Here is a 144,179-nt window from a genome sequence, read left to right as displayed (position 1 = left end):
AAAGATCCAGGTGGGTACATCAGAACATATTTTCAATATGACAAAATATATAAGTATCAATAGTTACCAATCAAACAATTAATTATTAAATTTACATCTCAAATCGAATATTGATGGTTACCTACAGATTAGACAAGTGACCTAACATTACATTACTCCGAATAAAAAGTAATCCTAAAACCCTCCTTATAAATAAGTAAACTGATTAGAAATATTTAAAACTGATTATGATAGTAAACATTTTTACATAAATACTTTCCTATCTGAACCCTTTTTACACAAGTCATAGTTGACAGTATAGAAGTTTTTTTGTGTCACACTTTTTGTTTAATAGTTAGATCTGAATCAATTCAGGAAATAATAAGGAGTAATTTTAAGCGTAGGGTTTTTATATTTTTAGACAAACTGTTCATGTTTATATTTGATGCTAACTATAAAAAGCAAAATAGGCTAACAGTGTACTCACTTCTTTAGAAACTCTTAGGCGGAATAATTTTCCTGTAATGCAATAATATTTTAGCACAACAATTCTGTAATGAGATGCAGCCCCTTGTTGATTTTGTGATTATCATACTGTAGCCGAGTTTGCATAAAATGTAAAAATATGTTATGTGCATTGTATTTACTGAACGATTTTCAAATGGGTCAGTTTTATTATATTAACTAATGTTCTTTCATTATTTAGGAAACATATATAGAAATGATTATAAAACTGCATTAAAAATGTGTTCAAATATATAAAACTAAGTTTTAAGTATTTTGGATCAAAAGGAAAATGAACAAATAACCGTATATAAGTTAACTCAAATAATACAGTGTTATAATATTAGTATTTATGTATTTTATTAGTGATGATATTATCAATAACTCATTAGATACTATCGCAGTTGTTAACAATATTAATAAATGTAAACCTTTATTTAATGATCATAGTACTGATTATCACTAACATCAATTGTTTCAAAATTAACAATATATATATATATATATATATATATATAACTACAATAAAGCCACTATAACACTCATTTTATATCAACATTATGACAGTTTGGATGTCAGATGGCAATACATCGATATAAATTGTATACAGGGTGTCCAGCAACCATTCGAACAAACTTTGCCACATTGCTCAGCAGGCCAAAACTAACAAATAATGCAATATACGAGCATTGTGAATAGTTTGTTTCTTTTTTATTTGTGTGTGTGTAACACATTGATTACTGTAAATGGAACAAAAATGATAGTAATATTTTTTTTAGGTTATAATAATTGTTCAGTATTTTAATAAAGAACCTTAAAAAGTTTATTCGTAAAAATCTACCAATACGCTAAACAAAGTTATGCTGGTGAATTTGTTGTCAAAGTAGCCGTTTCAAAGCTAATACAATTTGAAAATTTTGAACGGCCGCCATTTTGAAATGCAATGAGATATTTGTTTTATTTTTTTCATTTCAAAAGGACCAACACTAGGTTAACATAACTGTTAAGTTTGAATTCTGTATCTTAAGTGGTTTTTGAGTAGTAATTTTTTCCCCAAAAAACACATACAGACAGACAGACGAAGTTCTAAACGAAGCGAAATAGGGCACCTGTTATATTGCATTATTTGTTAGTTTTGGCCTGCTGAACAATGTGGCAAAGTTTGTTCGAATGGTTGCTGGACACCCTGTATATAACAGTTTAAAAAATATGGATTTAATTCAAGAGTGGTATCAAAATTATAAATATTATACAGGTCTACATTCATATAATATTTAGACTGATAACCTTAATTTATGTTATTTCAAGCATGCTTAAAGATAAAATCGAAAATATATAGCTGAAAACATAAAGTTAAATTTTTAAACACATTTTAAACTTTGATTCTACCAGAAATTTAATTAGCCATAATAAATTATTCAGTTTATTGTTGAAATAATTTGGTGAATATTATACTTTTACGAACACAAATATTTATTAACAACTTCCAACTCGTATCGCTCCCTGCTAATCAATCGATTAGATCGCAGTAGAAATAACAAGCACAGTGGTTTGTGTTTGACAATTCATTCAGTTTTGTGATCAAATCGGTTCACAAATAAACAAGTTCTATTGTGTACATACTGTGTTACAGTAAATATTTTCGTTAGCAATTACCATGAATCAAAACTATTTATGTGTGTGTGTGTGTGTGTGCGTGCGTGTGCGTGCGTACGTGCGTGCGTGCGTGTGTGTGTGCGCGCGCGCGCGCGCGCGTGTGTGTGTGTGTGTGTGTGTGTGTGTGTGTGTGTGTGTGTGTGTGTGTGTGTGTGTGTGTGTGTGTGTGTGGTGTGTGTGTGTGTGTGTGTGTGTGTGTGTGTGTGTGTGTGTGTGTGTGGTGTGTGTGTGTGTGTGTGTGTGTGTGTGTGTGTGTGTGTGTGTGTGTGTGTGTGTGTGTGTGTGTGTGTGTGTGTGTGTGTGTGGTGGCCTTATGGCTAAGTACTACCATTACACTCAACCGTTGCCACCAACTTTGTGGGAATAAAATAAAATTATCTTGTTATCTAAAAATATTTACTGAAGCTTTATCTATGAATTATATGCCTTTGTTTCAAGTGATCTTCGAAATTTATAAGTATTATAATGAATGCGATGAAAGCTACAACATTGCTTTTTAACTTTAGTCATGGTTTTTTGCAAATTTAAAACTTGAGTATCATGGCTTTTTCCTATGTTATTCTATATTACATTACCATCAGACTAACCTTCAGGTTCAAAACCTTTTGTTTTCCTATCACGTGACACCAGAGAAGTCCGTTATGATGTATTGGAGCAGTTCATGTCAGCAGCATAAAAATAACTTTGATCGTTTAAGATGTATTTTGGCTGGATTGAAAGAAGTCCTCTCGGTTACTATGCGGCTAAACGTTACAGAAAGTTTGGAGTGTTTTGTCGTTTAAAATCCTGTTTTTTACACCGGTCGAAGTGTTTTGTTGAAAATTAAACTTTAATAACGAAAGAAAATATATTATTAAGTATAGCTTAATATAACGGAGAATGAATGTTGGGGGGATGACTCTTCCTATTTAATTTGATAACAGTGTTTAACTGAATGTACTGTGCTAAGAGTAGCCTACAATCTCCTAACAATTGTCAATTGTTGGACAGACAATTTGGATCATACTAACAATTGTTAGTATGATCCAAATCTTACCGAAATTATTTGTTATGTTGAGTGCTGTTGTGCTTTGAATATAAATAATCATATATTACTCTTAATGGAAGAAATAATGAACCCTGCATTTGTTGCATATTAATAAATTATACTTACAGAACTTTGACATTTTTCATTTACTTTTAAGATTATTCATTAGCGTTTTAATCCAGTGTAAGTGTTTAAAACTAGCATTTTTATAACATTATCAACTATAATGTATATTGCTTATTTAAATTAATAATCACAAGTCACATTTAATGTATTATTCTCTTTTTCAATTATTCTCTAACAGCATTCCTTCTTTACACATTAATTGACAATGTAGACATCTATTGCAGCATGCAATTAGCAAAGCACTTTGAAGCAAAAATGTGTTGTAAATGGAACGCTAAAAGCAAACATTAAACCCATTTAACAACACATTTTCTCTGAAATAAATACTAGTATTTAAATCAATGATATTTTACAGATGTCCCTGATGTTAGGCCCCAAAATAAACGATGCTATGTTTTTTTTTTTCAATAAAACTAAAACTCATTACTGTTTCGAAGGACTTTCAGTCAAAGGAGTCGTAGAAAAACAGCAAACCTAATCTTCAAGTCAAGTCTCGCTCACACATTCTGATCCGACTCGCTTTAGGTCCAAAGACTTACACGCAGAATCTGCTGCTTTATTGGGGATTATTGCATCCAAGATATCGTAAGCAGCGCAATTTAAAAATGTAATGGAGCCTGTAAATGCGGAATGGATGACGTTAATGGCGCATTCATTCTAGTTGCGCCACATAATACGCCATAGTAGCAATCTGTTTGGCTCATAAAAAGTGGCATTTGTTAAATCCGGAATGTTTCTCTTTCATATAATACGTCAGTGAAAATGGATTTGTATTTGGATTATGTTATTTGTATAACAAAAGCATTTGTTTGGATACTGAAAAGTCGTTGACGATAAAACATAAAATATCGTGTTTGAAGTACACGTAACCCGCTTCATAGACATTACTACAAAAATATAGTTTTCCAAAAGTCGTAATGTGCTTTTAACCCTTTCACTACCAAAGTATCCCCAATATACACACGCCTTGTAATAAATCAATCACCGAACATTGAATAAAAGGGCTATTCACTTACAGAGCCCTCAACTAACAGTAGTACACGAAGTTAACCCTTTAACTTTCAAAATCAGTAATAGGCTGAATTGATTATTGTTCACTATGTATTTTCTACTTATCTGAGTACTATGCGCGAGGGATAATAGAATAAGACTTTCTTTTTATTTTGTTAGTTTTAAAAATCCGAAGAAAAGGTTAATATGAACAGACTGTTAATATTAATTCGTATTGCATAGGTATCAAAAGACTAGCTATAGCATTAAAAAGATTACTAAAAATTATTAAAAATTTGACAAATCAACATTCTTGCTCATTGTGTAATTCTGTATCGAAATATATTTTTTCATGTATGCAGGTCTATCTCAGTCATATTTAGTTATTTATAAAATAAACTCATTTTGAATCGCTGGTTTCATTTAGGGGCACTTCCTACTAACTAAAAATGTGAACTTTTTTAGTTTAGGGTGAATATTAACTCTAAATACTAGGAAAATGTAATCTTTACTCTAATTTAAATACTCTTCTTTTGGAACCTTGTGTAATAGTTGTTATTACGAATTATTAATAGATATTTTATACAATTATTTGCATAAATGTCGCGGAAAATTTAAGGAAGCCCTTGTAATTACTAATGACGATAATATTACTAAACCGTAAATCAAGCCTGTTTACACCGTCATATGTTTAAACAGTGTTTACTGGCAATACATACTGATATAATGAGCTACTGTTATTTACGTATGTAAGACTTTGGATATTTTCAACGATCTGTTGCATAAGAGGTAAAAAAAATTGTAGAGATGGAACAGGACGACTTTCTTCCATTTCGCTTCCAATGAGCGCTTTCTCTTTCACTTAAACTGCACAACACTAAAAGCTACAGTTGCTTGAAACTCTCACTTGAAAAGAAAGTGCACTCGATTGTTCATGTTCCTAAGTTCTCAGCTTTTTGTTGGTCGAGTCTTCGAGGAATGGCCGAGTGGTTCCGATACAAGTACTTCCAAGTAGATACAACAAGAGCGAACATATCTGCAAGTTACTATAATCTATAATTAATTTCACGTATCGATGTAACTATTTAATTATCTGAGCCCCAAGCGATGATATATGGTGTCTTTGTAGAACAGAACGAGTATACAGCATCGGGTATGGTCAAGATAGTTACAACATAGGGTAACAGTTTAAAGAGCATTCATTGATATTAACAAATATTAATAGCGTTAAAGATTAAGATTTAACACAGTGAAATATAACTAAATATGATCGACTTAAAAAATGTAATATACTGGTAAAGAAAATAAAACCTTTTAAATTAAGAAATTATACTTTCTAGATCCTGCAATAATTATTTCAATGTGATCGTAAATATATAGAAAGGTTTCACCAAACATAATATATTTCTATACTTTCCGTCCAAGTTCAATACCTCTTTATGAGCAGAGGCACAATTTTATCACGTCTTATTATCACTCATAATATAAGCAATCTTGTTTTAAGAAGTAAAGATTTTCAAAATACAGATAGATTAAAAGTTTTAATCATTAGAATAAGATTTAGAATAGTTACGTATAAAAAGCTTTTGTGTTTTATATCGCCAAATTATTGAAATGTATCTATCAAATAAAAAACAATAAGTTAAGGAACAGCGTGTGGTGTGAAATTAATACCTAACATTTATCTAATTAATTAAAAACTATGATTATTTACATTTAAAACCGAGATTAGATTTCAGAAATGATGATATTGCCATGATATTGCCTTTCTAACGAACACCTTTAAACCAGTAAAGTATTTTTGGCAAAACCTTATTATATAAAATAAACCGAATTTATGAGTTTGAAGTTCTGAATCAATCATATTGTAAATATTATTTTATTTAATGTTATCAAAACTCAGCACTATGTTGGTAAAATATGTCATATCTGACAAGAACCTATTACGTGAAAAACGTAAGTTATAATAAGCATTTCTTATTAATCCCTAAATTTGCCAACTTAAAAAACATAATTGAATAATGAAAGCTTTCTGAATGAAAATTTTATAACTGACTTATTTTGGATAGCAAACTTCTTTTTAATATATATGTATTCATAAATATTTGCATAAAGAATTTGAAACCGAAAATCAGTTCTATTCCACTAATTATTTCAAAATTATAGTCGTTGAATGCTATAACCCAATATGGAGACAAAAGGAAGTATATCAGACAAGTTTTATTATATGTCACGAGTAAGTTTCAATTATTTGCAATATCTCATTGAAAGACTTTATGGACGTAGCATTATGATTTTAATTGTTATAATGAACTAAATTACTTGTTCAAACTCTCATACTATTAATATATCTCATAGTCTAATATAATTTGATTCTGTAAAATTGGTGTATACATGACATTCGGCGCAAGCATATTGCCTACACCTTTAATATAAGGTCTATTGTGCTCCAGAAATCGATTTTATGTTCTTTAACTTAGAAAAACTCATATTTTAGAGTAACAATAAATTAATAAATAGTTCAACTACAGTATATTATTTAACTTATAGGTAAACATGAAAACAAAGAGGAAGTGTGGTATTATCAAATGAGTAAACAAACTGATGTGTACATAAGTAAACAAGGGATAATGTAAAACTACTATACGAGTATGTTGTTCAAATTTTACAATATGGTTTTAAAACATCTTAGTGTTTAACCATTATCAATGCACAAACAACAGCTGATTTTTATTTATAAGTTTGCCCAAGACGTGTTGTTTTTGATTATCTTATAACAGAGATCTAGAAAATCAACTGTTACATTTTTAGTTTTTAGTAAATTTTAAGTTTTTCACTGTGAAACCTAACGTCAAACCTTCATATTGCTTTAGTACAGGTAAATAAAATAACAAGTGGCTTTCATACGAACACTGATTACTACCGTTTAATCAAATATAAATGGTTATTTAAAATTTATAAAACTGAAGAATTTCTTCTGAATGGTTTCGAACCATAGTTAAGATAGTACGAGTATGTTTTACCATATGGAACCTAAAGATGACCTAAGTGTACTGAAAAGAGCATTTTCATTTTAATCATGAAATTATCATCCTTATAAAATAATGTTCATTTTCGTTAATTAATAATTATGTTTAAAAGAGGGAGAAATACGACGAAACAGTGAAACGTTGCGAAAATCCCTAGGAGATTCTGCTACTGGCAAGGCGACCAGGTCTGAGGATGATGACGACAGATTAGCGGGAGTAAAGTCAGGGTATCCAACACGGGGCTGTGAGATATAGTCTAATTTGCATAAGTCGGTCTGTGGGGCAAAACATTTGACTAATGACTATCGAAGAAGGGTGGATAAACAGACAGCGAGCATTCGCGCCTACACCACATTTGGTAAATATTTAGTATAATGAAAATTAACCTTTTACCTATCTGATGGTTTTCAGTTTATGATAAAAATAAATTTATATTTTTTTTAAATCTGAAGACTGACAATTAAAAGCAGAAGATTTTTACAAATCTACACATTGTACGAGTAAGTTTTTAAACTCTCTATAAACCCTATTTTACCCTCATTTTAGTGTATTAGCGTAACGTAAAATAAGATTTCCACTGTCTACTGATATTTTGTTACAACAAACTAATACGTCGATAGAATAAATAAAATATTTCAGCGCTCCGTTTGAATCGTGATCTGTTTTTGGCTGAGCGTTAGCAAAGATATTCACTCGTAGGACTAAAACAATTTCATTTTTGACTATCTGTCTGTCGTCATATGTCATATGGTATGTTCATTTGTACATTTCAACATTGTATTCGATCATGAAGCACGTCACTCCTCAGGATTTAGTTGGCGTAGGTACCATTTACTTTGGTCTCATGGTTGGTAATGAGAAGGTAACTAGAAAATCGCAGAAAAAATAAATTTATAAACAAACTTTTTATACAAAATTATATTATGTCACTTTAACACGTGATATAGTAACATATGAAGCCTTATAAAATGAGCTGTAGATTTGAAATTTGTCATACAATCTCAACAAGCCTGTTATGGAACACCTTGTGTGGCGGACTCGTACCTTTTTTTAAATAATGTATTGTCATGAAGTGCTTCTTTATGAGGAAAAGCTACTCTTCTGAATGGGCGGGATTTTATTCACATTATCAGTAATCGGAATCATTCATCGGATAAGTATCAATTATAAATTGCAGCAGCAAGGTTTGATATTGTTATAATGTGTTGTTCTTGTGTATGATGCGCGTGCATCACAAATCAAATGTTCATCTTAACGGTAATGATAATGACGGATCTGCAATACTCGTAACATAACCAACTACTCGAGTTCCATGTTCTACAATCATAATATATGGAAACAACTCGGTACACTGTGCTTTGTTGTTATACAGGGTAACTCCAATGATTCGTACCAAATACTTTTGCTAGCATCACACGCTACCGTGTTTTCTCTCTGTCGGGTTCTTTACGGGCAAACAATCCCAAGTCTAGGAAGCAATATCCATAATTCAAGATGCCACACAGACCGCCTGTCATGTCTCTACATGTCACAGCACTTCCCCATGTTTATTTCATACATTTCCTCATCTAAACCATTCGATTTCCCCCAGACCAGACTCTAAGCTGGTTTCAGTGTATGCAAAATATCGTATTTTAAAAATTAATTTTATATTCATATCTTTCATATTTCTGTTAGTCTATTCTCCATTGGTTGTAATGGTCTTGTGTATTTTTGTAGGTTTACTTTAATGTGGATTATTGCAAAATCCTCAATTACTGATCTAATAAATACATGTGCTTATAAGCTGAAATACCAATACTGACGGTTTCACCCATCTCTAACTGATGCATGATGTAATCAATGACAACCTTCAACTCAGTTCAACATTTATGACGAATTCATTTGTTCAAGGCCACAACCACAGCCACAAAAGTCACAAGGGACTGGACCAATTGTTATATTTTCAGTAAAAAAGTTATAACATAAAAACTAACCTTTCAGTTAGTTTTATGGTTCTAACTAGTGTAACTCTAATCCAGTGAATAGCATCTATTGGAAATATATAAAACTTTTAAATATAATAATAGGGAAAATAAAAATGTAATACACATGTTAATACCTTTTCGGTGGTAATAAAATAAGTCTTATTGAGATTTGTGAGATAATTTCAATGTGGAATGCTGACAAAAAGAAAAACATAACGCTTTTTAATTTAATCAAGACCATTTTTACTATTTCAAAGGAACATTCTTAAAACCTTAAATTATGTTCATAAAATGAGAAAGTAAAGTGTACCTGCACAACAATAATACTAATCTCCAAATATGAGCTACGTAGATATTATTGTTTTAGAAGTACCAGTTCTGAGGGAGTCACTAAATAGTACCTTAGACTTTATGTATGTATAGATTAGGGTATCATTATTTATATTCCAAATAAGTCCCCGTTTTCATTCTTTTTAAAATCAAGAACTGTTTTTTGCAACATTTATGTTATAGTATTAGCTAATTGCATTTAGTTCAATAATTGTAAACGTGACTCAATGTATAAAATATATTTGCTTCATTCGATCGAGTCATGCCGACTGTCTTACTTGTTAGATCCCTTTCACTATTTATATTCATCTAAGCCGAAACTTCATATTTGTTCGGAAAATTAACAGTTTTGCTTTTTTCTTATATTTATTTTCAAATATTTAACAATTTGTAGATACAAATAAGATAAAACGTAACAGCTAAATCTCTTTCCTATAACACCTGAAATTTCAACCACTGAACGCATATTTTAATTTAATTTAATTTCTGTGTTCGTAAAAACTAACTAACTAACGTAAAAACTAACTAACGTAAAAACTAACATAACTGCAGTCTCATGAATGGAACTGTCGTCCTGCATAACTACAGGGAATTTTGCTATTTGTATTACTCTTTTGATGTAAATAGTTGTAAAGAAGGTTTTAGTCCATAAAATAACGTTACAACATTGCTCACATACCGATGTATTAGCGTTTAATGCGGTAGTAGTGTATTTAATGTAAGTCAATGACTGTACAATATGTAGCTTTTTAAGATATCATATAAACCAATCAAATAAAATAATATCCACTAATTACTCGATCTGCAGATACACAAATATTTTGTGAATTATTTGACATATTTTCACTACTTTACATACATGCCAAATTAATACGTATAATTTGGAGGTTATATTATATCAATACAAACAAAATAAACTTACGTATTAGTTTTTTTTAAATCATACACATTTATTCAAGTGTGTATTTCATCATCTTATCTTGTTACTTGTTTGTTAGCATTGCGTCCTTACCATTATATTATTAAAAGCATGATACCACAAGTAAATAACAAATTAAATACATTTTAAAACATAATTTTAATTTTTTATGTTCTTCAAATGATATTATTTTTACAAATATTAAAGTTTTTGTAGCTGAAAATCAGTTGAAGTAATGGAAGATAAGGTAATATGTAAACAGGATTTTCACCCGAATTCAGAAAGTAGTTCTCTTAGAGTAACTTCATGTTTCCTAAATATAATTAGATCCCATTATGTGCACCACAAATGTATGCATATTTGAAACATACATTCTTGAAACGTATGGTACTTGAATTTAACGAGTTTTAGGAATTTCCGAAGATTTGCTATGTAGCCTTTACCCTAAAGTCTGTCAAACGCCTTTTATCTCACTGCTCGGCACTTTAATTTGAGTATGTTTTTTTATTAAACTCACTGTGGACCACAGACATGCTCCGAACGTGATGGCATAAAGTGGACCAACACAAGGATGTGCAGTAAACATCCACCATTCCCCACCAGTAGCCACTTAGCGAATAGGACGGATTTATCTTATATTGCACGATAAGGTAATATACAGGGCGAGGCAGTCCACCCGTCTGCGATGTATAGAGGTTAAACCGAGAAACATAGCTTCTTCTTTATAACGAGAACCCCTCCCCCCCCCCCAAATAATTCGGAAAAATAAATTTTTTAAACCCGAAAATACTCCAAAAAGGCACTTTGGGGGGGAGTCATTTTACAGATTTAAAAATGTAAAGATAAGTCAAAACGTATCTTTTTATAAAGGTCTCTATTCACTGATCATTTTCATGAAAGGTTTAATTTTTTTCGCATTCTGTATATAGAATGATCCAAAATATCAAAATTTGGGCGGTCTCACAAATATTTTACCTCGTTAAATATTTTAACAAATCCAAATTTGTATCCGAGGTTACGATGGGATGACAGCTGTAGGCTGTCACTTTGGCTAACACTCTAAAGCGATGTGCCAAACTATGGATGAGGAATATGATGAAAATTGTATTGGGAAACGTAGTCTATTGAACTAACCACGCAGATCGCCAGATTTAACGGCTATGGCCTACTACTCGAAGGTTAAAAGACATGATGCAACGAATCAGGGCTCTTGTTCAATCCATAAACAGAAAAGAGTTCTTAAGGGCTTTACAAAACCGTTCCAGTGTAGAATCATGAAAAACAGCGGATTAAATTTGGAACATCTTCTAAATAAAGTTTGTTGAATAACATAATTTTTCAACCGAAACAGTTCTAGATAACCATAGATAATTGTAGGGATAGTAATTAATTAAACTACAGTATCTAACGGAGAAAATAATTTTAAAAAGGTAAACAATTAATTCACTATATAGGAACCCTACGGCAAACACAAAAGTTAAAAACGCTGTAATTTAAAAAAAATCAAGACAATTAGTATTTTTGGTGTCATTTCTCAACCATCCAAAATAAATCCAAACATTAAATAAAAACAATTTTAGTTTTTAAGAGTGTATACTTATACTGCATTAATATGTTTAATGAAATTCATGCCTTCCTATTTGCATATTTTAGGTGTTACGAGTCTGAAAATCCTAAATTGTAACTATAAAACGTTTAATATCTGCTGAAATGAGACAATTGTAACACACTTTTAGAAAGAGTACTTCTTTGGTAACATTTAATAAAAATTTGGATTTGGTAAAATTTTTAACGAGGCTACAGTAGAAAAAACTGCGAAACCGTAAAATTTGACATTTTCGACCACCCTGTATACAAGAGGCGAAATAATTCAAAACTGTTCTTCAAAATGATTACTGCATATATACCACTAAAATTTTTACCGCTCAAACTTCTTCTACAATTGAAATTTTTTTATATAAAATTATCCCTACCACTCTCCCCAGGAGGTGCCATTGTGGGGTACTTTTGGATATTTTTAGGTGTTCAAAATTAGTTTCCCGAATTCTTTGGGATCGAAATTTGGTGTTTTCGTTAAAACGAAGAAGATAGGATCTCGGTTCAGCCACTATACATCGCGGACGGGCGGTTTGCCTCACTCTGTATGTCTGGACGCTGTGTTGTGTTGGCTGACTGGTTTTCAAATTGTTGTTAGCAAATACTATGGTAAGTGAAATTTTAAAAAAATTCAATATTCACCTTGGTATTGAGTTTTCTGTATTTTTTCATATCTAGTAAGGCTAATGAAGGAGCAAGTGCCGGATATAGTTGTAATATGTAATATTTTAAAACTGTATCCGCTCTTGTATACTTTAGCTGAGATAATTTTAGGATAACTATGATATTTTGCATACGAACGCCTAAAAAAAGTATTTTTATCGGTTTTACACTAGTGTTGAATAGTTTAAAACAATCTTAGTCATAATAAATTGGGCAATAGGTTAACACATAACATTTAACTTTTAATAATGTTGGATCATTCAGAGCAGTTTCATTATCCGGAACGCGATCACTTTAAGCGAGGACATTCGGAGCTCGTCTTTTAAACAGGCACGAATTAGTCGCGCGCAAAATACGAGATTCGAACATCTGGTGTCATCACACTACATAAAGTGGATCCGCAATGGGTTATTGGAAGTAGTTTCTAGTAATGGAAGATTTGACTGAAATAAAATAAATTTAGTTAAGCAAACTGAGCTATAATCAGAGGACCAAATATACCTGTCAACTGTTATTATATAAAATGTGCATAAAGTTCAGTGGCCTAAATAACATTTCCGTTGATCAATTTGAATGTAACTTACTGCATGATATAGTTTGATGGATGTTCCCATAACCGGCAACGCACTGAATTTGCCATGAGCTGTATGTAATCGGAAATAAGAAAATATTGGCTGGGCGTCTCTCGACGCGACGTCGACAATAACACAAGACCACAACACACGGTCGGCTTCTGCCACAATATTGTCTGCTACTGTCTGGATCTGGGTCAACATACTCACACGAGTATCTCGCTTCATCGTTATTGTTTTATGAAACATTCTACGTATTTACTCCCTTTGTATTTCACTGTATTGCACTTATGTATTATGGGTCTTCGTTGTCCGTCCGTCTGTGCGATAATTTTTGATAGAAAGTCTTAGGAACTTTATCTAAGAAACATTAGTATTAATTTTGGCGTCAAATGATAAAAGGGTCGTTTACCTGACCGTCTGTGAAACAACCCCATCGTTACGTTTCGGAGGACCTTCTCTTATGGAGCTTATCTCTTGTACAACATCTTAAAACATTGTAGTTTAACCGATACATGTGATTCGTAAAAGATAATAAGCTATAAATATATCAGAGAATTGGTAGTTTTTATAAGAAACTTTATTTATTGATACATATGATTGATTTAATTTTGCCTTTTATAATTAATCCATCAGATGTTTTTTGTTTATGTTTTAAAAATGTGGTTCTGAAAATACAATTCAATGTTATGGCAGATTACAGTTTATTTCTTATTTTTATAAGTTTAGTAATTTAACAGTGGCGACGAGGTAAAAAGAAGGAGAAATGACTAAAGAAGAAGAAGAGTTACAAAAACTAAAAAAAAAGCTCGATCTATTATTAAGGGCCAATTTTCAAAGGGCAAAAAGACTTGCTGAAGGTAACCCTACATTAACCGAACTAAATATAAAAATCAAGGCTGTGGACTGAATACTGGGAACGTTACAAGCAGGTTCAGAATGACATTGATTGTTTGACAGATGAAAACTATTTAAAACATAAACAAAAAACATCTGATGGATTAATTATAAAAAGGCAAAATTAAATCAATTCATATGTATCAATTTTTCCCCCCCTAAACTTCACATTTCAATAGCTGGTCAACATGCCTCCTCCAAACACTTCCATCGTCCATTTTAACTTTGTACAGTAGCGGAACTTTCTTTTTCCATAATTGTTCCAAAACTCCACTTGTATCTTGAGTTGGATGTACATTGAACTTCGAACTTATACAGGAGAAACCATAAAAACCGAAAGGAGTAACATTTGTTAAATGCACGTACAAGACTCAGAGTTTGTTGGAAAACTTTACCTAATTGATCAAAACGTTGACGCCATATTCGGAAGGGACTGGTTGAGAGAAGTTAAATTAGATTTGGGGTGAGATTAAAAGTCTTACAACGAGTCAGACTTCAAATCTAGGAAGCTTGTTAAGTGAATTTAGTGACTTATTTGATGGGAAAAATTGGTGTTATACCTGAATATCTGGGACATTTTAGACTTACTGATGGCGCGACGCCAATATTTGTTAAAACCAAGACAAGTACCGTTTTCCCTAAGAAGTAAAGTAGAAAATGAACTTACGAGACTAGAAGAATGTGGGAATCATAACAAAAGTAGATCATTCAGACTGGGGAACACCCATCGTAACCTGTTGTCAAGCCGAACGGTCAAACACGGATTTGTGCTGACTATAAAGTGACTTTAAACAAAGTGATCAAAGACGAAAACCATCCATTACCCAGGATTGAAGAAATCTTCTCTCAAATGAACGGAGGAAAATTATTTTGTACCTTGGATATTTTCTAATGCTTACCTCCACATGAAAATGGACGAAGAAAGTGCACACATGCAGACACTTCAGCACCCATAAAGGTATGTACAAAAGTAAATCGTTTGATGTTTGGGGTGAAGGTAGCACCATCTCTCTGGCAACAATTCATGGACAAAACCTTGGCAGGGACTTCTGGTGTACAATGTTTTCTTTGACGATATTATCGTTCAGGGTAAAACAGCTGAAGAATTATTGGCTAGATTACGTAAAGTTCTAGAACGATTAAGAAAACAATAACTTAAAGATGAACCGAGATAAATGCAAGTTTTTTTCAAACGAGTATCCAATATCTTGGGCATGTCATTGATGCTCAAGGACTTCACAAAACCAAAGACAAAGTCTTGTCTATCATGAACAGCAAAAGACCAGGAAAACATAAGTGAACTTAGAACATTTCTCGGTCTGGCAAACTATTACAACAAGTTCATCAAAGATTTAGCAACAATCCTCCACCCACTCAATAATTTACTGAAGAAAGGCAACCGTTATGTGTGGACTTCAAAATGTGAAGAAAGCTTTCAGAAGGTTTAAGTCGGAAATAACCCAGTAACAATGTACTTGTCCACTACAATCCAGAACTCCCATTAGTGCTTGCAACCGATGCGTCTCCAGTGGGCCTTGGAGCCTGTCTTTCACATCGATACAGCGATGGAAGTGAGAGGCCAATTAGTTTTGCCTCACGCACTTTGACCAAATGTGAACAAAAATATAGTCAAATTGATAAGGAAGCAACAGGTATTTACTGGGGACTCAAGAAATTTTTCCCTTACTGCTACGGGCGAAAGTTCATTTTAGTGACTGACCATAAACCGTTAGTGTCAATATTCAGTCCCACCAAAACCCTTCCAACAATATCTGCTACAAGACTGTTCAATTATGCACACCTTTTTATCAGGTTTTGACTACTCAATTGAATATAGAAGAACCTCTGACCATGCCAACGTTGACTTTTTGTCTCGCTTTCCTACTGAACATAGCACTACAAACTTTGTTATGTGGACGATTGCAGCCTTTTTCAACTTAATCAACTTGATTCATTGCAGATTGACAGTATGCTTATATCCATCCAGAACAACTGCTCAAGATAAATATTTACAACCAGTACTACATGCCCTTGAAACAGGAGAGACGGTCGAATCTTTTGGTTTCCACGACAACGAACTAACACTACAAAATGGTTGCATATTCAAGGGCTACAGGATAATGATTCCAGAAGCTTTACAACACTCAGTGTTAAATGAACTACATGTTGGACATCTAGGCATGGAGAAGATGAAAATCCTTGCTAGAAGTTTTTGCACGTGGAAAAGTATTGACAGAGATATTGAGCAAATTGTACCGTACATGTAAACAATGTCGACTAAAACAAAATCAACCTGCAAAAGAACCGAATCATCCATGGCTGACCCCTCAAGGACCATGGGAGAGATTACACATAGATTTTGCTGGCCCGATACAAGGTCAGTGGTATTTCATTGTTGTGGACGCCTTTACCAAGTGGGTTGGTGAAGTAATCCCTACTAAAAACACGTCAGCAGAATGGTGTGTATGAAGGAGCTAAGAAAAATGTTTTCTACATTCGGGCCTTCCTTTGGTCTTAGTTTCAGGACAATGGAAGCCAATTTACATCTACAATATTTCGCCAGTTCTTATCTGCTAATGGTGTTGTACACAAAACTACAGCTCCCTACCATCCTTCGTCTAATGGACAAGCTGAGCGTTATGTCCAAACAGTAAAAAAATCACTGAGGGCAATGGAAGATGAGGGGGGGAAAGATTGAGTTAAAACTATATAGACTTTTGATGCAACTTCGACAATCTCCAAACACAACTGGCTCAAACTCATACAACTTAATGTTTGGAAGAAGTGTTCGAACTCACTTGAGCCTATTACTACCAGATAGCAAAAATGCACAAGAAGTTACACGAATCGTATACGCAGACAATTTCAGGTGGGAGACAGAGTACAGGCTCGAGATTAACCCAACTCAAGATACAAGTGGAGTTTTGGAACAATTATGGAAAAAGAAAGTTCGCTACTGTACAAAGTTAAAATGGACGATGGGAAGTGTTTTGGAGGAGGCATGTTGACCAGCTATTGAAATGTGAAGTTTAGGGGGGGAAAATTGATACAATATGAATTGATTTAATTTTGCCTTTTATAATTAATCCATCAGATGTTTTTTGTTTATGTTTTAAAAATGTGGTTCTGAAAATACAATTCAATGTTATGGCAGATTACAGTTTATTTCTTATTTTTATAAGTTTAGTAATTTAACATTTATAAACATAGTTTAGATTCCAGTCAGAGGCCCACGGATTCAATCAATCTAATCAACGCCGTCTTCTCGTCTATAACATCCGTGCAAAAGTCATATGCCCAATCATGACAGACAGAGTACGGCTAAAAGCCCGTCCTTTCCTACTTACTGAAAATACTCTCACCTTACATTATCAACATTATTCTTCGTAGCTACTTCATATAATTTCATTGTCGGAGAGTTTTATGTTTTTCTCAAACGCTTTTGAGTAAGCTCCACCCTCCGAGGCCTCACTCTGATTACGCCAAACCAAGAATGTACACTACTTTCAAAACTATACGATAGCAGCAGAAATACATAACACAACATCTACTATAATATTTTATCGATGCTCCTAATGCATTATATATAGTTCTTCTTTAATTTGAAATTAAACAATAAGATTACAAAATGTAATGTAATGTATGTTTTGTGTTATGTTGTACAAAATGGTTTACCGTTGAAATAAATAAATAAATAAGATTGTAGATTTATTAAATACAATAATATAACATCTACTGCATCATTAGTTTGTTTGATTTTTAAACAATAGAAAACTACTACAGTTATTAAATTAATATGTTCGGTTTTTGACGTGACAACGTCTTAAATTAGGTTGCGGCTCGGAGTCACTCATGAAAAAGTGTAACGCCCGGTAACGTTACGATGCCCGTCCAGTGGGTCCGCCGCACGGGATCCGCACGGGATAAAGCAGATAACTGTGGGTCCGCCGCACGGGATAAAGCAGATAACTATGTTTATTCGTGAAAATGTGGAGTGCTTAGATTCGTCATTTACAACAACTACAACAATAAAGGTAAATAATTGTACACTGATATTTCATTATCGTAAACGTAAATTGATTGATTAATTGTTAGATTGACACAAAAGTTGAGAAACTGAGTTTATAGGTTATGTCATACTATTGACAAATGTTGATAGTGTTAAGTAAATTATTAGTTTAAATCACTCTGCAATCAATCGTAATTCAGTCGATTGAGAAGAAACAGCGCGTATTGCTAGTCAAAAATTTAAAATAACAAATTATAACCTCTAACCTGTCATAACAGTGCGACCAAACAAACGAACTAAACCGACCAATCACCACGCGCGGAGTTAGAATTTAACTGTGTTTAGCAAGAATTTCAAATTCCAATTTTAGTAAATGTTTTATTCAACTTTACCATTTACAATAACAAATTTTAATTAATTTCAAATTATGTACAATGTTTTAGTAAACAAAATATATTTATATAGTTAAAATTTGTGCAATTCTTATTTTCATTCAATTCCTTGTTCCTATTGTGCAATTTAATAATATTCATATCAATAAATATTCTACCGAGAAAAAGACGTTGTCACGTAAAATCTTCGCCCGTAAAACCGACTTTACAGGCAACCATAATTTTTTTAACCCATGGAGTACGTCAGTATAAATATTAGTTACCACAGTTCCTCAAGGAATTATTCTTTACTTCAGAACTCAATAAACTGCAGTCAGAACTCAATAATGGAAACTTACCAGAAGGTAATATAACTTTTCGTTCACATTATTATAGTTATATCAAGTGACGTTTGAGACTATTATTATTTTGTACATTTTTCATAATTTGTGAAGCATTGTTTTCCGCGTTTGTGCCAGGTTTCAGCATTTCGCCATACCGAGATTACACGCTACTCTGATACTTTTAATGTATAATGAATTGAAATTCAGTGTCAATCAGTGAACTACCGGTTTTACTCAAGTATGTATTTCGAATAGCTTCATCAAGTAAATCAAATTGCAATAAAATATTTAATATTTACAAAATCTGATTAAACACATCCAGTATTTTGATGGTGGTGGACAAAGACTCAAAATTAAAATCGATGTCTTTTGCTCCTATTTGTTTTTTACCCTAAGATGCAAGTAATCGAATCTTGATATTTTTAACCTATATTAGAAAATAACAGTTTTGTGGCAGTTTCTAGCTTACTGTTCTAGTTGTTGTATATCTTTTGGCTCACATGGGTTAAAGTGAGCCAAAATACATGCACCAGCAGTGGACCTTACCCACTGGACCAGTATGGGTTAGGTCGACATATTATAAACTAAATAATACCAAATGAATCGCTTGAGGAAATCAAGTGATTATAGATTTCACGTATCACCAGTCACACGTTTGTTTCAACAAAGGATATTATGTAAATTAAAATAGACAATGTTTAGTATATGTAATTAGTCCCAATATTTCGTCTCCGTGTAATTCATTAACTAGAACCTCGTCAAATAAAATATCTTTTTTAACTCGTGCTTTTAAGTTTTACAAAAGTCGGTTAAAATTTTAATATTTAATGAGAAATTTTTTTTTAATAATAGTGAACAAAATATGTATACACAATTTTTCTTCTAGATCTATTCGAAACCGTACAAGTTTAATTTCAGAAAGACAAAATTATAGCTATGATGTAATAAAACCTATTTAAAAATGGACTATCCAAAGATACTAAATATTTTGGTCTTTTTGTGCCATCAAATTGGCAAAGTTTACGTCCTGGGGTGTACGCTAATGGTTGAAGTTCCGACTCTGAAACTTGGAACACCCATCAAATGCACATCGGTTCTATGACACCCATTGGAGCTTTTTACTTCCTTTCTTACTTTGTGTGTTAATCAAAAATAAAACCATTGTTTAGACTAGGCATTGACTTAAGTTATCTTAGCCCATTCTGTAATTAAAACTTGAGATGATATTAAATATCATCGTTTTGTTTAGAAAACTGATGTAGTGCTATCAGAAAACTAGGTTGAAAGTATAAGATTACATATAAATATAAATGCTAATGTAATATCTTACGTGATTATTGGGCCTATTCTGGATGAAACTCTGGAAAGAAGCCGTTCCTTTTATACGTAGGAACGGTTTGGTCTAAACTAAACTCACCCCATTTCAGTTTCTAACGGTTCTAACCTGAAACGTTTCAAATCGAAACTCGTGTCTTGTCAAAATCTTTTTATATAAGAAAATACGGGTCTCGAACTGTTCTGCCTGTTCCCATGAACCACATATTTGTTCGAATATCTTATCAAGTAAAAGAGATAGCAGAAGGTTACATAAAAGGCCGTCAATGATAACGAAATGTGATTCAGTACACGATTAAAGCCTTCGCTATATAATTGAGACCAACTAAATATGAATCTCCCAGGGCCACTTCCCTTTACGAGAATTGTATCAAGCAAAATAAGAAATAAAGATGATACAGTATAGAGTCGTCGATACTATCAAATATTATTCAATCCTGCGGCAGTACACGATTAAAACCTGCGTTATATATAATAATTAAGTCAAACTAAGCATTAATCAATTTCCAAGTCACTGCTCTTTGCGAGAATGTTATCAAGCAAGATAAGAAGTAAAGATGATTCAGTATAGGGTCGTCGATACTATCAAATATGATTCAAGCCTGCGGCAGTACACGATTAAAACCTGCGTTATATATAATAATTAAGTCAAACTAAGCATTAATCAATATTCCAAGTCACTGCTCTTTGCGAGAATGTTATCAAGCAAGATAAGAAGTAAAGATGATTCAGTATAGGGTCGTCGATACTATCAAATATGATTCAAGCCTGCGGCAGTACACGATTAAAACCTGCGTTATATATAATAATTAAGACAAACTAAGCATTAATCAATTTCCAAGTCACTGCCCTTTGCGAGAATTTTATCAAGCATAATAAGAAGTAGAGATGATACAGTTCCCACATGGCCACTGTCCGTTTGAGCATTTTTATCAAGCACAATGAGAAGCAGTTGGTAGAGTATAGGGATACTGTAAAAAAATGTCTGATAAGAATGCTTCAGTCACAGATACGATTACACTATACAAAATATCTGACTGAGGTCTTAACGAAACTACTCTGATATTATATTGAAAATATATTAGTCATATCTAGGTTATAGATTCTGCATCTCTGCTGGAATGTAGTTTTCTCCCAATGACCATCACTTATCTAACAAATGTTAGGGAACGTTTGGTGTTTGGTGAACGTTGAGAGCAATAGCAGCCAATCCCCAGGCAGTGTGACAGGATAGAGCGCATAGAGACTGGGATTTTCTAAATAAAAATGGCTTACCCCCGATGCCATGAAAAATCTTCCTGTTTATATTAAAACATAATAAGGGGCAAGTCAAATAATATCTCACTTAAATGTAATTTTCTAGTAATCATAATCACTTGCCTCGTAGACGCCAAGATACATTTATCTGTAAACAAATGAGTCAGTGTAAAAAACAGTTTAGTGAAAAGACTGTAATGTATAAAATTATAATTGCAGCTTTTAATGTTCGTAGGAGATTTTTTGCCGATCTAATAATCCCTCATTGCCAGATGTGGAGAAATCAGATAAATTAGTATGAGAAGAAGAGGTTTGTTTCATCAATTACAATCTAACACAGGATTGGTGGGGGGAAATAATTCCTTTTTTTAATTTTAGAGATGGCTCCTCAGTTTAAGTGCATGTGGAATATATTTCATGGAGCAGTGGGAAATTCATAGAATGCAGTAATTGCGATTTCTTCTAATGACCCCAAAACTCGTGACACTGAAAGGAAAATTTTTCCTTTACGTCATGTATTTCGGTGACGATTATTAGAGAATATTTTTAACGTGACATAGATAAAAATTAAGGAATGTCAAGGTTTATTATATTTATTAAATGAGTTAATTTTGTAAAACTTATCTTAGAAAATAATATATTTATTCATGTACTAAACGTCAGGTGTTAGTTCCTGAACATTTCAGGAATCATCTAGATTCTTAATACGCGTTAAAAATATTAGACACTAGAAGTGTAAAACTAATATTATGTTTTATAATATAAATATATTTAATCAAAAACCTGTAAATGATAGTAATCAATTAACTAAAAAACACAAAATAATTTTCATTTGAAAAAACAATAAGTTTTAAAAATGTGTTGTGTCAGTTATGAAAATAACTTTTGCTTTATGATATTAAAAGTTATTTTATTTTTAGTAACATTTTAACAAGTTGTAGAACTTGGTTTATTGTTATAGTAAAATATGTATTATTTTCATAAAAATACGATTAGGATTTCATAATAAAGTGCCCTTTAGCCAACCGAATAGATTGCTATAAAAATGAGTAATACAGGAACCAAACAACCAGATTTAATAAGTAATAAACGTCGTCCCCGAGTAATCTCGAGATGTAATGTCTCTTACTTAAAAACAAAAACAATATTTGCGTTTTACCGAGCTCGTCTAGCGTCTTGCTCATAACGGTGGCTTTAAGTAGTGTCGTAATAAACAACAAATGATAATGCAAAACCTTGCCATTGGTTTATTCTTAGCCTATATAACTGAATGCTATACATAAAGCAAGCTTTATTTGTCATTTCTTACCTTTCATTAATGCATATAACAGTTTTGTGGACTGTTTGGCATAAGTAAGAGGGGAACTATACAACTTAATGCAGCGATCAATATAAGTAAACATTAAATGAACAAAATGTAATACACTTCAGTAAACGTTTATATACATGTTTGCACCATTGGGTTGTAAGAAACACTCACGTTGCTACCCTAAGAATCTATTATACAGTAGGTCAGGTACCAGTGCACTGATTCACTCACCAGCCTGTACAAACATTGGGTCAGGACTGTATTCACCTACACATGTGCATTAATATTTAATTCTAATATCAAGCATTTATCAGTACGAGAGTGTTGTATTGACTTTGACAACTGTTTCTTGTTGAGCCTTGCAAAGTCAGGAAACAAAATAAGTTGGCAAAAAGATGGCCTGAGATATAGAAATGAAGTTTCTTGAAAAGTTCCATGTCTACTGGTAAAATCTTTCTCATATATATTGCCACATTTGATACATTCACATTTTTATTCATAAAACTAGATTTTATATCACTGTTTAAAAAATAAAATTCCACACACCATCACGAAAAAGTAATATTTGATGTGTTTGGATATGTTGGGCTACATGTGTTAATATGTCACATGTATAATCTCCTACGGGCGTACTGAGTTTTTCACAAATGAAAAATAATAAATGTTTACTCTAATATTTTCTCGTTGCTATTGTGGTTATCCAAAAATCAATGTAAAGATATTCGCTTACGGTCAGCCAAACCCCATGGAGTAATATGCGCTATTAACTAACTCAGTGTTCCTCATATAGAATTGAAGCTTCATGTACAATTTCAAGTGTATATATACAAAGTGTAACAAAAAGGTTGAGCTAGCTATACATTTTCAGATTCTATGTGTGATTTTAAGCGAAAATGAAATCGCAAACCGATCTTACAAACTATTAACTAACTAACAAGAAATAATTTAGTTAACTTTGTTATGTTTATACTTATTAGTTGTTAAAGGTTCAATTGTCAGTTTCAGTGTTGCATTTAAGTATAGAAGCAACTGATTTAAATAATACCTGTTCAAATTTTGGGATAATTTACTTTGCATGTTTAATATTAGACTAAAAATTTCATAAAATAGTTTTATTAACCGAATTTTTCAAATGAGGTATCATTGAAAGGAAACATTGTTTAAAAACGTTTTAAATCATAAAATGTTGATGAAAACATTAGTTTATTAAATATTTTACTAAACAAAAAAATAAGTTAAAATATATTTAAATTAAATTAAAATTAGGCCTCCATTTTGAAAATAGTTTAAAATAACTTTTAAATATTTTGTTCTGATATAATCATACTGACATGGGCCTGCTTACCAATTTTTGCAACAATCGTAAATATAACAAAAATAAAACTGTTTTGATTAAGAACAAAACAAAATGGCGTATAGCTGTTAAACGAAGTGGACATTGGAAAAAATTATTATTGGTTTTTAAATTATAACCACACAGACTCTGAAAATACATAGAGTCTGTATTTTTGCTACACCCTGTATAGGTAAGTTCTTTTTCGAGATATCGTGTGGACTGACTGATTCAATGTTTTCCATTTTTTCGAATAATAGGCTTCGCTAACGCTCTGCGAATTAACAAGTTATTCACACTTCTTTTGCGATGACGAAATGTTAGTGTCATGTTAGAGCTTAGAATAAAAGGATTAAACGTCTAAAACCTGACTTACTCACTAAAAATTACCTCCCAGCAAAGTTTTCTCTTCGAACCCTTTGTGAATAAATTCAACAAAATATCGCCTTTTAATAGTGGTTTTTATAATTTAGTATAACAGGTGATAAATAACTATAAATTTTGTATAACAATATTTTGTGCTATATTTTAATGTTATTTATTCTTATTAGATTATTAATCCGATAGGTAATGTATTTCCTTGTTTAATGTAGTGAATCAATATATATTTGATTTTTCACATCCTACAGAAACCCGAAAGTGCACAATATCATAAATTGTAGTTACAGACTAGGAGACAGTATCACGCAGAGATGTAACGTATGCTAAGTGTAGAAAAACGCCGCCAGAGTGTGTAGAAGCGCTTACTGCATATGTTTATGTTGGACCAGAGGAGCTTTGTCATTTTATAATCTGATCCTTCTTAGCCATTGTTGCTATCCTTCCGCAGAATAAGAGCAGGTTTGCAGAACATGACATGTTGGGAGAAAAGTAATATTCAATATATCTTAGCTTTCTGTTGCATCACTATAACTTCATGTATTTTTAACACGCTTTTTTCCACAATACCATGTTATACCTATCAAATATTCGTTAGACAAACCAAAGAATACGTTTTAATGTAGTGTGTATATATGTATGAGTACATGTATACATATCAGCTTATGTACTTTTGAATAGTCTAGTGGTCATTGGCATAATTATATCAAAATTTTGGTGACATTGTAGAAGATTACAATAATTGTAAAGATGCTAACTTTTCATTGAAATCTGAATAAAATCAAAATAATTCATCATTCTGAAAGTTATATACATTTGAAAAAAACTGTTCAGGGGTATTGGTACATTATTTGACTTTCAAACCAATTTTAAATTTTCCTTTTTAAGGTTTTGTGGAAATTCTATAATTTTTAGAGAACAATCACTGAGTATTGACTACGTGTTTAAAAAACCCAATTGAAGATAAAATTAATGGGAATATAGGCTTTGTTACTCTTGGTCGTCATTCACTTTGTGTCTCACAATTTAAAATTGTTTCTATATATTCATTTCTGAATTTCTAGTGCATTTATAGATGTACGAAACTCGTGATAATACATATTCTCCTTAGTTTCAAGTTCATTGTTTTATTATACACTTTAAACTGTTCCTTGTCCTCGAGATTGTAGGAGTTTTAGAATCCCAAAGACATTTACTCTTTGAATATTTTGTACGGTACATTTTTGGGATAAGTTGTTGATCCTTGTACCAAGGTTATGCTGAGCTGTGTTGTCCGATAAAAATCGAATTACTAAATTTTCAACCGTAGTAAACTTTATTTATTACTGAAATAAAAGAGGTCTTCCAATTTCGTAACAACTAACGATTTGCTTATGGTTATGTATGAGTTACGAGGACTTTTCAATACAGAATGATCATAATTCTTTACGGTTATAAATAAACGGTTATAAACTTAAACTTACGATATTACATTAGCTTAATGTGAAGCAATCACACATTATTAGTTTCATTGTGGAGTTCCCGGTTCCTACCTGTGAGAGGCAGGCAAGTTCAGGCAGGTTCAGTATCACCTACCGCAGCAATGGAGATAACACGCGAGAAGCTATACGCGGCTTTGAAGTTCTGCTTTTGTCTTAAGAATTATTCAGATGAGGCCTGTCAAATGGTACAGGAGGCATATGAAGAGTATGCTCTTCCCTACAGCATAGCTCGAAGGTGGTTTAAAATGTTTAAAGAGGGGAGACAAACAATTGCAAAGGAAAGGTGAACCCGATGCTCCAGTTCTTGCTCTTACAGAAGACAATACAAACACTACTGATATCATTTTGAGATAAGATCGACGAATTACGCTGATATCACTTTCTGAAATACTGAACATTTCACTGAGTGCCACATATTCATTATAGAACAATTACACATGAGACGTGTTTGTGCGCGGTGGGTTCCAAGACTGATGATTCCCGAACAAAAGGACGTTCGTTAAGGTTAGAGGGAGTTTCTTTCAAATGTCGTCACTGCTGATAAAACCTGATTACATCATGTTGAACCTGAGAACAAACAGTAAAGCTCGGTGTGGAAAACTCCTCTATCACCAACACTCCTAAAATCAAAAGTGGTTGCATGTTTGACATTCATGTAATGGTTTATCAACATGTCGTACCTGCACACACACACACACACACCAGCAACAGGGCAGTACTATAGGGATGTCCTGAAGACATTGCAAATGTGGACCTGATGTGGATCACGCACAAAATATCACATTTCCGTGAAGCGGGCTGGATGCTGCGCCACAATAATGCACGGCCACACATTGCCAGTGTTGTTGAATATCTGGCAAAAAACAACGTGAAGTGCATCCCTCATCCTCCCTATAGTCCGCATGTAGCCCCATGTGACTTTTTCTATTTCTTAACTTGAAGATACGCCTTTTTGGGAAACATTATCCATCATCAGAATTAGTAAATGAGCAATTTGGTAATGATGTATGCGGAGGCGACTTTAAAAAAATTGTTTCCGGTATGTATTTTAAGATTGGTAGAAACGCTGGAACAATTACATCGAAGTCAAGGGAGACTATTTTGAGAAGGGCTATGAAAATTATAATGATGAATAAAGGTATGTTATAAAAAAAATTATAATCATTATTTATTGAACAGCCCTCTACATTCCGAACTTGGATAGTTACATTCCGAACCAGGGTATAATAAAATGTGGTCAAGCCATAAATCTTTCAAAACAGTGAATTTATTTTAATGTGCTCTCCTGCTAAAAATACACACACACAACAACTTGATGTGTTGCATATTTGTTTCTTTCGTAACATAATTCAAATAATAAAAGGAATAAGATTTTCAGACGTCGCGTTTGACCTGAGGTTGAACTGACATTTCCAGTGTTACCAATCCTAATGCCGAGAGAGGCTGAATGGCCGTAATAAACCGCTTGAATATCATTAGTTCTCTAAGTTGTTACCAAGTTATTAAGGCGGCCATTTTAAGCGGCCGCCGAGCGACTCTGATACCGCAAACTTTGATAGCAGCAAATGAATATTTCAGGTCGCTGGTAGCGCTACTGACGCTGACGGTCCTACGGAATTATTTGACTTGCTTTAGTCTGATATGCTAATGTCCCAGATTGCCCGGATCGGCGCACGCACAGGTCCGAATAATTTCGCTATCAACAGCAAAGCAACATCCACTGGCTTCCTACCTCCACTCGAGCACATAACCTTAACGTGAATTGTCCATAAATATTCTCTAATGTTATGTACAGAGACTTTATCAATGTCTACTTTATTAAAATATATTATATTAGGTAAATAAAATATTATAACAGTTAATTTTTTTAAATACTAACGAGTATTTTTTTTTTTATTTATTTAAAAAGTAATATAATAAACTGATTGTGCTAACACAACACAGAACTCAGAAATTGCAAGAACTGAAAAGTGTGGTTTAACTATTTTCAACTGCAGTTAAACAAGGACACATAGGTATCCAATTGGTAAATGAAAGTAATGAATAGTATTTTAAGAGGCCTTTACTTCCTAATCGAGAAATATCTCAAATGAAAAGCCGTATGGAGATTGGAAGTTGATTTGTGCTGTTACTGGCTCGCACCAGTTTTTCCCCGTAGCTCATAAATATTATGAAATGATAATCATTATTCAAACAGCATCGCGTAAACATTCCAATGGTTATGGATATCACTATGTCCAGGATCATTTCTGAATCGTAGGGCGTTCATTTAAACACCAATGAGCGAATACCCACGGAGTAAAACATCTTAAATAAACATTGAGATTAACTGAAAATGTAATGTAAAACTTCATGATTATTATGTCAGCATTTTCTCAGTTTCCTAAATTTTAAGGTTACTGGAGCAGATCCTTGAAATTATAGAGCAAATCCTTTTCTTAATTAATGCATACAAGTTGGCCATGTAAACGGACGGCATTGGATAGAGCAGTCACTACAGTTAGAGTAGTTGCGATTGAAGAATAAAATGTCAGTGGGACATAAATCTCAAGTCGGAGAGCTCGGCCATTTCTAAGACAGCAATACGAGAACGAGATGACAGGAATTGCTGCGACATTTCATGATGTTTGGCTTAGTAGTTTGTGACATTTCAATCGTTTGTGTTGAATGTTTAAGCCTGCTCTGGCCTTATTTAGGACAAATATTTATCTTTAGGACAAAAATCCAGTTGCACTTACAAGGATTTCGAAGCTGTGCTTCTGAAGTGACAGGATATTCTAGGGCAGAGGTTTGGGGCACCTCCAGATAAGATCCCAAGAGAAAGGATAATGGGAGCTATTTCAGTTATGTCACCTTAGAAAAGAAGGGGTGGCTAGCTCAGCTCCAATCTCTTCATGTAAAAGCGAGCAGGTACTTCCTCACGTTTAGCCTTAAAAACATGTACTACTAAGATAGCCCCTCCGACGCCAAAAACTGTCATCCACAATAAAATAGACTATTGATCAACTGATTTAGCTCAGATTCTCAAAATTTGCTGTTACTGGTTCTAGACTACGATGCCCATTATACAGTTCACACCAATTTGTCTGTAACTAGCGTAGGTTATACTTGCAGTAAGGGCTTACTTCTAACTGGTGAACAGCAAAAACTTCACACGATACTCATTTCTTATGTACCTGTAATGTCTGTCCAAATGTGTATGGAGTTGAACTAAGTAGTTTTAGAGTCAGTGAGTGGGTGGTGCTGTTACTGTTATAATTGTGTTTAATTTTTAACCTAGTAATATTGTATGTACATTTGAAATCTCGGATCTATGGATGGGTATAAATTTGTTTTTCTATCATGAAACAACATACTGGGTCGATTACTGAGTGTTGAGTTTTTTAGTCTTTGCTCAAACACTGGAATAAAATAAAGGCCCATTTGAATTCCAAACTATAATAGTTTGCACTCCACTTACATTTAAATGTCTCATATAAATCCCATTTGCTATCCAGCAAACTAATGAGCATACTAGCAAACTATTATTACAGATTGTTTATGTTCGTGACGAATTTTAACTATTTCTTGGAGATATTATTTAAAAATTACTTCAACTTACTTAACGTAACTGTGAATGTATGGGCGTAAAGAATTCGGAATAGGCTCTCCTGACATTGTGGCGCTAACAGTGACGGTAGAAAAACATATGGACGCAAGGATCACTCTACCAATGTTAACGCGACGAAAACTCCATAAAAAACGAAATATTTATTTTTCGTCATAGCTTTAAACCTATGTAGTATAGGCACATGAAAACTGGTATATTTGAGAATAAACCTTCAATCTTGCACATAACATTGTATTATTTAAATTTAATAATATTCTGTTAAACGCAGTATCAGTAAACGTTTTAGAAGGGCTACATTTAACTTCATACATTTGGTCCATGTCTTTATCAAACTTGCTCTGTATAGCTATCTGGCATTTCGTTGCATGAAATTTGTCTGTGTTTTCAACTATTTAATGTAACTTTACTCCTTTATTTAAAATTATATAAATTTCAGATTTTTATTGTAAATTTGAAATGAACCTTAAATAACTCATAGTTAAGTAACTAAAAAAGCGCAGTTCACTAATGTTTTTTTGGGAATAGGTTCAGCTTGAATTGCTTTTTTTCCGAGTATCAGTAAGCAAAATACTATTGTGTTAGTTCTGTGACATAGACAGTGCACAGGAAGCGTAATTTACATCTTTGAAATTGTAATTTTACATTTTGTTTATATATTGACACCGCATGTTTACCATTCATAAACCAATGTAGCCAATTCTCCTTCAAAATCAGAATGCAATGTCTCTGCGTATTTCTAGGGAATCCGGCTTTTAGGGTGGCCTCCAAAAGGATACACTTTTGATATGGATAAGTCGTCATAAAGATACTAGTAGGTGTACGATACTGTATATACTTGGTTATAAAGATTTACTCGTACTCGTACTCGTAATGCCGTATCACATATTAAGTTTTAAGTTTAGCTTCAACTTAAAACTGGGTTACGTTTATAACTTAACTATTATATTTTGTATTTGAATGGTATATTATTTTGGTTTGTAGTAATTTAAATTAAAATAAGAGCCTTATTGAAATTTTATAGCTACCAACTTAACTGTATAAAACTATTTCTATCTGTTTTAACTTTTACCACAAACAAAAGCATGTTGTAGAAATGTTCTGTTTGTTACAAGAATTGTCGTTTATCGTCTAAGAGCTATACAATTGTGGGTTTAAGCCGAAATAAATTATTCATTCCATATTGCGGATTGTTTATAGTTAGAGACGGTTAATTATAATATATGGTTATTTGTATCATTTAACGGTAACATTAATCATCTCTCATTCCATGCCATGTGTATATTTGACTCAGCCTTTTCAAAAGCTATTTATGACAGTTTGGGTTTACTAATTTGATTCTTCACAGTTTAATATGTAATTTACCTTGACGCAGTATTACCACGCTCAGTTTTTATGTGGGTGTAATTTTAAAACAGTACACAATGTTTTTTCCCATTTTAACTTTTTTTACATTCCATGCATGTTTTATAGAACTCATCAGTTTTCTTCATCTGAGCTCAAACCGCCCTGTCAACTCATTTAGTTGTTAGAATTTGTTTTAGGTTGAAACCAATTATGTTGATGCATACGTCCAGTGTCTATTTTTCACATGAAAAGTTTGCACCTTTATGAACAAGAAGAATCCGCCATTACATGAAGAATTCTTCCCACATCGCAAAAAAATTCCAGTTGCCGCAGTTCTGTTTCTTAAATTAAACCTACCCTACAATTATTAGATTACTTCTAAATATCTAAATCGTCATCATTTAATTTTCTTTTTACATTCTCAACCTTTCTGTCCTTACTACTTGAATTATTATAATCACGTACTGTCACTTCTAACCAGTCTTTAATCGTTATGAGCAATGGGGTTTAATTTATTTACTGTTTTTGTTTTAAGGCATCGCCTAAAAATATATCTAAATAAGTGGGATTTTAAAACCAATTCAATATAGCGTGCTTATATCTAATAATTTATACATTTCACGCCCGATCTGCAATTATTCTGCAGTTATGACACATTTATTAATGGTTTCAGAAAATATTCATTAACTTATTAGAGTATTAATAACTTTTAATTTTTAGTCTTTAAATCAATCCAAGCTGTTTTCAAATTAACACATACATCTTTATTGTAAAAATAAAATAATTATTATCATCATAAAAACGCTAACTCCAGGATAATATTATGAAGATAATTATTATACATATATTCAGAAGTTTGTAACGATAAGCTATGGCCTCAATATTATGCCTTTCTCTCGTAACACAGTACGTAAACATAGTATTCATAATTTAGTTGTGTACTTTAATGTCGTAATGGGTATATACTCAGTATTCTAGTTTACAAAACAATACCCAATTTTAATGTATCATCCTAAGTTACAAAATATGCATTTCAAATTAAATTTCAAAATTATACCATAGGTTAAGCTCAAAACATATCTGTTCAAAAAATCAAACTAAATTAACTAAAGTTTTCTCAGTACAACTTAGCTATTTTTCAAGCTCAACAATAACAAAGCAGATTACCATATAATGCCAGTATAATATACCCCAGAACTTCATCTTTAACTAAGAAATCCTTATTTAAACTATAAAATAACTGTAATATATAAGCATCCAACGTATTTAAGCATCCTTAACTATTAACTTGCAGTATTAAGTTTCTACGATAAATTTAGTAATTTAGATATTATTTAAGATCCAACATGAGCACCATATTTACTTCAGACACCATAGACAGCTGATTAAGATGCATGGAAATCAAACAGCTAAATATTAGAATATTGTAATATTTATATAAGATCCAACATGAGCACCATATTTACTTCAGACACCATAGACAGCTGATTAAGATGCATGGAAATCAAACAGCTAAATATTAGAATATTGTAATATTTATATAAGATCCAACATGAGCACCATATTTACCTCAGACACCATAGGCAGCTGATTAAGATGCATGGAAATCAAACAGCTAAATATTAGAATATTGTAATATTTATATAAGATCCAACATGAGCACCATATTTACTTCAGACACCATAGACAGCTGATTAAGATGCATGGAAATCAAACAGCTAAATATTAGAATATTGTAATATTTATATAAGATCCAACATGAGCACCATATTTACTTCAGACACCATAGACAGCTGATTAAGATGCATGGAAATCAAACAGCTAAATATTAGAATATTGTAATATTTATATAAGATCCAACATGAGCACCATATTTACTTCAGACACCATAGACAGCTGATGAAGATGCATGGAAATCAAACAGCTAAATATTAGAATATTGTAATATTTATATTTGTAGCGTAAATTAGTTAAATAAAGCATACAAAGACACGTATTTAAGTACGCGTCTAAAATACATAAATATTATTAATTAACAAATAAAAAGCAGCACATTTTTTTGAGCGCAAAATAACTTATTCAAATTGTTTAACATTTACAAATAAGTACTCAACTCTCGAAAGATGTTTGCTTTTAATCGATGAAGATACACGAAGACTAAAAATAATTAATACACGAAACCCACCATTGATTTAAAATCTTCTTGAAAATTACGGCTCAGAGAGATCATTCCAGAAACATCAAACCAAACCTTCTCTCACATTCAGAGAAAAGTTAGGAGAAGTAATGAAGATATTGACTGAGCAGTAAGTTTCACGTGGTTTTATAACTTGCAGCGCAAATCCCAAGGAGGAGGCACTCAGCCCATAAACTGGCGCCAGCAGTGCACTTTCCTCCCCCGCACGCATCCGTACTCTTGCTATTTATCCCCACTTACCTTTATGTCAAACTTTAGAGAAAAATATTCCTGGTGTTTCTAAACGCTAGATGATACTGTATTTCAACTAATTTGGGTGTCAACGCCATCCCATTAAAGTTTTCCACTGAACTATTTTTTTGAGTAACGTTTAAGTTTAAACACTTTCAGTATAAATAGAATTTTCCTATTGGAACACCAATCGTAAATACAATAAACAGTTTTCTCTTCCTGTTCCTGTATAGTATTTTCATGAATTCAAACATTTTTTTCAAACTTACATAATTTGAATCATCTCTGCAAGTTCATTGTCCGCTTTCCTTGACAGATTTCTAGAATAAACCTTTCAAAACGTTAGTGATAAAAGTCCTTATAAGATTATGCTTAAAAGAGCTTTTAAAGTAACCAAAAGAAATTTCATTTGGTGGCGGACGTGGGGGGGATGAAGGAGCCCGGGTCGGGGTGAACGGTGAAGAGCTTGGCAACAGTGCTCTTGGCTCCCCACCCCGAGTACCACGCCAAATCAGTTTATTACTTCCTTTTCCCTGCCACTATTCCCTAACTTTTCGACTTTCCCCCTCGATGACGATCAGATGGCAATTGAAACTTAGTCGCCCTGCAGATATGATATTATCAAGTATTCATCTAATCTGGCGCTCTCTGCAAATCGCATCACATTTGCAGTCACAGCTTCATCGCCGGTTGCCAATAAGGAGAGCATTCAAGTGGAGGAAATGAAATCGACGCAGAATCTTGAAGTAATCTAAATCTGAACGGGGTTTTCAATGAAATTCTTGGAGAAAAGTTTTCCTGTAAATCCTTTCAAGATTGGTCACAAAGAAATTTGTGAATCTGCCTGAACTTAGCATTTCCATTATACTGGGTGCACCTAGTATGCGTATGTAATATGCATATGAGATTATAAGTTATCTGTTAAATCCCTTCGGAAATGGAAACTATCTTACCAGTAACTTTTATTGAATTCAAAATTAATTTTCTTAAAATTAGGCACCTGTCTAAAATTCCAATACGCTATATTAAAAGACAGAATTTTATTTACTGATGCCCAAAGATCTGTAAATGAATCTGAATTATTTCAAAGGAAATATTTAACACGACGAGATACAACAATTTTATTGCTTGTCTAAAAGGTTTTTTCTACGAGTTACTGCCCAGAACATTTTTTAAATTATTTCCAATCCATAATTATTTCCGTCATTAGATTAAATAGCTGTTATTTTAAGTGAGGTGGTCATTTTTGTCACCGGTTTGGTGTTATCAAATCCTTACTTGAACAATCACTAAGAGATCTCTCAGATTGATCATTTTTAAGTATTGCCGTTATAGTGAATCAAATTAATTTATAAATTTGTAAAATCATTCCCATATATGTGATTATCAATTTCTAAAGAACATCTGTAGTATTTAAGTGTACTGGAAGTTGAAGTGCATTTGTGAATATAAACTGTATGGACAGTAAATACAATTAATATAACAACTTGTTTCTATTCGGAGATATTAAGATTCCTATAAACCTGAGTAGTTCAAACTTCACTACTAGCTCTAAAACTTATCTTGAGTTAATGAGTTGGTTATTGGGTTGTCAAGTCGAGTGTGATAATCAACATATTAAGTCTCTGATATTTTTAAAAAGATGTAAGTTAATACTCTAATCACACTAACACTACAGTAATGGCCTTGTAGCTTCAAACAGTTTTTGCAGCAATTAAACGAACTTCGAATATGTCTCCGTAATCTTGCAGAGCCGATAATTTCAGTCAGTGGCCCAGGAGATAGATTTACGTATAGTTCTCTCTTTTTTGGAGTAACTTCCTGTTAAAACTGCTTTCTTTACTTTCTATACCTTGCGAAAACTTTCAGAACACAGTAGACGTATCGACTAATTGGATTACTTAAGTTGCCTAAAAGTTAAAAAACAATAAATGAACTGATTACTTTTCCCCCTCCCCCACAAACCACAGATTAAGTGTGCAGAAAATGTTTTAAATTCCCTTTTTTTAAGTATATATTAAACCGAAAGAACAAGCAAATCTTTATTTCATTAATTGTAATAAAGAATAGGTTTCGGTTTACATATTTTAAATACTATTGTACGCCTAATATTACAGAAAAGAACTCATTAAAATTTTTCAAATGTGGCAGTCATAAACAACATTTATGAGATATAAAAGAGTTGACCTATCTAAGTACTATATTGATATAAGCTCCCCAAAGGTGGTAATGTCTCAAAATCACGTTTTCCAATATTTTCGAGAATCGAAACAAATATACTGTTTAAGATTTAAAAAAAATTATAATGAGATGATAATTATGTACATTATTTGTTTTAACCTCAATCAATTAGTCGTGTTATTTGTGTAGGAAGGATTTAAACGAAAGTTTGCTATGATTAAAGCTGATCCGAAGGTGGCAGTTCTGTCAAGGGTAATAAGGTACTTTCGACCTGCGGTGCACTCACAATTTTGCCCTCTTACTTTTAATAAACATTACAAATATGAGCGTTTGGCCCTGTATTCTAATTCATTATGCATAGTAAATCACATTACACATACCTAGTTTAGACTAACTAAATAAATTACTTAGAATAGCTACTGAGGTCAAACCGTTTTTTATAATTCTTTTTAAATTCTGATCAATAAATGCTAGTATATTTTATCAGTGACAGCATTATTCCAATATCTATACGAATTAATTCACATCTCCCTGTCCTGATCCAAATGTTATACTATAATCTACTTAGAATAGTGGTTCTTCAAACAAAATTACAGCAGCAAATTAAAAATTACACTATTCTGTGTATAACTACATACATCGTGGACAATTATTAGATGTAATTATATCCTAACGATACTGTCCTTGATATGTGTAATATATAATATACTTATTACTTTCAGTCTGAACAAAAAGTAATGTGATTATTGTCTGTAGTCAGAGACCATCGACAATCCGTTCTTTGTTAGGAGAAATCAAACGTGTGCATTGTTATGAAGTCATTTTGTTTATTTAAAAACAATGAAAACTCTCGATTCAACGAAGTTACAATTGCCATCCAAGCACCGAGAAAGAGTACAATAAAATATTCAAATGTATTGAAACGTGAAAATTAGGTTTAGTTACAACAATTCGACCGTTTTTTGCGGTTTCTTTGTGAACAATAGTAAATGTTTTACTTTGTTTTACTCATTTCAAATGTATTTGATGGAGTGTTAACCAACGCGAACTTAAAAGTTAGTCATTCTCTCTGAGCAGACATCTTGAAAGTATATTGGAGGATTTTATCGGAATAAAAGCTTCTTTATGTCTATAACGCGTAAGATGGTATTATCTTTGCCAAACACTATAACAGATTTTGCCGTTGTGACAAAATTTCATTTTGTTTCCTGCGCAGATTTTCTTGGGGGAAAAAGAGTAATTAGTTAAATTAAGTCAAAACTAAATGTAGCGGAGACGACGGTGATAAGATCAGGGATCGGCAAGGGTGACGTAATTATCATCAAGACTTCCAGAGCATTAACAGCGAGTTAAACGTCCCCCCCCCTCTCACACTCGCACTGGAAAGTCCAAGTCTCTAATAATGTTCTAGTCCTTTGATGCAGTCTAGCTAGTGAGGAAAAGCCATAATTAACTAATTCACTTCGATCTAATATTTTTACATCCAACTTTGAACCATAGCTCTTGGGATCTACCAATTTACCGATTCAATTACAGTAAATTAACCTCTGTAGTATGCTTCTCATGTGTTGCATTTTTAATATTATTTTCTTATTGTTAGGTATGGGGTTGAATACAGGGGTTGAATTCATGTTAGTGATTCCGCCTATCACAATACTGTAAACAACTACTAACTGTATAACATCACTTTTCATTGATTTAGGTCTTTAAAATCTATAATCCTTGAACGAAGAATTGAATAGATTACAAAGGATGTTTGTTACCAGAAATACGCGACATCTGAAACTATCTAATGGTAATTTTGTTACCTCCAGAAAATCCAATTTTATATCTTTTATATTCCCATTACAATCAACTGATAAATTTCAAACGTGCAAAATTTAAATCATATCTCATCCGTAGATATTTTAATTGTAGTTCTAACTAAACGGCTTTTAACTGTAAACTCTTGGTTTTAACACAAGTTACATTGCTTTATTCTAGAATAGAATACTTATATGTGGTGTGTTTCTATCTAGGTAAGTTAATTTTAAAAACTCTTGTCTACAGATCTTCTTCTGTGATTTTATAAGAAAGCTAAGATGAACAAATAACTTGATATCGGTTTTTAGGTTAATGTGAGACTCAAACCACGGTGATCGGTTAACAAAGATAAGGAATACCAGGCTTGAGTTCCTTGAACCAACCAATCAAAGCCTTTTTTGTATCCGCGGTTCACAGATGTTAGGTTTAAAAGGTTAAGTACAATGATACAGTAATTTAGCAAGCGAGAATTCCATAACATTTGTTTGAATATATGTTTTTAAATGCTCTAAATATAGTAACAATGTTAACGCGAAAGGACTAAAATCACCACATCAAAATTCAATTTAGTTCTGCTTGATTTGTTATTACGAGTGTACACAGATTTATCTAATGGTACAAAACATGGAGCCTCGGTAAACTTTAAAGTTCTGACATTCAGTGTGTAAGCCTTGACGGTGGAGAGATCGAGAAGAAACTAATTGGTGCTCCAGATTTTCGGAGTGGCCGTGAGTCAGCTTTGATACCTGAATAAGACGAGTGGGCGAACTTAGCCTTCATTGAATGGGGCGAGCTGTTGCTTCCCGTACTAATATAGCGCGAGTCTCTCCAAGCTTCGCGTTTTGGTTTTAGGTAGATCTTGTATACGAAATCAGCTTATTGCAATCGCCCTCGCGGTAGCACTTGACGAACATTTCTGTATCAACGAACAGAGCCAAATCCCTCCACCCCCCCCCCCCCCCCCCCCCCCACCACCACCATCTTGGACAATCTGCAACAACACAAAAAAGTATAAATATTATACTATTCACTAATTAGTTACACTAACACAAGTTATTACATAATCATTAAACCCCTGTTGTGTGCCTTCTAGCCATAATACACATGTAATGACAGTGAGCAACTCGTGCAATTTCTCTTCTTACTCTACTATATGACAGTAACAATCTTGGACAATCTGTAACAATATGACAAAGTATCAATGTAGCTATACACATGTATTAGCTACTCTAACAGAGGTCATTACACAATCATTAGTACCTCTGCTGCGTGCCGCCTAGCAATAATGCAGCACGTGTAATGATAGTGAGCCACTTCAGAATGCGGTCATCTCACACTACGTTATTACCGTTACAAGCGCAGCAACATTACAATGTGTATATTAGACTGTATAAATGTGTTAGCTACACCAAAATATCATTAAGTTTCATCGCATATTTTATTATAACCCCACGCGTGCCGCCTAGTCATAACACTGCTCGTGTAGCCACTCGATAAATCCTTTCTTTCTCCCTCCACATTATTACTGTTCCTATCTACCAATCTATAACGTCCGTGCAAAATAAAGATTAGGCTATATGGATACCACTGATCAACCTCCACTGCGTGCCACCTAGCGCCAACACTGCTCGTGCAATGATAATGTATCAATTAAACAATCTTTTCGTTATTACCGGTGTGGCATAGGACAATGCAATTTATGAGTTATTCTTGCTCGTAATATTGAACTTTAATGGTATTAACTTTAAAACCGTGCACTACAGCTATAACACTTCACATGTAATGATGAAGGCCAACTAAGCAATCCTTCTATTTTCACTCAACGTTATTACCGGCATGATAATGGCCAATTTAATTTAAACACTTGTGCGATCACCTAGCGATCACATGCACATGTAATGATGAAGGCCAACTAAGCAATCCTTCTATTTTCACTCAACGTTATTACCGGCATGATAATGGCCAATTTAATTTAAACACTTGTGCGATCACCTAGCGATCACATGCACATGTAATGATGAAGGCCAACTAAGCAATCCTTCTATTTTCACTCAACGTTATTACCGGCATGATAATGGCCAATGCAGTTTATACGTACACTTGTTGGTGATACTGGCGTGTAATGATGATCCCTACTGCGTGCAGCCTAGCTATAACAATGTACGTGTAATGATTAAGGTCAAGTAAGCAAACCTTCCATTTTCACTCACCGTTTATTGCCGGCATAATAATGGCCAATGCAGTTTATACGTACACTTGTTGGTGATACTGGCGTGTAATGATGATCCCTACTGCGTGCAGCCCTAGCTATAACAATGTACGTGTAATGATTAAGGTCAAGTAAGCAAACCTTCCATTTTCACTCACCGTTATTTGCCGGCATAATAATGGCCAATGCAGTTTATACGTACACTTGTTGGTGATACTGGCGTGTAATGATCACCCCTACTGCGTGCAGCCCAGCTATAACAATGTACGTGTAATGATTAAGGTCAAGTAAGCAAACCTTCCATTTTCACTCAACGTTATTACCGGCATGATAATGGCCAATGCAGTTTATACGTACACTTGTTGGCGATACTGGCGTGTAATGATGATCCCTACTGCGTGCAGCCTAGCTATAACAATGTACGTGTAATGATTAAGGTCAAGTAAGCAAACCTTCCATTTTCACTCAACGTTTATTACCGGCATGATAATGGCCAATGCAGTTTATACGTACACTTGTTGGTGATACTGGCGTGTAATGATCACCCCTACTGCGTGCAGCCCAGCTATAACAATGTACGTGTAATGATTAAGGTCAATTAAGCAAACCTTCCATTTTCACTCACCGTTTTATTGCCGCATAATAATGGCCAATGCAGTTTTATACGTACACTTGTTGGTGATACTGGCGTGTAATGATGATCCCTACTGCGTGCAGCCTAGCTATAACAATGTACGTGTAATGAATTAAGGTCAAGTAAGCAAACCTTCCATTTTCACTCACCGTTATTGCCGGCCATAATAATGGCCAATGCAGTTTATACGTACACTTGTTGGTGATACTGGCGTGTAATGATGATCCCTACTGCGTGCAGCCTAGCTATAACAATGTACGTGTAATGATTAAGGTCAAGTAAGCAAAACCTTCCATTTTCACTCACCGTTATTGCCGGCATAATAATGGCCAATGCAGTTTATACGTACACTTGTTGGCGATACTGGCGTGTAAAATCACCCCTACGTGCGTGCAGCCTAGCTATAACAATGTACGTGTAATGATTTAAGGTCAAGTAAGCAAACCTTCCATTTTCACTCACCGTTATTGCCGGCATAATAATGGCCAATGCAGTTTATACGTACACTTGTTGGTGATACTGGCGTGTAATGATTATCCCTACTGCGTGCAGCCTAGCTATAAACAATGTACGTGTAATGAATTAAAGGTCAAGTAAAGCAAACCTTCCATTTTTCACTCACCGTTATTGCCGGCATAATAATGGCCAATGCAGTTTTATACGTACACTTGTTGGTGATACTGGCGTGTAATGATTGATCCCTACTGCGTGCAGCCTAGCTATAAACAATGTACGTGTAATGATTAAGGTCAAGTAAGCAAACCTTCCATTTTCACTCACCGTTATTGCCGGCATAATAATGGCCAATGCAGTTTATACGTACACTTGTTGGTGATACTGGCGTGTAATGATCACCCCTACTGCGTGCAGCCCAGCTATAACAATGTACGTGTAATGATTAAGGTCAAGTAAGCAAAACCTTCCATTTTCACTCAACGTTATTACCGGCATGATAATGGCCAATGCAGTTTATACGTACACTTGTTGGCGATACTGGCGTGTAATGATGATCCCTACTGCGTGCAGCCTAGCTATAACAATGTACGTGTAATGATTAAGGTCAAGTAAGCAAACCTTCCATTTTTCACTCAACCGTTATTACCGGCATGATAATGGCCAATGCAGTTTATACGTACACTTGTTGGTGATACTGGCGTGTAATGATCACCCCTACTGCGTGCAGCCCATCTATAACAATGTACGTGTAATGATTAAGGTCAATTAAGCAAACCTTCCATTTTCACTCACCGTTTTATTGCCGGCATAATAATGGCCAATGCAGTTTTATACGTACACTTTGTTGGTGATACTGGCGTGTAATGAATGATCCCTACTGCGTGCAGCCTAGCTATAACAATGTACGTGTAATGATTAAGGTCAAGTTAAGCAAACCTTCCATTTTCACTCACCGTTATTGCCGGCATAATAATGGCCAATGCAGTTTATACGTACACTTGTTGGTGATACTGGCGTGTAATGATGATCCCTACTGCGTGCAGCCTAGCTATAACAATGTACGTGTAATGATTAAGGTCAAGTAAGCAAACCTTCCCATTTTCACTCACCGTTATTGCCGGCATAATAATGGCCAATGCAGTTTATACGTACACTTGTTGGCGATACTGGCGTGTAATGATCACCCCTACTGCGTGCAGCCTAGCTATAACAATGTACGTGTAATGATTAAGGTCAAGTAAGCAAACCTTCCATTTTCACTCACCGTTATTGCCGGCATAATAATGGCCAATGCAGTTTATACGTACACTTGTTGGTGATACTGGCGTGTAATGATGATCCCTACTGCGTGCAGCCTAGCTATAACAATGTACGTGTAATGATTAAGGTCAAGTAAGCAAACCTTCCATTTTCACTCACCGTTATTGCCGGCATAATAATGGCCAATGCAGTTTATACGTACACTTGTTGGTGATACTGGCGTGTAATGATCATCCCTACTGCGTGCAGCCCAGCTATAACAATGTACGTGTAATGATTAAGGTCAAGTAAGCAAACCTTCCATTTTCACTCACCGTTATTGCCGGCATAATAATGGCCAATGCAGTTTATACGTACACTTGTTGGTGATACTGGCGTGTAATGATGATCCCTACTGCGTGCAGCCTAGCTATAACAATGTACGTGTAATGATTAAGGTCAAGTAAGCAAACCTTCCATTTTCACTCACCGTTATTGCCGGCATAATAATGGCCAATGCAGTTTATACGTACACTTGTTGGTGATACTGGCGTGTAATGATCATCCCTACTGCGTGCAGCCCAGCTATAACAATGTACGTGTAATGATTAAGGTCAATTAAGCAAACCTTCCATTTTCACTCACCGTTATTGCCGGCATAATAATGGCCAATGCAGTTTATACGTACACTTGTTGGCGATACTGGCGTGTAATGATCACCCCTACTGCGTGCAGCCTAGCCATAACAATGTACGCGTAATGATTAAGGTCAAGTAAGCAAACCTTCCATTTTCACTCACCGTTATTGCCGGCATAATAATGGCCAATGCAGTTTATACGTACACTTGTTGGCGATACTGGCGTGTAATGATCACCCCTACTGCGTGCAGCCTAGCCATAACAATGCACGCGTAATATAGCAGGGGATGAATTGAGCAATCCTTCCATTCTCCTCAACATTATTACTGATACAATCTTTGACAGTTTGTAGTAAGGTTACTACTTATATGATTGCTTATGTACAAAAATACATCCTGAGCTTGTGTACGATGAATACACCCTATGATTTAAAAAAATCAATAATTAGTTTACATAAACATTTGAAAAACTTATTTTTAAAACCTTTGTAAGATACATCTGGTGAATTTGTTGTGATCTTATTATAATGAAAATTACTTATTTATGGATTTCAAGCTTCATTAATTAATGTAGTATTTTAACTATTTTAACTTCATTCAAACAACTGTTGTCAACAATCTAAGCAGCTTTAGACTCAAGTATGTAGTCCAATTCTTGAAAATGTAATTTCTTCTCTCACATGTTTATGGCGCTGGTGCTTCACAGTAAAGGTTTCAGGCCAGTCTCGTTTATTAATTAAGGCTCTGCAATGTTAAATCTGAAGGGGAACACTGGGCACAGCGAACCAGGGCTGGCTGCTGTTGAAGCGCGTAGGGTTATATCTATTGCTCAATCAACAATCGTTAAAAATATCCCCAAATTATAGCTTATATTTAAGTTATCTAAACTGTTTATAACGCAGAGTATGTAATAATATCCAGGGTAATGTATCTCTATTGCAGTTTATTTTTACAGATATCTAAAAATACTTTCTTTACGTTTTACATCAGATGCTACATATTTTAAACCTATATCAATTTTGGATAAAGAGTTAGCTCGGGATGACAACATTTCAAGCAGTCTGAACAGAGTGTCTTGTCCATCTGTCTCCGTTGAAACTTTGTTTGACTTCACTCTTTCAGTTAATTACATTTACTTTAACTGCTAAATTGAGTTCTTGTAGCTTTGGCCATCGCCACTGGAATAGGAAGCTATATTTGCTACGCCTTATAGATCCGTAATTAAAGAGTTAATTTTTAAAGACACGTATTCTTATTAGAGACACTTTTTCATCCTTTTTACACATCTCTTTCCAGGAATTATCGAATTCAATAGTATTGAAGTCATCAAACGTATATTGTTGTAGCTTATGAACAATGGCGATCATTTGACAGTGATATACACCTGTTAACGGAGTATCGTTTTATAATATGAGAACCCGATAAACGTAATGAACAGAAAAAAAGTTATCATACTAACGGTCAAACTTCCATTTGACATCTTATCCTAGGACCGAGAGGGAGCTATATACCAATTTTCAAGTCAATGGCACCTTTATATCAAGAATTATCGACAGACGAACGATCGGTCAGACAGACAAAAGCAAAATGGATTAACTTTGGACCTTTTGACTCCCAAATCAATAGCATTCTTCCTCAAATAAGTGGCATGTATGTATTAAGTTCCAAGTCTCTAGGACCTGCATATCAAGAATTATCAACAGACGAACGATCGGTCATACAGACAAAAGCAAAATGGATTAACTTTGGACCTTTTGACTCCCAAATCAATAGCATTCTTCCTCAAATAAGTGGCACGTATGTATTAAGTTCCAAGTCTCTAGGACCTGCATATCAAGAATTATCGCACAGACGAACGATCGGTCAGACAGACAGATTGATTTTTGACCTTTTGAATTTTTTATTATTTGGAACATGACATTTCGTGTGTTATTGTGTTACAATTCTAACTAAACATGCATTAGTAAACTGGGTGTCCCGGGAAATCCACTACCTTAAAACGGGACCTATGACATCCATCAAAACTTTGGATGTAACATTTATTAGATGGGTTAGATGGGATTTTTACCGACTGGTCAACAATTTTATTTCTTGGTATTGTTGGTTTTATCTCACTAAGACTTTTAATTTGAGTTATCACTCGTTGGTGCCCGATTAAGTTTTATTTAATCGCCTTCTACTACCATTTTGGGGATAGGAGGTATTTGTTAAACCCGCCCAAAAATGCTCAGGCAATTTGTTTATACATCAACAAAGGAGATTTTAAAATGTTCAACCGTTCAAAATGATGAGGATGTGCGGTTTGGAGATATTTACTATACGAACGCAGTATTTACTGTACTGGTTTTATGTTAATTTAATGATTAAATTTAATTAATTTAAGGTTAACTCTAACTATGTTACATACCTAATTGTAATGTACTTTACTATCACATATTTCCGACAAATGCCACCACGATTTAATATATTATGTATTATAAAATCGTGGTTAATTATTCCTCTTCTTTTATTTCATAGTACAAAAAAAGAACATCTTTAACTAATAAGATTGTCATTTAACAAGTATTTAGATACTTCCAAAGAAGCTCTAAATATGAATTCCTCCCCTTCAAAAATTCAAGACAACACATATTTCGGAAGTATTCGTTGATCAAAACGTACGAAAGGTAGGTAAAAGATTGTATCTTAATAGTCAATCCTGTTGCGGCGTTTCAGGATCAGAAGCATGTTCTCGTCATACTTCAGGTATCTCGCATACTTCAGACAACCTATTCGCATATAGCTGCACCTCCCTCCACCCTTTTCTACGGGTTTTTAGGAGGATTTTCTTCGTAAATCCTTGCCTTGGATATTGGAGAACCCGTAAGTAGCCTTGAAATCACAATGATAATTTGGTACAGAAATTCAAAATCACGGCTATTTCTCAGCATTTCCAACACTATGCACACCTTATGGGTACAACTTTTACATCACCATTCAAAAAATCAAATTTCCCACGAGGTTCAAAATAAATACATTCTACAATTTTTAAAGCTTATTAAATTGGTAATACGATGCAGAAAACGTTATGTTACAGAACTATTATTTTAAACCCTTAGTAGCATAGTTATAATGCCTTAGTTTTGATATTTATTCCATAAGCTACATGTATTTCACCTTTCTTCGATATAAGGAAGAAGGAGAAATGAGATTTTTCTTTATTATTATTGTTGTAGAAAAATAACTACTTATATACTGAATTTAAGCCCCAAAACAACGTTCTGTTCCCTGCTTAAATAAGTGGCTTGTGTTAGTGTTGTGGACGTATCTTCTATCGTAGATGTGGACTCCCGATGAGGACGCTTTGTTCTAATATTATGTTTACTTTGTTTTTATATTGTTATTAAAAAAGATAATTGTGTTAAAGATTATCAGCAGAAATAACAGAAGTTATAGGAGAAACATAAAGAAACAAAATTAACAGAATTTTATAAAAGAAGCATTTTTAATATTTTCTTCAATTTTCACAAAAACAAACATTTTTATACCGGAAGTACAATTTTAAATAAATCATTAAGTAACATAACAAATTGTGACTAAATATCTAGAATCGCTATAACTCATGATAATATTCAACTGAAAAAATTGGAATACGATGGATTTTACTTCGCTGTTATAGCAAAAATCTATAGGAACTTTAAAAAAACGATTACAATTTTAAATAAATCATTAAGTAACATAACAAATTGTGACTAAATATCTAGAATCGCTATAACTCGTGATAATATTCAACTGAAAAAATTGGAATACGATGGATTTTACTTCGCTGTTATAGCAAAAATCTATAGGAACTTTAAAAAAAACGATTACAATTTTAAATAAATCATTAAGTAACATAACAAATTGTGACTAAATATCTAGAATCGCTATAACTCGTGATAATATTCAACTGAAAAAATTGGAATACGATGGATTTTACTTCGCTGTTATAGCAAAAATCTATAGGAACTTTAAAAAAAGATTACAATTTTAAATAAATCATTAAGTAACATAACAAATTGTGACTAAATATCTAGAATCGCTATAACTCGTGATAATATTCAACTGAAAAAATTGGAATACGATGGATTTTACTTCGCTGTTATAGCAAAACTCTATAGGAACTTTAAAAAAACGATAAGTTTAATTTCGGTTTTCTTTTCTTCCTTCAAGTTAATGTCTTCTATGTTCAATAGTGTTTGTTTTAATGAATTATATTATATTTGTTGAAATCCATGCAAAATTAAACCTTGCAGCTTAAGCTACATTTAAAGAAACTTTTAATGTAACAATCCACTCAGCAAATTAAGAGAGTTAAACCTAATTGTATTCGCTATTTTTATTTTAATAACTAATTTAACGAATTCCTCAAGAATCGGCTTTAATGGCAGCCATCTTAATTTTGGGCTTATAACAATAATCTCAAACCTTAATTACCTATATTCCCCTATTTTTGTCCTGATTATACATTTATGGAGATGTTTGATTTAAGAAATTCAATTCATGAGCCTCCAAACGAGTTTTATATTTTTTGAATTTATTTATTGGTTTTCTCATCAAATGTTGCTAAACGTTCAATGAAACTTTAATAGGCGTGTACATGTTAAAAGAAAAACAAAAAATCTTTTGTATGGATACTGACCACATCCTTAAAATGAGACTTTTCATAATTCTCCTTGAAAAAAAATAAGGACTTAGAAATTTTCTAGTTTTAACATTGTTCTTATGAGGTAAAACTCAAGAATTTTTACTGCAGCCAACTTTTTAATTAGGTCGTCATTATTGAAACATCAGTTTAACTTAAACATTTTTATGTGCTTTAAACGTATTATGAATATATTTATAATTTTACTATATTCAAAACATTTTTGGGTTTCTAATACAGGTAAAATTAACTAGAATGTGAAAATGTATCTTATTGTGGTGTATCAAATCAAAACGCAACAAAATAAATAAGTTATCGCGTAGATAATTGAAATTACACATTTATACACCTTTAACCTTGTATACAAATACATCACTTAATTACATTATAATCCACAACTTTACTAATTTATATGTGTATTCAATTTATAACTCTAGATACAAGTAGAAGGTTATCACTCTCTAATCGATCCATTTGTATGTAGTTAGAGAATAAATAATTTCTTCTCTAGATCACGTACTAAACCGTGTTAACTGTTACATCACCGGGCGGAGCATACACCGCCACCCTGCGTGACTAGTTTCCATTACAATGTTCACATAATCTTTATGAATGAATAGAATTCGTGAATGAACCCCTTACTACAACTAGCGGTAGAATGAGCTGTTTCAGTAGAGCTATATATACTTGGCCGATTGTATGGAATCCGACACGCAGATCTTTACCTGCAAACTTTCTTTTATCTTTCTTCTATACTGAATAATAAAATCCTCCAGCAACAGTATCGGCCATTACACATTTAAGACCGGAAGAGCTGCCTTACTATGCGTTCCTTTCGGAAATAGATAAGCCTGTATTTAAGACCCCAGACAATCAAATTAAGAATTTAGATCAGTTGTCATAGTGATCGGAGCCTCGAATTTGGTAAACAACACATGTTGTATTTTATTATTAAAAATTGTGTATTTCACTAAAGTTGTATTTTGATAACATATTATGTATATGCATTTTCAGTTAATATATCATAGAATTTGGTTTTTAAAATTAACCTATAACTTACTAGCATATTGTAAACTAAATATTGTGTAACTATTTGCCTAATAATACGATTTTGATCATTTAAAAGGGCTTTATTTGAATTTAGCAATATTTTTTCTTTCAGCTGAGCTGGTATTTTTATACTTATATTCTGTTGGAATCTATTCTGTGTGTATAAGATTTATAGTCAAGGCCTTCACTGCAGCTATATACTGTACGATATACTCAAAACTGATTTTTCTATTCCCTGTTTATTTTGGTACAATTAGAAACATATTGATATTGAACCTAACGTAATAAGTTAGATATCATTGTTGTGGTATTTTTATACTTATATTCTGTTGGAATCTATTCTGTGTGTATAAGATTTATAGTCAAGGCCTTCACTGCAGCTATATACTGTACGATATACTCAAAACTGATTTTTTCTATTCCCTGTTTATTTTGGTACAATTAGAAACATATTGATATTGAACCTAACGTAATAAGTTAGATATCATTGTTGTGGTATTTTTATACTTATATTCTGTTGGAATCTATTCTGTGTGTATAAGATTTATAGTCAAGGCCTTCACTGCAGCTATATACTGTACGATATACTCAAAACTGATTTTTCTATTCCCTGTTTATTTTGGTACAATTAGAAACATATTGATATTGAACCTAACGTAATAAGTTAGATATCATTGTTGTGGTATTTTTATACTTATATTCTGTTGGAATCTATTCTGTGTGTATAAGATTTATAGTCAAGGCCTTCACTGCAGCTATATACTGTACGATATACTCAAAACTGATTTTTCTATTCCCTGTTTATTTTGGTACAATTAGAAACATATTGATATTGAACCTAACGTAATAAGTTAGATATCATTGTTGTGGTATTTTTATACTTATATTCTGTTGGAATCTATTCTGTGTGTATAAGATTTATAGTCAAGGCCTTCACTGCAGCTATATACTGTACGATATACTCAAAACTGATTTTTTCTATTCCCTGTTTATTTTGGTACAATTAGAAACATATTGATATTGAACCTAACGTAATAAGTTAGATATCATTGTTGTGGTATTTTTATACTTATATTCTGTTGGAATCTATTCTGTGTGTATAAGATTTATAGTCAAGGCCTTCACTGCAGCTATATACTGTACGATATACTCAAAAACTGATTTTTCTATTCCCTGTTTATTTTGGTACAATTAGAAACATATTGATATTGAACCTAACGTAATAAGTTAGATATCATTGTTGTGGTATTTTTATACTTATATTCTGTTGGAATCTATTCTGTGTGTATAAGATTTATAGTCAAGGCCTTCACTGCAGCTATATACTGTACGATATACTCAAAACTGATTTTTCTATTCCCTGTTTATTTTGGTACAATTAGAAACATATTGATATTGAACCTAACGTAATAAGTTAGATATCATTGTTGTGGTATTTTTATACTTATATTCTGTTGGAATCTATTCTGTGTGTATAAGATTTATAGTCAAGGCCTTCACTGCAGCTATATACTGTATGATATACTCAAAACAGATTTTGTTATTCCCTGTTTATTTTGGTACAATTAGAAACATATTGATATTGAACCTAACGTAATAAGTTAGATATCATTGTTGTGGTATTTTTTATAATAATGATTACCTCCCCTTATGTACGTACAAGCAGGATGAGATAATACTTCTGATATAACCATTGTGTATCGTGAGATATGAATTAAACTAGATGAAAACTTGTGTTATCTCCTGGTCTATATTTGTAAACAGATATAATTCTTCTGGTTTACAAATATTGAAGTGTTCTGGTTTCTTTCCCTCTATTTCGTATTTCTCCCTTTCTTATCGCGGGGGATTCAGGTGACATTTAAAAAGTTTTTCATAAATAATATAAAACATGTAAAACGCAAGGAGTACACCACACCACATGGTGCTTAGCGTATTTGGTGTAGCTTGCTACATATTTTAATACGTCACATGTAGAAATGGCATATTACTGCACTCAATGTTTTTAAAAACTTATTTATTGTGCGATTTTCTCGATTTCATCATAAGAAGAACAATGTACATGGCTAACACTCAGCCAAAACACATGTAGTAAATCCCACCATCATTGATCTCAGTGTTTCCTTTATAGAAATGAAGCTTCTTTCAAACTTTTAAGTCTATAGGTTAGTTTTTCTTTTTCGAGATATCGTGCTGGAAGACAGACAGAAATAAATACAATTTTTCAGCCTCTTGAGCGATAGGCTTTACTAAAGCCCAGCCAATTAAATATTCTAGCAGCTTATTATGAAATCTGCAGAGTAAAACAAACTCCTTACACACAAAACTCATTAATACATTACTCGTTTGAAGCGAGTACTGAATCAACACTCTCTTGTTCTTGGATTTGTTATACTTTCAGAAGTTTACTGATTAGACCGATACCGACTTGTTGCAGTAATAACAGAGTGACTGTCAGCCTATTGTTGTGGATTCGAAAATTGTCGCTGCTTCTTCCTCTTACTTACAAAGTATAAGTACGCCACACCACGTGATGTAACAGGCGTCACTAAGGTTCCATGCAAAGCTTCAAATCTATAGCTCATTTCAATCTCGAGATGTTTTGCGAATAGATAGACAGAGAGACAATCGTAAAATGATGAAGCTTACACAAAAATTATGTATTTTAGAGGTCGTTCTTGTAGAAATGGAGTGTCATGCCAAATTTAAAGTCTACATACATACGACATTTTTCTCGACATATCTTGTGACATCATACATTTAGATATTTGTTCTTCAAATTGTGTCTCACATCAGTTTTTATGCATAAATAATAAAATAGGATATACATTACAACAAAAGTCCACTCACCAAGTCAGTATTAAGTTCGCTAAGGCTCAGCCAAATCTCATGTAGGTGACAGGCACAATCATCGAACTCAGTTTCCTCATATAGAAATGAAGTTTCATGCTCAATTTCAAATCTACAGGTTAGTTCGTTTTCGAACATCGTACGGACAGACAGACACCACAAATACAATTTTTCCAGTCCCACAAGTGATAGGTAAGCTATTGTTAATATATTTAAGATTATTGCATATTTATTTTATTTTTCTAGTATTTTGAATGGCATTCTCTGAATATAATGAATGATAGGAAGGACTCCTTTAATTAAATTTCTCTTCACTTTTATTGCCCGATTTTAGAGTCTGGGTTGTACATACCATGAAGTTATGAAGAGCATTGCTAGGTTTACAACGTGGGAGAATTTCTCCTACTTGCACGACAGCTCCTCTGTCATGCAAGGAACGCGTCGGTATAATGTGCCTCCTGTCTACACAGCTTTTGACATAGGCAATAGCTTAGCGGTCTGTTAAAAGGCGATAAACTTGCGAGATTGTCCTTGTTTAAAGCAAAGAAAAGAAATTGAGGGTTCCAATAAATCAGCATTCCTCATAGCAATCAATTTGAGCCTACCTCATTTTCTCTTGAAATTTGCATTAAATCTGGTCGAGGATCTCAAAGCATCTACAGTAGTGGGATACCCCGCATATGAACTAGAGACATAAGCTTGAAGTAGGTGCTGAAATTAAGTTATTGCTTAAAGAGATGCTTTAACATAACTAGCCTACTTAATATGGTACTCCCTTTTCCGCTGAAAGTATTGATCCAAATATTTAGATTCTGGTATAAAAATACCATGGGATTATATATTAATTCAAACAAACTCTCCAATAATATAAGTTTTTATTTTTGTGAGGCCTTTCGTACTCAATGAGAACATCTTCGGACCCACACAACTGAATAAAAGTAATAACTTATTCGGACTGTGTGGGTCCGAAGATGTTCTTATTGAGTACGAAAGGCCTCACAAAAATAAAAACTTATATTATTGGAGTTTGTTTAAATTAATATATATTTTCCAATAAGAAAAGAACTTCAAGAATGTACCATGGGATTGTTTCTTTTCATGCGAACCTGATGGATACCATAAATATTCCGTCATGTATGTATAAAAATAGTACTAGTACAACTACAGAATTCACTGGAGAATGAACGTCACGAAGCCCTTTAAGTGCTTCAGTTCTATTTGCCTTCAGACGGATTGCAAAAGACCAGATAAATTATGTCAAGGCTGCAGAGAGATAGATAGATACAAGTACACAGTTTGTCAAGCGAAATCCAGATTTTGTCTGTGCTTGGGACAGAAGGTATCCTAAGATGGGGCGTATGTACGAGTAACATTATCGTGAGGAAAGGCTATTCCGTCTCTTAACAAACTCTGAAGATTATTAGAAAGATATAAGTTCTCAAGAAAATATCTTACAAAGTAATGTCAATAATTTACAGCTTGTTCGGGAACATGAGTTTGAGGTGGCAATCCTCACGGGTTGTTTTATGTCAATATATATTCAGTAACAATAGTAACTATCCTGTATTCTAAACAAGAATATTTATAACAGGACGTTTCTCTAATCCATATTTAATCGTCTATTCCCACCTAATATAACTTTCCATTATCTCTAATTTTACTTTTCCTCACCACCAAAATTCATTACACGTCGCCTCGAGTTATGTCTCGGTAACGACTGTCGTTTGCTCTAAAGTAATATATAGCACGTCAGTTTCACAGTTACCGCTGTTTGACACAAGTTGGCGACACAAACCGCGAGATCGCGCTACAGGCTTCTGGTTCCCCACAATCCTTGTCGCTGCCAGTCACAGCCTCACTGTGCCTCTCTAGGCTACATCACAAATATGACCTAATACAACATTTCTTGTACGCTTCACCAAATAATACTAAGGCTATTAATTATAACACAAAATACTTATTGTATTATAATTAATTATAATACTACATTATTTACTACACTTGTGCAAAGTGAAGAATTAGTAAAAATATGGCATAGTCCAATATTCATGAATACTCAGAAATTGGTGGCAACCCTTTACAGCGGCGATATTGATAATAAAAAGTAGATGTCAGAGTCAATATTGAAGTGACAAATTATGAAAGTTGTGGAGATTTGGTTGTGGAGTTTTAATCCACTCCTTTGGCGCAATCGGTTTTGAATTTACTTAGTTTTTATCTTTTAATTTTACTACCAAATCCCGTTATCACTACTTCTCTAAAAGCAGTATAAATACAAACATCCTTTAATTATTTTATTTTATAACAAATTGAAAGCGTTTAAATTCATCACCTTGAAAAATCATGTTCAAAGATAGACGGCCAAATACAGTTTTTAATGTATTTACGAAATATGAAGGAAATAAATTTCATGATTTCTACATATAGACTGTAATTTTCTAATGTATTTTAAGTTATATTTCACGTAAAACTTGTTACTAACTCATAGTTTTATTTTAAATGTCATTCTTTCAAGTAGAATTTTATTTTTAAAGACATTCCCGTAAGTCGTAATTCATATTCGTACTATAAAAATTCCATATCCTTCATTTCCCCATGAGCCAGGTTATAAAATTGTAAAACTTTCTACTTAAAATGCCTATGGTTCTTCATATAGAGATAAAAAGATTGTTTTAATTTTCTTATCTTAAGCATTTTAAATGCTGTGACTATAGAGATTGCTTTTATAAATACTACATCCTAAACGAATTGTACATGAGGGTCTTTGGGTAGAACCAGGAAGAAAAAAAAACAAAGAAAATTTGTATTTTCCCGCTTGAACACATCTTCAAAATTCCCTAGATGATATATGTTGAAAATGTACAATTCCACATTAGTCTACATTATATTGTTTTTTGTTGTAGACCACCGTTTCTAAAAAAAACTAAGATAGATACCAAAAATTTTGAATTTTACTTATATATATATATATATATATATATATATATATATATATATATATATATATATAGTATAGTTTTCTTAGTGTGTGATTTTTTGTAATAAAAGCGATGAATTTTTTGGGATATGAAAACAATACTTAAGTACGCACATAACGTAGCTATGATGAGAAGGATTGATTCAAGTGAATGTTGAGTTTAGCTATAGTTCGCCTTCCTCTTAGTGCAGCGTCTGGAATCGATCCTCCAGGTTCCAGGAGTGAAGTCTGTAACATCGTCAGATTCCAGACGCCTATCATACTATTATTTTGAAATATTTATATTTAATAGCTTGAACTTAGTAAGTATATCCTTATTTCAGGAGTAAATATTTTTTTTTTTTTTTTTTTTTTTTTTTTTGCTGTAGTAGACTTCTCAGTCCCAAGTACATATGTTTATTTTCGTCATCGGAATAATAAGGCAAATCCAAATTTAACACCGTAAGCAAATAAATTAGGCTGGAGGTGAATTGGAACTGCCTGAAGTAGACGCTTTTTTACCGAGGTAGGCTTCTCAGTCCCACGTGTCGCATAAACACACACGCTATGCTATGGCACGGGAAATATCTTAGGCCGAAAGAAGATTGTGAGCCGGAAGTAGACCCTTTTTGACCGAAGTAAGTAAGTTTCTGAGACCTAGATATCTACATGTATTTTCTTCACCGAGAAACTATGACACTGTACGTATCTTAGACTGGAAGGGCTGGAAATAAACGGGCTTTTTTACCGAAGTGGGTTTGTTAGCCTATGCTTACATTTTCTTGATCGGGAAAACCTGGTAAACTCAGCTGTGACGTCGGTAATGTAATTCATTCGAACCAAAAATACGTGTAAAATCTGATATATGAGTCAGTCCCTTAACCTCTAATCGGCTGGACTATGAACAATGAAATAATACTTTTACATAATATATTATGTATGCTTATTCTCATTTTAAAAATATAATAGGACACCATCATATTACATCCAAGTCGGCTAAGTGCTTTATTCAAGTAGCTATAAAATGTAAATCTACTTTTATAAATGTAAATTTACATTTTAAAACTTACGTGTGAAGGTGCGGGTAACAACTAGTAGTATTACTGCAATTGGTATTACTGCAATTTAATTAATCACAGGTTAATCACAAAATTGATATATTGTAGATCTACAATGAATTACAGAGGGTCCTTATATTCTTAAGTTTATCTCTAAAGATACCGAAGCAAGGGAGTTGATAAAATGGCGTTCCGAGCCCTTTTGCATAAACTTTACACTTAATATTCCATTTCAAAATGTTTAGCGAAAGGGGTCAAACAAACTACTGTCCGCGGCCTGAAGCTCCATGAAACAAGCAGTCGGAGTGTTGAAGTTTTCCCTTCAGCAGTTAGAACAGTTTTTGTTGAGGACGGCCATTACGTTATCTTATAGTAACAAACACATTCTAACATAAACGAGGAAATTGTTAACCTAATTTATGTTTAACACTTTAAATATTATTGTAAATCATCCGTTACATAACATAAAATGAGCGCACAACATAAAATTCCATTTGAACAAAATACTGTTCAATATTATATACAAGAACCCAACAATTACATATTTAAACAATAAATATATTTCGATGTTTTACAACTAAATTGAATTGATTTATTTTATTGAACAGCCAAAGCATTATCTATTACATACTGTGAAGAATATGAAAATTGCATGTGTAATAACTTAAAAGGATTAGTAAGTGTTAATCCATTAATCAGTATTTAACTAAATCCCTCTTTAAAAATGTCAAACAAACTTATTAGACTATACATTATCTCTATATAAAAAGCAATGCCTTCGCTTATTCACACACTCACCACTAAATATACTTTTAAAGGAATAAATTTCACTATTTCATTCTCCAACTTCACGATATCTCAGGAAGTTGAGCTTTGGCACACGTATGGCATCATGACTTAAACAGAAAAACTGCAATGTTTTTATAAAGATCAAATATTCATATAAGAAGAGCTATAGTTTGGTTTTCAACTTCTCAAAGTCCTAGAATGATGATATTTGAAATGTATCTTATGTTCTCATTAGACGAATACAATTTCAATGACAACCACTCATAGTTGGTTAAATTTGGGTAAACAGGCTCTAGAAGAACCTCCCTCCCCATTAGATATCCCTCGTACTCTCAACAGAAAAAACAGATTTCTCATGCTGCTCAACCACCCTAGAAGAACTAGATTTTCAACTCCCTGCTAACCTATAAACATTAAATTTCAAATGTCATATGCATCACTTAAATAGAGAAAGATTATTTTACAGTGGTCACAAGTAGTCACGTTTTTTTTACCGAAGAAGAATTTTCATATGCATATACTTTTTTGATCAGAACAACAAGGCAAACGATATTGTGGCCCGGAAATACCTTTAACTGGAAATAGATTATTATTAATGGAAGTAGATGCTTTTAACCAAAGCAGACTTTGTAGACCTATATATGTACATAATTTCTTTATCAGGGCAACAATACAAACGTTTCTACGTGAGACGAAAATACGTGAGACCAGAAGTAGATTATTATGAATGGAAGTAAACGCTTTTTGACCGAAGATCACAGGACCGGAAGTAGATGACCGATGTAGGCATGGGACATTATATCCATCATGAATCCAAAAGCTACTGCTGCACCAAATGTACCTTGTAGACGCTTTTTGGCTGAATGGTTTTCATATATATTGTATTTGTATTTTTTTGATCGTGACAACAAGGCATTGTCTACTATGACATCTTAAATATAACTCATTCAAACCAGAATCATTCTTAGACGCGCATTTTCGTCAAATTTTACCCAAATCATAATCTTCTGTAAGTATACAAGCAAAGTACGTTGTAAGGTACAGCCCACATCTAACCCAAGGGAGCAGATGCCCAAGATAAAACCAATTATTACACGAGTATGGGCGATCTTAATTCTGCCCTAATTGTACATTTGACTTGAGACTATAGGTTGATGGGAATAGAAGCAATGAATCTAGCGTCCGGTCTGGATATATTTTATTGAACGGATCTTAGCCAAATTTGGCTTGGATATTCTATGGCTAATTTCATACCCAATATCGATATTGGACACGTTTGGAGTTCTAAGGGCAGAACCCGAGGGTAGACTAACACTCTTCTTGGTGCTTTGTTAGTGAAGGTACTAGAATCTTGAACAAACTTGGTACACTCCTTGTTTGTCAAAATAATATTTGGCCTATGAAAGAAGAGTTTTTATAGCATCCGTGATTTTTTGGCTAGATGACTAACCTAGTAGTTAAGCTTTTAGCTATTGACACCTCTAATCGGCACGGTCGTTTTTCCATTTTTAAATTGTCGTCTGTGTATTTAAAAGTAGATCGTAAAATAGTAAATTTGTTCCCTTTACATATATAATTTTTCAAACTTCAATAAAACTCGTACCCATTTGTTGAGATAATGAGAAGTAATATGAGGTGTAGCATTTGACAACTCATTTACTTGCCAGCCGTTATGCCTGAGTTTCGCAATTTGTCGGTTAACTTGACTCGAGAGCTGAAGGACAGTAACATAGAGATGATGAAACCCGTGGTAGAAGTACAGTAGACGCGGTGTACGAGGGACGACTGTAGCGGTTCGCAAATTGTGTGAAATGAAACCCCGAGCCAGTGATGTGGCAGCGGTCTCTGCCGTCTAACTTTTTGTGCTGTAAAACACTGCCTCCATCCCGGCTCAGCTCCCAGATTTATTAACAACTCGTTCTCCTTCTAGTGTTTTATTGTTGGATAACACACTGAACTGTGCACTGTAATCGCGGTAGTCGTAGTAACTTTCATGTGTTAGCTTTGTCTTCAGAAAGATATTCATTTAAAACTTGAGTTTTTAAAGCTGTAAAAGTTCTATAAATTCAATTCCATGTAAAATAAGGAATTTTCGAAGCATAATCCTTACACGCCCGTCGGGAAATGGATTCACTGTAAATGTACCCATCTATAAACCGTACAGTAACCGGGTTCTGAGAGTAATTTATGTATATCAACATTCTCTACTATGTCAAGTAATGAGATTTTATATAATCCTTAAACTACCACCTTCGGTAATACACGAGTGTACATTTACTTTATGTACACAAGGCGAATTCCATGTCTACTATATGTAGTAGTAACATGTCACATAGTCCTTCCTCTCTTATGTTCGTTAATATGTTCGCTGTAAATACACCTACTTCTAGACCTACAGTCACCAGACCAGACCGCAGTAGTTCTAAAGGTATAACTTGTAACAAATGTTATAGATGCTGTCTGCAATATTTAGTAGTAATATGTCACATAGTCCTTCCACTCTCACTGATTCACTGTAAACATGCTTCTAGATCGTGTAGTACGCGTATGAAAACGAACATTATGGTTTAGCAATAACTGCTATGGCTAATGTAAAATATCTACTACATATAGTAGTGAAGTGTTATATTACGTTTGAGAAACCCTTGTGCTTAGCAACATAAGGGTAAATAAATTCCATTTACAAATAGTTAGTTCAGAAAAATTAGATCTTATAAAGTCAAAATTTGTCATAATTGACCTTATAACCGAGGTAAATGCGATACTGTCTATTTTAGGAGTGAAAAATAACTGCCAATACCTTCACTGCTGATCTAGTGAACTATATAATTGCATTCCTTGTTTGAAGGTTATTTTTGACGATGGGAGGATTGTGAAGGAAACAGGATTTTTCCGGACATTTGCCATCTTGTTTTTGTCCGCCGTGACGATTACCATTGTCTAGTGCCCTCTGGTCAGTCTTAGGTGGTTAGTAGACGAATGAAGACGTATTGTGACCTGTATCCCGTATTTCAGTTTTAATGATTAATGTTGTGTATAGTTTCTTATTAAGTGCATGTTTATTGAGTGAAGTTGACAAACAACATGGTAGTTGTGATTCCTGACTTAGTATTTCCTGACTTGTGCCACAACGCTTTGGTAAGATTTGTTTATTTTAACCTAGTTTGTAATTATGTATAAGGTTAGTTCTTTACCTGAAGAAGAGATCAGATTGCAGATCTCGAAACGTAGTGTTACTGATTTCTTGTTTCACTGAACGATGGCAAAATGTCCGGAAAAATCATGTTTCCTTCATAATTGCATTAGTATTACGATCACACTATGCACGATCACTTCAAACAATAAAGATTATTTTAAACTCCTCAAACTAAATGGTACTTAAAAAACTAAACAAAAGATTTTTGTACTTCCTTTTTTTAAAAAAAAAAACCATTTGAATTTCAAAAGAAAATCAAATAATAAATTACTTATTCTAAATAGATCCAAACATGAGCTTTGCTATATAAATAGTATTGACACCGTGGTAGGGGCGATACGTATAATGAGATGTTGAACTATAGGTCAGCATGATAGAAGTCTATAGTGTAATAGTTCCCGGCCCAGACAGACCAGAGGTAAACTGGGTTATTGCAGTTGGAGAACAAGTGAGATCTGGAGATCGCATTATTGCGGCCAGTAACTGCCCAACTTGTGATAAAACACGGGAACACTCTAGAACGTGGGGTGGACTGCCTCGTACTAGCTCTTCACGCATATTGAGAACATTGTATAAATCATTTCCTATTAATAGTCACTTAACCATAATAAATAGTGTCATACATCGAACCGTTAGTTATAGCAAAGTGCAATTTGTTTCAAAAAATCATTTTAAAATTATTCATAAAGTGTAAAATACAAACTATCACAAAATATATTCATATCTATTAAAACTCGTGAGTTATATTCTGGTAAATGGTTTTCTCAATGGTTCATCAGTCCCCTTGGTCAAAGATTAAGTCACAAACTTCCACATCCAGATACGTATCTTTAGAAGGCCTCGTCTTTGGTGCGGTTGCAGGCAGGCTCTGAGTTTTCAACTGTCAACAGGTTTTGAAGGACTCGCTAGTAGCCATTTTGCCGGATACTTGTAGCCTATTTTTAATTTTCTTGTACTATTATTTCTTCGTGTGTAGAACCAGAAATGTATTCATAATACTACGTAAAAACAAAATTTGTTTCTCTCCACAAGAAGCCTTATGGAAATAGTTTTCTTTCTCACCTATTGGGGGATCTCGGGCCAGTGTTGGCTGAGCTGCGCTTAGTTCATGCAATGATATTTTGATTTATTTAAATCATAAATCACAATTATATATATATATATAGCCTTATATATATTATTAATTATATTATATATATATATATATACTTTACAATAATTGTCTAGTTACAATATTCGTATAATACATATATATATATATATATATAAATAAATAAACGTTTAAGGTTTTTTTATATATAATAAATAGGACGTTATATATATATATATATATATATATATATATATATATATATATATATATATATAAAACGTCCTATTTATTAGCTTTTAAAAATAGATTACCTAACGCATTGCGAGTTTACTTTATGCAGTAATTACAAATCAAATTTGGGTTGCAGTTGTGTACTGCGAACCATATCTAACTATTCCGCGAAGTAACGCTCCGCCTTCGGTGGCAACGCTACGTGACGCGATGTAAACACTCGCCGTGACTGTAGTTTAACAGAGCGTAACCGTAGTGTTTCAACGGTTTTTCAGGCATTACAAATTTTGATTTTATTTCAGAACAGCTCACATATTTAATTTCACATCACAAGGTTGTAGGCTACTCATCTTGTCTGTTACTGGATATCATATTTATCGGGAGAAATGAAATACAGATATGCTAGTAGTCACAGGATAAGAGATTGAGTTGTGCCGCTGTTTTAGTTTATAAATGTCTGACAGGGCAGGTTCTTGGTAGAAGATCAGCTGTCATGTATGTGTCAGCTACGACGCTCTCTTTTCCAGACCAATAGATAAAGTGATGATCAAAATAAGCAACTAGTCGAAGAAATCAGCGTTCAATCTTTCTGGGTTTTCCCACGATGATTTAAGTCAAACATATCTTTTCGACTGACTGTTATTTTGTTATAAGTGAAAGCGTAAGAGTGTTTCTCAATTTTTTTATCCCAATGTCGCGATTAGTCGGATTATTGGGGTGTAAGTGCAAGCTGTTTACAAAGTTAGGAAAGTATTACAACGATAGCATGTTACAACCGATTATCCGTTAGAAATGTTATCGCTCCCTTGTTATCTATTGCTATCACTACATTCTGCTTCTTTGGCAGCTCAAAATCTTCTAATTATTTACTAGAAAAAGAATGTTTACTGTTTGTGACAAGTGAATACAATGTTCTGAAAATTTATTCATGTATTTGGAGTAGTGAGTATTTCTAACGTACTCCAAACTCATAGGGAGATTGTTCACGACTGGTTGTTCTGAAATAGATTTAATTGTATTTTAATCACGTTAAAATGCCTACTATAGCAAAATATCCTAAATATTGATGAAATTCTGAACAAACTGCAGTTTTATTTACTACACCAAGCATTAAGTCATGTTATCTAGCAAGCCCATAAATTGTTTTAAATTATTGTCTCCTTGTGTCCTGTTTCAGATTAGTCCCGTCTTCCAAAATTCACAATTATATTTCAGCCCGTCAATTTCAGTTGTGTAATCCAATCTTAGTTATCATGAAGGGAACTCTCGTCAATTGGTCAATTGTCCCGCTGATTCCTAGTGCACTCTGAGATTGAGACCTGATGGTAGGCACTGCGTAAATCGTTTGAAATTAAGACAGAGTAATTAGTAACCTTAATTTATAGTTTTGATTGCTACGTACTGGGTAAGATTAAATATTCAACTGTGAAAATATATCAATGGTTTTGGTTTGACATTTTTAATAATTAATAAACCTTGACATTTATAACCAAGCGCTTCCAAATCGCTATATGAGCTTCGAGAAGTGCGTTCGACCTACACACGTATGATCGGTTGCGAAGAACATTTAGTAGCATTTAGTAATGAAGAGCTCAGGAAGTAAAAGGCTGAGTCCATGTGAGGTCTGTCATGATTCGTTGAATTTTAAAATGTTAGGCTGGAAAATTCGATTAGTCTCTTCCGAATGATAACAGAAGTAGATATTCAGTAATGAATGAATTCCGAATAATGCTTTATTAGAACCTTTAATGATTGTAAATACTTTATCTATATCTGGTTCTAGAGTCCTAGTAGGAAGACAGTAACTATTGAGTTCATCGAGCGGCTTTTTAGATAAATTCTTAAGAAGCCCAGTCGGGAAATGGTAAGTATATTTATTTACATAAATAATTATCAATAAACTCAAGAAATTGTTTTGTCGTCCTCTTAATTTTTAATAAATGGAAGGGAAACCTCCACATGTTCATGCAATTGAATCATTCTCAATTTCTTGTTAAGGTATTAGGTTCTTGAATAATTCGTCTAGTTTTAGTTAATTCCCTCTCTTTAAACTATATTTGACTATGTTTAAAAGAAATCCACGAAGAACAAACGCCCCTTCTTGAACTCGCGCACCTGTTTTACTATTTATCTTCAGATTGATGAATACATTATAATCGATAATATAAACTTCAAAACAAGGCTTTAAGTTTTAAACCTGGTTATCACGTAACCAGGTTTGTACTTTATAGATATCCATAAAATGATAGTTCTTGAATATCACTAATAGTCATTACTAAGTCATTCAACGTGAAATATTGATACCTTTTTCACCAAAACATATCAAATAACACCACAAGATTTCCACGCTATTGCCTTGGCCTAAAAGGGCTCTTCGCTTTGAAGAACATAACCATCTCAGCTTGTTTCCTTCCGGTATCACTTCCTCTCCCATATATTTTTGTACGATAAAGTCCTTTCTCCACTAGTGGGGGTAACAGTCCTCTTTGCTCTATATGATGATGTGCTGTCAACTATTTCACCAATCTTAATCAGGAATGTTAGGTAGGCTATAAAGTTTTAATACTCTAGCAAAATAATTCACAGCTACACTATTTTGTATATGGCCGATCCCCTTTTAAACCTATGTAGATTTATGTCACATTTATTTTCTTTTTAGATTATTTAATTCGAACATCTATTGTTCAATCAATAAAATTATTTTCATACGAATTGTACAAATTCATAAAACTGATTTGAATTGATTCATAACAAAATTATGTCTATTTGACATGTTAGCTATATCACCTGGTTTTTGAAATCCCTTGGTAGTAAATACTCATTTTGAGAATTACCTTATTAAATGTTATGTTGTAAGACGTATTTTATTTCAATATTGACTTATTTAATTCGAAAATAATTATTATAGAATCATTATACACAATTCTTGTCTTGTCATTTCGTCAAAAACACTAAAATCGACAATATTTCACAATGTTTAAGATTCAAAGTATCATCGTGGATGAAAAGATTATAATGAGATATGAGCTTGTCACGGTTGTTTTTGGATTTCCGAATGGATTTTCAAAACTATGTTTCTTGTCCCTTAATTTCTAATTTAATTTATGTCCTAAATATAATTATCTATCATTACTCGAAATCGTAAATATGTCCGATTACATATCAATATAAAAAATATATTTTAAGTTGTTAGATACACCTTGAATAAATAAATTTATCGATACCTAAATATGAATGTTGAATTATTTAGTTATATCTAAGATAGCCTAGTTGTTTTTACGTCAGTCGTTTTTGTCTTTTGCAGTTTTTGGAGTTTTTACATTTGTTATGATTGTACTTTCCTATTTTGTGGATTATAACAATTTTTTTATGAGCAGAAGAAGAAATTATATTAATTACAAATACTTACTGCCGATTTGTGTGTATGATGTAATAGTGCAACGAAGGCTATGATGACAAGTAATGCTATTATTTTTGAACATCCGTCAATATGTTGTGGTCAAATATGGCACTTGTTCCCGAAGGTCATTAATAAGATGACATTATTTTATAAAATGTGTTCCAATATTCCTAAATTCTCGGGGTTAGACGTAAAAAATAGAGTGCTATTCTTCTAAATGTAAACTAAATTACAAATTTCCAGTATCCGTTCCTAACAGTTTGATATATTTCGTGATTAACACTTGCCATGGGTTTTCACGAATAATACTAGAATACATAGTAAACTTGTAAAACATATTTCTTAGTAAATACTTAGGACTCGTATACATTATTTTAATACACGTACATGGGTAACAAATTTTAAAGTCCTGACCCTCAGTGGTGCAGAAAAGTTCTTGACTAAGGGGTTGGCGTTGTACATACATAGAATGTTTTAATTGTAAATGCTCTCCAATAAGTTTAATGTCATTATTAAGTATATAATCTTTAGTAGTTATCATAATATAAAAATTATGTTAATAATAATAATAAAATATATTTAAAGAATTATATACTTTAAAACTGTCAGACATGTTTTTATACTTAATGAAGATTACACATATTTCATTTATAAAATAAGCAGGGAGTAAGTACATTTTTCTATCATAATGTAAAAATAAATGTTTAAGGAGTAACGTGAAGGAAGCAGCCTCCCAATAGAAGGCCCTAAACTCACCCTTTGCTTATTTAGGGTAAGGGATGTTTGATCCTCTCGATGGCTATTTACATTCCTGTTTCTCCTCGAAACCTGCACACTGCGTTCTATTATGCTCCTCCTCTTGCTTTTATACCTTAACACTATAACATGCCTTGAAGCACAGAATATTTAGTTTGCATGTTGTAATCTTACATTTTTACCAACAACATTAAAAGTTAAGTATTTGCGGCTTTGCTCTGGACTTCTTTCAATTGCTATCCGTATAAAATACAACGAAAAGAGCAGTCATAAAGGTTACGCCATTTTCCATCCATCAACCATTTCATGCACTATAATACATTGCATATTTTTATAAATGTAAGAAATGCTTTTGTTCTCCGGCATTAAAGCTCCACCTCAACTATTTGAAATAGTAAAGTAACCTTTGCATGTTGTGGATACCTGTACAATATTACAAACTGTTGAGAAACGTCAGTTCTTTCCAATGATGATATTTGAATAACGTTATAGTACAAACAAAGTATTTTGCTTCATATTAACGTATGTGCTAATATATAAAAATAAACCAATCATCAATTAATATACATAATTTCAATTTCCACCAACATTCAAAAATTATGCGTTTTAAAATAACGATTCATCAATGAATTTACTTTGCTCTCTTGTCCTAGGAATTGCATCTTCCATTACTAGAATAAATGTTAAATTTCTAAAGATACAGAACATTTTTATCATATAATCCTGATCAATTTAGTGATTTAACAATGTAATAAAACTATAACAATATACATAAATATTTGGATGAAATAGCACGAATACAATTATAAGAAATTGAAATTTGAACTATTAGAGAAGAACCTAAAACCATAGACTCACAAAAACAAGTCTCACTAGACCAACTGTTCGCTGCGCGATACGTTGGCTAAACCTAGTACTACTATTGCCAAAATCCATCGTAACACTAAATATTTATGTTACTACTTCAGTGAGACGCCTATGTCTGGTCGTGGTATCGCACTTTTAACAGATTATCCATTGTTAATTCTGTTTTCCATTTTCGTTATGCCATGCGATATTGAAAGCATGTATAGAAATTTGTTATGATTACCTCAGGCTCAACTGAACTTCTACAGCCATCCATGTAAAGACCGTTACGACGTGCCAATTGCTGGATGCCATGAAACTTCAAATTCAGATGCAAAGACATGGAATACAGAAATCAACACTCTTTTTATTTAGAGCTTTGTTTGAGACAAGTGCAGGTAAGCTGTATTGCAGGTCGTATCACAGTCAGTACCTGTAATCTAGAGCTGTATTTGAGACAAATCCAGGTAAGCTGTATTGCTGGTCGTCACTCCTTCAGTACCTGTAAAGTCTAGAGCTGTATTTGAGACAAATGCAGGTAAGATGTATTGCTGGTCGTGTCTCAGTCAGTACGTGTAAAGTCAAGAACTGTATTTGAGGCAAGTGCACGTAAGCTGTATTGCTGATCGTGTCTCGTTCAGTACGTCTAAAGTCTAGAGCTGTTTTTGAGGCAAGTGCAGGTAAGCTGTATTGCTGGTCGTCACTCCTTCAGTACCTGTACAGTTTAGAGCTGTGTTTGAGACAAATGCAGGTAAGATGTATTGCTGGTCGTGTCTCAGTCAGTACGTGTAAAGTCAAGAACTGTATTTGAGGCAAGTGCACGTAAGCTGTATTGCTGATCGTGTCTCGTTCAGTACGTCTAAAGTCTAGAGCTGTATTTGAGGCAAGTGCAGGTAAGCTGTATTACTGGTCGTCACTTCTTCAGTACCTGTAAAGTCTAGAGCTGTATTTGAGACAAATGCAGGTAAGATGTATTGCTGGTCGTGTCTCAGTCAGTACGTGTAAAGTCTAGAGCTGCTTTTGAGGAAAATGCAGGTAAGCTGTATTGCTGGTCGTCACTCCTTCAGTACCTGTAAAGTTTAGAGCTGTGTTTGAGACAAATGCAGGTAAGATGTATTGCTGGTCGTGTCTCAGTCAGTACGTGTAAAGTCAAGAACTGTATTTGAGGCAAGTGCACGTAAGCTGTATTGCTGATCGTGTCTCGTTCAGTACGTCTAAAGTCTAGAGCTGTATTTGAGGCAAGTGCAGGTAAGCTGTATTACTGGTCGTCACTCCTTCAGTACCTGTAAAGTCTAGAGCTGTATTTGAGACAAATGCAGGTAAGATGTATTGCTGGTCGTGTCTCAATCAGTACGTGTAGTCTAGAGCTGTATTTGAACGAGTGCAGGTAAGCTGTATTGCTGGTCGTGTCTCAGTCAGTACGTGTAAAGTCTAGAGCTGTATTTGAGACAAATGCAGGTAAGCTGTATTGCTGGTCGTCACTCCTTCAGTACCTGTAAAGTCTAGAGCTGTATTTGAGACAAATGCAGGTAAGATGTATTGCTGGTCGTGTCTCAGTCAGTACGTGTAAAGTCAAGAGCTGTTTTTGAGGCAAGTGCAGGTAAGCTGTATTGCTGGTCGTGTCTCAGTCAGTACGTGTAAAGTCTAGAGCTGTTTTCGAGGCAAGTGCAGGTAAGCTGTATTGCTGGTCGTCACTCCTTCAGTACCTGTAAAGTCTAGAGCTGTGTTTGAGACAAATGCAGGTAAGATGTATTGCTGGTCGTGTCTCAGTCAGTACGTGTAAAGTCAAGAGCTGTATTTGAGGCAAGTGCAGGTAAGCTGTATTGCTGATCGTGTCTCGTTCAGTACGTGTAAAGTCTAGAGCTGTATTTGAGGCAAGTGCAGGTAAGCTGTATTACTGGTCGTCACTTCTTCAGTACCTGTAAAGTCTAGAGCTGTATTTGAGACAAATGCAGGTAAGATGTATTGCTGGTCGTGTCTCAGTCAGTACGTGTAAAGTCTAGAGCTGCTTTTGAGGAAAATGCAGGTAAGCTGTATTGCTGGTCGTCACTCCTTCAGTACCTGTAAAGTCTAGAGCTGTATTTGAGACAAATGCAGGTAAGCTGTATTGCTGGTCGTTACTCCTTCAGTACCTGTAAAGTTTAGAGCTGTGTTTGAGACAAATGCAGGTAAGATGTATTGCTGGTCGTGTCTCAATCGGTACGTGTAAAGTCTAGAGCTGTATTTGAGACAAATGCAGGTAAGCTGTATTGCTGGTCGTCACTCCTTCAGTACCTGTAAAGTCTAGAGCTGTATTTGAGACAAATGCAGGTAAGATGTATTGCTGGTCGTGTCTCAGTCAGTACGTGTAAAGTCAAGAACTGTATTTGAGGCAAGTGCACGTAAGCTGTATTGCTGATCGTGTCTCGTTCAGTACGTCTAAAGTCTAGAGCTGTTTTTGAGGCAAGTGCAGGTAAGCTGTATTGCTGGTCGTCACTCCTTCAGTACCTGTAAAGTCTAGAGCTGTATTTGAGACAAATGCAGGTAAGATGTATTGCTGGTCGTGTCTCAGTCAGTACGTGTAAAGTCTAGAGCTGTTTTTGAGGCAAGTGCAGGTAAGCTGTATTGCTGGTCGTGTCTCAGTCAGTACGTGTAAAGTCTAGAGCTGTTTTTGAGGCAAGTGCAGGTAAGCTGTATTGCTGGTCGTGTCTCAGTCAGTACGTGTAAAGTCTAGAGCTGTTTTCGAGGCAAGTGCAGGTAAGCTGTATTGCTGGTCGTGTCTCAGTCAGCACGTTTAAAAGCTCGTCACGAGCCCATATGAGCCTTAACGTGAATACTAACCAACTCAGTAATCCTCGCCACGTTGTTTACGAGCCGTTTGGGGGAATACACAAGCGCTTGCTCTCGCCTATCCATTTTAAAACTCTTTTCAAACTGGAAATTCCATGTCGGCACTTTTAAGTTAAAACTGTCAACCCTCTCTCTTATTTGTTCTATAACTTAACAACGTTTGTAGAATATTAAACAGCCAACTGCAAGCGGATGCCGCATGTATTTCATTTGCCATGAGCTGCAACCCAAAAGAAAAATATAGCTTATTCCAGAAACCAATAAAACAAGAATATATAAACATATCTCAAAACTATGGGGAATCACTAGAGTTTATCTCACTTCTCAGTTTCCGATTCGAAATCTTTCATGTTTATCTTATCCGTATTGTATTAACTGTGAGTATTGTTTAGACCATATGCATCGGCCGTTGATATAGCTATGTTCACACACTTGTGATATCTTTCTGCACGGATTGGTCTGATTAAAATCCGTTGTGAGATGTAGAAGTTTGAAGGGTCGAAAATTCCAAATGAGGCTCTTCTGCTCCCCGTGGAATTGATCTAAAGTATTTTAAATTGTAAACCCTTATACTCATTTAAACCATTTACGTTATTAAAACTACTTATGTCTGCACCCATGGCACAAATTATGAATACCGTTCTCTAAGGAATTTAGAGTAAGGTCATTTTACTGCATGTTTTAGTAAATAATTAATCTTCACGCCGCAGTGAACAAAATACACGTTACTTGCACAGAATTGCACCGCAAATTGCAATTACACAATCACCATTTTTTGTCATTTCTAGTTCGTTGAGTCCACTATTCAAGTTTGTGGATTCAAAACAACGTCAGTGATGTGTAGCCAGTCTGTTGACACATTTAATGCAAGCGATTTGATCCTATCCAACACCCTCCTTGTTACTAACTACATTGACTCAAACAAGCAGTTGATATCAACCATTTTCGCTTTAATTAATCTTACCTAAGTAACAAAATTAATTTAACCTAATATTTTATAAGTATATTGTACGGTGTAAAGCAGAGAAAACGTGCACAAACGTGTCAAGGGACATATTTTAATAAAATGAACAACAAAAAGCACAAGAGTAAGGATGTGAAGTATTGCAGGAAACTACTGAAGTTCACTGTAATGTGGCATTAAAAGCAATGGGATGAGTCATCTGCCTGTTAAAAATATATGTTGGCTATACGGTATAAAGTATAAATAATATTTACGAGACAACAGGACAGTGGAAGCATTGTTCAGTGGTGCAAAAACCCCTTTACCAAAATATGTGAAAGGTCTAAGTGTAAAAATAGATATTCCGACTTTGTAAACTATCATACGAAATAACATTAAAAATTAAAGTTAAGCGGTAGAAAATACTCTATAGTCCTCTTAATAAAGTAATGTTTTATTTCATTTAATTTAAGAACGAACGAAATGTATTAATTAATGTAACACTAATATTAACGAACATTTAATAATAATTTAAATTTAAAATTTAATTAAAATACATTAGGAAAAACTTAAAAACGTTAGTGGAGCCGAGAGCCAGTTTTTACAATTTCAAAAGCACGCAACCAAGTTTTTCGTAATATGCACTGAGAAATGTCTCCTTAAAAAATCAGAAATAAATCTAACGTCAGCCACAATATTATACAGTCGAGGAGCCGAGAGCAAATTTTTATTATTGTATAATAACACAACCTGGTTTTTTTCAAATCGATCATCAACACGCTAGTTTTGGTCACGGTTGAAATGGGAAGATATTGAAATGTTTAAAAATATGGAACTGTGTTTTGTTGGAGTAAAATCATTTTGCTCAATTCACAAAATCGACTCAAAAAGTAATTAAAATTTATGTTATATAGAATTTTTATTACGTGCCTATTGGTTGGTTTCAAATGTGTCTGGCGGAAAACTTTTACTCGAGAAAAAGTATTGTTTGTTATAAACAATAAGCTCTTTTAATATCCTCCCACTTCGACGTCCGCCAAAACTAGTGTGATTGACGATCGATTTATTGCGGGGCATTTCTAAAAAAATTATATTGTGTACTTATACAATACAGTAATTAAAATTAAGTCTCAATTCCTGAACTATATAAACGTATATGATAGTATTATTTTTAAACTGTGAGAGTAATGGGTCACGTTATTTTCACTTCGGATAAATTTACACACACTATTGCGTTCATTGTGAATATTGTATAAACTACAAATAATTTTCATAATACATACGTGTTGTGTCAGCCCTTCATTTTCAAACTCTTATACGCGTATGCAAATTTACTAAGTGGAAACTGATGCCACCAATTCATCGATATTGTTTGTGGACAAGTCCAGAGCAACGGAGTAAAAAGCTGTTAAAACTGAGACCTCGGACTGAAACAGCTGATGCGCTTTAGATTCAATCAATAAAACAAACAAGTGTCAAGTAGAACCTCGATATTCTCTCCCAATCGGCTTTCATAAATTCTGTGTATCCTTCCTACTCTGATATCGCGACATATTTTAGTATATATTGTTTTTATTTTTGTCCTTTACTGGCAACAAGCATTCCAGTTTTCTCAGTATTCTCCATATTTATATTACATTTCCTATTCAAGCAGCTATAGTTTAAAATTAACTAAAACCTCTCGTTTAAAAACGACATTGCTTATAAAAAGCGCATAAACATAAGATACATTACAAAGAGTAAAAAACAATGGCGCATGAAAATAACATGGCAAACGACATGACATCTCTTAAAGTTTAAATTTTGGAAACTATAAAGGAAGAGCTCTCTTCATACTCGGCCAGAGTTTATGTTTTATATAAATGCTATAATCTCACTAAGCTTGTAAGATTATGCACAACTTGGCATACGCTCACATTTTAGATTTTCAGTTACTTCTGGCGGACCATGGCAATGAGTATAAATATGTTCATTTAAGACATTTTAACTATTTAAAGATTTTTAGATGTATACAGAGTTTTACTTGTTAAATAGAAATTGCAAGGAGTTATCTACCCGAATCAAGATGTTTGCTAAAGACATATGGGCACAATGTTCGTTAATTGCAACACTAATTCTCGACAGACGACCAACAAAGATAGAAGGGAAGAGGAGACGAGGTACTTATTGAGTCGTCTGTGTCTGTGAAGGAACAATGCCGCCTAGGATTGGCCCAATTGGCCGTGCATTGTCAAGTGTAGTGTAGTGTGGTGGTAGTGAATCAATCGTCACGTATACGGGGGTCAGGACAATGGACGGGTGGCTGCGCACGCACGCCCATTCTTCAGCTAACGTCGCGGTCGTGCCTTATTACCTTGGGAGTCAGAGAGCTTTGTATGACCCGCACAAACCTTATTTTGAAAAATTATCTATTTATTTTTCTACAAAACATTTAGATTAGGGCGTTACCTTGCAATTCACTGTATCAAAATGATGAGGTGATTTCCTATCAGGAAGATTATGCATTTTCAATGTGCAAACCTGACTAATTGTTATCGTTCGGTGAACAAACGCTGTAAACGTAGTAGACATGCCATTGAACCAGAAATAGACAACTTTTAAATCCAAAGTAAACAAAATTATTATTCTTATCCTTGTTTGCTTATCCCCAAGTTCATAAAATCTCCAACTCTTCAATGATGACTTGAAGAATCCTTTCCTTGAAGAAGGTTTTTGAACGCCCTAATCGAGCTGGTGTACTCATAATATGTACGAGACTGTTTCGGTTGGTGTTTTCTTCTGACTGACGGGCGGATTGGTCTTTGAATGTATGTCTTGAGAATTATAAGAACATAATGCTCACTTGCTAAAGAACGTCTTGCTGTCTGGCTCAGTAATCTTTTGACAGCCTGTTTATAAATATCAGGTTTACTGTATTGCAATGGAACGCCACACGTCGATTGTCAGAGGAGCTTTACTGAGTTTCCCAGCTGATGCCTTCGTGAGACTTCTTGCTAATTCTAGGCAGATGGAATTCCTTATTGGCTGCTAAGTGGGACGTTCACCAGAAATCGGTGGTGTGGGTTAAATCGGATTAAAGGCCTGACATACTCCAATGCGTCTTTCCAATCATACATTTTTCCAGCACGCCTTTTACGATTCTTTGCTGGCTTGCGTTAGACCAAACATCACAAAAGTCCTATATCTAACCCACATTCGATATGAAAACTGGTTTTTTTTTTTTTTTTTTTTTTTTTTTTTTTTTTTTTTTTTTTTTTTTTTTTTACTATTCATTATTTAAAATAATACTTCAAATTACTGGAATAAATTGCAAAAACATTGTCAATGGAGTAACAAATTTTTAAAACAACTTTACAATGGTATGTTTCGAACTTAACTTTTAAATTGATGATTTTTTCTTGAATAAGAATCGTAGTGCTAAATTCAAAAATTAAAAATGAGGATTTGTAGCGGGACAAGAGGACAGAGAGAAAATGATTTAAACAAGAACAGCGCGTGTAGTGCATGGCTACTGCTGATTGGTCTTTAATAGTTAGAACAGAGAAGTTTGTCCACTAAATCAGCTTTATCATCCAGATCTGGTTAAAGTAATCAGCTTACCATCACTACTCAGATTTACCGGATTCATGTTAACGGCCGTTGTCTTTGATACTGCGGCAGCTGTCAATATTTTATCGTTTTTTAAGCTAAGATTTACCGAATTCCTATTAACGGTCGCCGTCTTTGATACTCCGCCACCTTTCAATATCCTGCCGTTTGTTACACTAAGATTTACCAGATTCGTATTAACGGTCGCCGTCTTTGATACTCCGCCACATTTCAATATCCTGCCGTTTGTTATACTAAGATTTACCAGATTCGCATTAATGGTCGCCGTCGTTGATACTCCGCCACCTTTCAATATCCTGCCGTTCGTACATTAAGATTTACCAGATTCGTATTAACGGTCGCCGTCGTTGATACTCCGCCACCTTTCAATATCCTGCCGTTTATTACACTAAGATTTACCAAATTCGTATTAAAGGTCGCCGACTTTGATACTCCGCCACCTTTCAATATCCTGCCGTTTGTTACACTAAGATTTACCAGATTCGTATTAACGGCCGTTTTCTTTGATACTGCTACAGCTGTCAATATCTTGTCGTTTGTTACACTAAGATTATCGGATCCATGTCGACGGCCGTTACCTTAGATGCTGTGGCAGCTGTCACTGTTCTGCTGTTTTACGCACGCCAATATTTACGGATTCATGTTAACGGCCGTTTTCTTTGATACTGCGGCAGCTGTCAATATCTTGTCGTTTATTACACTAAGATTATCGGATCCATGTCGACGGCCGTTAACATAGATGCTGTGGCAGCTGTCACTGTTCTGCTGTTTTACCCACGCCAATATTTTACGGATTCATGTTAACGGCCGTTTTCTTTGATACTGAGGCAGCTGTCAATATCTTGTCGTTGTTGCTTTTTTTTGTGTTGAGTGAGTGATTTATCATATCAAAGTCTACGTTCGAAGAATTTCCAGTAGGTTACTTGCTTTACACTCTTATATTTCTTACTATCACACTCTAGACAGAAAATAATTTACACAAACTTACAGTGTATGAAAATTTACCATTATAACCTGGTAAACCTAAAATAAATAAACTTTTGTCATAATATTTCAAATATTCAAGTTTTGTAATGATATAAATTGCGTTTTAAAATTTATTTCATTCAATGTGATTATTAAACTATTAATGAATTTATAAACTAAATCTATGTACTTTTTAAATTAACAAATATACAATTTTGTATTTCGACTATGGTAGTATATTAGACCCAATTAGTGATGTTAAGGAATTTCTTCCTACGCAGCGTTATTTTAATTGATCACACTAAACAGAAAACTTTCAAACCCACTTTTAAATTTTTATTGACCTCCCAGAGAACCGAATCCATGCCCTCTCTGTTGGAGAGTTACAGCTCCGCCTTTACGCTACGGTGAAGGTCAGGTTTGTTGTTCACGTTAAATAAATTCTTTGTAGTCTTACATTGATTATATTTTACGATTATAATATTACTAGTACTTATATTATACCTGCTTCACATGCAATTTCGAAGGTTTTGCACCTGTATGTTTTGGTTCGGGTGAATTTTATTTTTGACCAATGTTGGGTTTGCCTTCTTCCCGCGATGAAGAAAATATGTTACAAAATTTACATTTATGGTGATTGCAGTCTACTTCGATTTTAGTATTTTTGTTCTATAGCTGATTTTGCCTCTTTCCCGATCAAGAAAAAATACACACACACACACACATCTCATATCTGCACTGCTAGGAGTTACCCGCCCTTTGCACACAATTTAGCAGCACCTGTATGACCACTGCTGGTTCCAGTGAGTTATATTTCCGGCAAATTTTGAGTGTGCCTTGTTGCCACGATCAAGAAAATACGTCAACAAGTTTTTAGTTATAGCAATTGTAATTTATTTGTTCCATACTTGATTTTGCCTTATTTCCCATAAAGAAAATATATATCACAGATCAGGGAAGCCCACTTCTGTCAAAAGTGAACTTAGATGAGTTTATTTAGTAAAAGTTAGATAATAACATTTTCTTTTAGATCCAGTACTTAATATTTGATAAAAATAGATATTTAAAACTATATTAACAATAACACTACGTAACTTACATTAAAACATAAAACCAATATTTAATACTTTTATTTTTTGTGAGGCCTTTCGATATCGAGGCTATCTTCTTCAGGTGATGTGTCTGTAAGTTAACAGTAACCAATGTAAGCTCCATCTACAGCAATGACACTACATGTTTGTATCGTTATAAACTAAAAAGTAGTGTTAACATTTTAGTACATTTAGGACTGGAATTGGTACATTAGTACATAAATGAGCACATTCCAGCGATTTTTCATCTAGCCGACTGTTTCAAAGGGAGTTTTCAAAGTTAAATTGTTACCTACTATCTTATGTTTTAGGACATTTTGTTAGGTAGATGAGTACTTACCTAATTGCTGAAGTCTAAACCTGCTTTAAAAATAATGGTTATTCCCTCTATTATTAGAAATTAATAATATTAGAATGTACTCACTATAAATGTAAACAAATTGAAAATAATAAACTGTTTCCATAGGCATTATTTCACAACTTTAGATACCAAAATGAGATTTGTCTCTAATTTAAAGACCAGTAGAACGTAGCCCAGGGGAATTTTCGAAATAAGAATATGCCTATTTTCATCCCAGGGGCTGTAAGAATGTCCATGTAAAATTTAGGTACAATAGGTTAAATAATTTACGCGTGAACAACACACAAACAAAGGCACTTTCGCATTTATAATATTAATGGGATTATAACTGATATTTTTGTCAACAAAGTAAAAATTATTATTATTAAGTTCCATTTAATTTAACTATAATGCACGTAACACTTTACTATATTAATTTCAAAGAAGAAGTATGCTACACTACGTGTTGTGTAACAGACTTCGCTGAGATCGCATGCACAATTCAGGTGTAGCCTATAGCTCATTCCATTAGGTTAGGCTTACATTTGTTACTATGGCATGTTAAATGTCATATGATTTTCATATTTATCCTATGATTTTCTTCTCACCATCATTTCTAACCATGAAAACAATTTAAAACTGTCCACTAACACTCACTTAAATCCTATGGAGCAATATGTACTATTATCGAACTCGATATTGCTGGTATACAAATGAAGCTTCGTGCCAAATCTCAAATCTATAGGTTTGTTCGTTCTCGTCATGTCGTACGGACAGACAGACGTACTTTTCAAGCTCTACAGTGATATAAAATTGAAGTAGGCAAGGTAATGAAATATTTTAAAATTGCATTAGTGGAGTAAATATAAATGTACATGACATTAACACACTACTAACCGTACATGCTGTCCTCGGCTAATGTAGGCAAGTACAAACAAGCACGCGGCCGTAGAATCTATAACCTGTATAGACCGTAAGTTAACATTATAACAATGGAAACGTAATACTAGACATTCCCTTCGGAAAACGGTGTGTTGAGTGGCGTTGCGCTGAGTGTGTCGAGGTTCTGTTCCATTAATATAAAGCCATTAACGACAGAACACAGGGGTGCAGACGACAGCTGTCTCTGCGAGTGTCTCGCGCGACGGCTGAAAGCACCTCTACAATTGAACATACAGTAAACGACAACATAGAGTACATTTCTCACTTTTGTTTGGATTTGCTATCATTTAAACCTCTATGAGGAATTCGATAATAATTGGATAGTTAGGATTCTTTAAAGAGTTTGAAAAACCCACACAGTTTAATACTCGAAACAATCAATGAAGGTTTATTGTTCATTGATACAGAGCAATTTTGCAAGGAACATAATTATATCTAGATATACTGTCATAACATTAAAGTGAAATAAAGCTGTTCAATATTATTGACTATAGCCGATCACAAAAATTTCTTCAATCGAATAACAATCTTAATTTGTAAAATTATTTTATTATAAAATATGTTCAGAGTCTATTTTAAAAACATGCATTGCTTTCTAACGATTTAGCATTAAACGGAAGAGCATCAAAAATTTTTAGTAACAAGGGACATAACCACCTGTGCCATAATTTATAAAGACAACGTATGCAAAATGTATGTATTGCACTCTACCCTATATAACCTCTGAAACATTTATTTTCTCCCCGTGGAGATATAAAAAAAGGAGTAGATACAATAAAAATAAAATTGATTAATACTGAAATAAAAATAGTTATATAAAATGCAAGATTGTGAACTGAATAAAAAAAGAAGCAAAGAAGTATTTACAAGTTATAAATTCAGCAGATAGATCTGTGATTTGTATTGTCCAATTGTTCTCACATAACTGTCTCAATTCTAAAACGATTAGGATTATTTTTGTTTTTGAATGATTGGTGCATTTTTTCGTCGTAGTACACCTGAATTATTGCGCTAAAAAGAAACATCTGTGAGCTTCAATTTCAACAAGCTAGGCCACTCGATTGTTGCAGTCTTTGTATGCGTGCGAGTAACTGTTACACTAGACGAAGTGTGTAACTGGTATCCTGTGTCACGTATCTGGTGTTCAAAAAGTAATGATCCGTAACTGTGACTGCAATCCTACCTTCTATTTTATCTAACATACGTGAAAATGGATGCTAATTTCTCAGCCCTTACTTGGGTTTCCGTGATCATAATTAATCTTAAATATTGAAAAAACTAAAATGTCCAATTCATATCACGTCCAAAAATTTAAAATAAAATTAAATCTAGGGCCTCGGTTTTGTCTTTATGGCCCAAGTTCACACTATGATGGACTGGCAGGAATGATGGCAGATGGAAAGCAGAGAACGTTGGTAGGTCGGAGACCTGAGAGAATAAATGGAGCGAAAACATGGGTAGGTAAACTTTTACCTAGCCCAGTTCCTCGCAGGATATGGTTTCGAGCGTGCCTGTTCAAGATGGGCAATTTTGAGAGCTCGTAGTGTCCCTATAGGGACGCGGATCCCGACGACGTTCTTATATTCCAAACAGTGAGAAAACTAAAAGAAACTGGGGATCGAGGTAGGATAACACTCACCGGACACCATTATTCGGAAAATGAACTCTGACATACAGGTTTTAGACAGTGTCTGCATATGTAGAAAGGATGCTGAATAACAAGAAATTTGAAAAAGAAATGTAATACAGCCTCGGTGTTGCCCAATCGATGACCTGACAGTGTAAAAGCTTTCTGTAAGCTTATAACACTTCAAGAAGAAAAGTTTTTAGTGGGTGCATGTCTCACTCACCTGCGAAATACGCTGACGCATTTAAAAAAATATGCAATTTGTTGAATAAATTACAATTTTCGGATTACTTTGATAACGCTCGGATTTTATGTTGTGAAACAATAACTATAATGTTAAAATCCATGTTCTACGTATATTACAGTATTTCTATATAACTGTGGAAAAATTAACTCCAATAAAAATGTATTATAGGCATATAACTGAGTTGATAAGATTTTAGTACGATAGTTTAGGCTGTAATGTCTTATGTATCCTTCTTGGTCAATACTTACACAACTACAGAAGTCTGTTAGTTAGACCGTATTGACTCTGGGTCTTCAATAAACAGCAGATTCATTAGTTATTCAGTCACTCCCCTCTTATTAATTACCCTTGTCAACAATCGGTTGATCTAATATTCTAACAAGACTACGCAGGATATTTATATTTATTACATTTATAATTATTTATTATAATATCGTATACATTTTTCCATGTTTTCCTTTAAATTAATGTATGATTAATTGTTCTAGCGTAAGAAATCAAAATAAAACCTTAACTAGATCTAGGACACGGTATGGTATTTCGTTTGAAAGATTTCTATAAGCAATGGTAGTCCACCCAGGAACACATTTTCAAGAGTGTATTTATTTATCGTACATTTACAGAAAAATGACAATGAATCCTTCTAGGAAAAACAGTGTTTGTAAACTATAAGTTATCAAGTACAAAACAAATTATCCATCTAGCACATTTGTGGATTTTTAGCCATTGCTAACGAGTGCATTTTCAAATACTTTTTCCCTTTGGTCAAATTTGGAGCCCCATATAATTTCACCCCTCAGGGAAAGGTTATAACAAATCACCATTGAAACGCCACTGAGTATATATTTGACTACTACGGTTGATGTACGTGATTTTGGAACAGTTTTATTAAGAAGATGTTATCCCTGTTAAATCTACGTTCTTGTCAAACTATTGGACAAACTAATGTACTTTGTGGGTATTTTTAAATATCCAAATGCACAACTATTTCATATGAAAAATGATATATGCACTCCAATATTACACGTTCGTATTCCTATTTAGGTAGTAATAAATAATTACAAAATGGTGGAGTGCCGTTCAATAACATATTTAAGAGGAGTAATAGAATGTTGTAAATTATGGTTGTGGTATAGGGTGCTTATTTGTTATATAACATGGTGCATAGTTGCTAAGAGGCTTCTGAATAATTTTAAAAACAACTAATACTTTCTAAATCTGGGTTTCTTAGGGTAAAATTTTCCTCTCCTGTTTTCCAAAACTAATGTTGTATTTTAAATAGCATGGTCATTCATTCGTATACATGATAAATAACTTAAATGTAGGCTACTATGTAAATCTCGTTAAAACCCATATTTAAAGTTATTGAAGGTTTTATTTTTTTTACTATATGATCGAAGCACAGAAAAAGAGTATGATGTTGTAAAGGGCAATACCAACAATAAAAAGGCAGCGGTCCGTCTTCGAACCTGTTTTATTTTTTTATTTTTACAAGTAATGTTCTTAATGTGATTAAGCATTCTTCTATAATTTTAAAATCCCAATAAAGAATTGTATTAAATTAAAAATTATTCAACTGGTTTAATTTCATGAGTTACGTACATACCGTATTTAATTGGTAAAACATGTGATGTTAAGGTTTTATTACATAATATAAGAAATGTAATAGACCCGACCATGTGCCGTTGCATAGTCTATGTGGACTAAAATTACGAAGACGAATAATTGTTGAACAAGTTTTCAACCGGAGATTGTATGGTGGCATTTTTGGTATATCCACATAATTTAAAATTTCTGTTGGATAATTTACGGCTTCGTCTTCATCAACAACACTTTCAATTGACTTAAAAAGACATCAGATCACACAGTAGCAACTGCTGTATTTGGAAGTTTGATTTCCCGATCAACAAAACAAATATTTATACTATACACACACGACAGGGAAGCCTACTTCTGCCAAAATACAACTAAGATAGGTTTTATAACATACTTAAAGTATATAGTAAAAGTTCGATAGTAACTTTGTCTTACCAACATTACAGTACTAACCAAGCGTTGCATACTTAACACTTGGTAAAATGTACAGTTACAAGTATATTTTTAGTTAACATTTTAAATTTTCTTATCTGATTATTTTCTTACTCTATGCTCAACAGTCATTGCAAAACTGGTTGATGCAAGAAGTGATGTTACTATTAAGTTTACTCTATGAGTTCAAGACTATAAATTTATACAAATTGGAAAATATATTGTAAAAAACCTTAAATTCACAATCAAATATTGACGTTTATTAACTGAGATAAAAACTATTTTTTATCTTTTAAGATGGGCTAAACAATACGTCATATCTACCAAATTTCATTGAAATCGGTTCATTGTTTTCGGAAATTAGCGGAAACAAATATCGTAACTCGAGATTTTTATTTAATAATATGTCATAAGAAATAAAGCTATCTCTTAAGTAGCTAATCGAGGTAATTAATGTTAACTTAGAACATTTTAATATACAAATAATTAAAAATACCAGACTGTTTTAACTAAATTTGTTTTAGCAAGTCAATAGTTTAACTAAACAGTTTGACTTGAGGAAATAAAATGTTATTTACATTTACAATCTCTTACATCTGAATGTAAATTATTTGTAATAATTATTGCCTATATGCATTGTGAGACAATGTGCGTAAACTAAAAAAGATATTACTATATTGTTGTTACCTGAAACAGTAGTATATAACTATTTATAGCTGAATTTTCCCTATACCATTAGTTTTAATATATAACACGTGTATTCGCTTATCTTTCTCTGCTTAGTAAATAGATTTGAAAAGTTCATCTACCCTTTGCCAATCAAATACATTTATGGTTGAGGTACTAGTTAGTTATTGATTTGCAGAGTTGACAGTGGTAATTAGTTTCGCAACGTCACTGGTGGCAAGTCACGTCACAATATTGCTCCTAGGTCAATAGTACATTTTCTAAATATTCTACAAAATAAAATTATAATTATGTGTTGATTATATCTTAAAAGTATGTGTACATTTAACCAATACTCCTTTTCTTTTAAGAGTTTTATGAAATATTGGAGAACAAGGAGAAGTTTGCAAGTTTGTGCATGAAGTCTGGGAAGTTTTGAAAGGAAGAGAATGTCTAGAAAATTCTTGTTTTGTTTGCACTATTCCAATATACAGCAGATGGGAATAAAGTTGGATGGTGGGATTGATATATTGGAAGCGCTTTAATTGACTTTAACTGACTTGATAAATGTAAGTCTCATTTTCTTGATTGTAAAGCTTTCGTTAAATTAATTACTTCAGACAAATAAAAGACCTAGGTTAACTTAATTCCATCCAACATAGATCCTGTACCAGAAGGATACGGATTGGCAGCTTCCGGAAACCAAGCTTCAGGTCCAATCATAAGACCCATCATCGTTATCGTGTATTTTTCGATGTAGATGTTTCCTTCTTAAAAGCAATCCAATATTGTGTGAGAAAAATCTACGATTTGCAACAATGTTCTTGCTTCGCATGAAATAAACTAGAAAATATTTATTGACATAAAATCAATATGTTGAAATCTCAACCATAAATATTGCCCATTGGTTAGAAATAAATTACAGTTTTTTATAATAAATGTTAAACGAGTTGGTTTACCTCAACACAAAATATTTAACTCAAATAAAAAGGTTAAACCTACTTGCTTGAAATGAATCAATGTTATTCGAATTAATTAGTGATCAGGATACCTAAAATCGTAGTTTAAGAGCGTTTGGTCATTTAAATGTATTATAATTCTTATTTTAAAAATAACGTTAATACACATAATAATTCAATAATAGCTATTTCAATTAATTTTGTAATTACTGACATCGTCCATAATTATAACAGAAAACCAAAATTCATGCTAGAGGCACAGTATTATTATTCACGTAGTAGTAAATACGGTATCAATGAAAATAAACGAAAAAATTTACAAACACCCAGATTCTTTTTTGGGTAAATATAGCAAAGGAGTAGATACAAATCACCTAAAATAGTTTAAATTATTTTTCATATTGTCCTTATAAACTGTTTTCGAGTTTCCATTTAAGCAGTACACGCACGTACAGTATTGATTAGTTCCTTCCCTGTAATAATTATACAGAGCTTTTAAAATTGCCCTATTACAGCAATATTTTAACTGCCAATCAATTCATTTACTCCAGTTGTACGTGTTGTCTCCTCCTGCTCCTTCCCCACCTAAGCACAATCCAGGTCTGGGAAAATCAAAACTGGAGTGGACAGATACTACGGGAGTAAACTGGGGTGGAAAAGCGCATGCTCGGAGCAGTAGCTCCCCGCCCGCGACCTCCGTTCAGTCATGGCCGTTTTCCTTCATAATCGGTGAAAATGCCGACAATTTTAGTGTTTAATTACCACGTTTATTTTTATGAATTGTTTATTAAAATGTGTTCGTATTAGTGGTTTGAGATTATGTGTGATCGTGGTTCCAGCTCCGGTTGTTTTTTTACAAGAAAGGTGAGAGCTATTGTATCCTGATTATACCGCTCAAATTTCCAATGTAATTAATATCATAATTATCTACTTTCAGCAGATTATTATATCAAAATCATACCAGTTTTTACTACATTGTAATTCTTTCAGAATAAATTATTTTTAATTATTTATTTAATTCACAAAAATGACTTCATGATACACTGGTTAATAGAATAAGGAGTGTTCTGTTAAGCTTGGCCTTTGGTACTGAGTTTGATATCATCCTTAAATTCTTAGAATTAGTCAGCAAAATCACATAAGGTTCTTTATTATATCTTAAAATTTAGTTGCAATATAATGGTGCCCTTCCCCACTAAAGTAACGTTGTTGGCGCTAGATTGTACTAGTTGTCCTGGTGATGATACTTAGAGATTGAAGGAGGGTACACTTCGTTATAGATCTGTAGAGATATATAAATTCCTATTTTCGTTCATTAATCTACTCTGTATAAGATTGGTGTTTCATTTTTACTACTTGTATACGACCATGTGATTCCAATTGAACAAAGTAATATAAAAGGCAGTGACAGAGATGACAACTGAACTAACAGGTGTTAAGGCGATCAATAATTTGACTTCGGCTGCTCCAGAGTCAAGTTAACGATTATAACCTACAATTTGAAAAGCATACAATTATTATTGTTACTATTATTTATTTATATCAAGAATTTTGTATTTTAACAGTTTCATAGTTCATTATTTAGAATTTATTAGAGTTACAATGTAAGTTTTATTTATTTGTAGCATAGAAATTCCCGTGATAACACGGGACTTTTTGACATCTCATTCAAAATTAATTAAACCTAGGCCTATGCTAGAGTTAAAATATTTTGGATTAGTTACATTTTCAGTTAGTACATGAATTGAAGGTAGATACTTTTATTCATTTAAATATAGTTTTTAATTTTAAATTGTTAATGCAACTATAGTTAGTCTATTTCGGGTAACACAATTGATTAATTTGGTATTTCGAAACAGGGAACCCACATTAGACTAGGTTAATTGATGTGCAGTAAACTTTAGATTTCCGTTTTGTGGGTGGAGTACAGTATGTGGGCTCAGTTGTTATATTGATATTCACAAACATTATTTTTAAATTAGAACTGTCAATATAATCGGATTTTTATTACATAGCTATTTTCAAATAACAGCATACATATATCTACTTTAAATAAAATTTCAGACTGTAAACAACATTTGTTCTGAAAGTCATTTTAATCTAGCAAAAATTACAATAAACTAAATTGTACAGTTTAAAATATAATAATTGTATTTTTCTTGGCCTAAAAATGTTGGATAGTGCTGTAAACTCCAGTATGTGGAAGAGAAGTACTGTTTTTAGGAGATAACCCGTCTAATCACTTTTTGAAAGCGATGGTGCATTACTACCGATGAGAGAGCTTCAAAAAGTTTCATAAAAAATAATCAATTTGTGCGTTTTTTAGATGTTATGGTTCCCTATACTGTATATAAGTTATATTAAACGCTGATGAATACTAAGTGATTTAAAAGACAGATTCACAAATTTTACTCGCATCAGTGCCTGTTTTATCTAAGGAACTGTTATGGTTTCTTTTGTAAATAGTAAGCCTATATATTTTGTTTTTAGACTGTATATTATCAAAATTAGTTACAAATTTGAAACTAGATCTAATATGAAGTTGTGATAGATACTATATGGTATAAGAAAATACAAATAATCGTCATGACGTTGCTGTGTAATCATAAAATCATCTAGAAACTAATTGGTGTATTTTAAAATTGAGAGCTTAGATTTCGTTGTATTATGTATATATGTTTGTACCACTTTGATAAAACTAAGCTTAAGCCATAAATGATCTGTTTGATTTTAGCTCCAATTTTAATCCCATAGGGATGCATCTCTCGAGGAAGGCTAAACCGTTTTCAAACATAGCCTATGGCATGTGGGGGTACATGAAGCACAACTAAGGTTATATTGAATCTCCCGAATGTGAGTTTGGAGTCAGATAAACAATCATATTCTCAGATACTGTAAATACATGTCCAATTTCAGAGACAAAATTTTTAAACAGTGACATGGTAGACTGCCTTTCTATCAAAATTTAAATTTCTCTTAAAACGTTATGCATGGGTCAGTAATACGTCATACAAAACAAACAAATGTTCTAGTTCATTTAGGATATATATCAGATATGCATGAACATTCTGAATAATTTATATGTTGATATTAAATCTAGTGAAACTATCGATATATATGCCTAATTTTAGGCCTAAACTTACAAAATTATCTCAAGTTTTTCTCAGTATTTAATTATGATACCAGGACTGTGTGGTACAGCATTTGTTTTGCTGTAGGCCTAGCTTTAAATTTTAATTTTGTATGTTTTTAGGTAGTAAACATTTTTAGGCAAAAAAATATAGATCTATAAAAAAACTTGCTGCCAAAATATTAGTAGCATAGACACCTATTTTAGTTAATGCTCATAAACTTGTCAGGCTTAAATATCATTCAATCCTCTCTTGTAAAATGACATGAGTTACAAAAAGGTTTGTTTAAAAGATGTAATTTGTCTCCAGTGACGGTTAGTTTAAATTAATCTGTTATTGAAAAGAAAGTTATTTTGCCTGATTGCTAGAAAATGGATGAACTGAAGATATCATATTTTATGACTTTTAATGATGATCCAACTTTAATCTATCAATCACCTAAAACACGCTTTAAACTTCCTAATGTTGTGGAGGACTTGTACTTGATCAGGTTGCTTATACTTAAGAACCCTCTATTGTTGCTATTAGTACTCGGAGCAATGGTAAAGTTTTTAGACAATTTCAAACTGAACTAGCAGGCTCTTCATCATTCCTTTGAAGGTTATCAAACTACCCACCTCAAGTCAAAGAAATGTTTGCATCTACAATAATGTTCTCATTTCTAGACTTAGTTGGCAATTCTATATTTCAAATTTTACCAAAAATGTGATGGACACAATGATAAGGCTCAGCACTGAAGATATGACTGGTGCTTCATTGGTCTATGGATATGACCATGCTATACAGAAGTGAAAATAGCTTTGGCTTTGTGTTAAAACGTATTTTAATATTTAAGGCAAAGTTTAATATAACAAGGAACAACCTGTTGCTAAACTCTAAGGATTCTCTACTAGTTTAGTTGTCAGAGTACGTGCACATGAATCTTTCAGATTTTTTCCCCAAATAAGCTTTGAAGACAAGTTTATGACGGGTATTTCAGTTAAACATCAGGAATAGGGTTATTATAAACCAAGAAACATCAATGAAATGGTAATTCGAGACATAAATGCAAACCTGGGTTGTGGCGCAGTATTGCCAGCTCTAGAGGAAGAATTACTAGTGATGGAATAATTAATTGAATCCAACAATCGAGCAATCATTACTGCTCATCTTTACTCATCTGTCTTCCTGAATCCTTTAACTTCATGATTAATAATTTGATAAATTAACTCATGTCTACAAAATGATACAGAATGTAAACAAAAAATAATAATATAAAAACATGCAGAATAATGAAACACCAAATAATTAAACAGATGTAAATAACTGGAACGAACTAGACATTATCGTGTCGCTTCATACTGAGAATCTGCTAATGTGACAATGCCGCCAGGTGAGGGGGAAGTAGAATACATAACTGCCCCAATGGCCAGGCTTGCAATGATGTGTCTCATATTATAGTATGAGTAATTTGGTTCAATGAGAGGATAAACACAATCTATTTGCTAGTCTCCAAGGTCTGACGATTGTAGAATTTTTAGTGAGTTATGTATTCCTCCTAAGCTGTTATGTATAGTCTTTTTGTTTAAGTGGTCACCAGCAATGCTGAACTTTTATGCTAATGCCATGAAATGTACATTGCCAGATCTGAGCAATTCAGCAAAGTGGAGCATTGATTCATCTTGCACATGTCATATGTGTTCATCTAGGCAATATAACTTCAAATTATCATGGGGTGCTCACAGATTTGATTGATGAAAGGTATACCTGGTGACTCAATAAAAACTGTAAGCCTTTGTATTGCAAGATCTAGGATAAACCAGAATCTGTAGGTAACACAATGTATAATGTTTGTTAGGCCTGTACAGAAAATAAGAACAATGAAAAGTTCATTATTGAGGCTTAAATGGATTGCATCACCTGTGTTGATGCAGGTTATGGATTTGATGAGTTCCCATTGGTCTAGGCAGTTACTTCGCTCTGACCTGACTTACTCACTGATCCACCTTCTGGCAGTTATTTTTGAACTGACTGTTCTTTGGGAGACAAATACCCTGAAACAACACATGTTCAAGCTGAATACGTATGAATGAGTCTCTTGCTTCAAGTGTTCAACAAAATTGTTTTGTTAAATGTTGTTTTTAACTGCGGAAGTGGGAGTGAGAGATTTTAAAATAAAGTCCATAAATATTTTTTCATTAAGGAATTGGGATAGGGAAGGTAGAATGGAATAATATAAATCAATTTCTGAGAAGCCTGCAAGGCTTAATTTTCGTTTGTGGCCACAAAATGCATTAGAGTGAGGACTTTAACTTTCTCTTTTGTTAAATAGTGGGCTCTCTATCATAAAGAGGTGTTCACTATTTTGAATTGTAAACCTTCTTTAACAATGATCTGCTGTATTACCATAGTCACATTTACAGGCTGCCTGACAAAATAAAATAAATATGTATTCAAATGTTTTGTCTGTTATTAAAGTTTACAATATTGTACTGAAGATTTATTGAAACTCAGAAATTTTTGATGGGTTCTAATACCAATGTGTAGTCTAAATCATAGGCTAGACTAATGGTTGTAATTTTATTTACGTTTTTGTATTTTCAATATCTTTTTACAACTTTAGAAATTAAATTAGACTATTTAATTTAAGATTCATTGGAGAGGAATGGAAAGTAATTTGAGACAGCCCTAGATCATATTCTTCAAGTTTTGGTTTTTATTCATACTCTTTTATGTTTATTGTAGAAATATAGTGTAGAAAGTTGTTTAATTAATAATAAATCGCTTCATCACAGTAAAGATGAATGTATGATGTTTTTAATGAATATACAAAACAATCCAATATTGTCGATGTCGTGTGACATATAACCACACCCATATGTAGCTTGACAACCAAAACCTACCATTAATGCTTATCAACAATATTTTGGAATTAACAAGTACATGTGATCAGCATTTCCCATTACGAAACACTGGATTTTATGCAAAAGGTTATCTTAAGGTTTAGCTTGTTTTCTCCTTAGGAAGACAATAGCTCTCTGAGGAACAATATACTAACCACTTGGGCAGATTTCGTAAAAATCACTATATTTCTTTTTGAGTTATTATAATAAATAAACGGTCTTGCAAATCTAACCATGTAGTCATAGATCTTGCTTTGGTTGTTATATAACAACATATGTTATATAATATGTGGATTTACTGGGTGATAGGAATTGTTTTGAAAAATATCCCTCCATTTTTAATTATATGCTATAATTTAATTAAAAGTTTATTTAATTTTATTTACTTAATCACATGTTAGTAATTCTATAATAATACTCAACACATATTTTTAAGAGCTATAAAAATACATGGATTGATTATAGCTGTTTTTAGAAGAAGGTAACTTAAAAATTACAGAGTAAGGGAAAAAGCGTTCCAAATTTTCTTAACGTTTGACCTGCCTATAATCAGTATCTTGATAAATTAACCAAATTTTAAAAAGGTACTTAATCGATTTTTGATACGTTAAACATGGCATAATGTTAATTCCCACAATAACTCTAATTTTTTTAAGTAATATAAATTAAAAGATAAAGATTTAACATCATATTATATTAAAACAGTTATATTCTATAAATGTGTTATATTATTTACTTGGAAATTTTTAACTTTAATGTTGAAATTTCCTGATGATTTTTAAAAATTTCTATTCCAGTTGCTTGCTTTGAATTTTTAACAAATTAAATGTAGATGAACATAACATAATAATACTTTTTTTGAATTACAATATGTACCACTTATAAATAAATAGTTTTTACATTAAACAATTTTCCCAGACATTTTAGTTCTTATATTGTAATTTTATTGTTTGTAAAATCAGTAAATAATGTTTCCATCTAGCAAAAATTTGTTGAAAAACAAATCACTATTTTTTCTTTGTGTATACATCTTCTAAAAAAATAATATTTATGAAAAAAACTTTTCAACTTAACACTTAACATTGTAATGTTGTAATGTAACACTTAACACTTGGCATTTCTGGGTTCTTATAGTGTATTCTACATTATCTACAAATCTCTTTTATTATACTTCTTTAAGGCAAATAAATTTTAAATAATTATAACTTTAGTATATTTCAGATTTTGTTAAACAAATTGCCTTAGAATGTATTGCCAACATTAAAAGAATAATTTCCAATTTATTTTATATTTATGATTTTCTTATGCAAAAAAAATGGTTTCACTTTCATTTTATGTTGTAAATTTTGTATGAAAACAATATTGTTTACGTAGGTTTTAGATTAAAAAGATCTATGAAGAGGGATTTATTTTTAACCCCCTTGCAAAATCACTAACCTTTAGTGCCATTTTGGGAAAGGCCTATTGCCAGTTCAAGGTTAAAGTTTATAATAATAATTTTAACTCTAAGTTTTTTTTAATACGTAATGTCATTTACTTTACAGGCACTTATGGTTTCATATCATATGAATTTTACAGATTTTTTAATTATCTTTTTACTAAAAACTTATCTGCTATCGAAAATCAGACTTTAGTAGGACAAATTGTGTATCAGATTAATTGGGATGTATCACAGTTTAATTTAATTTATTGTTTAATGAATAGTAATGCATAATACGTATGCACTGGCATTTTTAAGTTGCAATACAAACTGTTGGTTTGCCATTCGTCCACATCAACAGGTTAGCTACATTACTGTGTGCAGAATTTCTTCCTCAACAAGAGCATCTGCTTCAAACATATGTTATTAATGAATAAATAATCTGAAGAAAGACTATTATAAACATGGTTAAGGCATTTCTGTAATGTCAAATGACTAGTTTTGACTAGTTGATAGTATTTTGTTATTTTATTATAGAGGTATGATTGTATCACGCGGCATCAAAGTTTTCATCATAAAATTTTGTATTAAGTGGAATACAATAGTGAAAGAATCACAATATATTAAAGATATTGAAAATGTCTAAAAATTTGAATGTGAATGTGTGGTTTTTTTGTTAAAACAAAAAATTTTACTATTTTTCTACAAAATCAAGTATTCTAGGGGGAGTGAAATGTCTTATGTGTTTTACATAAAAAACTTTCAGGGACAGTTTTTATATTTGGAATAATAAACAAACAAGTTTTTCTATTTCTTATAAGGCTATCTATACTTTGGAACTTGTTTTGCTTGAATCATATGGTATTGAGTGTAGACCAACTTCGCCCAGCTGTTTATTTTATCATATTCAAGGTGTATATACCACCTTCACAGACAGTATTTTTCCTTTACATTCACCTCCTAAAAATCAATCTTTTCTTTTTAATATAAAAACAAAGAATGCTTTAATGTTATTAGTTTCATCTATATTGGGTGATTCCGATAAAAGTGTGCACTTTTTCAGGGTTGATATAGGATGTGAATACAAACAATTTTTTGTCCAATGTACACTGGGTCATTCCCGAAAAAATTGAGAATTTGTGAAACGCTTCCTTGTAAGCAACACCCAGTGTTTTCTTTAAGATTTGCCTAGACAGACGCAAATCTACTGAAACTAAATATGTTTTTCTTCTTAATAACAAATAAAAGAACCACTTCATACAATCAAGAATGTAAAAATATATAATAAAAAAATATTTTTAAGTAGCAGGAGTGGGAGGAAACCCTGACCTTTCAAAATGAAACCCTGACAGTGGATGTTACTAAGAGCTCAGCTTTGCTTTACACAAACGGGAGAAATTCTGAACATTTGTTGCAATAATAATTTCATTTACATTCTTGTTTACATTAAGTGGTTATTTTATGTGTTATTACGAAGGAAATAAAGTTTTGCCTACAAAGGGGCATTTCACAAATTCTCAACTTTCTCAGAAACAAAACATTTATGACCCCATGTGTATTGGACACAAAAAAATGTTTGTACTCACATCCTCTATCAACCCTAAAAAAATGCGTACTTATTGGAATCATCCTGTATATCATGTTTTGAAAATTATTCTGTCAATTTTGTGCTGTAAACATTAATGAGGTATGGATCCATATTATTGATTTAATATTATAATCTCAATCAAAATGTAATATTTTATAATTCTGAATAAAACTTTTTCCAAAAAAATACTATTAATATACCTTAATTTGTTATTGAGTTTATATTTTATAAGAAATTCATTTCAATTAATTGTGAATTTTTAGGTCAGTAGCTTTTTGGAATTCTTCCATAGTAAGAAATTTAATGACACAAGCCTCAATATGTTCAACCTTTGTTTTTTCAAGTGTAATAGGGTTTGTCTGGTTTGTGCAAGGAGGGGCGTGAGGCAACTCCCGATTTGGCCACCAGTCCCCGACGTCAGGCTCAAGGACAGGGACCTAATGGTGGGAACACACGTCCCAAGGAACCTCCACCTATGGTTGTGCAGGGGGATTTCCGGAAGGTGAGTAATTACATGTTGTTTGTAGTAATCTTTGGTGTATACAAAATATTTTATAATAAAAAGTTGTACTACGTTTAGAGATAGTGAAATAAATTTTTACAAACAAATGCTCAGCTATAATGTAAAAGTATTTATAACTATACATGATAAGATAATGTAATGTAACATACATTGAATGATATCCATTGTTGGATTATTTAAAACAGACCTCAAAGATAAAATACAAATATACGGATATTACTTTCATTTAAAAACAAAACAAAAAAAAACATTATGGTTGCCTGTAAAGTCGGTTTTACGGGCGAAGATTTTACGTGACAACGTCTTTTTCTCGGTAGAATATTTATTGATATGAATATTATTAAATTGCACAATAGGAACAAGGAATTGAATGAAAATAAGAATTGCACAAATTTTAACTATAGAAATATATTTTGTTTACTAAAACATTGTACATAATTTGAAATTAATTAAAATTTGTTATTGTAAATGGTAAAGTTGAATAAAACATTTACTAAAATTGGAATTTGAAATTCTTGCTAAACACAGTTAAATTCTAACTCCGCGCGTGGTGATTGGTCGGTTTAGTTCGTTTGTTTGGTCGCACTGTTATGAAAGGTTAGAGGTTATAATTTGTTATTTTAAATGTTTGACTAGCAATACGCGCTGTTTCTTCTCAATCGACTGAATTACGATTGATTGCAGAGTGATTTAAACTAATAATTTACTTAACACTATCAACATTTGTCAATAGTATGACATAACCTATAAACTCAGTTTCTCAACTTTTGTGTCAATCTAACAATTAATCAATCAATCATAGTTTACGATAATGAAATATCAGTGTACAATTATTTACCTTTATTGTTGTAGTTGTTGTAAATGACGAATCTAAGCACTCCACATTTTCACGAATAAACATAGTTATCTGCTTTATCCCGTGCGGCGGACCCACAGTTATCTGCTTTATCCCGTGCGGCGGACCCACTGGACGGGCATCGTAACGTTACCGGGCGTTACACTTTTTCATGAGTGACTCCGAGCCGCAACCTAATTTAAGACGTTGTCACGTCAAAATACAATGCCAAAGTATATGGTTTGCTAAAACTTTGGCTTTTGCAAGAGGTGATTAAGTTGCAAATCTGTTAATTTACATTATTGATATTTTGTTTGAGATGTTTTATTAACTCTACAGAACCATCAGATGACCAGAATGTTTTTCCAGAGCTTTTTGTAATTAATTAACTCATCAGTAATGATAGTGATATATAAAAAAACCAACTTTATCATTTTTATGGTTGAGGAGTCAAGTATACATTTTATTGTATTACGTTGCTCAAATCTTCATAGAACCGGCATCAGTGTTGTGTGCAATGGACACTTCTAGTGTTACCAACTCTGTTACATTCTTGATCTCTAAATAAGAATTTAATATACGTACATTTATGTATGTTTATTTGGAATAGATGAATTACGAAAATGATAAATTTCTTGATTCCTTGTTTATTTATTCTTTCTCTAAATTAAGGCACTGTCTAATTATTTTAACCATAAATGATGTTTTCAAGGTATGTGTTGCATTTGTGTCCTTTCAAAAGTTACCTTTGAATTTAAAATTTCCTGAAGCTTAATTTCATAATAAATGAATATATAAATTATTATTAAAGAGAGACTGATCCTTTCCATATGATGTAGATGCGATTTTAGCCACAGTAGTATTTGTTCACTCATCAGTGGGTGTGGTGTTCACTGTTATTCAGGTTTGATTCTGTGCACCTACATAAATCCACCACCCAGTGGCAATATGTTTGTTCAGCATAATGCATATATTGCATACTCGGCAGATTTCTGCTGTCAATTGATGCAGAAACATTTGCTTACAGTGTAGAAAGTGCTGTTGCTGAGTAACCAACTGAGCCCATAGTCTGTGGCTAGTAATATGCAGTTTGTTAATAATAAATGTATTTTTTGTTTCATTAAATACCAATACTCTTAATTTAAAACAGTAATGGATTCGAGTACAAAATGATAATTTTCTTTAGTAACATGAATAAAAGGAGACTTAGGGGCAGTTAACAACTCTGTCTCAATGCTGATTAGAAAATTTGATACATTATTGGCACTTTTCTGAAGGATGGATCCTTACTTGTGTTTGTCAAAGTCCATTAACTGCCCATAAAATTTCCAATTTTGTCTGTAATAATTTAGTTTCTAAAATAGAAATTCAAGCGAACAAAAACAGTCTTTATGAACAATCTTTGTTTGAATAAGATGAGAAAGTATTTATAGTTACAATACAGTAAGACATTAACCATCAATGTTGCCCCACACTGATGGCAACGAATGAGAAACATCCACAAGGTAGTGCCAATCACGTAAAGAATAACATTATAGAGAGTTTGATCACAAATGCCAGAGAAAACTAACAAATATTGTAAACTTATCTACATATATATTTCTATAGAAAATTTAAGAGATTAAAAGATTTTGACCCTTATCTAAGGCTTCTACAAAAGCTTATAAAATTTGTGGGATCATGTGGATTCTCTAATGTTGCTCAACATATAAGCTGTTTGGAACTTTTTCATCAAGATCCCTGGATATCTGCTGCATTTATGTTCTGCTGATTTTTATCCACAGAATTATCCATTATCAGTTGCACTTAAATATGTGTTTTCAAAGAGGTCCACGTTTTATCAACATTCCAAGTTGACTCCCACAGAGGAGCTGTGTATTTTCCTTACTAGGAGTCTAGTCCATGCTTTTTAATAAGGACAGATAAACACTTGCTTTATCTAAATCCTCAGGTCTCTCTTTAAGACTTAATCTCGATCAAAAACTTCTCTTATTAGAAGTAGTACTACTGTGAATTTATTGATTTAAATAAGGATGAAACTTATCAGAATCATTATTAAAATTAATTATACTATTACTTTTTAAACATGTCTTCTTCTGCTAAAGGCTTGAATGGTAGTGTTGGATTGCAGGTGAGCGGGATATCGAATGAGATATTTCGGCAGATAGAGACGGTAGAGAACGACCATGATGCGACAACAGCGGCTGCTCTGGAGGCAGTGGAGCGGCGGGGTGAGATGGTGGTAAGACTGTTGGACCCAAGACATCTTGGTCGGGCAGCCAGTGACGTTGATAAGCGCTATCTTGCCCTACAGGTACTTTATCAAATAATAAACTTATTCTTGTTTTTCATATGCCACGTATTGTGCTATTCTGTACTTAACATGTAATATTTCATAGAATGGATTGCCAATCTTCTGTAATTCTCCAAAGCATTAAGTTCTTTGATATGAATGTCACCAATTATTCAGAAAGCCTTACACAACATTTCATTGTCAATTTTTATATTGTATTATTTTAACTATTTTAAATTGTATAGATGTATTTTTAAAATCCATATAACTGATACATCAAATGTTCAATAATATTTAAATGCTTATGAAATATATAATTTATTACAACTTATTTTTGAAACTATTATTTTAAAAGAAATGTATGTATGATGAAAATTAAATGCCTCCTTAAAGTATTTTTTTCTTACATGTTAATGGTTTTTTGCAGGATGCAAATCATTCAGTGCATCTAGTAGAAATTGTGAAGAGGCCAGGACAAACGCTGGGGCTGTACATCCGTGAGGGGAATGGTCTAGACCGCTCAGACGGAGTATTTATATCCAGGATAGCCCTTGAATCTGCTGTTTATAACAGTGGATGTCTAAAGGTAACTTTATCTTTCATATTCTAGATATATTTCCATCAATCTCAATGGTTAATTTTAAAGCTGTATTTATAGTAACACTGTGTTCTCAGATTACGATACCAGTGATCATAAAACCTTTCCATTTCAGGTCGGAGATGAGATCCTAGCTGTGAACTTGGTAGATGTGACCCGTATGAGCCTAGATGATGTGGTGATAATTATGTCGATACCACGGAGGTTGGTACTAGTGACACGCCAGCCCCGTGGAGGACCCTCGGCAGGTGTGGTGCCACAGCCCCAGTCTCGGCCTCTGGAACCCAAACCACCTCCTGTTGTTGTCATCAAGAAGGAGCTCACCCGGGATGAGGAGCTGGACGATGAGGAAGACGAGAATGGCATGAGCGACAGGAGATACAACATGTATGTGGGGTAATTTTTATTATAAAGGAACACATTGACTAATTTATTATCATTTCACCTACCTTATTACTTTATTGTTATATATAAAAATATATTTTGTGAAATTGATTTAGGATAAAATGCAATTGATCCAAAACTTATACTAAAAGGAAAAATAATAATCAACATTTATTTTATTTCATAACACAGGAATAAGACATTTGAATATTTAAATATGAATGTTAAATTTAGAGTACATAAGTAGTTCTTTTACAGCCATGCAATTGTTTATTTAACATTTATACTACTGATTACATCAGTTATATTATCTGCCTATTGCAATCACTCTCATGACAAAATTTCCTAGAGATTTTCTGCATTTTCTCCAATCATGACCCCCAAAAGCCAAAACTACCATATTCCAAAAATGTGTATATATATATATATATATATATATATATATATACATAAACGTATGTATGGGCTTATACAACACAAAACTACCTTGTGAAGTCAGTAATATCCAGACTAAACTTACTTGGCACAACAGCAATACTTGCAAATAGCTTGAATGGTTTGTTGGCAATTTGCATTTTCATGGGAATAATTTTGAACATGACAAACTATCATAGTTCTTAATAAATTCAAACTAAATGGTACGGAGACAGTATTTACATATAGCTTGGTTGAGTTTGTTAGCCAGTCCTATCAATTAAAATATTTCAAGATTGCTGTCTTTCGCATTTGCACAACATTTTTATTTTGGGTATTTCTTAACATAAATCAAAATTGACACTTTCCTTAAAATTTTCAAGCAACTTTTATTCTTACTTATTTTGTTATAACTCTTAAGGTTTCAAGATTGTGGCCGTTAAAAGTTATATAAGTATACAATTGAACCGTAAAGTGAATTTGTATAGAAATATAATTTCAGATTAGTTAACTAAATAAAATCCACGTTTTTACAAATAAATTTATATGCCAAACAATTTTTGTCTTGAAGTCTTCAAGATTATGAAGTTTCTAAATGTTTGAAAGTGTTACTATTATATTAACATGCCAAAATTGATTGTTATTGTTCGATCAGTGTTGTGCAAATTAAACATCTAAACTAGTAATGCGTCTTCAGTTTGACATTTAGAAATGATGATCACATGTGAAATCCACCCTTCTTCCTACTGAGCTGGAAGAGGTGTTTTTATTATGTACTATTTTTTTTTTATTAATACCACATGTACCAAAATCTAAAACCTAAAGCTAATCGTACTAAAATAACTGTTACTAACTATATTTAACTCGTTAACAATGACAGATTCGATTCCAGTGTGTGAGAAAATTTGTGTAAAGGAGTTGTAATAATTGTGATTTTTAGTGGTTGTTAATTTTACTAAAGAAGATCAGCAGAATAATTAAATTATAAGATAATTAAGATGAAAATTTTTCACATAATTAAGGTACTGTACTCTGCCCCATATATTTATTTTAAATACTTTTAGTTTTATATTTATTTATTTTGAATTTAATTAGTAATGAATAGTAATTAATTAAGCTACATAAAATTAGTGTACATTTTTATTTATAATTAAACTATGTTCTCTTATATGAAAAAGCTATTTACTTTTATTTGGAAACTAAAAGAAATGTAATTAATGCTTCAACAATATTAAACAAGAATGGCATAACTGCAGCCTCTCCCTTCCTCCTCAATTTCTGTGGGTAGCAGCATATCAACCTTAGTTTCTAATGCAGTTCAAAACAAAATATTTAGTAGAGAAAAAAAGGCTTTTTGTAGAAATTTAATGGATTGACATGTGTTTTAATAAGAAAATACCAGAGAACAAACTCTTACAGTGAGGTGAATAATACTGATGTAAAGTGGTCCAGTATAGTCATCATTGGAACCTGTGCTTCTATAATCCCAGACCCAGAATCCGACACTTCAGGCACTATGGCCACTTACATAAATGAAATCACAATTCCGTCACTGTATCTTAACATGAACAGTATTTTGTAGATATTTTATCTGGGACAGTAGTTTAAATTTTGTTTTCTTGCAGATCTTCACTAAATCAAATACAACATATGGTGTAAAATGCGTGAAGTCTAAATCATATAGTATTATATATTTTTGTGTTGGGGAATTTTTGTAAATAAAACTCTGGTAAAAACCTATTTAATTTATAATTTGGTTATAGTTTAGAAACATATTTTTATTTTCATTTATATATTAATATAAGGATCACATTTTTTTGAAAAAAAAAAAATGCTACAATGGTTTCTAATTTTATTTCTGTACATGTCAGTACTGACTGACGAAATGCCTAGTAAGCTTGGAGTGATACTAAAAAAATATATATTTTTCCATTTAAAAACCAAGTATAATATAAACTGATAAAAATGTCCCAATTTTATTTAAAAAAATTAAATAAAGCAAGTAATATGGTTTACTAGATTTTTAGAAAAAGAAATAAAATGAATTTGTCCAAAAAGTAATGAATTCAATACATAATAAAATCTTCACAAAAGCAATTTGTTGTATAGTGAAACAAACTCTTGTGTTTGACAGTTATGGTAACAAAAATTAAATTTGAGATATAACTTGTTATAAATTCAGTACCATATACGTCAAATATTTACAGATATGATATCAGATACCTTGGTCCATTGGTACACATATTCAATACTTATATTTTGATCTTAAATATGATATATCTTTTACGTTATCCTTATGTTATGCTTTGTAGTTATCATTTAATGTTCTAGGTCCCATGGAAGACACACGGACAGTTTGCGGAGAGATCTGACAGGCAGCCGCCGTATGCACCGGGAGGAGCAGAGCAGGGACAGGATGCAAACCTCCAGGTCTCATCTAGCTCTCGGAGTCACTTCCCTCCGATCCTCACAGCAATCCCTCAACGACACCGGAGACATCAACAACTACATGTTGGGCGGTGGCGACCTCTATTATAACTCTAGACCACAACACCAGACAGGGATGAGTGTAAGTGTTCTCGTATCTTTTCCTTTTAAATTTTATAATACTTCTATCACACTTTCAATTCAATACAAAACACACATCACAAAGCTTAATCAATTTTTGTCATTTATTCACACCAGTTATATCAGTTTTTAAATCTTTTGAGAATTTGTATTTCTAATTCTGCAACTAAAACTGAGTTTAGTTGTAAGTTTCCTAAAACATAAATTTAGTTTTTCCTAATCAAAACTGTGTATTACTGAGTAAAATTTCTAAAAAGTGCGAAGGTGTATTTAGAGAAATGTGGTGGATAGTTCCAAAAATACTTTTAGTGTATATAACTGCAAGTTCAACAAGGGAGGACTTTAATTATCTAAACTGTAGTTTAAAAAAAGAGTCAAGAGTACACAATAGTTTAACTTATCAGCCATAAAAAACTATTTACTTTCAATATTCAGTATAGAGCCAAAAAGTTCTCACAATCGTTACCTATGTTCAAGCAATATTTGCTGAAGTAAAAATTCCTGTTCCTGTAAGTGGCAAAATTCCTATTGAATTTCCAAGCCTTTTTCCTCTTCTTTCCATTACTTTCTTCAACACCCACAAGTTATTTCTCTAAAGACAGTGTTTATATCACATTGTGTAATTTTTATTTTTGGAGTGGTACGGCGTGTCATCAAATGTTAGTATTTTGCTTCAGAAACCACCATCTGACATCTTTGAGATACTTAAATACCATGTGAAGGAGATGCGATAATTAAAATCGCAGTACACAAGTGGCATAAGCATTTTAGTGACAATGTACGAATATCAATAATCAGCTTAAATACCACTCTATCTCCACCACATATGATAATGTTGATACAAATGTTGCACACAAATAACATCAATGAAACATATCAAATAACTGTGTATGCTGTTTCTCTGAACTCTTTTTGAACTGATTAGGAACTTGGAATTTCAAACAGGGTTGTGCGTAGCATGTTTCATGATGATGTTTGCATTCATAATTTTACCCATAGTTTTAAACATGTTATCTCTACAAAAAAATTAATTGAAAATAAATATTTTCAAAGGCATGATTAATATGGCTGATGAATATAACAACTTTTAAAAGAAAATTGTAACATATGATGATACACAGCATTTTATTTATAACCTTCAACAAAAACAGCAGTTACACATATTTCAAGATGATATTTTAAAGTATGGAAAATATAAGCTGTGTTCAGAATGTAAGTACCATTTAAAAAAAAAAAACAAGTAAAACAAATTTTTTCAACACAATTTTATTTCTGCATGAAAGTCCAAACCTTAAACTATTTTTCAACATAATTTCCACCAATGTTCAATTACTTGTCGTAGCCAATGAATGTAGCCATGACTCCACGACAGTTTTCACTTCATTGCCGGTTTCAAAGTGTTGGCCGCCTACCACGCACTTCATGTGCAGGAACAAGGAGTAGTCAGATGGTACCACATCAGGGTTGTAGGGCGGGTGATCGAAGTGCTCCCAACGAAATTATCGAACCATTTTTTGAGTGTCACCAGCGGTATGGGGCCGAGCATTGTCATAAAGCAACACAATTCCGTTTGTTGCTACTGAGCATTCCTCTCCGTTTGTTTTGAATTGCCTGCATTAGTTTTCTTAAGGTTTTGCAATACCTTGCCACATTAATAGTTTCATCTCTTGGGAGAAAAAAATCAATCAGCAAAACACCTTTCCGATCCCAAAAGACAGTGTACATGATTTTTTGTGCAGACATTGTAGTCTTGAATTTTTGTTTCTTCGGGGATTGCGTGTGTCGCCACTCCATTGACTGCTGTTTGGATTCCGGTGTGACATGACGGACCCAAGTTTCGTCATCTGTCACAATTTTGTTTAAAAAATCCTCACCATCATCACTGTACCATGTGAGAAAATTCAAAGCACTTCTGAGTCTCTTGGTTTAGTGCACGTCAGTGAGCATTTTTGGAACTCATCGGGAACACAGCCAGCAATAACCTAAGCGGCCCTTAACAACTTTTTACAAAAGAGTGCGTGAAATTTGTTGGAAATCCTCAGATAGCATTGTCATAGTGAAACGTCTGTTCTCTTGGATCTTTTTGTCAACTGCCCTTACCAGATCATTGGTGACGAGAGAAGACCGACCGCTCTGATTCTCACCATGCACATTTGTTCAACCGCCATTGAACATTCTAACCCACTTTTTCACCATTTCTTCACTCATCACATATTTCCCGTAAACATCTCGAAGTTTGACGATAATTTCAGCCAGTTTTACATTCCTTGCAGTCAAAAATCTTATTATCTTACTCTCACAATCGGCAGGATCACTAATTGTCTTGAACATTTTAAACGTTCAGAGAAAACTGAAAACAACATAGAACAACTACAATGGCGTGAGTTAATAGCCAGTGAATAAGGATGACTAGTGCGCATGCATGGAACACCGATAGCAGCACTACGGCGGCAGTGGAATGAAACGATACTTACTTTCTGAACACGTCTTGTAAACAAAGAAACAATCTACAGCTTATGAGTGGACTAATAAAAAGAAACAGTAATGGTCTAAGTGCTTTCATCAGCATTGTTACTAACTGCCGAAAAGGAATTTCCCCTTTAACCCTAGAACTGGCACACCTTTTTACCCCTCACGCAGAGTTAAACAAAAATTTAACTGCAAAACCAGTTACTACTCAAAAGTTATGTATCATTTTATTTTTAATAAAATACAGTTTATTATTAACGAAATACAAATTGGGTTTACTTTTAGATTCATGAAAGTATCATGCTCCGAAATTGAAACTTTACAATTTATTAATTTTCTGCAGTCCATAGAAATCACCAAACATCTTAAATTAAAAAAATCCAAAGCATACAAAGTATCTGAGTTGTTATGCTGTTCAAGAAAATGTCTACTTATAATAATACAGAACAAAAACAACATAACAATAAACAGGTCAGAATCCAGCTTACTTGAACAGCAACAGCGTTGTGACGTCTTTAGCTTTTTGTGGCCAGTGTAAATGAAAGTTTTATGTATAAACGTGAGTACATTATAAGAATGTGTGTAATCTGTCCATTACAGTGATATGACTTTATTACGATTTAAATGAACATTGTACGAAAGTTCATTTAATTAGCAAATGATGTGTCGTAAATGACGACTTTGTCAGTTCTAGGGTTAGCGAACTGCTGTTTGGACATGGGTAATAATTACAGAAACTTTTGAATAAACTTCTTAAATTGTGGAGGCCTATTTTATTTTTGCTATATTTTATTAGCTTAGTAGCAAGGTTTATATAAATTAAAAAAATAAGGTTTTTAATCTACAACTCATCTGACCCTATGGTTTTTGTTTATTTTATGAAAGAATGGATCAAGATCTGAATTATCTTGTCATGATTTAAAATTCCACCACTAATAAAAAATGAACTTATAGTTGCTAGGCTTAAAATTTATAGCATTAGCTGCAATTATTTATTTATTAAAAAAGGTGTACTCATGTAATTTTCATAAAGAAAATGTATACAGTACTACTGAACAAAAAAAAAAAAGGAAACACCTCAAGAGGAGAAACCATATTCAATTTGTCTATACCAAACAGAGATCGGTTTTATTGAGTGGTAATATCTTACGGTAAACTTGAAATACGGTAAGGTGGAGTGCAACCTTGCAGAATATATTCTTTGTTTCTAGAAATGACAAGCAATGCTATCTGGCATTACAAAAGTTGAGTGTTAGACATTAGTGCAGTTTTCCAAGTTACTGCATAAGCATTAAAATTTCAAACCATAATCTACTGGAACACATTAACGTTATTTTATTAAAAAAAAAGTTAAACCCAGTCACATTGAGTCAAAAAAAATAAGTCACACTGCTACGTAACATGTACATGACCATTATCATACTGGATGTCTAAGTTCAGGCACAACTCTTTGTGCTTCTTAGAGGGGTCAAGGTTTATAAAAAAGAGAAATTCCAGCCAAATCATTTTGCCTGGGGCCTGTTATGGCTATATATATCTCTGTCATGTCAACTTCATGTAGTGCAAAAGTCTCTAAGTTGCAAAATTGCAAGAGTTACTGACAGCAATTCAAAGTGATACCCTTAAAAGTAACAAATCAGTATTATACGTTTAGAAGTATATCGACACTTCCAATCACTTATTTGTAACATGTATAGACTGTATGGGCTGTTAAATCTTCCTTTTAGTCTTTCCTTCGGTTACGTATTTAAATATGTAAGTATAAAGCTATTTAATAATTTTATGTAGTAAATGACACTTTTTTAATTATAAGCTACGTGACTATTAGAACGATCAATAATTGTCAGGACTACAGTTTGAATAATTAGTTAAATTATTGAAGTCTATTGTGTTATGTTTGATAATTTGATCAACATTAATTATCTAAGCCGCTTCTACCAATTTATTGCAATTAGCTGCTCTTGCCTCATATAACATTATTGCTGGTTGCACTTAGTTATCATGAATAGCATTATAATATGTTTTCCATCAATCATCAACAAATGATTAATATTACAAATGACATTATTCAATCTTTTATTTATGGCTTGTGTGCAATGTTTACAAGTCAGCCACTTTTTTTAAGATTGCTTGTTTAATATAACCCAAAACTAGTCTTCTGTCCTGTAAATAAGAGTTCAAATGTATAAACTTGGATCGGTGGGGCTCTTTGATACACTTGACTTAGAAAAATTTCACTTTTAAACAAGTAGTGAGATGACCATTTCTTATATATTATCTCTTGCAATCTTTGACAAGGACTCATATGTTGACAGTGCCGCTAGAAGTGGTTACGTGAAAGACAGTAGGCCATTTATCATTAAATTCTGTATCCGGATTATATACTCTAGAACATATCCAAATTTATTCTTGAATGTATAATGTAATCAATGAAATGTTGTGGATAAGGTTGGAAATAGTATTTTGATATGTTAATCACAAAGAATGCCTTAGGTTATTTCCATGCTTGTTCAAATCTAATTTCTTGAAAATTTCATAATAATAAGAGCCCAGTGAAGTGAAATAAAAACCTTTGATTATTAACCTTTAAATTATAAATAATAACACGTTGAGTTTATTAATAATAATATTCTATCATCAAATCATCAGATTGCAAATGCAACAACTCCCAAAGTCTGGTTGTAGTGCGTACTTTTCATATATTCACCAGTTACTGTCAGATGAACTTCTATATTGATTATTCTTTGTTCAATATCTGTTAACATTTTTACTTCTCAACTTCAAATCTCATTGTTGGTGACAGCCTTATTTTGATTCTAAAATTGTTTTCCTATTAGTTTTGCTCATCAACTGTAGCAAAGATGGTTGATCAATCATCTTTAAAATATTCAGTAGTAGGAACTACACTCATTATTTAAGAATGGCCTCTTGGGGAGGGCCTAAACTGGTAGGGACTGTACATCAAACATTTACTACGACTAATCAAACCACAGACTTGAATGCCGTTTTGTTATGGTAAATAGAAATTTATTTTAAATAACAATTTCTCTTCTGTATAAACCCTCATTGACGACTAACTCAGGTTGTTGATCCCAATAATTGGTAATGTTATTACAGTTAGATAGAAGAACATCCCACGGTAGCAATACGTGGTCCTACCAACCACCTCCACCTCCTGTTATAACAGAACAACCTAAGGCTCAACATTTCCAACCGTATGATAAGGCATATCCTAAAACGTTAGAATCCCTTGCGGAAAAAGTGAGTATTATACTGTGAAATATTATTTTAGCGTTACAATAGCGAAGAAATAGCAGATGTGGTCTCTGAATACTGTTTTGGCTTATGAGCCTACTGTGTGATATTGAGTAGTATATTCTGTGATTGCATCTGCTGTTATTGCTGTAGAGGAGTCCTAGTTTCTGTCCACTCTACCTGTCACTTTTGTTCTTTATTTAATTTGTTTTAAATGGAGAACCATATAAATTTACTGTGCACTATATGTATTCTCTTCTGTGTTCTGTTAACGATCAAATAAATGTGTCAAATTATCAATGTTATAAGGCAATTACAGAGTGAATTTGGTAAATTAAATTTATAGATTTGAATTTTAAAATGAATTTTAAATCACACTATTGTATTTATAAATTGTAAGATATGTTTTGTGCTATTAAAATTGATTAAAGCTAAAATATTATTTTAGTGTAACACTCACAATATCTTCTTTTTGCATTTTATGCAAGTAAAAGAGTTTCAAAGTTCTGTATCAAATTTTTAAAAATGTATCCTTACTTTATACCAATAAAAATTACATTGTAAAACTCATTTTTATATGTTATAAAGAATACTTTGATTCCAAGTTAATCAAACTGACTGTAAAAACAAAACTTATTTTATTTTGTACTCAAGCTTATTAATATTTCTCTCACATCTTCCCAGCACCTTAGTTTTAGATATTTCACAGCTGAAAAACAAGCTCTGCATGACGCATGTTGCATGAAACTATGCATAATAAATTATTCATGCATTATAACACATTATTTATCATTGTTGGCAATTATTCATACTTGTATTATACAGATCAATTGCTAATAAATTTTGCCATTGTAATGGAAGTACATTTTAAAGTACAAAATTTTATCATGATGTATAATTACTTAAATTCAACCAATAGATAAATTTTTCATTGCAGGGTAATACAAATTTCTTAAAATAAGCATTTGTTGTTTAAATAAAGGTTACATATATACTGTATATTCATTATAATTTAGAAAACTTTAATAATAATAGACTTGAGGAGTTATCCTTGATATAACTGGGTTAACACAAAAGCGTTCTTTATCAAATGGGCAGCTGAAACAAATATCGTCACTTGCAAACTGCTTCCAAACCTTTTATTATATCTAAAAATCAACAAGGAACTTTCTCTTCTTGTTTGTAGACAACCAATCTAAATTGCTACATATTGTTCGTGCGTTTAATCAGGAAAATAAACATGTGTGAAAATTAAAATAAAGTCTAAAAATAGCACTTTTTTATAAATTTTATGATATTGTGATAGTTATAGAAAAATTTGTAAATATATTTTATTACAAACAACACATTTTGTTTTGCATTTTAATTCAATTTGTTCTTTTATATTAACATCTCAAATATAAATAAATTAAACAAATATATCTCTTAAACATCTAAGAATATTGTTTGGTTATATGTAATATGTACATCAAATACAAAACGAAATTTAAAATGTATTCCCAGTACTATATTGTAACCTATTAAAAACGTTTTCATTGAACAATTTTTGTTTCAGGTTCATTCATTCTATCCTAATTCAAGCACAACGCCAATCAGAAGGATGTCAGCAACCTCGTCTACCACCCGTTTGTCTTCATTACAATCTCAGTATTACACACGGTCGAACCAGCGAACTGTTATAACACGTTCTGGCAGTGACCAACATCTGCCTCGTGTTGAATATGACTACGGTATGTCTGAAATAAAATATTTCACACAAAACTAATCTTTTGAGTGCCACAGCTCAAAAACATTTTTTCACATTGCAAGAGTGACAGGTAAAATTGAGCAAAAATATAAGACTTACAAAAACACTTTAAAGATTCCTTTTCCAATGTATGTTTATGATCTCTTTTTACTTTATTGGTAAAAGATTGTTCTAAAATACCTGTCATATACCAAAAGTTTCATGTTTTGTAAAAAATATTAAATATTCTTTAATTTTTAAACTTTTTAAAGTTTAAGCTAAAATGACATGCTATAGAGCTATGAAAAACAATCAGAAGTTATATGTATAACATGTATTTAAATTGAACCCTTCTTGACAATAATAAAACCAATGACAAATTATTGGTTATAGTCACTGTGATGGTTGTTGCATCAAACAGTTGAGTAAAAAAAAACAAATATGTCATCTGCCAACAATACAAGGAAAAATGTATATTTATGTTTTGGGTATCCATAAAGCTTTTGGATACAGTATAATCCAGTAAAATAAGGATGCTATTGTATAATAAATTAAATACAAAATCTACCTTTATGGGAGACCCAGCATTTCTCACACTACTATGGGCCTCCCGGTATGGGTGATCCTGGAACTATTATAAGGGTTAAATTTGTAACGTAACTACTACCAAATATTTCAATAAAATCTTACTTTAGTACAACACTAGATATAAACTTGCCTTTCATTATTAGCCATTTTGGGCTTGTAAAGAAAAACAAAATCAATATACAATATACTACATGTGTTAGTGTAAACCCAATTAGTTATTGGTGGGTTCTGGTTCTGGCGGACCATACTTAGCTAATGTGTTAGAAGCTTATGATGAAGTGTGGCTTTAACCAACTAAGTCTGAAAAGGTTGTATTTATTATTTAAAATTTTTATTCCATCCTTTTCAAAATACTATCCTTTTCCATCAATTTCACTGCTTCATGTGAAATTCCTAATATCCAATGCAGTACTTGAGGTTATTTTTGGTATTTCTTTTTATTTTTTCATAACTTATACCTCTTTTTTCACTACTTAAATAGACTCATTTAACTCTGTGTCTTTTTGAGGAACAAAAATGTCACAGAAAACTAAATCAGGTGGTTCTTTAAATATTGTTATGCTTGGCCAACACACCTCAAGAGAAAAAGCATTATAACCTCAGGCATTGTCGTAATGAAGAATCCACAAGTAATTTTTCAAAAATGAAATGGTCAGTTGGTTTTTTCCATACCTTCTTTATCAATATTGTCATAACACTGAAACAGTTCATTCTGGTTCACTTAGTGTAGTCACATTGCTGATTTTGTGAATAATTTAACCAAATTTTAACCGTTTTTTTCTGTTGTGCCAGAGCTTGGGTCAACATTTGATATCACTACAGTCATCTTTACTGTACATCATACAAAACTGTGAAAATTGTAAACAATTATCAGCAAATACATTTTTCATAATTTTAAAAACTGTCTTACAATTTTACTAACAGAAACTTTACGCACATGAAGTATACACATTACTTTTACAGAAGGTTCAGCATTTTACAACATATATTAAATTAGAACCAATTCCAAATAATGCTCATAGACAGTCTAACCAAAATTTCTCAAAATGCCTGTAGGGAAAAGAATGTTGAAAACAAAGCAACATTTAAAAAAATCTTGATAACATACTTGTCAATATTGCTGTTGTACTGCTTATATTTATTATATTACTTTATTGATATATCAGCACATATAATTTGTACACATATAGTCATTACTTCATCTAGAATACATAACACATGTTGGTCATCGGCCAGAATACTTGAACCAAAATGCCACAATTATTTGTATATTTTAGATTATTTGTATTCTCAATATGGTCACACATTAAAAAATGAATTTTTGAAATATTTGTTTTTTTACTTGGGACAGAAGCTGAGGAAATTCCTAATTGTACTTATTCCTAAAAGGACCTTATGCACTTACTTGTGAAGTGACAGGATATTCATGATAGGTACAGTTGGTGGTACCAGTGGCTTCCAGTCAAGATTCCATGAACAGGGATAGAAGGCTCTATATCTCAGTCATGTTACCCTAGAAGAACCCTTGTAAACCGGTACTCTTTGAAAAAACCTTTTCTCAACACATTTTTTGCCAAACTGTCTTCAATGCCTCATATCTTCAATCCACAGAAGATTTGTCAAAGAGAAAGTTGTATATCAAATTTACAACAAAGAAATTTGGTTTATCATTTTATATGAATTCAACCCACAGAGAGCTTTAAGATTTATACTGGATGAGTGATTCCAATTGGAATCAGCAATTAGTAAAAAATGTTTTTTGTATACTTTCAGCTCTGGGAGTATGGGAAAGTGGATATGAGTCATTTGTGATTAAGGGCTATTTCACAATAAGAAGTGGTAGATTTTGAATGGGAGTGGTAGTTTTGCCAAGGTCATATGACATTGAAGAGATATTGGTGCAAGGGTTCACAACTAATAATAATCATGGTAGAATAATCTCCAATAATGTCATAAGGAAGAAATTTGTTAACATGACTTAGCATAATCAATGACATTTGCGTACCACTTGAACTCTTCTGTGGTACTCTTAAATTACCTTTTCAGTTGAGCGTGCCTTAAAATTAAGAATATGCAAGACATCTCAAAAATTGCAGTGATGGTTTGAAATTCATCACCCATTTCTCACAGTTAGTGGAATCATGTTGAAAGCTACTAGACTCATTGGGACTCATTCTTCCATACTTCGCTTTGAAGCGTTTAAAGTTGGCTTAAAAACAATAACAAAAAATGGAGGGAGTTCCATTTTCCAGCATATATTTGTCTCGACCTCTTCCTCTTCCAGCTATGTCATCATCAATCAAAGTGAACTTAGGGAAGATTTCAGTAGACCCTCTCACACTCTTCCAGAGAATTTTAATGAGCAAACAGAAAAATTGTCGTGCATAAGTATTAACAATATGAGTTTGCACCATTTCCTCTGATCTTTTTCCTTAAGAAAATGAGATGAAAGCTCAAGGAGCAACGCTCAAAAGCCACAACCAACTTGCTACCATAAAAAAGCCTTGCTACTTACCTAAATGTGGCATAGTCGTTGGCGGATTAAAGAATCTACTGTATCAAATACATCCTATAATGTTGTTAAATATGTGAAGAGTCACTACACAGAGAGAAGCTGCACAGTAGTATTATATAGTTACTAGAAATCTCACAACAACATAAAAATGCTCATGAGTGTTGATATTAACTGGAAAAATGTGTCGATATTAACCTTGATCTGGAGATGAAATTAACTGGAAAGTAATAACACCTCTTGTAAAATACCAAAAACAAATGCTGATTAATGTATTTTGATGTACTAGAACTTGAAGACAATAATATTAGCACCAGACAAGCAACAGATGATGCTGAGCTGTTAATCATTGATAAATCAGCAAATTCACAAGCTGTTATTGGAGATGATACAGACCTCATAATCCTTCTGATTGAATCCTGAATGATGCATTCCACTAGGAGTTAGACCTTCAACACTCCTATATAAATCAAAGATAATATTTAAGAAGCATTCTAAGTATGTAACTCAACTGTTCCAAAACTTGTTTCTCTGTTTTGTATTCCGTCTTCCAGGATATTATAAGCCCTTTAATTCTCTTCTTGATCTATTATCAAATCATCATGATAAGTATCATTTCTGTACAGATATATACATTTCTAAAGAACTTGATGAAGTTCATATTTAAGTCCATCAATTTATTGAATAACTGGAATACTTAACTTTAAGCTTTTACATTAGCTATACATTGATTCAGAGTCAAATTTCATTTCAAGATATATTTTGTGATATCTAATTTGAAGGCATTTTTTATTTACTATAAAAAAGTATATAGAAACGGAGACCCCGATGTGTGCAGGTTCACCTACTACAACACACAGGCAGCAGACTCACAGCCTGCTGAGGTCTAGCCTGAAGCCCGGGACAATAAGCAGCTACTACACAGCAAGCCGCAATGTGGGCCAGAACCTAAGCACAACTAGCACATTGTCACGGCGTCAGCGCACCCTGGACTACGCTTCCGACACCGAAGCCACTTGTCCTTCTACACAACGATCCTCCTACTACTATTACAGGGATAGACCCTCGGCAACAGGTCAGTAATTTGTTGATAATCTGCGAAGATGACTGTCTTGGTATAAACCCTAAGCAAAGGAGACTTGAAATGTATTTATTAATCCATTATCTCTAGTGATCTTTTTAATAAATATGTTTGTGTAATAACGTAATATAATACAATTTTTCCAGCACTTCAATCTTTTTCTTTTTACATATTAAATGCCACATTTTCAATCATTGTGCAAGATACCAATTGAAAAAATATATTTCTATTTTCCCAATCCTCTATAGATTCTATAATTAGTGAATAAATTTTGCTTTATTAATAGATTAGTATAAATAACTCTTCTAAGTAAATTTAGAGTAGTATCCACTAGATAGTCTTTCTTGATTTTTGAAGCTAAATTTTTCAAAGACTGTTCTGAATTGAAGTTGGTTCTTGTACATGGGTTAAATTTTAGAAATCGCCAGTTTTTGGATTCTGTGTACTACAGAATTTTAAATAAATATAGGCTTTAAGAGGAACATGTATCTCTGTGAGGCTTGCAGCCTATTTAAAAACTGAGCTGTTGGTGCTTGAACACTTGTTTTAATAGCAATTAAATTGATTTGAGACAGCGGCTAAATAATTATCTCTTAATGCAAGTTGAGAAAAAAATCAATTGGATCAGGAATAGGAAACATAAAACATTCCACACTCAATGCATAATGTTCAGTGCACAACTTTCTGTCATTGTGTCTTCTTGGTGGCTATTACAGTACAAAAGAAAATTAATACTTATGTTATAAATAAAGGATAAAGTAAATTTTTTGTACAACTTTCATATAATAATTTTAGAACGGAGAAATTAAAGGTTATGATAAATATTTATAGTAATTAACATGAGCTAGATAATTATAAAAATGGATTGATGATGTGAAGAAGTAACTGATTAAAAGGATATTAATAATTATATTTACAAAAATAAGAAAAACTTTTGAAACAACCTATACGATGATTTATTATAAATTTGAGAATGAATAATTTACTAAATGTCACATGCTGTGAAATTTTATGTTTACCAGTCGAAGATTATTAATATCTTCTAGTGCGTCAAAAGAACTTGATTTTAATATTGTTGCCCAATAGTACAATGATATATTTTGTAATAAGACTGTTTATTTATTTACTCAGCTCAGATAAATTCTTAATGTATGTTATATTTAACCTTCATGATTTTATTTTTTTTATTCATTAGTGATAAATATTTCTTTGTTTCAAATTTATTATGAATATAGGTGATTTTGAAGGGATAACAGGATTTTAGGCATTGTTAAGGATAGAATTGATATTTTGAGAATTAAAATCGATCTATCTTCTTCAGGCGTGAAAATATTTAATATATAGGGTCATGAAAGCACAAACAATATGGTAATGAACTTCTTAAAGTCAATAAATTTGAGAACAAAAAGTTGTACAACAAAGAAATCAAGCATGCACCTGAGATTTATAGTTGTGTGGAGAATCACTGACCAAGGACTGCACAATACAGACATACTACACTTAACATGCTATCTACTCCTCACAAGATAGGAGACTGACAAAATAAATCGGCAAATTTCGTAGCTGAAAACCCTAAAGAATGAACCGGATTGTGATGGTTGGGAGAGGGAGGAGCAGACACCTTTGTTCTTACATTTTTGTTCTTGTTCTCTAAATCATATTGTGTGTTGGAATTTTATTTATTGAAATTTCTTTGATTGTTGTAATTTTTTTAGATTTAATAGTTAATTCTTTAACATTGCTACCAATGAAGCCTAACTTAAACAGAAAGTTGACTTGATGGTTAAAGTGGTATTGCACTCACCAATATATAGACTTGCACTTGTTTGATCCTATGTATTAAGTTTTTTACATCTGAAGAAGAGGATAGATTTTAATCCTCGTAACTTGGAGTTCTATTCTACTAATACATAACGATGGCAAATGTTCAAAATCCTGTTGTCCATGTAAATAATGATTGAAATGTTTCTATAATTGGTAGTTAATATTAAAATATTCTGTTCCAAAACCTATATCACTGCTGTGATGAATTGAGTATATTTTGACATTGGGTCAAAAATAATCAACTACATTAATTTAGAACGAAGTACTTATGAAGGAATTTCAGCTAAGCAAAGCGGCAGGCCGCCCACAACCCGGTCATGCTAAATTTCCAAATACCTCACAACATCATAGAATTTCCCTGATTTCCTGACGCACTGCTTATTCTTCAGTTGCTCAGTTTTTACATAGTTAAACTTGTATTTATTGGTATCTGATTTTGTTACAGGAGTATCAACATTGTCGCACATAAGCTCAGCAACCCCTTCCAGTATTACGAACCCTACATCAACCACTCCACGCGGTATCAGTCTCAGATCCAACTCTCTGCCCAGAGACAGTCGAGGCTCAAGGAGTCACCACCAGATCCCTTCGTTAGCTCAACATACTACCAGGTAATATATCACGTGAAGCTCTAGTAGTTTTCAATTTATTGTCACCACCATTTGGGATCGTGAGGGACTCAGTGCTCACTTTATTTGCAGTACACGACAATCTAGTGGAGTTCGGTTCGAGAGAGACTCGCGATCTCTGCTCGACCAAGATGACAGTGACGGTGCTCTATCAGCCCCTGAGCTTCCAATAGCTAGGAGGAAAGAAAGAGGTGAGACTTATAACTTGTAGTTCAGAAAAGTGAAAAGTTGTTTAGTACCGTACAAAATTAAAAATAATACAAGTATTGTTTAGTAATATCAGCCTCCTAACTTAAGAAACAACAAATGTTTTGTCGTTATGACACAACATAGAGAACAATATTCAATAAAATGGATTTATTACATTACAAATGTAATTTAATACACTGTATAAAACTTTAAGTTGGGAAGTTCCAGCATATTTGTTGTCTGCAGTCCACTTCTGTATTGAAAATAATTAATCTTGTATGTTTGAATGGATACCAAATTATTTTTCTCAAAGTTTTATAGTGATCTGTATATCATATGAACAAAGGTTATTGCAATATATACAATGTTTTGTATTTATAGTACACAAGTCACAATGTTATGCATTTTTTATAACAACTGTGTCATGACATTTTGTATTGTTACTTAGTGAGACAATTTACTTTTTCACCTTGTGATATTATTTTGCATGGTTACTGTATGCCTGATATACATATCCGTAATATATTGAAATATCAATATATTATCAGTAATTAGTGTTATTAGTACTGTTATTCTGTAGACTAATAAACTGAGGATCTATCGAGTGTCATAATATAAAGAGATGGGTGGGGAATATAAGCCACGTACTACCACAACTTCTTGAAAAAGCAACCATGAGGGGGGTTTACAGGGTACTCAGCATCAACTGCTGAAAATGGGTAGGCTGACAGTGCTTCGGCCTACGACTTGATAGGAGTCTTTCCCTGTTAGTCTTGGGGTACTAAGATGCCACACGCACACCAATTGTTATCATTCCCAATCTAGAACTGACCCCCACCCTAGTATCTCAACATCTCTGTGGTTAGTCATATTCCTTCCTGGACATCCACTCTGCGTTGCCTAGGTGTAAATAACTACATAAGTTTTTTTGTGTACATATATAACTCCATCAAACTTCAGCATTTGATTTTTCAGGTGAAAATAAGTAAGAAATGTATAAAAAGTGTAGTCATGTCTTACTTAGTTTACCGTCTGTTTTTATTTTGTAGAAAAAAGTTTTGTCTTTAAATGGAATAAAGTTGTAAATTCAAACTTTTTAGTCTAAGATCTGTTTTAAAAGGTTTCAAAATGGCAGTTTTACAAAATTTGTAAACTGCAATAACTTCAAACAGAAGTTTTTATTTAAAAAATTATAAGTACTAATATTAAGAGTCAAATATTGGATACTTTTAAATGAACAATTCAATACCAAGTTTATTTCACTGCGATAAATAATTACGAAATAGTAAATGTTTTACTGAGTGCCATCCCTCTCTGAAACTACTGTAGTGAAGTTATTAATGTTGTGTAGATACTGAATAACAAAATATTATATAAAGTTAAATGTATCAACATTAAATTATTGTGCCTTTTATTTGTTATTACGGTCCTGTTTTCTGTTGATTTTTTAGTTGGTCAAACCTGGGCAATTTTTTTAATTTTAACTAGGTAATGAACAATTTATAACAATGAACTCATTACATATAATAAATTTCATTATTTAAGTATTATGTTCTTATTGTTCTCATGTTGATGTTCACTGCATTGGTTTAATTACTGTGTGTATTATACAACATATTTGATTCCTTAAGATTTCTCGTTAACACTTTGATGTATTTAGATCTACTGTATTCAGTGTACATATCTGCGGCATTCACTTTATGTGCATTTTGATATACTTACTCATTAAAAATACAAATTTAAAAAAATTATAAATCAAGTCATACATTACCTTTGTAATAAGTTAAAGTTTGAAACCCAAATCCGTTCATGTTTACGGAATTAACTCACACGGTATATGGACGAGTAGGTAAAAAATTAAAGCGTTCAAATGTAAATTATTGAGCTGAGTCATGTTTTTACTTTTGTCATAGTATCAACGTATGATATATTTTGTACAAATCCTTGAGTTACTTATAATTTTGTAAATAACTTTATACTGTATATAATTTTACTGTTCTGGTTTGCTAAAAGTATTTTGTTATTTACCAAGTAGCCGTAGTTGAACCAGATAAACCAGCATGTAAATGTTTTTAGGCGTAGAGTAGGTGACTAACCCCTAGCCAGAGTTGTAGTTGTGCGTAGCAGATGAACAAAAGAAGCTGACTAAAAGAAAAGTACATTTGAACGGAAGTCAGCTGGGGCAGATAATGTTGCTAGACGAGGTCACTGTATTTCTAGGTCGAATACCCTCCTCACCAAGTGTGTTCACAGCAGATGAGTACCGAGCTTGGCTCTCACGAGCTCCGTCCACTAGCGCCATCTACGAGCGGATAAGGGCGGGCAGGGACGGCATGCTCCGCCAACAGAAGGCTGCACAAAGATTCACGTTCAGTGCCGAGAACCTTCCTGAGAGAACGAGACAGGTGAATTTGTGATTTTATTTTATAAGTGTTCTGTTTTCTGAACATGTAAAGTTTAAGTCACATTGAATATTTCCAAGTTTTTAAATTTTAAAGGTTTTACATCATTTTAAAGTACTGACAAATCAGCTAATGGCTATCCCAAATAGCAAAACATGATTGTAATAAAAGTTATATAGATTCCAAGATAACAGTACTTGTTTGAAAATTAAAAACATTTACGAGTATTCTTTGTTAGTGTTTTATATACTAATGCAACCAAGATTTTTTAATTTGTTTCTCCAATTAATATAAATTTATTAAATCAATAGATCATATTGAGTTCAAAATCAATTGATTACCATCAATGTTTTCTGTAAATCATTTATTTTTTGAAGAATTTTAAATTATCATATGTAACTATAGTTTGACATTTTGCTTAAAAATTATGCAGGTTCATTTCTATTATAAAACGTTTAGGCAAATATTTGGATGTTTTCATATTCCCCTACATCCACATTTTGAAAAACCCTACTTTTGTGAAATAAAGTCAATGTTTTAGCATGCATCAATCCTCTAAACTTATTTTTATAGTTCTCTAAACAAAATAACTTAAACATTCCAGCTCATTCTGAAATTTGTTCAAATATGTGTGTTTTTGTGCGTGCTTACAATTAGCATAACCCTTTGGCCACTGTTACATACATACTTATAGTGGAATCAGTACACGTAAATTAAAATAAAATTTTTAAACCAACTTATTAACAAGTGGTTTACAACAACTTTGACCTTGTAGTTTCTGTTCATTGATACTGGTACTTTTGAAATAATATACTCTCAAGATTCTGTCTGCTTCAGAAATCCTGTTCTGTTATAATATAAAACTAGGTTTTTGAAACTTTTTCTTGTTCAAACCAATAATAAATCCTTAATATTGAAATATTTTGCTGTAATTCAAGTAATTGGACCTACTAGTAATAAAAAATTACTACTATTATTTAAATTTTTAAATTTAGAAGAATTAAAATGAAACTTTAAATATTTATTACGACTTCAATTTAACAATATTTTATTTAAGTATTTACATTCATATACATGAATGGTGTCACAACATTATAAAGAGCTACATTTAAATGATAGGCCTATTAAAACTATATATTAAAATATGTATTCAATATTAAGGTAATTCAACAACATTCTTCAAAATAATATAATTATAAATTCATATTTGTTTTTTATCTACAAATAAAAATATTTCAATACACTTGTGTCTCTTTAATAAAAAATTCAAATAAGGAAAAGGTAACAGGATTTTAGACATTTTCCATTGTTTTATGTTACAAAAATAGTACACTACGTTTTTAAATCTATCCTCTTCTACAAGTGTCAAAAAACTTATACATAGGGTTAATCAAGTACAATCTTTTTTGTTACGATGTACAAAATCCTGTTATCCTTTCAAATGAACCATCACCAATAATAAATATTAAACAAAGACTCAATTAAAATGTTTAAAATAATTCATGGAAACAAATAAACATACGGTATTGTCAAAGTCCTGTTATCCTTTCAAATGAATCATCACCAATAATAAATTTTAAACAAAGACTCAATTAAAATTTTTAAAATAATTCATGGAAACAAATAAACATATTGTAACATGAACATATGGTTGTGGCAGTCGGAACTATTGTACTCATCGTACCGTCCTGGTCAGCTGGCCACGATGGGACCAATCACACCAACAGGAGCAGGCACAGTGACGTTGGACCGACACTCGCTGGCGCAGCGCTCTACATCCCTGCGCCGCATGCGTCACCTGCTGGAGCTAGAGGCTAAACACTTGGGTGAGCGCACACAGGCAGCAGCTCGTGCTCAGGAGGTGCAGGCTGACCGTGCTCGAGTCCTTGAGATCAATCCTGCAGGTAACCTAGGAAGATAAATGTGCTTCCAATCCAATTTGTGCTTTAGTATATTTTTATTTCTTATGTGTGCTAAATCACATTCAGTTTAACTCTGAAGCCTTTAAATACGTGGCATGGTGTTTTTTTGTGTTAAAAACACAATCCAATGGCAATATTGCCACTCAGCCACTTAACTAATTGTCTAATAGTTATTTTTGTCTAATATATTTTTAGTGGAAAAGTTATACAGTTATACATTTTTTATTTCAAAATTTAAAGTTAAAAATATGTTATGGGCAGAACACAACAAATAAACAAACCAGATAAGAGCATAGTGATGTGATATGTTGGCCACTCTACAGTTGCGTGTTGTTCATCAAAATACAAAAAAAAAACAAGTATTCTGCGATAATTAACCAAATCTAATACCTTTAAACGAGCAATTCTTGTATATATATATATATATATATATATATATATATATATATATATATATATATAATCCGAATCTCTGAAAAGACTCCAACAATTTTCATAAAATTTAGTATGCAGGGGGTTCGGAGGCAATAAATCCATCTAACTAGGTTTCATTTTTATAAAACGTTGTTTTATCCGTGTTTTTAAACAATGAAAGTCAATTTCAGTCAAAGTCAGTTTCTACAAAGTCAATAATGATTTCTTTGTTTACATTCTATTGTAAATAACATCTGATGTATCATAACAAGAGTAATAAGTTAATCTTCACAGCTGACGTTTCATCAGAAATGCCAAAGAATAAAAATAAAAAATGTTGTATAAATTAACGAAGGTTCAAACCGAAAGGCAATTTTGATCATAACATAAGTTTATGAATAATTTCTATTCTTTTAAAATAAAATCTATTTATCTATTTCATATACTTCGTCCCACACGTACTGCTAAAGTCAAATGCCTGCAAACTGAAAGTAATAATAAACGAGAAGAACGTCTGCAAGATATATAGCAGGGTGTGGGGCAACGTGTAGTTACTGAAAATGACGAGCAACGAGAATACCGATTAGAAGAACAAAGACGTCGAGACGGAAGATGTCGTAGGGCTTTAGAACTTAATAATTATTTACTGACATATAAATGTGCCGTTACTGCAGCTGTGCAATATCACGCCTTAGGACCATTTTAAATTTTGTGTATCCATTGTGGTATATTGCATTTCCCTGAGGAACAGGTTTCTAATTGCATAAAGAGAAATTTGGTGACTGTTGTTTGCATGAACGAATTTTGATGGAGCAACCAAAATTTTCACATGAATTAGTACCCATATTCGGAAGAGTCTCATAAAAAAATAAGAAACATAAACACATTTTTTGCTCTAGCATCCTTTATTGCAGAAGATGACAGAACAATAAATAGCCATGGAAATTATAGTTTCATCGTTTGTGGACAAGTATATCATAAAACGAATCCCAAAACACGATTTATCAGAAAAAATACTGAACAGAGCTCAGTTTCCTGATATTATGTTTAATCCGAGAAGTGGCAGTCACTCTTTTCTGGATTGGCAGACCAATTTTAGTCTTAAGTTACACAGGTTAATTAAATCCTTTATAAAACTCATACAGTAAATCCAAACCAATATGTTACTCTGATGTAATCAAGATTAATACAAATTATAATTCTGATAAAAAATCAGTGTATTTTACAAAATAGTTAATAATTTAGATTAACATTATGTTTTTCAATGGTTTATATCTCAAATCTAAATAATCTAGTTTTATTTCTTGGAATTCTTCTTTAGTAAGGTATGGCTAAAATTTAGGTTCAAACCAGAACATCTCAACTGACAATGTTGCTTTGATTTCCAAGACATATAAAACCAATATTTAACTGAAATAATTTTAAACAAAATATTGAATAATAAGTAATTAGGTGAAGTATTGTTTCTAGTTGATAGGAAAATCAGCAGGCTTACCTTGAAAACTATCTTTTAGGGTCCACTGATTGAAAGAACACATAAAAGTACACATTTTTTCACATAATTAGAAATCTTTTTCAACCAGTAGAGAGCGTTCTAGTTGTCTGTTCACTTTGAGGTACAGTCACTTGCTGAGTATAGACATATAGATAAAAATGGAAGTGTGAGCTAATCAAGGCACATGGCATTCTAAAATAATAGTAAATCTTATTATTATATCATGCCATCCATATTGATAGATTATAATGGTTTATTTATTGTGCATAAAGTTCAAAAGTTGCATGTTGTAAAGGCATGTCCATTGTATAAAATGGATCCAATTTATTCCCGACCAACTGAGAGTAGCATACAGTACTGTTTGGTCTAACATAGACTAAAAAAGGCTTTAACATAAAATTTTAAGTCAATTGTGTAATGATTATTTCAGAGTTCCTAAAGTATAAGATGGACAAGCCAGCAGGGATGCTGGGAGCGGAGGTTGCTGGAGTCAGTGGGCTGCTATGGCTTCATCTGCTAGCTGGCCGTGGTCTGCGCTCCTCCGTCACTTCCTCCTCTGGTATAGTACCTTTTCATTATTAACTTAATTTATACTACAGTTAACACACAATTAGCAAGAATACTACCTACTGTTTTTTGTTAACTAAATATCCACAATTCAGTTGTATTTTTGTTTATGTTGGTAGTACTGTCATGTTGTGTAGATGACGTGGACAAGGTTTAGTTTTAATTGTTAGTATGTATGTATGTATGTGCATGTTTGATGCTGCTAGGTTAATCCCATTAACTCTGCCTTGCGATTAACCATGTTGCTATACTTTCTGTTTTCTGTGGTCGGAACAATATCAGGGGTCTAAATTCATTGAAGACTTTCGGTACCTACAGTAAGGGAACAGTGTGTTGTCACAATGGACTGTCTATGAATGGAATGAAAAATTCTACAGTCATCACACAACATTGGAGCAGGACCACCATTTACTACCAGAAATGAGGAAAACGCTGAGAAACAGCTGTGGTTAAAGACAAGACATTGATAATGGAACTAACCTAGTAGCAAGTAACATGCACAGACATTATAACAATTAAACAACGCATTCATCATCTACTCAACAAAAGTATCCTTTTATAGCTCCACCCATTTTTTATTCTCTTTCTGTTTCTCTCTCTAATCCTCATTAGAATTATCAGTTATGAAGTGCTGTGAGTAAAACAAGCCAGTGTAAGGGGGGGGGGTTGATCTGTTTAAAATTATAGCTCTACAATAATTGGTCTGTCTTAAACTTAATGTGTAAACAACTGTATCGTCTACATAGGTTATTACCAATGATTTTTTAATATTTATACGATTATATTAACTATCAGAATATGATACAAATACTGAACCACAAATGGCAAGTATAAAATTTAGTAATCAATCAATTCCAACTATACAATTTTAAATGCCAACACTACTATTCAGTGATAGTTGTGTATAAAGCAGATCACGATTCTGTAAATATCCATATTCTATTTAAATCTGTGTTGCAAAAAATATTAAAAATGTTGAAACATTATAAAAAATACTTGTGCAAAATGAACCTTCAAAAGAAAACAGATGATTCCAGTGAAAATTTGTTATGTGGGAGTGAATTTTTTGTTGAAAAGGCTTCATATACTTATACAAGTGCATTTTCATAAGTAGGAATTTTGATATACATGGTTACTTCATAATGATATTCAATGTAAATGAAACTGCTACAAGTGTAATTATATAAAGCGCACGTTAAATACATATCAAACAATAATTAACAGTTTATAATTTGAACAGTTGGATAAATATTTTGAGCAACGAAAACCTATAAAATTAAATAGGGTTATAATTTCAAGCGTCTTCAATCAAACATGTTTATGTCAATGACTCATGTCAGTTTCTGTCCATGACCAGACACACATATAAATAAACTAGATTATAATTCAATTTCTCTGTTGTGTTTAGTGTTTCCGTGTGTATGTGTTTATTTTTCTGTGTTATTTTATTTATTTTGACAACGTATCCGGTTTTTAACAATTTGACAACATGATTTGTTAATAGAACTACACACCCAAACTAGTCATCATTGACATCCAGGAGGAAAAATTTGTATACAAAGTAAATAATCAAATTGGTCAAAATAATAAAAGTCCAAATAACGGGTGTTTGAATTAATTAATAGCTCTAAAAACATCTCAAGAAAATGTAATATTTTACATTAATTTTTTACTAAATTATATATTTTTATTTTATGTTTTTCTTTATTTTTTAGTAAGATGATATTATTATTATTATTACTAAATAATATTTGTATAAATAATTATAAATTTTGTGCCAAAATAATAAAAGTAAAAATGTGTTTTTTAAATTATATATTTTTGTAACGCCATTTTGGTGTGCTATACATTTTGCATTTATAAATTTAAATCTTTCATTGGACTTTATTAAAACAAAAAATGAAAATACAAAACACATGACAACTTGTCCATAGAACAGTTTTAGCCCCACTAGAATTTGTTAACTAGAATTTGTTTAGCTAAAGTATATTAACTTAAATATTAATAATTCAATGTATAGCTTGCAGTATTGAGTTATTCTACTGAATTCAGATATATTTGTAAACTGTGTTTTGTGTAAAAGACATATCTTTTACACTAACTGTAACAGCACAGTGCACCATACCATAATATATGAAGCTTATTCTTATAACACACATCCCTGACAATTAGGGTGCTGGTCTCTGTGTGAGTGGAGTGTTGTTGTTGTCAGGAGGAATGAGAGATCTCTACTGTGTGCTGGAGTGTGACAGAGTCCACAAGGCCAGAACTGTCGTCCGAACCGGCGACCTTGTCTTTGACTGGGACGAGACATTCGAACTGGACCTCGTATCTAATAGAGAGTTAGATCTGTTAATATATTCCTGGGATCCTCAGTACAGGCACAAATTGTGTTACAAGGTATGTCAAACAATTCTGTTTGTGTTATAATTACATTTTGAAATTTTGAGAGTGGTGTTTCTAAATATGTATATGATCTGTTATAAAATGAGAAGTATGCAGTTTACTGATTTGCATACACCTTTCATCTTAAAAATTAGTTATATAATTTTCATGCGTGTTATCTTTACAAATTCTCATTTCTTTTGAGCTCCTGTTTATCCACTTTTAGGCATACTATTACCTCAATCCATTTAACTTCAATTCTGAACATTATTTTCATGTGGATATTTAAATTTTGTCTTTACCTTATACTCATTTAATTCTGTGCCAATTTTAAAATATCCTTTTTTACTGGTCTTCATTTTGAACAATTTATATTTCACATATATTTCTTTTTCTTGAATATTATATTTCTTTTACTTATATTTATGACTCTAGGTAAAAATTAAATTAACAAAAATCTTATTTTTTCAAACCTACTAGCCTTCTTTAAAGTAAAATTTGTTTAAAAGACAGATATATTTTAATAAATAACTTAATTTTGAAGATTTATATTTTGTTATAGCTATTTACGTAAACATTTATTAAATAACAAAAATTTTCAGTTTTGTACTTAATTAAAAATCTACTAGGGTTTAAACTGAGATGAAAATTTTCTTAGCAAAACTGCTACAAGCTCTTCAGACTTTTTAGCAAAAATGTTTGTGTTGTAGCACCATTCCGTTATGTACTGGTATTACAAAATACTTATTATTAACAGTCTACAGTTCTATAATACTTTAGCCCCCAGAACCAATATTTACACTAATAAATATACTGTTGTTAAAATATTTAAAACCTCAATAATTAAATGATTTTTGTTAAGAGGTTTTATTAAAAGCATTTAGAAAATAAACTTTTTAATTTATTGTAAAAATATACGAAGAAGCAAAGTCTTCTCAGTTTTAAATACAAAATTAAATTAAATAGTGTGGTTAATTTTTATAAAACAAGTTACTTTTAACTTTAGTTTATCTTTAAAGACTAATTAGGCCCTACCAACATCATTCAATCTGCAGCCTTCTTTGTTTTGTAAACACCAATGTTTAATCCTCATTGAAACAGACCTTTCTATTAGTAACTTCCAATAGACATCATTAACAATTGCTTAGATTGGTTATGCTTAACCTTTCAGGAATATCTAACATTTCAAAATAAAATCTGACTATAACATAACCTCAAATCTCCAGTACTAGTTACAGACGCTAATGCAAGACGTTTAGAAGTGTACAATGTGCGTTTTGTTCAAAAATGTTAGCCATGGCGCTATAGTATCAGTATCTGAACCGCTGCTATAGCAACAAGCACGGGCGTTCATTGGATACTGCTCTCACACCAAAAAGTACAAATAGCCTAGTTTCAACGTTTACCACAAACCAACTAGTTCAAGGAAAATCACGGAAGCTTATAGTCATTATTTTTGTTTTAAAAGCTATTTATTTTTGTAAACACAATTAAAAACTAGTTTTTAACATCACTTTAACTGAATTAAACAGATTTTGTTCATTCGCTGTGGCTGGTACCTGCTCGGAACTCGAGAACCGTCACATCGTCAAGGGCCGATGTTGGAATGATTGTGCACTGTCCACTTGTGCCCTTAAGTGCAAGGGGAAGCCATAGTTAATAAAGTATTGTTTTTATATATTTGACCATTTACCATCAGCTTTTCCATATGAGCTTTGGATCTCCAATGGCAGATTTAACAATGAATAGTTTAACTTTCACAATTGCAGTTTAGTAGTAAAGCGCCAAACCCGGTACCCTTTTTTTGTTGCTATAGACAGAAAACTTGATTATTGTTTTTAAATAATTTGATTTGAACGTCTAGATGCAGAAATAAACAAGCTAAAGTTTAATGTAACTCCCATAATTTTAGCTCTATTAGTTAGTTTGTGGTTAACGTTCAAACTCGGGTATCTATTCTTTTTGATACAAGATTAGGCAGGCGTTTTCCAACTAGACAGTTTTTATATATAAAATATATATATACTTTTTGCGGTTTGTTGTTCTTACTCGCTTTTGTCACAATTTTGCAAGAGCTTTTCTTAACAGTGTTGCATTTTCTTGGCTCATTTTGCAAAATGTAATCACAGCTTAACACGTTCGCTACCGACTCTAAAATTGGACTTTTAAAATAGACCGACGTCACGTATTTGTGACGCACCGATTCATACCATAGACCAACGTCACACATGTGTGACTCTCGGGGCACAAACTATAGCCCGACGTCACGTATTTGTGACACACGGATTGTATTACTAAATGTTTTTTGGTTGCCAGTCGGTCTACTTTTCCAACTATATTATTGCATGTCGGTCAGTGGGAATGTCCGTCACATATACTGGTCGCATGGTCTGAGCGTGGGATTTTTATTTTTGTTATGCGGGAATCGTATTGGCAAACCTGGGAATCGTATTGGCAAACCTGGTTTTCTGTGTAATATTTCCAATCCTCGTGTGTTGTCTAACCTATAAAAGTGGAAGATTTATATGTGCTTTTGTAGTTAAAACTGAACTGCTTTTTGTTTTATCGTGCGATGGGTGAAAGGAAGAGACCTTTTATGTCTGTGAGCGACGAAGATGACAGTGATGAATTATTTAGTTCTGACGGTGCCTCTGAGTATGTTCCTGACTCAGACATTCCAAGTTCATCTAGTGATGAGGGTGAGCATTTTGAACCAATAAATATGTACGTTGACTTGGGCCTAAACCCAAATAGCCCTTTAGCAGATGACATAGAGGTTCAATTCGAAGAAGTACATGATGATGTAATGAATCTTGAAAACATTTCCAATGATCCAAACGTGTTGTTTGTTGTTTCAAACATCCATGATGATTATCAGAGTAAACAAGGTGTTTGGACTGACACAAAGAATGAACCTCAGGTCCACAATTTTACTGGGCAAGAACAGATACACATTCAATCGACAGATCCTGTTGAAATATTTTTAAATATATTTGATGAAGATCTGTTAAAGAAAATTGTAGCTTGGATAAATACTCGTGCCTTATTTGTTCAGGGAACTCCTACTACCAAGCATTCAAACATGCGATGGTGGAAGCCTGTAAATTTAGAGGAATTTAAGAAATTTTTAGGCCTCTCCATACTGATGGGAAACTTGCACTTCCCTTCCATGAAGCACTGCTGGTCAACTTGTGAGCTTTATGACCACCCCATCTTTGGTAAAACCATGTCCAGAAATAGGTTTGAGGCGATACTTAGATGTTTATGTTTTTATAACCCTAATGTTGATTCTGCAGATGACAAACTGCATAAAATAAAAAATGTACTGCAGCATCTTTTGACGAATTTCACAAGAGCCTACAGTCCTGGGAAGAATCTGTCACTTGATGAGGCCATGGTATTGTGGCGGGGAAGATTGTCTTTTAGACAATATATCAAAAACAAGCGCCACAAATATGGCATTAAGCTTTATGAGCTTTGCACTCCAGATGGATATATTTTAAATATTCTCGTATACACAGGCAAAGGTACGATATCAGATCCCGTAAAAGGACATTCCTTTGAAGTTGTTACTCGCTTGATGCAGGATTACATAGGTAAGGGACATGCATTGTTCCTAGACAACTTTTACAACAGCGTGGACCTTGCAGAGCACTTGATGCAGTGCAAAACCAATGTTTGTGGTACTTTACAAACAAATCGAGCAGGAAATCCGCAGCAGGTCATCACGGCAAAACTGAAGAAGGGTGAATGTATAAGTCGCCAAAAAGGAAGTGTAACCGTTATGAAATGGAAGGACAAACGCAATGTTTTGACAATTTCCACAACCCATGGACCCGGAACAGAAGAAGTAATTAACAAAAGAGGTGAAACCATAACCAAACCCTCAATGGTACTTGCATATAACAAGAACATGAGTGGCATTGATCGCTGTGATCAAATGATTTCATATTATAGTACTCCAAGGAAGTCACTTCGTTGGTATGTCAAAATATTTTTCCACCTCCTTGATGCATCTCTCTGGAATAGCATGTACATTCTATGCAAGAACCGGGGAAGTAAGATAACCTATTTGGATTTAAGAAACACAATCATAGCACACTTCCTTCAAGTACAGCCAACGCCACAACGCCCTGTTCGACCTAGGCCTAATGAACAGCACAGACTCGTGAAGGGGGACCGAAGAGTAAGATGTCGTCAGTGCTTCAAGACTCAGAAGAAGAGGAAGGCAACGATTTACTATTGTGAAGTTTGCACAGATAACAGTGACAACAAAATTGGACTTTGCGCAGCCCCATGTTTTGGAGATTGGCATAAGGAGTAATCAAGAACTAAAAACTTGTTCTTTTTTATTCATCTCGTTTAGCCTATATATGTAGTTTGTAAAATAAACACAAGTTTTTTTGTACAATATCGTTTTTATTCAAACAACAACAAAAATAAAATAAAGATGGCAATATAGATGTGTAATAGATTTTCTAAATACACATTTTTCTTGACAGTCACACATATGTGACGGTCGGTCTGCAGCAGATTATCACAACGCTGTGGCCCGACGTCACGCATGCGTGACGTAAAAAAAGAACCTTAGAACTAAAAAAATGGTTAATATAGTAAATTAAGCATTTTTTAATTGACATAAATTTGAAATATAAATGAGTTTTAACAAAAAAAGAGTTTCAGTCTGAGGTTATGGTAGTTTACTTTTGCACTGGCCTGTAGTGAAACTACACGTTTCGTATTTGGTCCACTAGAAACACCCATGCGTCACACATACGTGACGCTCGGTAGCGAACGTGTTAAACCCTAGAATCTACTAATTCACTTTTTTGTTACAGGGCTCAGTACATTTAGCAACATTATTAAGAGATTCACCAATACACCAACTGGCGCTCAAAATAGAACCTAGAGGCACTTTGTATCTTCGTTTGCGACACACTGACCCCCATCATACGTTCCTTAGGAGAAGTAAACAGTTACTACTCCCCTCAAGATCAGGGGTATCAAAGTCCTTGGTGTCTGGTAAGTAAAAATAAACTACCAAAAAATACACAGTATTTCTCAGGAGCTTTTCTGGAGATGAAAATACTTTTTCTTCCTATAAACATAATTCTGCAAATGCCTTCTTTCAGTGCAGCAGGCATCTAACTTCAGCCCACAAAAATACTTGCATTTCTTGGTCTGTCAGCACTTTGTTGGGAAGAACTTATAATTTTAATTTTTTAATATAGGTTTATCATTGCAAACAAATAAAAATATCATTGTTGGTTACTTTTTATTCTTGTTAGTTTGCCATCGATTTTATATATTTTCACTTTTCACTTTATACAAATTTATGATCAACATGTTGTCTCTGTTAAAATTAAAAGCAACCCCAAAATCATCCTGAAAGGATTATTACATATTTTTTATAGTCATAATCAAATAAAATTCTAATGTAATTAAAAATTACCTCTACTCTCTAAACATCAGACTTTATAATATTTTATTAATTAATTGAGCCACTGTAATGAAAAAATCTGATTCTTATGATAATTTTAAGGATTTTTATTTAAAAAGTATGTATTTACGAGTGACCCTTGTTCATAGGAAGAACTATTCTTATTTTGATCCATAGAGAATGCTGTATAGAATGCTCTCTAAACTTTAACCTAAGATGCTTCCAATCCCTTTTTTCTGCAATTCACTTCTTAGAATATTGATAAGTAGTACAAAACTAGACTTATCAAGTCTAAACAAGTGTTACAAGACTATTGTTTTTAAATTCTGTACTGTAAAAAAGCCTTCTGTGTACTGCCATACATGATCACTCGGTCACTTCCTAACGAGGCATGTCCAAAAAGCAGGTTGGTTTTTCAAATAAAAATACAACAACAAATGTTTTAATATATTTTCATTTTATCTGAAAGTTTGCACCTTAACACTTTTTGGTCTCACTTAGTGTACACCCCGCAGTGAAGGTGTAACTTTTTAACATAGCTTCCATCATTGTTCAGGCACTTGTATTTTGTGACCAGCTTATCTAAACCTTCCGGAAAGAAACATCCTGCCAGTGAATATAGCTTCTGACAACCTAAGTGGTTTGTTACAACCTCTTTCAGAGCAGTTTTCCAAACTTTTGAAATCCATCTAAAAGCATTATCATTTTGAATTGTCTGTTCTCTTTAATTCTCTCTCCCACTTACCTAACCAAGGTATCATTCACAAAAGAAGATCTTCCAACTGTGCTCCCTAAGCATATACACAACTGACACTGGCTTACTAAGATATTTTTCTCTGTACCACTTAATGCATAGTGCAAAACTGCTCAAAGTAGCAAAGGCATCAAGAAGGAAAGTATTTTGAAGGTCTGTAAGATAATAATGAATAGAAATTTGTCCAACTTCAATTTGGTCACACTTTTTATGCACAGTGTTTCACTTTACATCTTCCAGTAAGTAATTTTCCATGAATTTCTTGCAGGTATATTTGGTACTGAACTAGAAACTGTCGTCAATAGAGAAAATCTGACGGGTGGGGTTCCGGGCGGAGTAGTAACCTCTGTTACAATGGCAACCCAACTGAGTGTCAACAATCTGGTGCCAATTATTGTGAGACGCTGTGTGGAAGAGATTGAGAGGCGAGGGCTTGATATCATAGGTAATCTATACCTTTTAAATATTTGTAATGTCTGTATTTATCGTTGATTTCACTGTAATGTTTCAATGTATTTAAATTTATACTATCAAGTTTTTGACCTATGTTTACAGTTAATGTTTTCTACTGATGGTAAAGATAAAGAGTCACTGATAACATAATAAAGAAATTTACAAGCCCTATGCCGTTGCATAGATTTCCATTTTTCTTTTAGTAAACAAGTATAAAATTATTGAGCCATCCCGGACATTTTTGATAACCGTATGTCATCAATATATCAGGTAACTTTTATCATAACATGCCAGACATATTGTTGCTCTAAAAATATATATCAGTATGTGCTCTTACACTTCCACTTCATCTCACAGTAAAAATGTATCACCAAACACACCAAAACAAAACATGATTTATTTCAAAATACCGAAAATATGTTTCTTATTACTGTAAGCTTATACAGGGTGGAAAAAAAGTATGGAAACGCTTTCACTAATTTTGTATGGCTTCACTTATACAAATTAAATTTTGTACATCACCACTTGTATTAAGAACCTAGTTTTTGAGACCAGTGGGGACATTTTATCTTTTCAGGGGGACGGCCCGTGAGGAGTCGGACGAAAATCTTAAATGTAAGCATAGGCCGAGTTTGGTATCAAATTAAAGGTCTAGTAAAGAGAAACTCATTACCGCAAACCGCACTTAAAAAGGTTAACCCTATCCAGAGTACGGGCCGTTTGAATTTCATAAGTAACGTTTGATTAATTATTATTTCTCCGCAATTTCACAGTCTCAAGTAAACTGTTCTGACTGAAAATGACACTTTATGGAACACAATTATCCAAAAGAATTAAATTAAAAATTATCTATGTATTACAAAAAATAACCATACCTTTTAAATGAGGTGCTCAAACTGCTCTCCGAACACTTGTTGGCAATGAGCTAGTTTATTATAAAAACCTACTGCAGTCACATTTTGAAGCATCTCGGGTGAAATTCTTCTTGCTTCTTATAATAAACGATTTGTCAGCTCCTCAATGTTGGCTGGTTTAGTTTTATACACATTATCTTTTAAGAAGCCCCACAAAAAGAAATCTAGTGGATTAAGATCCGGTGACCTAGCCGGCCACTCAACGGTACCCCTGCGACCAATCCAACGGTTAGGAAACACTTCATCTAATGGTTGCGCACCCGCAAATAGTAATGGGGCGGTGCTCCATCTTGCTAAAACCATACTGCATTAAAATTTGCCCCAAGAAGAGCACGCACTGCTGGCAAAATGTTATTTGTCAACATATTGAAATAAATTTCGCCTGTTAGATTTCCATCTATCACAAACGGTCCTACAATGTTATTGTTATTATTCCAGCCCACATATTCACTTTCTGAGGCCTTTGTGTGTGGCCTTCTATCATCCAGTGTGGATTAAGGTCGGCCCAGTAACGGCAATTATGCCTATTAACTTGTCCATTAACAAAGAATGTAGCTTCATCTGAAAACAATATCGAACTTAAAAAATTTGAATTTCGTCACACTTTCTCATCATTATTTCGCAAAATTCAGTCCTTCGATCAAAATCATCCTCTTCAAGTACTTGGGTTAGGGTTACTTTAAAAGGGTGATACTTGTTTTTGTGTAAAACATTCAACACTGAGGTATGGCTCATATCAAATCTTCTGCAGCCACTCTGGCCAAGGTGCTGGGATTTTCAACAAATGTTTGGAGTACATCCAAAGATTTTTGTTCATTTGTTGCCGATTTAGGCCTGCCACTTCTTTCGCGATCTTTGACTGTTCTAGTTTCTTCAAATCTTTTTACTGTCTTAAACACAGTTGACTTACTAATTGGGGGTCTATCAAGAAAAGTGTCATTAAACAAATGCGCTGTTTCTTCATAGGGACGAACTAGATATCCATACCCACGCATCATAAGCAGCGTGATTCTCTCAAACTCACTAAGTGACATTGCTTTTAAAACTAGTAGAATAAAATGTAAACACTTAAGTAAAAAAATGTATAACTATCGCAGTACCTTCTAGTGAAGACTTTCAACTTTATCTTACGTGGACGAAATTATAACGTAGACTAAAAACCAAGCTGATATTAAAAATACAAAACTGTGGAGTTTTGCTGTGACAGTACTGTTTGTATTGCTTAAACCAGTTTATGTTTGCCTGAGATAAAAGGGCTGGAGGGACTGGACCTTGACCTCATGTTGATAAGGAGTTACAGTGGTATTATGGAATACTCTCAGTTTCTTGAAGACAAGACAGGAAAACCCCTATTTACTGCTATCCAACAAATGTAGAGGTAAAAAAAATAATTTTTTGTTGGAAATTGTTTTTCAAATTTACATAACCGACATAAAACATACTACTGAAAGTAAATTAGTTACTTCACAAGACAAAATTACTAAATTTCTTTGTCATGAAATTCATACGGCCCGTACTCTGGATAGGGTCAACCTTTTTAAGTGCGGTTTGCGGTAATGAGTTTCTCTTTACTAGACCTTTAATTTGATACCAAACTCGGCCTATGCTTACATTTAAGATTTTCGTCCGACTCCTCACGGGCCGTCCCCCTGAAAAGATAAAATGTCCCCACTGGTCTCAAAAACTAGGTTCTTAATACAAGTGGTGATGTACAAAATTTAATTTGTATAAGTGAAGCCATACAAAATTAGTGAAAGCGTTTCCATACTTTTTTTCCACCCTGTATAGTTGGTCTAGTTATGAGATAGTTCTTATTAAAAATCACAACATTTCGGACTGTAAAATTTGTTTAATATTACAAAAAGTGTGAGGTTAATTATTACTATGGCATAGAGTATTCAATTTTTAATATACATTGTACCTAACAGCTAAAAAATAATGAACTATGATCTGAAATTGCATTTATCTGAGGTGTAATTGAAATAAGTGATAGAACATCATCCAACCAAGCCCACTGGTTAGATTAAACTACTTAGTTTAGTTTTGGTGGTTTCAATAAAGGTTAGATAAGGATTTGAGATAAAAAGTTAATTTGAATTAGAATCTATGAATTCATTGCTTGTTAAAGTACTCTCACCACTAAACAAAGAAGCTTCCACAATCCATAAAATTATTGTTATTGTAAATGCTACAAAAATTAATTATAATTTTAGCATAATGTTATTTTGTGATTTTTACATAATATTTAAAAAGTTTATTTAAGATTTTCAAATCATGATGTATTTTAACTATGTTTAATGGTAAAAATAGTTATTACTGGTCATGAGTTATGAGTTGTTTATCAACCAAGGAAGGAATAAAATCTGGTTTAGTCCACTGAGTGGTAATAGAAGGAATATTCAATTTTATAAGTATTTAATGTGGCTATTCCTTACATTAGTTACTAAATAACATGCTATAAATTTAGTAAGATTACTTAGACTCAATGCAGGTTTAGATTATGTAAGTGTAATATATATAAAAAATTTTGTTCAGTAAAATATATCAAATAAATGTCAAAGTATTTTTTATATGTAACAGTATTTTGTATATGTTTGTAATGCTGTGAATCTGTTACCAAGCATGATTGTTCAGGTCTGTATCGGCTGTGTGGTTCTGCCACTAAGAAAAGAATTTTGAGAGAAGCTTTTGAAAGAAACGCAAGAACGGTGGACCTGTCTCCTGACAATGTTCCTGACATCAATGTTATCACAGGTATTTCTACTTTACTTTCAGCTGTCAATTATTATTTGATCTAGAGAGTTGAGTGGGTTACGACTTTAGAGATCAGATTGTATTAACGTGTATTGACTACAGACACCCAGTCATATTTAATCCAAAATTCAGTGTTACTTATACAGTTATTACCATAATTTAATGATTTGGTATACAAATATTTGCTTTAATTAATAACAAAAAATGGCATTTTAGCAAAAATGTATAAGAAACATTTTTATTTCATCTTACATTTAAGTTTTTCAATTGAAAATGTATTTGAGTTAGAAAGATTTTAAAAAAACAAAGACTTTATGAATACAACAAACATGGTAACAAACTTCTCGATCGTATCATTACTGGTGATGAAACATGGGTGAAATTGTGAAACAAAAAAATGCGGTTTATGGAATGGGGACACAAATATTCTCCAAAAAAACCTAGAAAATGTTTCCAAACTCTGTCAGCGAGAAACATTATGGCAACTATTTTTTGGGATGCTAAGGGTATGATTTTGGTTGATTTCCTTGAACGCGGATCAACAATCAACGCAGAGAAGTACTGTGAAACATTACAGAAGCTACGGCGAGCAATACAAAACAAATGTAGGGGAACTTTTAGCTCAAAAATGTTGTTTTTCCATGACAATGCATGTCCCCTTACAGCCAAACATGACAAATCTTGGGTGATTTTTTGTTGAGAAGTGTTTGATTATCCGCCTTATATCCCAGATCTGGCACCAAGCGACTACCACCTCTTTTCAGCGATGAATTACCTTTAATAAGAAGTTATAATTTTGAATGGAAGTAATAATAGTATTTTTAGATGTATACAATCCATAAATAATTTTTAAGTGTTTATTTTGAGTGTTACAAACCACAATTAAAGAAGGTTCATGGAGTTTTTAAATTTTAGTAAGTATACACCTACTGTATATTAGTGTTGGTTGGGCCATCCATGTCTTCAGTGTACAGCATTGGCTGGTATGTGAAGTTGTATCTTATCAAATAGGGCCTATTCTTTACCCTTCTTTCAATTCTTTATTAAATCAAGCCACATCAACCTGTTATTAAATATCAATAGTAAAATAAAAGTTTTTATTGGCATATTTATTTGTTTGTTTTTAAAGCATTAACATCGACATTTAACAATACTGTGTTTGTTTTTTAGGAGTACTCAAGGACTACTTGAGGGAGCTACCAGAGCCTTTGTTCACAAAGTGTCTTTATCAGATGATGATAGATGCACTTTCAGTGTGTTTACCTGATGATCCTGAGGGCAATGCTAAACTTATGTTTTCTATACTAGACTGCCTTCCTAGGATAAACAGGGTAAGTGTTTTACTCTTGTGCATTCAGTGTATAGTGTACATTAGTTGAGCATTACAACTTCACAAAGATTACATACATTTAACCCTCTTGCATGAAAACAGTTAATTTCTACCAGTTAGACTTGTAATTTCTCTGCTATCTATCAGATTTTGTGTAACTCTTCATTAGATGTAGCATAACTTGTCAGTTATTCTAGAAAAACATTGTTGTCAGGAATGCAGACCATTGGTCGGTTTCACTGAAAACAGATAAATTTGTGTGTGTTTACAAAAACCCTTATTTTATCTACACTTTTTATCTTTGAAATAAATATTATTTTGAAAAGGCTATCTTAAATATATTAATGATGTTTAAAAATAATTTCTGAGTAATTATTTATAACCTAAGCAACCTATGAAACATTTTAATTTGTTCATTTGCCTGTGAATGTTAGCAAAATTTACCTTGCAAAGCAACGAAAGTTACAGGTTATGTTTTATAGGATTGTTTAACAAACAAATTTTAAATGTAACAGAAAGATTATGGTTTATTCTCTGTGTTATTTTTAGTAGTACATCTAAATTATTATTATTATTCTATTATCTATTTATTATTTTAGTATAAATCTTAATATTACTAAAATACTACATTACCGGGTAGGATTAAGTATCTTAGAAATAAAGAAGTATTAAAAAGTTTGAGAAATATTTTAAAACATGTCTACAAGTAAATGTCAAATTTTAAGTCTGGACTTCTGAAGACATATTGTTTGGAGTAGTAATTAAAATTCTGAAATTCTTTTCTTTTGCTATCTAGTTAGTTGCTAATCCAGTGCTGTTTAACCATATATTTAAGTTTCCTAATGGTATTGTTATAGGCCACACTGATATATCTGATGGACCACTTGGCACTGGTAGTATCACAGTCTGAACATAACAAGATGTCTCCGCAGAATCTGGCCATCTGCTTTGGTCCGGTGTTGATGCTGCAGAGTGAGGGTTCTGACAAACCCCTGGACTTCAACCAGCCCATCAATGCTCTCCGATACCTACTCGAGATCTGGCCGGTCAAGTCAGGTACAGTACACCTACAGACTTCTAGTGATTTACTAAAATTTATTTCAGTGGAGGGAATGTGACATGCATTTAGATTAATCAAACTAAACCTAATTGTTTTCTGATTGGGATAGGCATGTTTTACTGCTATGTAGCTTTGAGCCACGTGCCATCCAACTGGGACTGACAGAGCCAGATTTCAGTACCGAATGACATTTTAGTTTTTAATATTGTATTTATATGAAAGTTGTTCCAAAAGTATTGGAAAATGAGAAGAATGTTTGCTCTATACTTACAATACTTTGGTGTGCCCAGTTTGAGTGGACTTTTGATATTGAGTGTTTAAAGCACCCACCCACTTATTGTTAAAAATCAAGTCATAATACATATACATGGGATACAAATTATATACTGCCATCAGCTGTTGATTAAAATTTAGGTAATCAGACAAGAATAACAGATTTTTTAAATCTTTTGTTTAATCATCGTTCACGTCAATAACTTTGTCATTACATTTAGTGTGTTATTATTTACATCATTTAGTTTATTACATCATGCACCTACTGTCAGCATTTAAAAGTGCATACTTTTAAAACTGCACAAACAAGATCATTAAAGTAATTTCGCAGTTGATCAGGTCTTATTTACACAGGCAGTTCGGGAGCTGTTAACCGGATCACCGCAGCCACCATTACGCCCACCCAAGGCTTCCCCCTTGCCACTGCCTCCCCCCTTACCGGTCAAACCGGCCGGTTTCTCTCTTCAGAAAGGCGGCGTAGTGCCGACTCCATCCAAGGGAATCCGCAAGCCTCCTCCTGCAGTCCCAGCTCGCTGTACCCCGGTAGTTGTGGCTTCACCAACCAGTGACTCTTCTCCGGAGGATGTAGAGGAACCGACTAGTGAAGGTTCGGTGAAACGAACCCCACCTCGCGTCGAACCGCGCCGAAGCAATGGTAACAACGTTGTTCCTAGGAGCTTTCAGCAAAATGGTGTTGACAAATCTCCAGGCTCACCTAGAAGTACACCGCCAGTGCCGAGTCGGAATGGTTTTCAACCAGGACAGGGAAACGGTTTTAACCAAAATCAAAATCGCCAAATGTTTTCAACTAATCAGTCTAATTTCTCTTCCGGTTTATCGACAGAGGCCACAAAGTCACCTCAGTCACCCGGAGTATTTAATTCTGAGAAACCATCCCCCAAAGTTAGTCCTGGAGGGTTTATCAATGGCAAGAATTTCCAAGAAGAAAATCCGGAACAGAGTTCTACAGCTGAAACAGAAGAATTATCAGTGGAGACACCGAGCTCCTCCACGGGGACAGAGGAAGATTCCCGGAAAGAGGTCGGGGAACGCGGAGTTGAGGCTGATGAAGAAGCAAGTGACGACGAAGTTGAGAATGATGTTATGAGCCAAAAATAAGCCACGGTTGGAAAAAATCTCCTTCACTGCCATATTTATTTATCTTAAAGACATTCCTCTGCTTGACTCGAAGATTATAACGGTTTTGCAAATTTATAACTTCAATATCTGAACATAATATATCTTATTTTCTAATCTGTACATAATCTAAATAGATTATACCTTAACTTATGTTCATTCTAAGTGTATAAATTTAGCATACATTTTTGTTCAATTAAAAACTGTATTCATTATTTAATGAATGAAACTAGGCACAAAGTTGTAAAAAGTGTGCAGTCGATATCACAAACAGGGGCTTTAAATGTATAAAGGTTGAACATATTAGAAACTGTATTGTGATAATTAGAACATTTTAAGGAAGATAGCAATAAAACCACCATCAAATGATGTGAATAGAATGAATTATTAGTTATAATTTTTGTTAATAATATATTGTTCGTTAATGATTTATATATGTTGATTGTTTTAACATCTTTCAAAAATACATGTGATATTAAGAAAGTGATCTTATGGTAGTAGATCAAACATGATGTTTGGCAAAGTATTATTTAAAGTTAACAAACAAGGCAAGTGTAGTAGCACACAAATGAGGCCTCAGGAAACCCGGAGGATTCCACTGTGTAGAGGTCCAAATTTTTATAAAAGTCCTTTAGATGAACTGAATCACTCTGCAATGCAAATAACCTAAGGGATTTGCACAAAGCAAAGGGCATATTATTGCTTAAGGTCAGCATAAAAAATGTTTCTGTTTATCAAGCCATCACAAAGTCCCTCCCAAGGATTCTTTTTATTTATCCAAGTAAGTTACTGTACTGAAACTGCTTGTATGTCTTTTTAAAGAATTTATGTATAAATACCTAACCAGTTGGTTTGTATCATGTTCTCAGTTCAAATAATGAAAAATTAAAAAGGCATTTTTCGCATAATTTTTATTGATATTATTAGACCAGTAAATGTAGTTTCAAGTCACAGCTAGTTCATGAAATTATAGTCATATCTTAAGAAACACTGCAACGTTACGTGTCTTAAAGGTTGGACTAACCAGCATCAGTGGTGGCTCTTAAAAATTACATGAAATTTGTATACAGAATTTGAATTTTATAAATGAACTTGTTTTAACAGTTCTGAACTTTATCAACAAAAAGTGCAATGTTTACATACATTATTTTACAATACGTCACGATTTTGTGGTGCAGCACTAAAGTATTTCCAATGCTGGTGGTCTGTAGAAAGCACAATACATATAAGTGTCAAATTTAACCTTTTTAGGGCAATAGGAAGTTTAAAAGCAAAATATTTCTTGTACAGGTTGAAACCCCTAAAGATGGTTGACCTTTATAGAAAATCTGTACTTTTTCTCTGGAAGCATAAGACATCTTTATCTAAAATTTCATCACTCTAGACAATTGGGAAGTTAGAAAACAAAAATAAAGTTCTTATAGTGTAGTAGGAGTCCCTTTTAAACCCCTATAGGTGGTTGATCTTTATGAAAATGCTTTATTTTTTATATATGTGATCAGATATGTTTGTATGAAATTTTATCTTGACAGGATAGCGAGAAGTTGAAAACAAATATTGTTCCTATAAGGTTTTCAACTCCATTTCAGCCCTTATGGATCTGCAAGAACATCTTTACTTTATATGTTAAGAAGATAAGGCAGTGTATTTTGAATTTCATAGCTTTATGCCATCAGGAAATTAAAAGAATTATAGTTCTTATAAGGTTTTCAAGCCTATTTCAACTCTATGGATGGTTGATCTGCAAGAAAAATATTGTTTTTCTGGTTAGAGCATAAAGCACATGTGTCAAATTTCATCGTTGTAGGACATCGGAAGTAGAAAAAACAAAAATACAATTCTTCTAGGTTTTGCAACCCCCATGTAGGCGTTGCTCTGTGGGTTGTTGATCTCATGACAATGATTTAGTTTTCAATGTAGGTGATGAGGAGCATGTGTGTCAAATTTCATCTTTCTAGGACATTGGGAAGTTAAGAAAAGAAATGTAGTTGTTCTAGAGCGTGCAATCCTACTGCAACCGCTATGGATAGTTATGAAAATGCATTAGTTTTCTATTTACGTCATGAGGCACACATGTGCCAAATTTTGACTTGATAGGTTATGGAGAATTAGTGATGAGTGAGTGAGGGGTTTGCTTTTTATACATAGAGATCAATCCAACAGAATAACTTCATTACATGTATTTATAACTTACGGAAAAGTGACATATGTCTAACTTTCACAGTATTCTCAACTTGTTTATTCTGTTTTTCTTGTTGCCATCATAGTTACTGATAACTCTCTAATCTTTTTAGTAAAAACTGCTGCCCTGTAACTTTTTGATCCCAGAATCAATAGATATTTTTGTTGGATCTTGACGAATCTGTGTTTTGTACCAAGTTCAAATCTCCAGGACATTTCTGTCAAGAGTTGAGACGCAGGACAGACTAGAACACAATTTTAAGAAGGATCTGTTGGGTTCTTAATAATTGTCCTAGCTAGATTTATTTGGAGTAGTTATAGAACATGTAAATAAACAAAGTTACTCTTTAAAATTAAAAGTGAATATCTCATTTTTAGACAATACACTAGTAGTGTGGATGGAGCCATTGTTCCTTAATTTTATGAAACTTACTTATTTCGAAGAATTCAAAAATATTTGTAATCACTGAAATTTAGTACATGCATCTCAATTCTATTGAGCACTTAAATTAAAATTTACTAAGCCATATTCTTGAAATTTATGTTTTGATAATCACAACACATGTGTTTTTGAAAGATTACTTCGCTTGTAACAGGATTTGTGTTCAAATATATTGTTATTGAACTTATTTGTTTATAGAATGTTATACAAAGACAGATAATATGTAGTGTTATTTAATGTTTTGTATACATTCCAGATTTTGCCTAAATATGTAGACCAATTCAAAACTACAGAACTATTGATTGCTCCATTAGTTTTGTTTAGAATTTTTACTTTTTTATGTATATGTTCTTGGCAGTTTGTGGTTATGATGTCATGATTAATTATTTAATGTTTTGGTTGTTAACTATTTGCAACCATGTGTAAGATAAAAGCCTGGTCAATTAAATGTTCTGAATTAGTCTTTGATTGACTTAAGTTTTCTACTGACCTATTGTTTTTTTTTTTTTTTTTTTTTTTTTTTTTTTTTTTTTTTTTTTTATTAGTTTTGGTGTTACTGAAAAGGATGTAAAAGGCATGTGTTAAAATTTTTCAAATCTCTTAAAACAGTAACAAGGCCTTAATAATGAGATTTTACTTCTTTATTCAAGAATTCAGGGTAGGTTCAATTTTCTTCTACATAGGCCCAGAGTAATGTAAGTAATTAATCATTTGTTCATTGATAGCATATAAAAATTCACCACAATCATCACATATTGTGCTCGGTGTTCAGTTGTATTATATAGTAGTTCATAATTTTTCACAAGAGGATTTTCTTTCCTTTGTGATTTCATATTTCAGTAAATAATAACATTTTTTATTTGTTAAAGTTAATAAAATTAAGAATTAGTTCTTGGTGAAATAAATTCACTTACACTGAGGGTCTAGTGTTTATTTTCATTAAATAACCATTAAATTATTAACTTTTCACACAGTTAATTTTCAGAGATCTATTATTGGCGTGTTTGCTGAGGCTGAATATTTTAGATACTTTTCTAGATACATTCATTTGGTTCAGTTTGAATTTTAGTCAAATTAAAGTATGTTTAATGAAACAAAAATATATAAAAACAATTAAAGTTTCTTGTATTTTGTAACACAAATTTCCAGATAGAAAATACACTAAATAATATGTACATATATGTATAGGCATAACTGAATTATACTCTCAGGAATAGACAAGTGAAAGCTCCTGTATGTAAGACTATCGTGTTGGTAATGTTCCAAGACTTTGTACAAAATGTAATACATTTTTTAACTTATTAAATAAATTAATAATTAATACTATCACCAATTTGTTGTGAGTGAAAAATGTTACAAACTAAACTGTTTAACTTATATTTGCAGAAGTTTTATTTTGGAACTTAATATACTACTTCTTTTATTTTAGAGAAAATATGCTGAGTTAAAGGCAATACACAAACAGTTTAAAGTAAGAATGTAAACAGTCACAAACAATGATTGCAACTGGGTGTAGATAAAATAATAGTGTGCATTACATAATCATGTCCTATTGGGGGCGGTCTTTGTGTAGTTGGCCACAATATGGTAGTTGATCAACTTCCAGTAGAGAGGAAGTTAGGGGCAAGAATGGGTCAAAAATCTCTGTTGCATGTTTATTTGACCCCTTCAGGGTTTTTAATGTAATATTACGTTCATAGGATTGCGTAAAAGTGTGCTATTGATGTAATACTATGCACCGTTATATTGTTCCATCATAATATTGCGCAAGAAGCATTTCTATCACAACCACATCGTGCATGTAATTCTGGCGTTGTCAGAACTTCCTTGATACTCCATCATGACTGTTTGTACCTTGGTGAGTTAGCTGTAGTCCCAATGTCCAGACAGCTACCACGTGTTGTATGTTACCCGTCCTGGATTATTTTATAGTTTTATTTGTAATGTTTATTGTACCATGGAAAATCCAACCCACAAGTAAACGATTGTCCTTGATTGCGTGATAATGACATGGATATGGACAGTGAAAGGACTTATAGGACAATATATAAAAAATAACCAATCTTTTTAAAAAGACACTAAAAATAACTTATTTGCATAAAAAGTATATATTTAAACTATATAAACCTGTCTGTAAAACAGCAATAGAATAATCAACAGTCGATATTTAATGTTCTTCATTGTGAAAATTGTATACTAGTTTTCTCACTACACATTTATTGAAGTCATATAAATGAGTAAATGTTCTACATCATTGTCGGTTTTTGTTCGGTGTAGTAAAACTTGCCTCACAATGATCACTAACATTCAATTCTTTAAGCTCACTGTTTATTTTAGTCACAATTTGCTGCGATACACCAGTTGCTGCAGCAGTTCTTTGACGAGCCTTCGACAAAGGAATATTAACAGTTTGATGGTTTGCCTCTTCCTTCATAATTTTATAAACCTTACAATTTCATGGGCAAATGATGAAGACCTTGTCAATTTATTGGTAAAAACAATACATAGGTAAATCCAAATAAGTACTGAATGATTCTAAACTTAAAATTATGGGACATACAAATCGTATTCAGTACATTTTAGGAGTGTATGTATTTATTTTATACATCTCTGCCACAGCAAACGTGTCAACGATCATTATTTAATAGGAATAATGTTTATTATTTTGAATTTTGCATAAAGTCCAAAAGGTTATAAATGTACAGATTATACATTTTTCAGAGATTTTTAGATTTATTTCAAAGACATAACTTTACGACCTGCAGTTAAAATATGAACTTAAATTAAATAACGAATACACATATTTATTAAGAAATCTCCATTAATATATAATTAGAACAGCTAAATCCAATAATAATTTGTTAGTTCTTTTAAAAATTGACTACTTCATAATCAGTCACATTCTAAGTACTTAAGAGAAATGCATGCAAAGTCATGCTCATTTACTATAAAACAATTAATTTTTTCACATGTAGGACAATATATAAATTGAGACCAAACTCAAATCTTTCTTTTCATTTGCCAGCTAATACAACTACGAAACAGTTACTTGCTTATCTCAATTTTAGATCAAACTAAACCTATATAAAGTATTTTGCATATTAAATATGTTTAATTCATATAAAATCAATATCAATTGTAGTAAAACCAATTAATTTTGTGTATTGAGTATGATTGTGTTTATTCTGTTCACTTTGTTACATATAAAATAATGTGAAAGCACAAAGTAAAAAATAAAAATATTTGTCTTGATATTGACCCTTGTACGAGTGATTTAAGGGTTGATTTCCTCCTTTTCTCATAACCAATCTGTCAAGACTGACTTCATGTAATCTTTATAAGCCATGTATTAGTAAAATCCCTGTTAAAATAATGTAATGTACAGAGACAAATAATTTACCATACTTGATGTGTGTCACAGAAACAAAGTATGTTTGTGAGACCCAAAAGATAATATAGTAATATTTACTAAGCGTAATTCTTTCACAAACATATTTTGTTTAGGAAGTTCCATAGCATTAAATTCATCAGTATTAAAACCCACTTCCTGTTTTTAACAATAATTTTATTACTCTTTCATACTTTGTAATTGGTAGGTAAGAGGTAAAACTATATGGCTAAAATTTGCTTGAAATAAAAATGTTATGGTTTTATTATGCTTATAAATACAGACTCTGTATCCTGTAAATTTTATTATAGCTAGGATGAAATCATCAGTTTTGAAAAGGGGCCAATCATTATTTTTCTTGTGCTGTCCTCACCCAATATTTTGTACTCATGTGTAACATACAAATGCCAACTAGAATAATTTAATTTTCTCAAAATATGTACTTTAATTCTATTAAAACATGATGCCCATTACTGTTATTTATAAAACTACTGATTTCATCCATGTTGTAGAAAGCAGTCTGTTCTGATTGCATTTCTGCTCATTAAAGGTATAGAATGCTTTATAATTTCTTTTCTTGTCAAAGATGGAGTGATATTTATTGATGTTACAAAAAGGTCATGGTAGGTGGGTTGAGTATAGTTTAAAATGTTTGTAACATTAAGATTGTTAATGATTTTGATTGTTTAATTGTCAATTTAGGTTTGCTGTCCAGTCATAATTCCACCGTCCATTACAACAGAATTTGGTATGATCTTTGCATGAACCCCTTCCAGAACATTACCTCCACATCAATAATACATCTAAAAACTTATTGTTGCTTTTACTTCTATAAAGTTAACATTAGGCTAACCCAGAGTTGATATAGCCTCCTCTCACCACCGTCCAAACTTATGGGAACTTATGGACATGGCAATTCTAGACATGAAACATAGATGGTAAGAGGGTTAAAGTTAAACAATGTTTTTTTATTCAAAAACTAGCTAGTATGAAAGTTTAAATGCCTGTTCAACAGCAAGTTATGAAATGAATGCCGAGGTTTAACACATAAACAATGTTAACTATATATATACATATGATTTTTTGTTTGACTTGAATAAATAGATAAAAATTAAAAAATTTCAATAATATATGTTTGGGTAGAACCTTTTTTTATTTACTTACAAGATTTATTTATGTTCAGATATATATATATATATAAGAACATAGCTTACAAAATCTTACAAACATATATTATTGAAATTTTTTAATTTTTATCTATTTATTCAAGTCAAACAAAAAATCATTATATTTCAAGATACTTGTATTTGTCAGTTTTAAAACAAGATGTCCTTTTATAGTTAATTATATAAGTAAAATCGTAATTTTTAAAAAAGTAAATTATACTGGTTGTTATATTTAAGAAAATTATTTGTTGTTTCACTGAGCAAAATGTTTATTGAAAATTTAAATCTTTTGTTAATTTTAAAAGTCGGTGAACTATTAATGATCTAATGAAAAAATTTAATAAAAAAAATTAATTATTTTCCACTATACAGGAGTAATTTGGATCTATACTAAATTTAAATACAAGACATACAAATTATTTATTCCATTTGAAAACTTAAAAATTGCCCTCCCATTTTCCAATATGGTGGCCAATAACATATCTATGTAATTGTATGTATTTTATTTTAAATTTATAATTTAAATTTTATTTTAAGACCTTTATTCTTGGGTATATTTTTTACAAACATCCTCATTTAGAAATTGAAGGCATTTGAAATATTGTAATTTTCCCTTTAAAGCACTATACGGAGGTTATTTTCCATACATCCAATCATTGAACTAAGATGAAAATTAAAGTTCATTGTTCTTACAAGTACTATAAAAATAATACACCTCAAGTGTAAAATTTTTAGTTCATTGTGTACTCCATGATAAAATATGTTGTGCAATTAATTTTAATGGATTTAAAGTAACTTAGTCTGTGAACTATTGATTCATTTGGTACTTTATTACACCCTAGAGTAACACGAAGTTGCCTGACAGTTACCGCATAACTATCTCCACTGTGACAAAACATTTTGACGATTAACACTCGTAGCGCACAAGTGGACAAGGTTGGACACATAATGATAAGGAGAGAAATATCATTTGTGTCAATAATTGAAATGTTTCCAGAAATAGAAACAAGGTCAAACATTGTTGCCAACCAATAAACAAAATTT

At 32.7% G+C, this 144,179-nt stretch overlaps 1 protein-coding gene across 1 annotated transcript; it reads left to right on the top strand.

Annotated features, from left to right (window-relative positions):
- The first annotated feature begins 82,434 nt into the window (after positions 1-82,434).
- On the top strand, positions 82,435-139,085 carry LOC124360282 (rho GTPase-activating protein 100F). Its single transcript, XM_046813780.1, has 20 exons — positions 82,435-82,613; positions 91,147-91,272; positions 94,260-94,442; positions 94,849-95,007; positions 95,135-95,406; positions 98,149-98,386; positions 105,665-105,839; positions 109,774-110,010; positions 112,286-112,451; positions 112,542-112,660; positions 114,879-115,063; positions 116,721-116,964; positions 119,322-119,450; positions 121,674-121,858; positions 126,682-126,865; positions 128,306-128,482; positions 132,039-132,158; positions 133,329-133,489; positions 134,346-134,544; positions 135,180-139,085. The coding sequence occupies exons 1-20, from the start codon at positions 82,569-82,571 to the stop codon at positions 135,938-135,940; spliced, it is 4,065 nt and encodes a 1,354-aa protein (XP_046669736.1). The 5' UTR covers positions 82,435-82,568; the 3' UTR covers positions 135,941-139,085.
- Positions 139,086-144,179: the final 5,094 nt, after the last annotated feature.

The sequence above is a fragment of the Homalodisca vitripennis genome, chromosome 1 (assembly GCF_021130785.1).
Source record: "Homalodisca vitripennis isolate AUS2020 chromosome 1, UT_GWSS_2.1, whole genome shotgun sequence".
Taxonomy (NCBI): Eukaryota; Metazoa; Arthropoda; class Insecta; order Hemiptera; family Cicadellidae; genus Homalodisca; species Homalodisca vitripennis.
Note: the sequence above shows the minus strand (reverse complement) of the source record. Positions and strands in the feature narration are given on the sequence as shown.

What these genes read in the sequence shown, in the direction of transcription:
- LOC124360282 (XM_046813780.1), top strand. Translation starts at nt 82,569, where the DNA reads ATGTGTGATCGTGGTTCCAGCTCCGGTTGTTTTTTTACAAGAAAG. An exon ending in AACACCAGACAGGGATGAGT is followed by an intron (nt 98,387 to 105,664) that starts GTAAGTGTTCTC and finishes TTTTTGTTTCAG; the next exon opens with GTTCATTCATTCTATCCTAA. An exon ending in GCGAGGGCTTGATATCATAG is followed by an intron (nt 128,483 to 132,038) that starts GTAATCTATACC and finishes ATGATTGTTCAG; the next exon opens with GTCTGTATCGGCTGTGTGGT.